General features: G+C 39.5%; 2 protein-coding genes and 2 long non-coding RNA genes across 6 annotated transcripts in view; 2 read left to right on the top strand and 2 right to left on the bottom strand.

The window, feature by feature from the left end:
* LOC110354929 (uncharacterized) overlaps nucleotides 1–7,615 on the top strand; it is a 25,450-nt gene extending 17,835 nt beyond the window's left edge. The window contains exon 3 of the long non-coding RNA XR_010474255.1: nucleotides 1–7,615. This exon is cut by the window's left edge and continues 1,151 nt beyond it. This is a non-coding gene — a long non-coding RNA (uncharacterized LOC110354929).
* A 12,451-nt stretch (nucleotides 7,616–20,066) lies between these two features.
* On the bottom strand, nucleotides 20,067–28,682 carry LOC135580093 (uncharacterized). Its single transcript, XR_010474254.1, has 2 exons — nucleotides 28,520–28,682; nucleotides 20,067–24,688 (listed from the first exon to the last, which is right to left on the bottom strand). It is a non-coding gene; the product is annotated as an uncharacterized LOC135580093 (long non-coding RNA).
* Nucleotides 28,635–42,695, top strand: PDHA1 (pyruvate dehydrogenase E1 subunit alpha 1). 2 transcript variants are annotated; one of them, XM_065071909.1, is made up of 12 exons: nucleotides 28,651–28,879; nucleotides 30,480–30,494; nucleotides 31,847–31,918; nucleotides 33,500–33,673; nucleotides 34,384–34,510; nucleotides 37,228–37,319; nucleotides 37,698–37,790; nucleotides 39,216–39,371; nucleotides 39,597–39,668; nucleotides 40,531–40,598; nucleotides 41,452–41,560; nucleotides 42,234–42,695. In XM_065071909.1, the coding sequence occupies exons 1-12, from the start codon at nucleotides 28,799–28,801 to the stop codon at nucleotides 42,396–42,398; spliced, it is 1,224 nt and encodes a 407-aa protein (XP_064927981.1). In that variant the 5' UTR covers nucleotides 28,651–28,798; the 3' UTR covers nucleotides 42,399–42,695. The 2 variants fall into 2 exon arrangements, with proteins under 2 accessions (XP_064927986.1, XP_064927981.1); XM_065071914.1 differs by lacking the exon at nucleotides 30,480–30,494 and having other exon boundaries at nucleotides 28,635–28,879.
* Nucleotides 42,696–42,786: 91 nt separating this feature from the next.
* On the bottom strand, nucleotides 42,787–130,222 carry MAP3K15 (mitogen-activated protein kinase kinase kinase 15). 2 transcript variants are annotated; one of them, XM_065071888.1, is made up of 30 exons: nucleotides 129,507–130,222; nucleotides 102,717–102,856; nucleotides 99,466–99,489; nucleotides 95,861–95,932; nucleotides 91,960–92,153; nucleotides 90,247–90,415; nucleotides 88,894–89,000; nucleotides 75,826–75,996; nucleotides 74,650–74,762; nucleotides 73,457–73,616; nucleotides 72,678–72,828; nucleotides 72,179–72,286; nucleotides 70,129–70,178; nucleotides 68,922–69,017; nucleotides 67,224–67,311; nucleotides 63,094–63,227; nucleotides 62,347–62,474; nucleotides 60,471–60,601; nucleotides 60,082–60,187; nucleotides 58,271–58,428; nucleotides 54,334–54,517; nucleotides 50,196–50,373; nucleotides 49,285–49,459; nucleotides 47,497–47,682; nucleotides 46,627–46,732; nucleotides 45,214–45,427; nucleotides 44,246–44,358; nucleotides 43,988–44,085; nucleotides 43,814–43,890; nucleotides 42,787–43,313 (listed from the first exon to the last, which is right to left on the bottom strand). In XM_065071888.1, the coding sequence occupies exons 1-30, from the start codon at nucleotides 129,838–129,840 to the stop codon at nucleotides 43,193–43,195; spliced, it is 4,086 nt and encodes a 1,361-aa protein (XP_064927960.1). In that variant the 5' UTR covers nucleotides 129,841–130,222; the 3' UTR covers nucleotides 42,787–43,192. The 2 variants fall into 2 exon arrangements, with proteins under 2 accessions (XP_064927960.1, XP_021135554.2); XM_021279879.2 differs by lacking the exon at nucleotides 95,861–95,932 and having other exon boundaries at nucleotides 129,507–130,221.
* Between the last annotated feature and the right edge of the window lie 1,721 nt (nucleotides 130,223–131,943).

Below are 131,943 nucleotides of genomic sequence, written 5' to 3'. Positions count from 1 at the left end.
GGCTGTGAAACGGGCCCTGAGCACACGGAGGTAGTAGTTGATTTTACACTTGAACACAAAGATGCCCTGCAAGTGAGTGGCATGGCTGGGCCAGGACACACCAAAGAGCCTTAGCCCCACCGTCCCACTGCCAGGGAGGTGGCCAGGGGCAGAGCCAGTGCACAGCCACTTTGTGTAACATGGCAGCCAGCCAGTATGGCATCCATACTGCAGCCGTGCCTCTGGCAGGCACCAACCTCCTGTTAGCAAGATTAAGGCAATGCAGAAAGACGTGGAAAAATACAATCTGCCCTTCTGCTGAGTACAAATGTCCAGTCTTGGGAAGAGCTGCGACCCTGAAGTAACCCCCTGGGAAGCCACCTTTGCTTGGCAATGGGAATGGAGTGGAAGGTAAGTTTAGTACGGGATAGCCGAAAATACTGTGAATACTGAGAAACACACTAAAGGGTAAAACATCCAGGGTCTTGGAGTAAAAAGGACATAATGTGGCAGCAGACTGCTGCTTCTCCTACAACTGCAAAAGAAAATGAAGGTCCTCTTTGAGCAATCATACAGAAAGTCTAGGGTTAGGTGGCAGCCAACAGCAGCAGCTCCTTTATTTAGATCTCCTTTTCTTATCTTCTGATGGAGAAGGAATGACCCCATGCTTGGTGGAACAAAAGTAAAAAATCTTGCTCCTGGGCGTCTAGAAGGCACTGCAGAGAATGAAGGCAGCTTCCCAGCCAGCACTGAGGTGCAGGCACAGCTCGGCATCACCTAACGCGGCTGACAGCGTGCCTCACTCTGCTGCCAGACCAGCTCCTGCCTCGCCCAGCTGGGGACAAGCCAGAGCGTAGCTCCCAATTGCTGAGGTACTCCAGTCTCCACTCTGTGCCTCTTGGGTAGCAGGGCAGCAAGGCTTCTTCCACACCAGCCCTTTTGGGCTTCTCTCCTTATATTGCTGTGTCTCAGCCCCAGCTCCACGTCCTTGGGGTGGCCTCACTATGGCTTGGTGGCACTGCCGAGATGCACAATGCCAGTTCCAAGGCACTGGTAAGGGACTAACCAAGGCCAGGGAGTAATGCCTGAGCATCACGCTATGGATATCAGATTTGGACTCCATCTTCAGAGAGGATTCCCTCTGAACTCATTCTTGTTTCCCTTGCATGACAATATGGCTACCTCAGAGTCCAGGCACACCCATCTTGAGACTGAAGGCTTTTTATAAGTAATTTTCTTTAATTATTAATTACCTTCAGTGTTTTAAGAAGGTAATTTGAATTGTGTTGTACTGTTGCTAGTGTCTGATTGTACTCCTTATAATTGTTTTAGAAGAAAAAACTGTAAAAAATAATAGCATATTACAAATAATAATTCATATAAAATATAAACACACATAAAGTATTACACCAGATATCTTCAAAATATTGGTATGTGATACAAGTTTCCAGCTTGTAAGAACCACAGATGTTTCCAAGGAGCTCATTAATTTTTCCAATTTTTGTGAATGTGCCTGAGCACATAATCAAAATTGTATGTTTTATCCAAACAATATCTTCCTCTTTTAACCGTATGAGCTCTATTTAGTGTTATCCATTGGGATCTACACAATTTGGTGTGACATTCCACAAGGACAGCCACTATTTCTGGCACACCATGGGAACAGCTACGCTTAAGCAGTCCAGTTTGGGATCCAGACAAGTAAAATTCTCCAGAACAAGACCTTGCTCACTCCAGCACCTGAGTTGAACACAAATAAGCACTTCAGGCTGTTTTATTGTAACTCTAGTATTACTTGCTTCCTTGGCAACTTTACTTTAACTCTATATATGTGAAAAACACACAGAGTAGTATGAACTCCTGGAAAATACTACTTGGCAAACTAACGGGACTGGAAGTAAGAACTACATAGGAAGCACACACATGACATATAAAAATTTCTGTTATTAACAAAAATATTCAAAGTAGTCCCTTAAAACAGTTTGAGAAGAGCTGACCTGGAAGAGAAGGATGAACCACAGCAGTGCCTTCTAGCCTCGGTCTCTCTACGGGGCACACAAGCTGACAGCAGAACAATGTTCAGCTGACAGACAGTTCAGTGGTTAATGGGTCTCAGCAAAAGTAGAAAACATTGTGAAAGCTGTTTATTTCTACTTAATCATTAAAGCTTTCTACTCAAATAAGTTCTGCTCTATTCGAATATGTTCAGCCATTTCATTATAAGAATTACATGAAATATATTCCCGGATTGGTTAGTGACTCTATATTGCTGCAATCCATAACTTGGTCTGATTTTTAAATATGCAAAGTAGGCACCCCTTAGATGATATAAAAACATTTTCAGCTACCAGTTGGAAAAAAAAAAAAAAAAAGGTAATATTTACTCTATTTAAAAAAAAAAAGAGAAAACTTATATTGCCAAAAAGCAAAGATGTTCGCAACTATGTCTTTTACAGTTGGATGAATATTTACAGTTGTTGTCATTAGACTCAATTACCAGTGTCATCCTTACGACACTGTGTGACACCTTTGTAGCAGCTTATTTCATATGCTATCCAAATCTGTGAAGTAGCCACTGATTTTTGATGGCAGCCTGTATTTAAATTAGGCTATCAATTGAATAGAAGTGTTTTAATTGTTGTCATTCATTATGTTAATATTAGGACTATGAAAACTGAAAATACAATTTTATTTGAATTTTATGTCTCATTCTTCGATCTAAGTATTTTCTTAGGCTCCTTATGGATACACTGTCCTAGTCAGATGGACCAACATGTAGACTTCAGCCAGCTCCTGTGTAAGATGGAGGCCACTTGCACTCTCCTTGACTTCTTTGGGAATGAAAGTGAGGAAAACGACTGTTCAGCCTCAACTATGGTCTGCCAGGGTGCTGAGTAACAGCTTGCTCCCGGCACAGACAGTGGTTTTTCGTGGAGTAACGTTTAATGTATTTGTTACAAAATCCAGCTCTGGGATTGAAGGAGGTGAAGGTGCGCAAAATGACTTGGCCCATTACTTCACAGTGTCACTGCACACCACTTCATACTCTGTGGGACTGAAGGGTAATATCTAAAGAACTATCATCTCCCAGTAGTTCTAATGTAGTAATGTGTGGTGTCACATGCTCCATAAAGCTCTGTAGCTTGTAACACTGCCCCTGAGCTAAATTAGCCCTACTTCTTAGCATGGCTAATCAATCGAAGCAGAGTCCACCCTCACACAATACTACCTTTGGTCCTAAAGCCAACTGGTTTGCTGCTGGCTTAAGGATGCCCAACGGCCATGCTCCGTTATATGGTTTGTATGGACCTGTAAGTGGAAGTTTTCAAATGTTGTGAATATTTCAATCTGATGCCGGTGTGATTCAGCTGGTGGGTTGTGATATGAAGTTGGGAGAGTCCTGTCAGGTCAGAGGCAGCTGTAAGCTGGGATACCAGATGAAGGCAAAATATTTGCAATGCTACATCCAATCACAAAAGAAATTATGATTTTCTGCAAATGGATTTCTGGTCAAGTGTCTTTGCAGAGAGTAAAACAACTAACTCACATGTTGGCCAATCCCTCTCTCACGCCCAGCATTGCTGTGATACCAGAGATCTTCCTATCAGGGTTATGGGATGATAGGAACTGCTGTCTGAGCAGAAGTGCCTGGCCACCAGGTGGAACTGAGTGCCACCTTAAGACTGACATATTTCTTTCCCTTTGCCCTCTCATGTGGGGCAACTGTCCCAAGGCATCCAGAAGAAATTATCTAGGCAATACAAACCCAGTCCAGTGGCTTCCTTGTGTACTCCAACGCCAACCTCATCTGCTTAGTTACACATATGTAAGAATACAGTTAAAGAAAATATGCCTACTTTTCCCCTGGAAGAGAGATGCAAATATTTTTAAACAGAAAACATGAGCTGGTAGATTCTGCTAAAGAAAAGGGATTTTCAGTAACACGAAAATTCCCAATTAAATATAATTCCAGCCTCCTTACTGTATTAAACAGCATGCTCAGTGATTTTACAGGGATGATTTGTGTTCTAAAATATCTTGGTCTCCTTTAGCCTCCATTGTAGTTAAATTTGAAACATCAGATATTGTTATAGCAACAGTTTGCTTTCAGAAAAACAAAATTTGTCAGGGAATATTTCACTTCCCTAAAGAATTAAGGAGCTGGTAAAGACTAAAACAGAAATGTCTGAAATCACAGGTTAGGGAATATAGAAGGATGATGTACTACAAACCTCTTATTACAGAGTGTTGCCAACTTTCACAATTATTTAATATCTGAAAGCCTCAACACTCAACATGCTTCCATTTTTTTTTTAATTTTAAAATAAAGTCAGAAAGCATTTTAAAGGTAAAATAAATAGATGATATTTTGTAACGAAATTTGGGAAATACTTGCCCACTTAAACTACCTGAACAAGCAGCTTGGAAGTACTAGTATGCAACAATGACTACTAAATAAAGGATATGTATAACATAAATGTGTTTAAGAAACTGAGGGACTCAGTAAAGTTGATAGATGATATGACAGAAACTGTAATAATGAATTCCAGTGGTATATACAAGAACAGAGAACTTGAAACGTAATTCATGCATATAAAAAGTTTTACATATTACTCATGGAAGGCTAGTGGGTGTCACGTGCATTAAAAGCATACCACAGAGTTGAGTACCTCAGCCTCATGCAGGGAAGGAATCAGGTAAGGGAGCTCAGGACACTGATGCACAATTAACACCGTCAAATGATTGAATGACACTGAGAAAGCATATGCTGTCATCTGCAGAAAACTAGTTCAACTGAGAACTGAAAATCAAAATGGTGTATGGCTGTGACTTGTCTTCATGTAACTTCATATAACTTGTCTGTTGTGCCATATAGCACCAATTTTCTATGTTTTTATGTTCAATTTACAATCCAGACATTTGTAATTGATAAAATAACCTCTATATCCACAGGTTACAGAGACAGTCCTGTGCACTGTTAGGGGGAAAAGGGAGCAGTTTGAGTTATTTGCTGGACTCTTTATAACAGAGCACAACCAGAGGCCGATGTCTTATTTAGTCAGACTGCCTGGTGTTTAAAAGACAGATAAAACAAAACAAACCTCCTCTGATGGAAAAATGGTTGCAAACAACAGCTGTACCATGACATGTGGCTACATACATGTCAGGGAATCATAGGCATCTTCTTCATGTCCCAAAAGCGAATGAGAGACAAAGCAACTCCTGGAGTCTGCGAGGCAGAGGAACCACTGTGGACTGAAATGGCAGGTGAGACAACCAGAAGAACAGACATACCAACAACAGGAACACAGGTATCTTTGGGGAGACCTGCTGATCAGACAACAGTTCTGAATTGCCCTGGTTGAAACAGAGACTGAATGCAAATTGCCTATTTGAATTCAAAATTTTTCTTACATAAACATTGCTGATTAATTTCATTAGGGTTGGCTTGGAACAGGAAAAAGTGAGTAACTGAGCTTTCTTAGGAGGCAACTGTTTTGTTAAATAGTTCTGATAACAGATTGGTCATCGGTTCCCACTTGGGTACTGAGTGAAGCAAACCTCTGCCTTCTGTTTTCCAAGAAAACAGAAACAGACTGCCACCCACTCCAACATCTACCAAGAAACCGAAACAATCAACGGTATCTCTGATACTCAGATATTAGATGTTTCATGCAGAATCTAAACAGAAATATTTATTTCAATCCTATACACACTTCTGACTTCTCAGAATACCCCTAGAAATGATATCGAGCTTGTTTCTTGCAGAGCAAGCTAGACTGTCAGAAGAATCATGTTTTGGATACCCTCAGTGTTACAGCAGGGAGTTGCCTTGAGAACTGAGAACTCAAAAGCAGAGAGAAAAATTCTTAAATGTTACTGAATACCTGTAGGAAATATTAGCAGAGTTTTAGCTGACTTCACTATGTATTTAACGCTAACTTATTTGTCCCTTAACTGTACTAAATCTTTTAATAGCACTTTTTCAGGATTGGAGCAGTCCGGGAAAATTCCAGGCTTTACTTTGGCTTCTTAGCCAAGAAGAGAAACAATCTGCAAAGCAGAAATATGTTAGCAGACAAAACCTGAAGTGTTCAGACACTAGGGAAGGTTGGATTGATTTTCTCAGACAACAGGGCAAAGGACTTCTATGCACAGCTGCCTCCAGCCAGCATTTGCCTGAAGATAATACTGGCTATTTTCAGTTTTTAGGTTTACTTACTTTTTCATTTGGGCACCATCCAAGAATGATGAAAAGACCACACTACTTTTCTAGAGCACTTACAAGAAGACAATAATACTGAATAAGAATACACTGAACTTGTTCTAGTTATGAATGGTGTAAAGTAATATAGACTTTTTTTTTCCCCTGAATTTCTAACTTTTTCAGAGGGTAGAGGGAGACACCTACTACCATGTCACTCAATAATAACATTATTTACTCAGAATTGTTCTTAAAAATCAAACCTTTTCTTCCTAGTCTTCACTTTCACAGCTGATTTTACATGAAAAGTGCTCCTTGGGCACAGTTGGTCTTGTAATGACCCAAGTAGAATCCTTTACAAAGATAAGTAAACTTATTGTTTGCCATTCTGAATATAATGGCTCAAATCAACTATATTGTATTTTGCCTTCTGAGTCTGCAGACATCTCAAAACAATTCCTCTGAAAAATGTTCCTGTACAAATAAGATGATCACATGAGAAACAGTGAGTGGAAGCTTTTATTGATGCTATTATCTCAGGCTCTCAAAATTTACCAAAGCATTTCCATTACATCAGTTTTCAATATTGATGCAAGAATCAGTCAGGAAATATTATATTTGCATTTAAATTAAATGGCTACAAAAACATTCAGGCCTCATTGACTTTTGTATTCCTTTCTTTTCCTCATTTCATGCCTTTAAAAATGTGCGTGTAACAAATATATATTGACATGTGCATGTGTTTTGAGAATTTATAAGGAAATCTTGGAGAATCTAGTGTCTTTGATAAAGACTTTGGGTACAGTTTACCCCAGTATATATAAGCATTGTGAACAATCCTGGTTTAGTTGCATTTTTAAATTGGATAGCAGCTTTGTTTTGGATTACATGCATTCTGTGGTTTGCTGACACAACAATGTAGTCTCTAACTTCAAAATCAAGTCCAGAAAAAATAGATCATTTTAAGCCACATGCTCCAGGCTGTCAAACAGCCTCCAAGTGGCTATCAACTGTATTTTCTAGTAAGACCAGCGGAAAGCCTTTCATAATCTGGGTCATGCTGGAGTTTTATGTTTTTGGGAAAAGTATTCCTAGCTTTCAGAACAAAATGCGTCTTTAAACTTTTTAACAATACAGCATATGTAAACCAGATATCTTTCTGCAAGCTCTCCGCTTCTGTTTCATTCTTTTCTTCTGTGTTTCTTCTCATAAGTTATATATCACTCCTTTATGTTATCTATATCAAAAGATCCATACAGTAAAACTTTTGTATTTAGTTATCTAAATTCCTCCTCTTTCTGGTTTTGACTACATTCTTTTCTCCGCTGGAAAAGCAAGAGATGAGTGGATCTCCAAAGCCACACAACATTTATTTTTTTTTCATTGTCCTCACATTTTAAGATGTGTAATCCATTAGTGGAAGAAAGTGTAGCAGTTAGAATAGTAGGTGAGGTCCACCCATGGTGGCAGCAGAGGAAGGTGTGGGGTGGAAGCACCAGGATGTTGCCAAAAAAACCCATCAGCGTGTAGGCACAGAGCCAGGCTGAGGCACAGCAGGGATTGAAGCCTTTCACAATGTGATGTGGGATCTGCCGAGCTGGGACAGACAGTGAAAGGAGGGAGATGAAGCAGGCGGCTTTGCTCCAGAGAGAAGGGAAGGGATGGTAATAGCGGGGAACAGATCTTGCTAGCAATGTGTGGGACTTTTCTTGGGTTTTGTCTTTAATTTTAATGAAGCTGTTCTACCAAAACACCTCCTGCACGGCCCTGGGGAGGAGGGACTAGTTTGTCTGAATCAATAGTGAATATTTTGACCAAGTTATTTGTTGGACACTCAGACCAGTTTCACTCAGCTCAAGCTTCATGAGTATGGAAATGTTTCAAAACCTCTTTATCTTCTGACACATCCCTTTTCCATCTCACATTCTTCTGGACTTCCTCACTCTATCAGATACTTCCTCTTCTGTCTGAATTGCCCTTTTATCTTTCATTTCACTTTTCTCCTGACTTTTTCTCATGGCAGTCTTCTGACTTATCTGGCCTTCATTCACAAATCTCAGATCCTTTTTGTAGAAGACACTGCAATGTAAATAACTTGGAAGATGTGAGAGAAGAAAAATTAAGACATAAGTATGGAAAGAGAGCTGTCAGCATCTTCTACTAATCCTCTTGTTGCAGCAATTATGACAGGAGGATGCAGCGGGATGTTTTGTCTGGTGGTTTGGGAGCAATCCAAAGAAGATTTTTATCATAATGGTCTCCTCTGACCTAGAACCTATGCAGTCCTGGATCTTCTCTGGATTATGTTTTCCACATAGAGATACCCCAAGTTTTTGCTTTTTTCCTTTTTCTGTCTGCTGCTGTTCAAAGAGTGGGTTTGCCCTCTCTTCTTTTCAAAATATTGCAGGATTTCCATAGTACTAATCTGACTGACGAGGTTTTCTTTTCATTTGCAATGACAGTCCTAAAGATTTAACATTCCTGGTTTGATTTCAAACCCACAACATTAAATCAGCTTTGATATTAGCCAGGGAGAGTCTGCCCAGCCAACTGTAAGTGGTGTAAAAGGCTTACACTTATTCCATTACAGCACGCATTGGTTATTACATTAAATCCTTAACAAAGTTACATTAAAAGGCTTGTAATAGTGAGACAGAAACTTCCAACAAAGGGGAAATATTGAGTAAGTATCTCTGCTGTGTCTTTAATTCCTTTTGTCTAGACATCACAACAGCCATTAGGCTTATCCTGCCAAGGTTAATAAAGTCTCTTGAGGATACATGGTAAATTAACAAATACAGCAATAAAAGTAATGGAATAAGAATTACCTAACTATAATAATAGCACAGCATCTATTAATGACATATACAGACACACACAGGCACATAGATGCCACACATAACTTCTGAGCCAAATCTGCAACTCACATCATACCACGGCAAGCCTGTTTTTTCCATGTAAACTTGTACATGCACAGCTCTTCATGGTGGATGCATCTGATGCTTAGGCCATTATGATGTCTGTATATGAGAATAACAAAGTGTACGCATAATGCCAGATCCATGCATATGCGTAAAGGCCACCACAGCCACTGTCCTCTGAGGTGAGACCAGGCACCTTCTAACTCTCAGTAGCCACTGGCATGGTGGTGCCTCATGTTTCTCCTTTCGCGTACTGTCCGACCTGTGGCTGAACTCCGATGGCCCGCTGATCCCAGATGCTGTCCTTGCAGATGGAACTGAGGCCACTCAGAAAGTGCTGTCTTCTCTGTGAGGGTGGCAATGATGTGGCAGGGTGCTCACGTGAGTTTCTCAGTGTTCTGTGAGCACAGGACACTGGCAGCTCTGGTGGAGTTACCCAGAGCCACCTCCACAGGTGCTCTTGCAAGCAGGCAACAACCAAAGAGTCTCTGAATCCTCCAGTGTTGGGTGGATGCAACTGCACCATTGTAGACTGAAATTTTTCCAGTTACGAGGAAGACAGAGGGTCCCTCTTCACAAGAAGCCGCATGGAGACAATAAGTGGCAATGGATATGAGTTGTACTGGGAGCGGTTTCATCTTGATCTAAGAAAGAACAATCAAACACCGTAACAACCTCCCCAGGGACATGGTGGAATTCCCATCACTGGAGGTTTTCAATATGTGATTGTACAGGGTGCTAGATAATCTCATGTAGGCTCCCTTCCCAGCAAAAGGTTGTACCATACGATCTTTCAAGGTCTGTTCCAGACTGGGCTGTGCTATGGTTCTGTGATTCGGTTCAGTATCTGCTTGGGTTCTCCTGACACTTACAGTAAGTCCATGAGTTTCACAGCTAGAAAGTTTTTCACTATCAACTTTAACAGCGACACTCTTCTAATGTACTGAGAGAACAGTTCTTTCACAGTTGTCCAATGGACAAAACTGTAACCACTATTTTAGCAGTCACTATAAATCTTGGAGGGATTGAACAAAAAAGGTCAAACTTGCCTCTAGAGGGATCTTTCCCTTGGTTCTTTATTGATCCAACTGAACAAAACAATCGGAGGGAAGAGAAAATAATAATCTCTTCCTGATATACAAATCTACTCTTTTCTACATGAATCCTTTCTAAGCAACCTCCTTTTCCCTCAAGCTCCATCTCCTTCGGCATAAAGCAGAAAACAACTCGGCATCCTTGCAGTAACCTGAACGAGAGTTTACACCCATCTCATTGTCACTGGATTGCATCTGCAGAACTAAATATTAATGAGCTCTAAACTGAATAAGGGACTTTAAAAACTTTTTTTCCTTTAAAATGAGAAATCTCCACCTTTTCATAAACTGCATTGCACACTATGTGTTCATTTAAATCATTAACAAGTTAGGAAATGAAAGCAATAGTGAAGATAGTTATGACCTTTATTTTTTTGTGAGTTTTCAGGGAGTTTATATCTCTCATTTAAAACACTACAATGTGACATTTATCATACCTTATATTCCAAACAGCTCCATTGAATGCTATATTACAGTTGATTTCAGGTTATAAAGGTATTGTACTGATTTCATCACTAGATGAACACTATTCACACCAAAAGGTTTGAGTCTCACTTCACGCCCCTCTCCAAAAGACAGTGGAGTTTCACCGAGTTTAACCGTGGTTCAACTTGTCATTAGTGAGATAAATTCAAGATTTGCTTGAAATAATGACTATAGATTACAGTCTTTAGAGCTGCAAAAATCTGAAAGATGTGCAAAACAATTTCTCAGAAAGAGACACAGATGGTCTTAAGGTGATATTACACGTCTACTGGAATGGTTGAGTCTTCTTTTAAAAGAGAACAAAACAAGGAAGCTTTAAAGTTTTAAGCGTGGATGCTGTTATTAAACTACTCTGACCAGTCCTGAAAGAGTTCACGATTTTTTTCTGTTTGTTGGTCACGGTTGCCACAGCAGCTAACCGGTTCTACATGAAGTTAGGTGCAAGCCAGCAGGGCTGTAATGGAATACATTCCTTAGCGTGAGTCAATGCCTGCGCTGAAGAGGAAACACACTGTTTTGGAAATAGGCTCTAAAATGGTGTGTTCTGCTCAGAGGCTGGAAATAAGAAATTGTCTGGAATCAGATTTCTCCCTCCTCTGTGTATTTTTAATTATAAGTACTTCAGTTATGCCTTGAGATGGACTTGGAGTCCTGCTCTTCCAATGTGACTGAGCGATGGCCAGGAGGGAGCTGGAGCTGAGGTTGCTTTGTGCCCAGTAGAACAGAGAGAGAGATCTCTATCAGTCACAGCATAGGCTGGCAATTCTTTCATGTAAGAGCAGCCTTTGCTGCTGTGGTTTTCACACTGTGTCACACACACCCCTGGGGTTTTGCTGACCGCTTCTGAAAGGTCTTCAAAATGCAACTATAAAACCCAAGCCAACTGGTGTTATGATTTAAATTCACTATCCAGGGATCAGTATTTCTCTTGGAAAAATATGAAAGCTCCAAAGAAGCTGAAATTCATGGATATACACAATGGAATGATACCTACTGTGTAAAGTGAGTCTCACTCTCCCTTCATAAAACCAGCATCAGTCTGGGGAAATTCTGATCACACTGGGAATTACACAGGTGTAGGTGTAGAAGACTGAAACTTCTCCCTGGCCAAACTGCTTCAGCTCATGTTGTATGAAACATTTAGACATTGATTAGTAAAGAATCAAATACATTTTGTCATGCCATTTTGAGGGGAGAGTTATGGCTCAGTCCTAAGTCAGGATAAAAGCAAATTTGAGGAACAGCAAAATCAAGTTGTATCCCAAACAGCAATTTACAGTAATGATTAAAGTTAAGTAAATTATTAACTCAGTGCTTTTAATAAGATACATTTGAGGTTACCAGTCTGTGAAAGGAGTTCCATGAATTTTAGACTTCTATTTTAAAGCAACATTGCATTGCCCAAGTTCATAAACCATCAACCAGATGAAATCTTAGGATAGATTATTTTTGCAACAATGTAATTCTCTGTGCAGTGAGAGATACTTTGGACATGTTGTTTTGGTTTTGTTTTTGGTTTTTTTTCGGAAAACAGATTAAGAGCTCACTTTGCATCACAGGTGTTATGTCATCTGCTTTAAAAAATAAATCTACAACTCTAGTCACAGGCTGGTAATCTCATTTGTAACATGTCACATATGTCTTAACAAATCCAACACCTTAATAATACTCAGAATTTTAATAACGAATTTGTCTTGGAATTGCAGTTTGGAATATGATTTAAAGTTACTTTCCCTAAAGCTTTCCTTTAAGACATTTATTGTAAAATTGAGCCATAATTTCCTCAAAATTAAAACAGATGGCAAATTATGTTTGGTCCGTTAACAGTCAAACTTAGGGAAGGCTTAATGAAAGGCTTACGTGAGATATCAGAGTGAGAAATAAACTGGTTAGTAAATATATTATTTTTCTACTCAGTTTAAAGTAACGGATTGATCTCATTTTCTGACCCCCAAAATTATATTTTCACATATGACTCTATAAAACTTGACAGCTGTGAAGCTTATTTTTACCCTACCACTAATGGGCAAATTGCAACCACAGTAATCTCTATATTTTCAAGCAGAACTGCAGGGGCCACCCTAACAAACTATGATTCATTGACAGTCTGGGGTAGAACACTTCCTCAGAAAATGAAATTAAATAACTGCTTTGGCTTCTCTTTTGCAACATGTGGAAACAATACATAAGGCTAAAGAGAAGAAAATAATTTGCAATTTGCCTCTATCACTTTGATAAATATTAATGATCTGCAAGAATGTCCACAGGAATAGCAAAGTATGGCCAATAAAATCTCGTAGATTGTAAAGTTATTACAACACCAGCCTGATTTCCTGCATAATGTCATCCATAGAATGGCATCCAGCAACTCATATATTGAGTCTAATAACTTGTGCTCAGCTCTGGAAAGCATTTCAGACAATTTCAGTTTGAGGATGGAGAACCCCATGCTTCTCTTGGTAATTTATTTGGGTGTCATCATCACAACTATTAAACATATGTGCTTTTTTCTAGTGGAATAATGTAGCTCAAATTTTCTGGCCATTGATTCTTAAGTTTTTCCCTACTAGACTGTCCATAGTAAAAGTATCAAGCATGATCTTTTATGCATGAAATGCTTATTTTGCGTATAGAAACAGGTTGTGCTCTTTAAATTTATCACTGAAAAGCAAACCATTTTGAGTTGTTTTCACTTTCCTCTCTTTCTTCATAGAGGTTTCAGAACAGTACACAATACTCCAGTATCAGCACTATAAACAAAGATAAAATAATTTTCCTGATTCTTCACACTACTTCCCAGTAAGGCTGGTGAAACACTGGCCCAGGTTGCCCAGAGAGGTGGTAGATGCCCCATCCCTGGAGACATTCCAGGCCAGGCTGGATGGGGCTCTGAGCAACCTGATCTAGTTGAAGAAGTCCCTGCTCAGTGCAGGGAGTTGGACTAGATGACCTTTGAAGGTCCCTTCCAACCCAGAATATTCCGTGATTCTATGATTTTATATGAGCACGGATTATAAAAAGTATTCCCTAATACTTATCTGTATTTCCACAGTGATGAATGAAACATTTCCCAAGCTGTTGAGGCTACTGCCCCAAAGTGCAAAATTTGCAAGAGTAACAATGTTGTAATGGAACATTAACTGTACTTCTGAATCTCAACATCTGTTTTCCAATTCTGGTTGCTTCTAGGAAGTGGTTAAAAGGTCTGGACTCAAAGATTTTGACAAACTACCAAATATTAGATATTCTCACTGTTCTGCTAAAAGTAACCTAAGGTGATGCTCAAGCCTATTCTGTAGCACTTTCTTAATTTTATCTTAGAAAAGGCAGGCTGTTCCCTGTTCAAAAGGAGAGTTGGCTCTTCTGTACATCAGCTGTGTCCTCAATAGGAACACTAAATCATAACTAGATGTGAGCTTTCCAGTTGTACATAACTTCCTTTTTTCAGATAAGAAGGCCAAAGGTCAGGAGGTCCTTACAGAACATCATCTTGTGCTAATTCACATATGCTGAGGAAATAGAACTTCTTGTAGGTGTTGATGAAAATCATCCTGTTGCAAATTAGACCATATGGCACTTGAAAGCTCCCTGCAAACCAATTTGTAAATTACACAATGAGGGGCCCTGAACCAATTTAGGTTTTTCTTTCATCCTGCCTCCCTCCTTCCTCACAACTCTGCAATCACTAAACACATGCTTGATTTTACTAAAATGAGCAGACCCATAATGACATCTGCTTTCCTCAAGGTTAAGCCTCTGCAAAAGTATTTGCAGGATTGGGGCTAATTTGGCTGGCAAGATAGAAAACTTCACTTCAATTTCCATTACACTTGTTACCTGCCAGAGGCTAGAAATGTAAAGAGTTTTAGAAACTGTGCAATCCGCTGTTAATGAAATTCTGGTAGCTTAGCTATGTCAGATTGGAAAGCTATGAATCAGACATATCCTTCTCTCCTGTTTACTGTTGCTCCATGACTGGAACAACTTCATTTCACAAAGTACCAGCCTAAGAAAACAGGTCCATGTTTCGAAAAGGAGAGTTACTACAGTGACTGTGATCTGATGTGTTTATTTCAAAGAGGGAAACCTGCATGTTGTAAAATGTACTTCAAGAATCTCTCTACTGCAATGTGCAGAATAAAGGTAAAAGTTTGGAGGTAAACATAGACTTTTGCCTGTGACTACATGGAGAAGAGACTGTTTCAAAAGCAGTGTGCGTAAGTCCAAGGAGCCAACATTACCTTAGCTCAGCCTTCCCATAGATCTATTTTCCATTGCTGGCTGAATACAAAGGATAGTTGCAGTGATATTTTTAATAATAATAAAGAATAAACAAGATTTCCATGTGTCTAGTGACTGAGCCAAATTCCTGTGCAAATTTCAGCCTGCGTAGCACTTGGCAGGGTCAGAGCATGAAGAGATCGTAAAATTCCCCTTCTTTTTTAGTGTGCTTAAAGAAAAAAATCCACTTCAGGTATCTGCATTATTCCAGCACTGGCCACACCAAATTTAAAAAAAATATCTGAAATCCATTGAGAGTGCAGTTAAAAAGTTACTGTGGGTTTTGCTTGTCGAACAGGAGCTATGAGAAACAAAACGAAAATGCTATTTCAGAAAATGCTGGAGGAAGCAAAAGACAGGTATCACCGAATTCCTGGATTCTTTTCCTGCTTCTGTTTCTCCTTAAATGAAAAAAAAAAAAAGTTCAATGACAGCAAAACCTGTAATATCCTCTGATAGTTTAATGAATACAGATGCACCAATGAAACCCATCTACTAACCTTTCTTTACTCTGAACTTTCATCTAATCCTAGATGCATATTGAGCATGCATTGCTTTGTGCTTGCGATACTGAAGTTAAGATATCTGTTTTCATGGTTGAGAGGGTCCTTTTAACATTTTCTGGTTTATTCCACTTAGTACAAGCTAATGTTTAACTCCTGTCTTTCATTTCTATCATGATCATGTTACATGTAATTCTTCTCACCTACATATGGCCGTTTCAAATTAAGTACTTATTCTAAGCCAGTCCCTTCCAGAGGGCCATTTCTTTTACTGGTGATATTTCAGGGTTGTTTACCTCTCTTCAGTGACCATAAAGTCTAAATAATGAGCTCAAACAGCATGTGTCACTTCCACTTACATGAAACTGTGCAAGGTGACCCCACCATTTTCCAGGTAAATCTGTGAATCCTTTCATTTGGCCTTATGGTTCTGATTTCCCATTTGCATGATTTTGTTTCTAATCTTAAACCATTGTCCTAAGTAATTTTGTTTTTATTTTATATTTCACTCCCATTGAAGTACTACGTCTAGTACGAACTCTTCCATGAAATTGCAGGCTTTTATTGTCCACAGTGGATGGCTATGGTCACAGAATGACCCCCAAGAAAAAAATGTTACCATCAATGTTAACCTTTCATCCTTTGAGGTGTTGTACAATTTCATGCACTCTCTGTTCTCTCCTGTCTGCCAATGCAACATCTTCATGTACATATTTATTTTGAGGCACATTTTGTGTGTGTTCCTCATACTGGCACTCTTTCTGTTTGGCATGACAGGCATTTATTGGAAACCTGTTCTCACTGTGCCTTCGCTCTGACCTTATGGTCTTTGTGGATGGGACCCCGATCTTGCCTTTTTCTATTTTTGGGTGCACTGGATTCCTGTCCAAGAAAGTTTGCCTACAAAAAATGGAAACTTCTCATTATTTGATTAAGAACATAAGTAATGCCACCTTCAAACTTCATTTCTCAGAGGGAGATCTATACTGTTTGAGCACCATTTTATGTACCTGCACATTCACACATAAATAAAGCACAGCTGCTAAGCAAAAATTGACATGCTACCTCAAATTAGTGAGATCCAAAACCACGTTACCACATCTGAATTTCTTCTGGCATGCAGAGTACTTGATTTAACTCTAGCTGAGTATCTCTATATGATGCTGCTTTTCCACAGCAGATCTTTTTAAAAAAATCTATTCAAAACATGAATTTTTCTAAAGTATTCTTAATGGATCTCTATTTGAGGGAGCAATATAAATCAAGACATGCCATCATTACCTGCATACGATTTCATAAGACTATACCCACCAGTGAAAGTCAAAAAGCTTTTCCCTGACAAGTTTGACAGATGTGAAACTGCTATAGAGAAGGAACATCCAAAAGGCAGTAATCTCAAAATCAATTTTCATTATGATTTGAGTTTGTCCCCACTCTCTGAAATATATGGATTTGGGTCTGCTGCTTTTACTCACCCAAGTGACCATTTCTTATAAGAATAGTCAAATTAGTGTAATTACATCCTTAATTGCAAAGGCACTGTTTGTACATGGACTGCTACACAAGTATGAGTTTCTGAAACAAGCGTGGCTACCTTTTTATTGATTTAAATGATGTCAAATTTCAGTTTGACAACATCAAATTTTCAAACCCATTAAGAACCTAATCAACTGGCTGCCTAGAGATATTTCAGGAAGCATTCAGGGCAGACAGACAGACTCATAGCTTTTCTTGCAAAGAAACATCCCACCAGTAACAATGTAGGTTTGAACATGCAAGAAGAGGACTCTAGCCTTTGTTTTCAGAACTAATGTCCTGGTAACAATGGCTTGAAAAGAAGTATCGTCAGAAACTCTCATTTTGAGGTCCTTGTATTTGGATTTCTCATAGACTCCTTATATTCTTAGATCAGTCATCTGGTATAACAAAGAGTTGCAATTAACTGCGAATTCCCTGCTGCTGAAAGATAGTTTTCTTAACAAAAATCTCTCCTCCCTAAGCGCTTGTTTGCTCAGTTACAGCAGTTTTTCAGCTATGGAAGGAATAATGGCCTTACAGAATTGAGGTCCAGTAAGAAATAATGCCAGAGAGTAACAGCCTGGATCAGAGAAGGCAGCTGGCAGCCTGTGGGGTGATTTTGCTCAGCCTCTAACAGTTCAGGCTTCTCCTACCGAGACTGCACATGCTTGGCCCCTTTCTTTGATGAGCAATAATCCCATCTAAGTGACTTGAGAGAGCAGCACAAATGGACAGCAGATGTGCCCAAAACTGGCATCTGTCCCACCAAACTGTTAAGTAACCCTGATCTAAGCAGTAATGAGCCTCAGAGGCTGACAGTGTCTCACTCTGGTTTTCATGGGGCTGATACTCCCTTAAATTAATAATAATAATAATAATAATAATAATAATAATAATAATAATAATAATAATAATAATAATAATAATAATAATAATAATAATAATAATAATAAAATAATGTGGTCTTTAATGTAAAACGCAACAGTAATAGCCTCAAGGGCTTGTTTCAGTGTCATTGTGGGGCTTACATTAGTCCTTACATACTATCAAGAAAATTAATTACACAGGATGGCATCTTTAGTGTCAAACATTTCAGCTGATCCAAGGCATACTGTTCCCTGCAATATGTTTTGGTCTTCCTAGTGATACATCTTTTGCTGGCACAGGCAATCTGCAACAGAGACATAGCTGAAATGAAGAAGTTATTCCTATCTACTGTCCAGGAAAAGCGAATCCAGAGGCAAATTGTTGAGTATTTTATTCCATTCCCTTCCTGGAATAATTTATGCTCTTGAACATTCTTTAACGTAGAGCTAACAGGCAATCTTCAGACTACATGAGTCTTTATAAATATTGCAGTTGTAGGTAGGCCAAGTGAAGATGCTAATTACTAAAATCAGCACCAGATTGAAGCAAACCAGAAGGAAAATCAGTTGAATACAACACCCTGAAGCACCATCATTTCATATTTCCGTCTCTGTCCTTTCTTCTGCTATAAAAGTGGAAATAAGCGTGCAGGACTAACGAGGGAACTCTTCAACTGACTGAATGTACATGTTCAAACAGTTTGGAAAAATAACAGAAAAATTCACACTAGCTCAGATTTCCTTTGCTTCTGTTTTCTGATCTGCTCTTTGAGCTAAACTCCTCCTAGAAGAGCTATAAAAAAATCCACACTGGAAATCTACAACTTTTACACTGCTTTGGGTCAGCCAGCTGGATCACTTGTCTCACATACTTTTCCAGCCATTGAGAAATGTTCTCCCAGAAATTCTGTCTGTCTGGCTTTCCTTACTAGCTTTTCAAGTGGGTGGTGGCCACACTATCATGACCCCACATACCAAATTTGTACAGTAGTCTCGTCTTCCTCCACTTCATCTGCCTACCTGGGTGAAAAATAGGAAAAAAATGCCATCCTAATATTGTGCACCCTTTGGTTTCATTGCTGCCTATCCCTCACACGTAGTTATGATTATCATAGCTGAGTTTTCCCTATTAGAACTCTCTCAGGATGAACATTAGTATTTGAAATTGATGTGTGGTCATGTATTCTGAAATGGGCTTACCCAACTCTTTTTTCCAACATAAATCTTCAGATTCTTTAAAGCATTTATTGACCTGAATATCTGAGTCACAGACTATATGTTGCAATTAGAATGGCTTAAAATGTTTTTATGAGTTGAATTCTGGAGAAAAAAAAAAAATACAAAATGCATCTAAAAAATAAACAAGATATATCTATCCAGCCACCCTACAGATCTTACAAATGTATATTCTAGTCTTTGTGGAAACGAGATGCTCAGTCTGCTTGTCTACTCTCACTGAAAAGTTGATGAAAAATTAACGGGAAAAAGATGAACCCATTTCATGGGAGACTAAACCAAATTGCTCTGAGCCTTGCTGAAAATTGCTGTCATGCTGCTGTAGAAAAATAGAACACATGAATTTTCCTTGCTGGTACCCACTCCATCCAACTCACATGGTTCTTTTCCTCACCAAAATGTACTTGCTTCAGGTAAATGGCCATCAGAATTTGAAACGTTTGTTTTATTTGGCTAATTTGTAAATCAAAATAGTTGACTAACTTGAAGTATTAGCTTTGTTTGAGGAAAAAATAGCCACCTGCAAAAAAAAGTGAAACATTCCAACAAAAGTAATTTAAAACAAATGAGTGACCATTGAGGTTTCTAATGGGAAAGAAAATTTGCTGTCAGCTGCATTATATGGCATCAGCAAGAGAATTTTTGAGTCTAGCTGTTGAAGGATCTGGGAGAACACTGTCATATGAAATAGGAGACAGATGCTTGAAGAAAACCTAGAGCAAAGGATTGCAGGACGGTATAGTAAAAGCATCCAAGGCATAACCCTTGTATAAAGTTTATGGCTCTCTAAAGCAGTTGAAGTTAGTCAGACAAAAAGAAATAAATTGTGCCTTACTTGGCAGAGACTGTAAAATTAACAAACACTTAGAAATAGGTTGTATTCAAAGACAAACTCTTCTTCATGTTTACTCATTGTTTAAGTACAGCTGAAGTTAATCATGCGCTTCCAAGCTCTGAACACAGGACACAAAATCTTAAAATCTTTTAATGATTTGCGTGGTTTATGTCAAAGTGTTTTGGTCTTGTATGTTTGACTGCAAACATAAACATATCAATACATTTGAAAGCTAATACACAAAGAGCTTTACTGAAAACACACAGAAATCAATAGGAAGCTTCTCATTGATTTTGATTGAGCCTGGAGAAGACTCAAAATCTGAAAAGCAGTATGGTAAACCTTGTTCTCATCAAGATGGTAGTTACACTTCGTAGTCTCCACCAGCTGCTTTCTGAAGAGATACTCGCCCCTTCTTCCCTTTTGCATGGCTTTATAGTGAATTACTGTTCAGCAAATATTTTTGCAAGCAAATCTGTTTGCAGCACACCTTGGCCCTTCAGACAAAGACTCCTAGGGTTTGTAGGCAAGGGAAACACATCAAGGAGATACGTTACCGGAATAAAAAGCCATTCTTGTGGAGGATCAGCTAGAAACATGGGGAAAACTAGGATTTGCCTAAGACAGGTGACTGCCAGGGGCAACAAAATTATCATGGCCCTACTCCTTATTTTGCTGGTTCTGGGGCCCTGGAAAGTCTTGCTGGTTGCTGCTGCTGGCAGAGAAGTCCATGGGGCAGCAGTGCTGCTCTGGCAGGGCATGGTGTCCATGCTCCCCATCAGCACCCAGGCCCCGGGAGCCACAAACCCAGCTCCATACAGCTCTCCTTACAGTTTTATAGCTCTTTCCACTCCTTTCTGCCCGGGGCACAGGACACAACTCCAAATTTTGCTTATCTGGCTCAGACTCCCCAAAACTGGAGAGGCCTTGGACTAGTGCTGCCTTCGGCCACTTGTTCAGGACTTGCCTAAGCGATAGTAATGCAAGCACAAATCTAATATCCAAATGTAAACCAATAACACAGCCAAAATATTCTGAGTTTTTAGGCCAAAATTATACGGAAGATCCCATTTAATGTTACCAAGAAAATAACTTTTAGAAAAAAATGTGTAGGCATTGCCTTGTGATGTTCAGGACCAGGTGACACTGAATTCAGCTTTAACAAAGCTGTATCTGATTTTAAAAGTGAGGAACAAAGTACTAATATGGGGTTCATTCTACTCACTCGGGAAGTCACATGCAGATTACCAGAAGGGATTCCGTGGTTTGGCGAAAGTTAGCCAAGTTCCCTTAACAAATTTTTGTATTTAAATGCTTTTCAACCATTCTCAATAAAAGAAAACACCTGAACAGAAAATTGTCAGACTGGAGGGACTGCTCTTCACATCTCTGAAAAGCAGAAGACTGTTTCTTACTTAATTCACTCCCCACTCCCCATTTTATTTGTATGCATTTAGAGCAGTCTTGGTTGCATAACTGAAAATAATTTTGAATGCCCTTAATCATGGCAAAAGAAAAGAATTCCTGAAAGTGTGAGATTAGAGAGATGAGTTTTATTCCTGAGTCCTCCAAAGGCACAAGAGTGTATTTTAGTATCAAAGCTCCGGAAGCCAGATTAAAGAACATTCTTAATTATTTCTTTGATCTGCTTTCATAAGTGTAGCGTTCTCTCCTATCATTATTTGCAGGTTTTCTGCATGTGGATCCAGATGCACACATGCTAAAGCAAGTGGCATCATATGATCACAAAACTAGAGTAAGCAAGGAATGAATCAGAATCCACTAAGGGTTGTCAGAGACAATGTGGCCTAGTGCAAAATGACTTCAGATCATACGAGTCTGGTATTGACTGGTCATGACACATATCTCAGGGTGGGGCTTTTTTGTGATATATGGCCCTTAATGTATACCACAGGACTGGCTTGGATTTTGCAGAGGTTCAAAAAGCTTTGCAACAAGTACAGTTGAGTTTCTTTGGTGTGGGGAGTGTGGGGAGAAGGGTTGTGTAAGTTTGACTCCGTTCAAATTTATGAGCTTCATTAAAACCAGATTAACACCAAAATTATTGAAGGACAAATCTAAAGTAGGCACTCCTTCCCCTGAGGGAGCCAGGGGACAGATTGGGTACTAAGCATCCCCTTTTTGTGCTCAGGGAAAGGAAAGAAACACCACAGCTACAACTGGGGAAGTAACACCAAGCAGTCGCACCCTTTCCAGGGTAACCAGCTAATTTTCAGTTGGTTCCCTTCATATTATCCTAACATTACTCTCCCAAGTAACTGAGCAACCTCCAGTGCCTCACTGACAGAACAGTTTGAGTCACTGTTCGGTAGCTCTGGGTTTGCCACCGGCTGCAGGAGAAAGTGCAGAGACGCTTCCATCCTGGGGCTGCGCTGCCGCCTGATGGCACGTTTTCCACACAGCTCTCTTTTTATCCCCTAAGACTCCAAAAAGCCCACAATCAATTAATAGTTAGTGATCTGTGATACCACTGGTAACATAATTCTGGTGAAGTCTTTCCTTGTGCCTGTACTATTCATTTTTCTTATTAGCAAGGGATAAGGGAACACAGAATCTCCCATTTAATTCTGAGGAGACATAAAACAGAGGGGCAGAGGATGAGAACGCAGAGTTATTTGTAAAATGGGAAGAGTGGACTGAAAGAGAGGATGTAAATCAGTGTTTTCTACCTGGAAACAGAGAGCAGAACCCGAAAAAGAAAAGTCAGGCAGGGAATGGCAACAATCCTGCAGGGAAGAATCTGGAATTGTAGTTGTTCTCAAGTGAGTGTTGTTCAAAAATATTCTGCCCGTGTGAAAAAGGCAGGTGTTATATAGAGCTGTATTGAAAAGAAAGTTGTGTGTAAGGTGCTGTGAAACAGAACAGAGCAGAAAAGGGATGCCTATGTATAAAGCATAAATTACAAACAGTTGGTTTCTTTAAAAATCTTTCTATGTACACAGAGGTTTCACAAAGTGTTTGTTTAGAGAGTTTGCTTAAGTCTTGCAGACACAAAGTCTAAGATCTTGATTCTGGATAAAACTATACCTTTATATATACCAGAAACACATATATGATCTCAAAATGCAAAAGGACTGAACTGAATCTCAGACATAAGATTTCAGTTTTCATACCAATGAGATCCAGCAACAACAGAAAATATGTCTGTTTTCTTCCCAGTTTTCAAACGGATCAATGTTATGTTCAAATAATTCCACGGTAGTTTGGCTTATGCAAGAGAGTAAAGTAACAGCTTCTTTTCCTTGTGAGTTTACTATGTAAATGAATACAGCCTTTTCTACAGCAGTGCTTCTCTGTATATTGTAATACTAATTACTCCTGGGACTAAAAAAAAGAAAGTAACATAATGGGAGGCACAGAGAGGAATGGCATAAAAAGATAAATAATTCAAGCATGAAAAATGACATTATAACTTCATTGGCATCTTGGTCCTTCAGTGTTTTCCAAATGATAATGCAGAAAAGCAATCAGAATGACAAACAAATCATAATTTCTCAATCTATTTTTCTGCAACTGCTAGAAGAAAAACATCTGGAAGATCCTAGAAAACTACTTCTCTTCCAAACTCCGACAACTCCAAAGAAAACAAATTGTCTGAAGGATTTTGACAGCGTAATTAATTGTTCTAATCCCCCCATCAATGCTGATTGCCTGTGTCTCATTATTAAAAGTGACTTGGGAACACTGTTGCTGTCTAAACCAGGAGCTACTAGAAAATGTAGGACAGAATGGGACTTAGTCAGAAGGGGTGAGAGGCAAAGGACCAAAATGGAGAGAGGGTTTTTTTTGAGAGAGATGTAGAGGAGCAACATGGACCTGAAAAAAAGAAGAGAGGAATAGTGACAAAAGAAACTTTGGCAAGATCTAGGCATGACAATCAAATGAGGTAGGGAAGGACAGAAAGAAAAATAGGAGGAGATAAAACAAATGAAAACTCAAAAGAAGGAACAATGAGAGAAAAATGATTGTTCCTGCTGAGAAGTTTCAAACAGAGTGTAGTACATTTAGAACTGGAGGACGCATCTGGAGTAAAGCTGCCAATTCAGGTTTTAAAGATGGAAAACAAACTAAGGCTACGTCTGTTCTGTTTGATAGCTTAATTCTTTGGTTCCATTCCAGGACCTGGTCCCCAGTTGTTCACATCTGAATGCGTTCATCCACTTGTGTGCTTTTCTTTGAAGCTGACTGCTTCTCTCTAGGAAGAAACCAGCGCACAGTCCTGCCTGTGACCAGCAGGAATGAGGCTGTGCCACCACCCTTCCAAGCCAGTCCTTCAAAACAGAGCCAGCTCACCATGACACCACACAGATTCCCACACCACCAAGCATGCAGCCCAGTCCCACTGCGCAATGCCATTCAGGTGACACTCAGATGGCCTGCTACACAGCCTCTGTCTACTACAAGCTTTTGGAACTGAATAAACATGAAGAATAGTTATTACGATTTAAGGGGCCACCTTACAGTGCCACACAGGAGATCTGGGCAAGCGCACCACAGTGTAGATGCCCCCATGGAGAAAATGGAGCTGAACTGCTGTCACCACAAGCTGTTCTGTGGCCGGCGTTAGGTCTATGGTGGCACAGGAAGAAGGAAAATCAGGCAGAAAGCTTCTGACTCCCAGAATGAGGTGAGAATTGCTTCCACCTGGATGCACACGGATGGTGAGCTGGGGTGAGTCCCGAACACTGGATGCTCTCCTCTGTCTTTAACGTAACAGCAGACATTTGTAATAGCAGCTGCAGTCTGAAAAATGATAACATTTCAGTATCACACCCAGAACAATAGAAAACAATGAGTTTTGGCCAACTGCCACGCACCACACCCTTGATGTGGTAATACTGGAGTCACACATGGCAAGGTACTCCATTATGAAATATTACATAATCATCTTTCATTAAATTATTTTCTAGTGTCGTTCTCTGCGTACGATTTTATTATGTTTTCCTTTTCATTGTTTACCTCATTCATGAATTAGCTTTCTGCATTAGTTTGTCTGTGGGACAATTTAATAATTTCAGGATGTTTTAAGAGTTTTTAATGGAGAAAACATATTAACGAAATAACACGAAAGTAAAATAGTCACAGAGGTAATATAGGTCAATGCTTTACTATATTTCCAGGTAGGACAAAAATGGGTCCTTTCCCATGAAAAATAACTATTTCCTATGGCTACTAGAAGTGTTAGAAATGTATCAATCTATAAATGCGTGATTATAAAAAGTGCTTCGCTTTTTTCTTCCACATGGAGAAGGAACAGGTAGATGATATAGAACGGCACTCTTTTGTAATAATAATAATAATTTTTCCTTTAAGCAGGATGATGTCCACAGTTAATTGTTCACAGATCTCTTGAAAAAATTACTTCATGTTGTTGCTTAGTGAAGAAGTGGCACATGAGTTTACCACAAGCTTTGTATCTCATGTACAGATACCTATGTGCTTCATTCTCTCGGGCTAAAGCAGATAAGCCTCAACTATAGAATGATAAAACTGCAGAATAAAGTGGTGAATCATTGTTCTGACATGTATTGCAGGAAATTCTGATAGCCTTACCACCCTCACTAGTGCAAGCTACCTTTGCTGCACATCTCTCCAGCTCTGACCAGAGGCCAGTTTTCCAAATGAGATGTGCTAAAAAAATATGTATTAGCAAGTAAAAAAGCTGGGTACGAAGGATATGGGAGGAGGGGAGGAAATGTTACACGGAGCTAGTGCAATGGAGAAGGCAGGACAAGGAACAGCTTGTTCGAAATGACAGAGAGGGAAGAAACAGCACTGGGAGTCATGAGGAGAGGAAGCAGAGAGTTTTGGCTTCAGTAGGGAAAATATATGAGGAAGCTGAAGAAGGCCTGAAGAGACGGAGTGAGCAGCAGGAAGATTCAGCCATACATACAAAGCATCATGTTCAGAGGTGCTCCTTCTCCTGGTTGGTCAATTTTCCCTCTTCACAGGAAAGCACCAGGGAAAGAAGAGAGGTGCTACTGTTGCTGCTGGGGATTTGGGCCCCTTTGCATTCTTCAAATAGATTATTTTTTCTGCATATCTCTCCCAAAATGCAGCATCTTCAGTGAGGGGTGTCAGGAAGCTGTTGTCACCAGCCAGGTGGAGCACTGTTACCATGAGGTGACCTCAAAGCCTCTGCTTCCCCCTGCCCATCTCCTGACTCCGTCCCTGGCAGGTTGGTGACACAGTCTGCTAGGGAATCCTGCCACCTGCAGACAGCAGAAGTCATCCCACCCTGGGTGCCCTTTGGCCTCGCTGTAAACCTGAGTAGGCCAGGAGGACACTGGAAGTATTTGTGTTTCATGAGTCGCATCAACATAACTGGTGTGTGCATGACCACTAGTGGTGCACATGAATCCATCAGTAATCTTTCCAGTCCTGTGCAACACTGGTTGATACAGGTGGAGGTTGTGAACTTTCACACAGAGACAGATACACCATTCAGAAGCAGCCTGGGACCCCTCTGGCTGTCACAATACCTTGGCAACCTTGGGGAACCTTCACACAGACCTTCTGGGTAATGCTTTCTCTAGCTGTAGGGCCACTCCCTGCCTGCAGAACATCATCTCTAGCAAGTCTGTACTTGCTTTCCAAGAAGGGAAGTGCTACAGATTAAAGATAGTCCAGGAAAAATGCCTTCTGAAACAATTTATCAATGTTTTTACCCAGCATTTTGTTCTCTGGGAGGCCAGCTGCTGTTGTTGCTCTTGCTGCTTCATGAACGACATCTAAAGCTGCTGGGTAGTGCAGAACTAACTCGAAAAATTCAAGCTTCTTATAAGTTGCATACCAAAAATGACTCTAGAAGAAGCACCTGTGTAGGCTTGCCTTTAGCAGTGTGTTAGCAAGAACTTTGTCCTTAGTGAGAACTGAAAACAGCACTACTTGTCTACTCACAGGTGGATTTCATGATAGCAAGTGACATTATTTTCAGATGTTTTAAGGTTTTAATCCCTTAGATGTGAAAAGAGGCAGCCTGAAATTGCTTCTTTTATACATTTCACCCTGTGCTAATGCATAGCGTAACTTGGAGTACCTGCAGGGTAGCAGCACAAAGGTAGGATGCTGAGCACTGCCAGCGCTCTGTATTGTCACCTGAAGCTGAAGAAAGTCTGCTAATTTTCTGTCTTCCAGCATGCTGGTGCCAACTCTGGGCTTGCTTTTCTAACCAACAACTAACCAAATACATAAAGAGTTAGGCTTCTTTTTAACACGTCTGCAGAGATGGCTACCCGTCTTCCTCACCTCTTCCTACTTTGCGTTATGGAGAAGATGAGGAAAGAATCACATTGGCCACTGGCATCCTGTGCAACAGAACAAGTAAGCAGCCAAGGAAGGAGGTGAACAGTGCAGTGGGGATCCAGATGAAGCATTGTTTCGGAGACAGATGTCTGCTTTCTGTCCTCTGATAGAGGCTGAGGTGTAATTAGCTTCAGGAACATATTTTCAGTGCTAACTGTGCTTTAAGGATTTATCAGTAGTGCTGCAAATGTGCTGAGCTCTGTGCAACCCTCAGGACTCAGCAAACACAAGCATTTTTGGGGGGGTGGGAGGGGACGGGGTAGTGTTGCTACCTTTTAGCTGGATCAGTTCAGTGCTCAGCTACAGGGTTATGCGGGTGCTGATGTCAGCCCTGCTAAGGGAAGCGGAGCAGGGGCAGGAGCCAACAGCCAAATGTGGAGCCAGGATGGCGTGAGGAGCGGTTAACCTGGTTTGGGCACTCTTCTGCAACCAGCGTGGAACCGCAGAGTGAACCTGTCAGTGGGTGGGAAGGGGAGGCTGGCTGGAGAGGTCAGCAGATGCGATCTGACAAGAGGACTCTTCAACATTTAGTTAAAACTTAACTGTTGCACACTTCCCAGGGGTGGGATGCCTATGAAATTTAAAGGTACTGTTGTATAATAACACTTTAGTTACTTAATGCACATAAAAATGAGTTAGGGAATGCTTTTTACGAAGACCAATATGCTGGAGGGGCTGTGCCAGGCACCAGGCAGAGCTGGGGAAGTGGCAAGGCTGGGGAAGAGGGGAATGTTCAAAACACTCCTTTTCATGTCCAGCTGGCCAAAGACAGCCTTAATCCAGGTGCACTTGCTAGACTCCGAGGGTTTTGAACAAATTGATCTTTTCTGTGTTTAATGATGGGGCCTTTCAGTGCTTAAAAGAGGCCAGCAAGAAATACGGAAACAGACTTTTTAGCAAGGCGTGTTACAATAGGACAATGGGTAATGGTTTTAAACTAAAGGAGGGGAGATTCAGGCCAGACATGAGAAAGAAATCCTTTACAAGGAGGGTGGTGAAACACTGGCCCAGGTTGCCCAGGGAGGTGGTAGATGCCCCATCCCTGGAGACATTCCAGGCCAGGCTGGACGGCGCTCTGAGCAACCTGATCTAGTTGAAGATGTCCCTGCTCATTGCAGGGGGTTGGACTAGATGACCTTTGAAGGTCCCTTCCAACCCATACTACTCTGTGATGTCGTGATTCTGTGACCGGCTCGTGAGGCCCTCTCGCCTATGGGGGATCCCGCTGACCCTCCGCATCACCCCTCCTCCTCGACACAGCCCACTCACTCGCCACAAATCCCCACGCAGGAGCCTGTGTCGGCCCGTCACTGCCCGCCGTGTCCCAGCTCCGCACCGCGCCAATCAGCTGCCTCGACGCCGCCAGGCCCCGCGCATGCGCGCCGTGGAGGAGGCACGCAGGGAAAGGCGCCGGTCGGCCCACCGCTCGGGAGCTGGTCTCCGGGAGGCTGTTGGTTGGCCGGGGAGGCGGGCGGTTGGCGGTGGTGGCAGGGGCGGCGGCTGAAGGAGACTCGAGGACGGGGGTGCCGCTCCAGGCGCTGTCGCTCCATGCGCAAGATGCTGCTGGCCGCGTTCTCCCGGGTGCTGCAGGGTCCGGCCGCCGCCACGGCCGCGGCCGCCGGGAGGACGGTGAGTGCGGCCGTTAACTGCCCGGCCACAGAACGGGGCGGGGGGGACCAACGGGCGCGGCGGGGCGGCCCGGGGCTGTCGCGCGCTTCTCTGTGTGGTGTGAGCGAGACGCGCGGGGGGGCCGGGGGTGCGCTGTCGGCGGGGCCGGGCCAGGGCGGCCGGTGCCGCCTCAGCCGTTGGCGTGTTGCCCGCCGTCTCTCGCCCGGCACCTGGGCTGCCGCAAGCCCTGCCCGGTCACGGCGTGTCCGGGCCCTCGGAGGCCGGGCCAGGGCTGGCGGGGAGCGGCCGCGCTGGGCTCCGCCTGCTGGTACCGCACGGCTGCTGCGCTGGGGTCGTGGGTTTGTCCTTTGGAAGTGGCGCTGGCGTGAGGGCTGGCAGCACGGGCGTAACCGGAGCCAGACCGGTTACTTGGTTCCGGCGGCAAAATAAAATAATTTTTTTTTAAAAATTAAAGCTGTTTATTTATTTTTTACTCAGTGTAAAATACTGCGTGAAAATAAAACGGTTGCTGTGTGCAGGGTCTCACTGCATAACCGCCCGTTACAAGTGCCCGGTACGTAGTGCTTTCCAAGCGCCGCGGCCGGTGCCGCTGCCCACGCGTGGGGTCCCTGCAGGGGAAACGGCGGACGAACGTGCCTCCAGCAGCCCCGGCGTCGTGGCGGGAGGGCAGAGCGTTCCCGCGGCGGCGCCGGCCGGAGCACGGGCCGCTGGGAAGAGGCGGCTGCAGCCGCCCTGCCCGGAGACGCTCTGCTGCTTCAGTGCGCAGCCACCGCTTTGCTGTCTTCCTCTTTAGCGCACTAAAAAAGTGTTTTGATTTCTGAAACCCTTTTCCCGGCACTTTGCATAGAGTTATTTTGTTTATTTGTATTTTGGCTGTCAGCACAGGGCAGATCCTAAACAGGGGGTGAACACACTCTTCTTGTTCCATTTAAAATTCAGCCATCTGACCTTTTTATAGCCACTTCACCTTTCTTTGTTTAAGCAATGGTCTCTCTTCATCTTTTTCTAAATTTTCTTTCATTTTTTCTTTTTTTTTTTTCGGGTGTTAGCATATCATTTGTTATGTGTTATCTCTTGTGTGGAAAAGATCTTTCTATGTGTATTGAGACTATGTAGAATATGTATCTGAAACTATTTACTAGTTTACAAATAAAACATCTATATTAAAATTTTCAAACATGGATGCCTAAAATTAGTTCCTCGCTGCAAGTACTTGGCTGGCTCCTGACATCTGCATTTTCCTGGAAGTCGAAACTAGATTTGGTTTGGATATCTTAACACAGATTTTTGGATCCTAGGGACTACCAAATATGTAAATATTTGTCTTGAATTGTTCCTGTGCATTTATGTTGAAAGTGTAAATTAGCAAATAAATAGAAGCAGTCTTAATCCGTAAAGTAGTATTTTATAGCTACTTTGAGCATATTGCAAAGCATAAAAATGGATTTCCATGATACAGAGCTTGCCTGTGAAGAAACTACCTCTTATAGTGTTCTAGTTGGCTAATCATTGGCTGACTTCTTTCCTAATTGTTACAGTCACTTACTCTTGTCTCTTTTTTTCTTTTCCCCCCCCCCCCTTCAAACTGCTGCTAACCTAGGGAGCTGTTAGTGAGGTAAGGCTTGAATTAGTTATGTAGAGATTTGTTTTTGACATGTGTATTGGCCATCTATTTAGAACTTTTGCTTTTATGTCATATGCAGGATGGGGGGTGGGGGAGTTGGAGCAGGTTGCCCACAAAGGTCCCTTCCAGCCTAAGCCATTCTGTGATTCCCAAACTCTTGATTTACTTCCAACTCTAGAAGTCAAATAGTTTTGGTTTTTTTTCACTGATAATACTGATGCATTGTGGTAGACAGTGTAAAAACTTGGTTTATATTTAAAACTTTGTTTAATCTGATAATGGAGCAGGGGGAGGAGGGGATCAGGATTGCTAAATCAAATATGCAACAAAGTGGGTAACTAGGACGGATTGAGAAATTTCTCCTGACTTTTTACCAAGCTTTCTACCTATCAATCAGACCTGTTTTGGAGACAGTGACCCAGAGATTCTCAGACTTTTGAAATAATGAACCTTCAGTTACATGTATGTAAATTCCATGGTTGAATGAGCTCCTGAAATTTATGTGTAACTTAATTAGCAATACGATTTTGCCACTAAAGACGTAGTCTGTTCTTTATGCTAGGACCACAGTGCATGCAGGGACAGGTGAGCATCGAATATGATGCTGCAGTGAAACTTTGTGAAATTATCTAAAAAGACCAGATGTTCATTAAGTCAATAGCTTGTGCTTATTCTTTAAGACAGAACAGTAATGTATATTTAAATGTCCCTCTTATCTCTTCCCTACCATGCCACCTTTTCTGTTCTGTATTTCATGTATACTCGGGTGTGTCACCTTTTATGTTTGTAGGTAATTTTTAAGTAGTGGCCATGCTGTTACCCACTTAAGTGATACTCTCTGTTGTTATTGCCATGCGTCTTGAAAAGAAAGAGTGAGAGTAGTTCACATTCCAGAAATCTGCTTTTTGTTTGGTTTAGTTTGGCTTGTGTTTGTTTGGGGTTGGTTTTTTTAATAAGGCAAATTCCAGTCAGCACAGAGCCATCAAAATCTGTGTTTGCTGTCTCTACTTGTATAGACAATCTGGCAGATGAAGGGAAAAATAATTATTTTTGTGGCTTTGATGCTCTTCATAATCTTTTGAAATTTCTTGGTTTAATTCTAGACAATTAAGGGTACTACAAATTTAAAATTCTCTTTTTCTAATGTTAATTTAAATACTGTTTTAACGTACTTCTAGCACACACATATAAAATAGAAGTTCTCTAGTGTTATAAGGATATGTCACCGGTGACTTTAATTCACACATAATTTGTGAGTACTGTTAGAAATTATTTGAGAATTTACCCACTTTTGCTTGATAATTAAATATTTCTCGTGTTTTGGTTTTGTCTTTCTTTTAAAGGCATCTCGAGTGATGGTAGCATCATCGCGTAACTATGCAGACTTTGCAAGTGAAGCTACGTTTGAAGTTAAGGTAAAGCAGCTGAATGCTTAATACTGACATTCTGTGTAAGTGCTTGTAGATCTTGACATGATGGAATTGCCCCTTTATCTTTTCAATTAGAAAAATACTGTTTGAATTTCTGGAACCAAACCCCTCACTATTTCACCTGATCCTAAATGTAGCTGGAGGTACTGTGCTAGGCAGTATGTAGTAACGTTACTTGTTTCTTAAAAATGTGAAGTTGTGATTCTTTACAGCTGTGATGCTGCAATGCAGCTGTGAGAATGAAGTCACAAAATAGCTGAAGAACCTTTTTTGTTCTGAAGGGAAGAGTATTAATGTTTTCTTACTGCTTTTAAAACAAATAGTTGCTGTTTCCTGCCTACCCTTCTTTCCATCTCCCTTTTGTTTATGGAGTCATGGGTGCCAATCCCACATGTGCAGCTGATTGAGTTCCATATAGGTTTTGGAGGAAAAAATGTGATATAATTTTAATGCTTAACTTGGTGTTGCTTAAAAAATGTGCATTATATTCTGTTGACTTTCCGCATTGGCTATGTCTTAGGAAAAAGCAATGCTTCTATTGACAGTAGCTTTTGTGCTGGCTTTTCATTCATGAATTTATAAATTCTGAAAGAAACTTTTATCCGCTCTGTGTTTGTCCATGCCTGTAAAGTATTAAAATTGTTTCACAGGCAGAAGGGAGGGAAAATAAGTTTATATAAAAAATCTTTTCTGAGTAGATACAAGGTTTAATGTTTGGTCCTGTGTTGATTACAAGACTCCTAAGTTTCTGTTGTTATGTCAACTCTGGAGCAGAGCTGTCCCAAGAGTAGTGTCCACATGTTATATCAAATTCGTCTAGGTGTCAGTGGATTTGCTCTGGAGAGACTTTGCTTAATATAAACCATCTAATCTCTATAGGAGTATTTTGGCCATTTAATCTGCTCTGACAGAGTGATTTGTTTGTTCTATTCCACTGAACTTAGCTGATTTTTAATTTTTGTTTTGTGTGGGTACCTAAATTAGCCCTCTTGTGCAACTCTATTAAGTCCATGGTTTGGGGATGAAGTTGTTCTGGGTACATGATTGCACCAGCCATCCTGCCAGTCAAACAACAGTGGTTTATCACTGCTTGTTAGAAGTGGTACTAAAAGAGGTGAAGTCCAGTCTTAGGACCAGATCTTGCAAGCTGTTTCATGAAGGAAACTGTCTTCTCTCTTCACTAAGCATTCACTAAGCCACTAACTTGGCTCTTACCAAGTCCAGTAACTTGGCTCTTACCAAGTATTTGGCATGAAGCAACTGTGCAAATGTACATTTCCAGTATGTTGTCAGGACTTTAGTTCATCTGCTAGTATGAACTGCAAGGCTTCATTTCATGAGTGGAAATCTGTTGTTATTAAAAAGTAAAGCTTTCAATTCCCTGAATTTGGAAATAGTGCACAAACTTGACAGTTATTTTGACCCATTAATTTAGGTTTTGCTGTCTTTCTCTTTTTAAAAGATATTAAAAGCAGAATTTTAAAATGGCACATTAAAAAAAAAAAAGTGATGTTAATAAATAGGATAAATTACTTTCAAGAAATGACTGCTTGTTCAACTTGGCAGAAATGTGACCTCCATCGCCTGGAAGAAGGCCCTAGTACCACAGCAGTGATGACCCGAGATGAGGGGCTCCAGTACTACAAGACAATGCAGACCATACGACGCATGGAGCTGAAGTCTGACCAGCTGTACAAGCAGAAGATTATTCGTGGCTTCTGCCACTTATATGATGGTCAGGTAAGAATTTTTTTTCCAAGAGGTTTTATATTGCCTTAGCTTTCTTAATTTAGGGACTTGAATAGAGTGGAGAATAAATCAGAACAAAGTATCTATGTAAAATGTCTGAAGTTGTAACGATCCATGATTTGTACACAAGGGAATCCCTGGGGTCTTGAGACAGCAATAGGAAGAGAGAGAAGGCAAGGTGCAGTTGAAAATCAGCTGAAGGTGAGGAATAAGCAACATATTAAGTTCAACACATTTGGAGGCCCACATCCTCCTCCTCAAGCTTCATTGATATTTTTTTGTTCCAGTGTCTCATAGGCCACTTGCCCACTAAAAAGCAATAGCCAAGAGAAGGAGCTTCATTAATTTGGTGAAACTTTGCTATCTGTCCATTCCCCCCTTCTGTTTTTGAATTGCAGTTGTTTAGATGTTTCATGTGGGAGATGGGTGTAGAAAAATTCCACTGATCTTTGCAGCTTCTGGTTCCCCTCTTGGCTGCTTTTGTTAGTTGAAATCAGGACAAGTTGGAATGTAGAGCCCAAGGCTGTTGCGGCTCCAGGTTATGCAAACACAGGCCTGCCACACCTTGGGATTTAAGGCAGTCTCCTGTCTCTGTGCTCTTCCTGGTTTCTGCTGATGTTTGAAGTATTTGAGACCATAACTAGCCTTGCCACGCTGCTGACTGTGGAAATTGTGTGTTTTTCTTCATTTCTTTGTAACAGGAGGCTTGCTGTGTAGGGATTGAAGCTGCCATAAAGCCTACAGACCATTTGATAACAGCTTACAGAGCTCATGGCTTTACCTATACACGAGGAGTGCCTGTTCGAGAAATTCTTGCAGAACTGACAGGTTTGTGCTTGGTAAAGTGAGGATTCACATGCTGCTGTACTTGTGTCAGAATTTTTAATTCAAATTCAGTTATGTTGGTACATGAAGTATAGTGTGTCTTTAGAAGCAGTTTAGTGATGTAGAATAAATTGATTTCATAATTTTATGCTGCATCCACTTTTTATTATAAAACATAGGTCACAGAATGTGCTGGTACTTCTAAAGCACAACTTTTGAAAATTTTTCTTGATACCATATGCTGTATTTGTTGTGCTACAGCAGCTTGGGTAGATGGAGCTTGCTAGTGGTCGATGTTTATTCTCAATAGGACAGGGCATTACCTTCCCTAGGAGACAGGCTTGGATTTTCAGAATTAAACTGCTGAAGTCTTAGGAAGACTGGTAAACACTGTCTGTAATGGTAAACTGAATTTTTTTTGAAAATTTGACTGTAAGAAGAATGTTAGATGGTGATCTAGACAGAGCTAAGATTTTGTGAAGAGAGATTTCTTCACAATAGGGTCATAGATGGAGCAAGGAAGACAGGAGTGGATCAGCCTCTTGAACTCTTAGAGGTCTGTGAAAGGGTGCCAGAAGTGAAAAATGAACAAGGAGTTTGAAGGCCTTTGTGAATCGTTGGTATAAATAACGTCTTGATCCTAGAATTGGCATTCTTGAAATGTTAATACAGGAAAACACATTTTGAAGGTAGAGAAGAGATATGGTTTCATATACTAAGAATGTAAGTGTGTGTTAAGAATGCATGTTAATAATGTATGTGGAAGCCCAGAGTCTAGTGGATGATTGACTTTCCAGGTGTCACTTAATACTGAGAAGAGAGTATGTAAGGAGATTGTCATGACTCAAGTCTGCTATCGGCACTGAAACTACAAACATCAGTGATGATAGTAATTTATTTCTTTTCACAACGTGCATTATCTTCTGTAGCATTGTGCTTGGTTTTAGTGGGGTTCTTTTAATTGGGAAAGATCATCTGGAGTACAGAGACTGCTGTTCCAAGTAACAACACTTGGGGCAAGTTTCTAGGGAGGGAGTGCTGCTAGAGCTGATTTTTGCCAACAAATATCTTCACTGAACATGCCAAACTGAAAGACAGCCTGAGTTCTAATGATCATAAAATTACAGAATTCAAATGTCTTTGAAGGAGCAGGAAGCAGAGTCACTCAAAGACTAGTGGATACAATCCTAAAGGAAACAAACTATAAAAAAGGACTTTTATGGAGAATTGATGATTCCTTGACAAATAGTTTTGTGGATGTCAAGGCAGATTGTTCTAAGAAAAGTAGAAAATATAGCAGAAAGTGACATTGGTAAAACCAGGAGTTCTTAGCTAAAATACAAGAAAGGATTGCACAAAAAATGGAGGGAGATTACTGTAGTTTAATTACGGTTAAGAGAAAGTCTTCTGATTAAAATTAAATTATCATTTTTTATTATTATTTTTGCTTTACTTTGGCCCTAGCTGGCAGGATCCATAAAAGCTCACATGAAGCCAGTTCATAAGCATATGAAAGGTAAAAGAAAGACCAATAATAAAAGATGATCCACTATGAGAAAGAAAAGTACAAATTCCTGAAGGAGATCAAGCATACATCTTCTAAAAAGCAAAGGCAGAAAAAAACAACCAAACAAGCTGTGCTTATTACAAATAAAATAGAAACCTCTGTGGCTATTAACAAGACAGATTAGAATGAAAAATAGAGTGGGTTGATGAGAAATTTTACGTTTTTAGATCAGCTTGTTTAATAGGGTTGTTTGTAATGCTTCGTGGACCACCGGTTTTCTTCAAACTACAGATTGAATAAATGTGACTTTTTGATGTTTGTGATGGGGCAGGGTGGGGAGTTGTTGGTTTGGTTTTGCCTATCTGTAATTTTTACTTCTGGTTATTGTCACAGGGAAGTCAAGTGTAGGTTATTACAACTAATTTGGAACAGTGTTCATATCTTTCTTGCAGAAGCCAAAAGTAATAAGGGCTGTAAATACTGCTTTTTACAGATTGCTTATATGAGAAACATAGACCATGTTTGTTGCTTTTTCCATGCAAGAGACAGAACCTGACACACCAATGTGATGTTCAGAGTTCACTTTATTGTCGGACCGAGCTAGCTTTATAGTAAAGCTGCCCTGTCCACGCACCTTGCAACAATGTGATTGGTTGTAACACATACTATACAATAATGTGATAGGCTGCATGTACTGTCCACGCACTCTGCACGCGTGTGTCCGGAGATTGCTCATTCATTGTTACCTTCTAACAATGGGGCTCCTTTCGTTTCTTTTGTCTCTGGCTTCACCTCTCAGCCAGGCTGGCGACAACCCCATCCCCCTGGGGGGGGGGGGGGGGGTGGGGGGGCGCTCTGCCACTACACATGTTGGCTATTAAAAAAACCCCATACGTTTATCAGAAAGTGCTTTTGTATAGTAGGACACTGAAAATTCTTGGTTGGTTTTAAAAGTTCTTCTAAATCTCATTCTGTATTTCCTGAATTATGTTTTCATTATCATTCTCTTTTTCCCCCATCTCTTCATTGTTTTGTGATATATTTAACTGTAAACTCATTTGGGAGAGGCCATTGTGCCTTAACTGCGCACAGATCTAATAGCAACAACATGGTCTTAGTGTTATTACCTTTAGGAATTGAATTAGATGTTCCCATTTGCAGAGTATTTTTTCCTCCGAGGAGAAAATTAAATTGCTTGTTCTTCATGTTTCAGGTCGAAAAGGGGGATGTGCAAAGGGAAAAGGAGGATCAATGCATATGTATACCAAAAACTTCTATGGTGGCAATGGTATTGTTGGTGCTCAGGTATATACATAACTTCTACTTTAAAGCACAAGCTGAATTTGGCTTTTGTCCAGTGCCAGTGGTTTCCTCTTGTTTTTTGTTGTGTGAGCTTGTATGCAGATACTGTTACTCTGTGGCTATTAAATCTTTTATGTCTTTATTCTGTTTTGCTCACAGTTTTGCGAACTGTAGCAAAAAAAAAAAAAAATTGAGAATATAGTTAATGTTTAGATTTTGGCTGTAATACAGGTTGGAACTAATCTAAGTGGGTTGCTAACAACTTGTTTGTTGAGCAGATCTCCAGCAGTGTGACTATCACTTTACAGTTCATAAGCCACCTGTCTCCAACTCCTCTAAATGTTGTTCTGAGATGTTGGTTTGTCCTGTACTCTGTCATAGGTTCCTCTTGGAGCTGGGATTGCCCTGGCCTGTAAATACTTCGGGAGAAACGAAATCTGTTTGGCTTTATATGGGGATGGTGCAGCCAATCAGGTAAACAAGCTTTGTCTAATGTGGCACTGTGAGGAGGAGTGTGACTGTGGGTAATCAATTTTCCTTCTGGGGTCTGTCAGCTCCGCATTTCCACCACGTGGTGGGAGAGCCCTTTTCACCCTGCCTGTGTAGTACCTGCAACCCAGGCAATGGCTGACATGGAACTTAGGCTGAGGTGGTTGTGTTGGGCTTTGTGCAGCGAGGATGCTTTATTGAAGGCCACTGGTGCTGAAAAATCAGTCCTGGGGAGAAGAACCAAGGTACACCCTTTGTCCTGCAGCCCACTGCAGTTTTTTTTAGCCTTTTGTTGTGAAGTGCTATTCACTGAGACAAACTTCATTTAGGTGGCTGGGCTTCTTGCGAATTTTGGACACTAGCACCTCTTATTTGTGTTGTCCTAGGCATTTGAGGAGGAGCGTGTTTAGTACTGTGTAGTCTTCAGAGGGGTGATTCAGATCAACAGTTAAAAAGTTAACTGCTAGATTCTCTTTATGTATCAGGAATGTAGTATGACCTTGGATTTTTTTATCAAGTTTTGGACCTGTGGAAAATTCTGTCTTTTCCCACCCTCTGTTTTGAACTCTGCCCTTGTTGCTGGAGCAGGGGGAAAGCTGCTCAGCCCTGCGGTGCTCTGGATACTTAGGGAGTGAGTAAGGCTAATGGTTAATTATGTGAACACTGCATGAGTCTTCGGAGGAGGGGTTTCCAGTTACTCTTGTTATCCTCTTTCCTATTACATGTGGTTCACTTAAGCATAACACCCTGAAGTCTCTGTGCTGTAAGGAGAGCTCTGAAGGATGGCAGTGACAATGACAGTGCTGCCAAATGGGGAGAAACATGTAACCTAGATTTCTGAAGATGGAGGAGAAGACAGAGCATCTTGCAGAGCTCTTTTGGTATTCTGGCCAGTCTCTTCATGTTATCAGCAGAGACATTAAGCCAGATAAGAAAATGGTGGTTTAGAGTGTACTGTTGATATAATTTCCTACTTTCAAAACACAGGTGGAGATACGAGTTCTTGATTTTTCCCTGTCTTTGACTTAGAATAGCAAGGCTGATGCTGGCACTGTGGTCAAACTTTACTTTGCTGTAGCAGCATTCTGCCACATTAATCAAATGTGAAGGTTTTTATGACTGTTGCTGAAATACTTCACTTGAAGCTGAAGGTTTTGTGCTACCCTAACACAAATACTGATACAGGTTTAAAAATTAAGTTCTATAAACTATTAGTTGAGATGGCAATTACCTTGTATAGTGTAGCTTCTCTTTTAGTCCTGCTGAGCTGCCACAAGGGGCTGGTTTCAGATCGCTTTTAGTATTACAGTTTCTCCTAACTAGACCTCTGCAACTGACTGACTTTCAGTAGAGCCTACTGCTTGAAGGCTGAGCTCCCAGTCTCGATGTAACTTGCTCCTTTTCTTTCAGGGCCAGATATTTGAAACGTACAACATGGCTGCCTTATGGAAGTTGCCTTGTATTTTTGTCTGTGAGAACAATCGGTATGGAATGGGAACTTCAGTTGAAAGAGCTGCAGCCAGCACTGACTACTACAAAAGAGGAGACTACATTCCAGGACTCAGGGTGAGGACAACCCCAGCTTTTTTTTGGAGGGTTGGAAGTAGGGGGATGCATAAGCACACACCCATACAATACATACGTATGTGTTTCCTTTATTTATAAATGTATTTATGATTATTTTTTGACTATAGGAAAATTTGAAACTGAATTCCTTTTGTACTTGTGGAAGTAGTGTAACTGGAAGTTGAGGGTTTAGCCTTTATTTACCTTGTAGTTTCTTTTTATCAGGTGGATGGTATGGATGTCCTCTGTGTTCGAGAAGCAGTAAAGTTTGCAGCTGAGCACTGTAGATCTGGAAAAGTAAGTCACTAATCATAATTTCTTTTCCGTAGGTGAAATTCTTAGCCAGATTATTGCTGCATAAAAAGTTATTCATTTAGCTCAGTTTCTCCAGTCACTGTTGAAACTTTACTTGACCTTTATTTCCTTTTTTTCTCCACAGTATTGAACCTGTAAGCAATTGAGTGGTTCTTTAATTTTGTTAGAATTTATTAACATGCAATTAGTATTAACCAAGCAGTTAAAAAAATATATATGTCCTCATACTCTGTCATCTTTTTCCTCATTTCTACCCCAGTTAATTGCTGTTGTGAGAGGTGTTCTGTCGGGCAGTTGTGTTCTTTGTGAAGAGGTTAATTAGGGAAGTATCAAATACTTCAATAATTGTCCTATATTTACAACAAATGGAAAATGAAGTAAAATTTTGTCAGTCAGCATTATTGTCTGTTACCCGAGCCTGCTACACTGGTTTTGAAGATTTTTAGTATTTGGTGAAATAATGTTTGTGCTGGGAACATAAAACAGAAAAGGAAAAAAGTTGATACAGATGAATAACTGTGAGTTAAAATCTTAGAGGGAAACAACAGGCAATTTGAAATATTCTGAGTAAGGGTGGAGTGTCATTGGAAGGGAAGACATTGTATAGTGCTGCTTAATAAGAACAGGAGAATAAATGCCTACAATATCAACATATGCTTTCATTTGAAAAGAATTAAGTTTAATTTTACTAGTTGTTATAATGTTATGTAAATTAAACTGAGAAAAAAAATTGAATTGAAGTCATTCACCACTGGTGCAATTCACCTACACCAAATACTTGCTGCTATAACAACAAATTGGTCACTCAAGGTGGTAACACTCTGTGTTGTTTTTTCTTTTTAAGGGTCCTATTGTGATGGAGCTGCAGACATACCGTTATCATGGCCACAGTATGAGTGACCCTGGAATCAGGTACAGTGACATTCTTTCTTGGCATTCTCTGAACACAAATAAGTAGTGATTGTCGAAATCCTGAAACTGTTATGGATTCACTGTTTCAATCCACTGAAGTCTGTATAAAGGTTATGACCAGTCTGATCACTCATCTCATTGCTCAGCTGATAATCTGTGGTCCTGTAAAATACTTGTTTTACTTGCAGTATTAAGAGCTTTAGAACAAGCACAATGTCAGTTAAATTTGTGTGCTTTCTGTTAATGAAATCTGCTTTCAGTGCAACTTTATTGTGTGTTCAAACAGCTTGAACTGAAAAGCAGTGTGTTTTTGTTTTTTTGTTTTTTGTTTTTTTTTAGTGTATTTAAAATCCTGCAAGCTAAAATCATAGGAACAGTTTGGACTGCCCAGTCAAGTAGAACACTTCTCAAAAATACAAATATACAGGTGCCAAAAAGACTTGGGCATTGCACCAACTGACAAATCCAAATTTATCTACATGAAGTAGAGGTATATCCCTACGTTTGGCTAGAAACCTGGAGTGGAAGCGTGCAGCAAGTCACCTAGAACCCCAGTAAGGGGAGGTCGGAAAGAGGCAGGATAGTCCCTTGTAGTGGCTGTCTCAGGCTGGGATTGCCTCACCTACTTTATATTTGAGTTTGCAGCTGCTTCAACTCAGTTGTCACTTAGAGCTGTAAGCAGAGTTCTAGATGTAAGTGTGCTCACAGGAGTTGTGAATGTCACTGTATTTTCGTTGCATCCCTGACAGTCCTTGGGTTACACCTTTCTCTAAAAGTGAGCTGTGTCCAGAACCTCACCTCTATTCAAGGGTACCCCTGAAGAAGTTCATGTCTTTGCTTGTCTTGCTCCTAGCTATCGTACTAGAGAAGAAATTCAAGAAGTGAGAAGCAAAAGTGATCCCATTACCATGCTAAAGGACAGAATGGTAAACAACAACCTTGCTAGCGTTGAGGAATTAAAGGTATGGCTTTTAGTTGCTGTTTAAGCAAGCTCTTGTGCTTTCCAGAGCTCATTAGTGTGGGAATGCTCATCGTAGGGCGGTGTGCATCACTTGTTCTTTCAAGTTTGTTTTAACATCACTTTTATTGGTGAAGGTGAAGTTTTGTTGCAGACCAGCTAATCAAGTTGCCTGCAACATTCTGCTTTTGGGTGCTGAGTGTAACTCAGCAGTGCAAGGCTGTGTGTATGCATGACTGTTAGTGTTTCAAGTACAGCTCTTGTCATATACTAACAAACATGTAGAAATCAAAACTACCCAGGCTTTCTTGTCTACCTAAGAAGGCGTTAAGTCTCTGAAAGGGAAATGATTGATAGTGAAAAATCCTAGTGCAGGAGTCAGGAGCTCTCTAAGCAAATGTTGTAAATATTTTCATCAATGGTTGTTTAAAAAAACCCCAAACTTTCACAGAATCAGAATAAAAAATGTACAGTGGCGTTATGTTCCACTGGCAGTGAATTACAAAAGGTAGTAAGGGACAAATGTGTAGTAGGAAGTAAGTTTTAACAGGTTTTTTTAATGTTTATAGACACAGTGTTAATGCTAATTCTGACCAATACTTAATCACTGCATTTAAATTCAAAACTGTGCTGCTTTTTCTGAGCTGCCTTCTAATAATCCTCCATTTTTCGTTTAGGAAATTGATGTGGCAGTAAGGAAGGAGATCGAGGAAGCTGCTCAGTTTGCTACCACTGACCCGGAGCCACCACTGGAAGAATTAGGTCACCACATCTACTACAATGAGCCACCCTTTGAAGTGCGTGGTCCAAACCAGTGGATAAGGTACAAGTCTGTCAACTAAAGGCCTTTTTGTTGGCATAACATTCATAAGAATAAGTGAATGCATTTACAGGAAACACAAGGACTGAGAAACAAACCTTAAGCTTATTTAAAAGTTCTTTCCAAAAAGGAAATGTGTAGGGAAGTCTGTCTCAGTATGGATTTTCTTAAATGTGCTGAATGTTGTTTCAGAAGGAGCTAAATTAAGAGAAAGCAGTGGTTTATTTTAAGTGCTATATGTTTGCTGACTTTTCTTTGGATTGCTGTATGTGTTCTGTACAGTGAAAATAAATAAATAAATAAACTTTAACAAGATTTATCTAGTGGTCTGTTTGCTTTGTTTCTTGATGACCCAGTTTCTAAAAAACACAAGTTACTAGATGTAAACAGCACACCAGCACACACAGTAGTTCAGTGAGAGTAGCTTTAATACAAAAAGCTATATACATTCACCTCTGAAGAGGTGACACATGCTCTAGCATAGCCCCCTCCCTGCTCCAACCATTAGCCAGCAGAACTGTAAGGCATCTTAAGTTCACAGTTTTCACAATGCTGAAGCCAATTCAGATGTGTGGTACCTGTTTTGCAGAAAAGGGTTTTTTTCTCAGCTAATGCTTTTTATGACATTGACAGGGAGTTGACTTCTGCAGTAGTATATCGTAAGTCATTTAAGTGCATTGACACCGGCTTAAAAGCTGTTACTATTCACCCTGTATTACACTGATGGTCAAACAAGCTACATAACTGTGCAAAACCTGCAAGGCCACTATACATAAATATATACATCTAATAATTTATGGGGTAGGAATGTATCTTTCATTTGTTTATTCCCATTACATGTTCTCCTTCCAAAGTATTAACCTTCTGCACTGAGGTCATCCCAGATGTTTGCCGGTGGTTTAATATTGCATTCCAGATTCGGCAGAGGAGACCACCCCTGTATGAAGAACAACAGAGAACAGTTAGGGGGGACTCCCTCATCTCCATTACTTAAAAGTGAGCAAGAAGTAAATTCTAGAAATGCCAAGGATATACCAGTTATGACAGGACACGAAAAACAAAACACTACACTTCCTTAAGGCTATAGCTAAAATGACTTCTGGGTTAGCAGAATGACAACGAAAGGCCTTGAACCAATGGGTAGGAAAAACAAGTTCTTTAGCCTGTTTTCCATGTGATAACATCATCCTGAATGGTGCAGAAATAGCTCCCAGCCTTGATAAATGCCAAAATGTAGATGGCTTGAAGTACCTGAGGTGGAGTAGTTGCACTGTGTCAGCTAAGATGTGAAAAACTTTAACAGAAAATCAGGGATGGAATTCACAGCAGTTGCCACTGACCTATCACTGACCTATCTGAAAAACTTCTAAAAATGTTTTTTTTTCCAAGCTACCTTTAATTAAGCTCTTAAGAATGAATTTAAAAGTCCATCCTTACCGGAGTTGAAGATACCGCAAATCATCTTTAGTGATATCATTAAGGACAGCACTTAGTGTATAATCTTCCTCAGCAAACTGGAAGGCAAATTTATTCCTAAATTAATATTCCTTCTTTGAAACCAAATTGCTAATTGTGACTACAAAGACCTTTTTTTAAAAAAAAAGTGATTACCCTCTTGATGTCATCCAAGTCTGCTCCGTGTTGTGTCAGCCAGTTCATGAGCTCAGGGTCTGCATTCTTTTTAGAAGTTGCTGCAGACTGTTGGGAACCTTTAATAGAAAACAGAAGTATGGGTTAATACACATCAAAACTAGGGAAAAAGTGATTTTCAGACTGCTGAAGCTCAAAATAGACCGTCCTTTATCCTTTAAACAAGCATATGATCCAATACATTTGTGTACAACTGTCAAAGTATGCAGCGTCTCATACCTTCAGGTTTAAGTTTTAATCGAAGCCAGTGTAATTCCTGAGTTTTTTGTTCCACAGATTGTCGTAAGAGGGTCTGATACTCTTTCTCCTTTTGAATAAGGTTTTCCAAAAGCCTGTTAGCATGAGAGAAATCAAACACAACCCTACTGTGAATAAATCTAGCAGAAAAATATTTATCATTTTTAGTGACTACTAAAGGACAGAAACACTTGAGAGATAGTCTTAAGTAACATATTTTATGGTTTACACATTTCATTTTGGTTGTCTGAGACCCAGTTTAGTGGAGGCATTTCAAGGCTTTCATCTATGCAGAATTTAGTAGGCAGCTTGTAAATTCTGTTCCTATTGTTTCACAGCCTCCCTGGGCAGAGCTGCTGCCTTTATACTGTAATTTACTGCTGAACAGTGTCACGCTGATGTTCTAGCAGGGACTTCCTGAGTACAGATTTACACCAAATCCATAAAGAATGGGACCTTCAGGTGTTTACACACTGGCAGCAGCCTACAAATGTAACCCATGAGACACGGGATGGGCTCGGCTTATGCTAATTTGTGGGCAGCCTGTCCTGTGAAGCAGGACAGAGCAGCTTCTGGCCTTTCCTTGCAGGAACAGCCTGGAGGACATTGCCACTGGGTCAGGTGGCATTCAAGATGCTAAGGAAGTAGGAAGGAAATGGGCATAGTTGCACAAGTCTAATTACTTAACAGAGAAATCCAACATGACATTCTGTAATTAATAATTAATTACACAGAAAAAAAATGTGCCAAAGGCTGATGAGTTGTCAAACCAGTGCTACCAGCATATTCTGAATGCACTGGTATTCTTAGAAGGCCTGCTTTATCAGGAGGCAGTAAAACCAGATGAGCAGTATGTATGTTACGTATGTACATGTCACTATAGAAAGCAACATCTGAGAACTTTTCAAAGACCACCTGAATTAAATCCACAGTCTCTATAGGAGGGTTACCTTAAGGTCTCTTGTTTAAGTCTGCCCAGCTCCAGGCTAAGCTGCTGCTGAGCCTCGTGTGACGCCACCGAACTAAGGGTGCTGTCTCCTGACGTGACGGCGGTGGGATCCTCAGCCCCGTTTTGTTCAGTGGGCTGGTAACTGTCCTCTGCTTCCTCGCCATCCTTGTCCCCACCTTCAGTTTCTGATGCTGGCTCAAAGTGAGCTCGAAGCTCTGGCAAAATTAAACAGTGTAAGAATGAAGTCTGCCTTCAGGGGTACTACAGTTTGTTTTTGACTCCTGTGGGTGGGGGAGCTTCAGCTGAGGACGTGCCCTGGCTGCACAATGTGCTTTCACAATACTGAGCAGGGGAGTAGCAAAGGATGATGTGAGCTGGACCACATATTCTCTGGCGTCAACTGAAAAATGAGTGGTACTGTAATAGCACAGCCCTGGCACACCAGTACAGGTAGGTAGCTGTAGATTACAGCTATAGAGATGAAAAATACATTTCTGATTAATGCATTTTACTAAAGATCCTGTAATTAATTTAATGAGAAAAACTTGAAAGCTTGCTTTTTCTAAAAAGAAGTAAAAATTTTTTTAAAAAAGGTTTTTTCCCCCTAATGCTCTGAACCAAAGAATTTATGAAACCCTTCTCTTTTTCAAGTAGAATTTCTAACCTCTAATTTCTCTCAGAACTTGCTGCAGGTGGCCACCCTTCCCAGCAAAGAATAGTTAGCATTCTTCTCCTACAAACCAGGTCCTAAAAAATCTTTAAAATTTGGTTGATTTGACTTGAAAGCTAAAGCGACTTTGGACCAAAGGGGCTCACCACCAATAAGTGCTCTCAGAACATTCTCATACTGGATGGGGTGCTCAGCACCTCAAAGAGTTATTCCTAGACAGTTCTTAGTTGTTTGTCCTTCTTGGTGCTGGTGATTTTTCCTACTACCAATCTGTAGGCCAAAATCATACTCCTCATATTAATGCACTCCCTTCTCTGCATCTGTTTCATGGCTCAGTAATCCTTTTTCAGAACACAAAACCAGACCTGTGCAGTGTTATCTACCTTGGATTTCATTAAAACATTATACAGTCATTTTCTTTCTTACCAGAAAAGCTCCAGCCCAGACTGAATTTAATCTGCCCTTTTTTGTCATGGTTGGACCACACCGGTGGTGCAGCATCACTGGTTATCATCTCCTCATTATCTGCTTTTGTACTGCAAGTGCTGCATTAATCCTCCAGATCAACACTTCTTTCTGCACAACATTCTGACCCTGTGCCTTTGATATAGTGGCACATGGATGCAGCTAATGGCATGCTGACAGATTAAATGCCTAAACTGTTCCAATCGCCGTAACTCTTTGATATGTGAACAGACACCTTCTCGTAAAAAACAGACACCTTCTCCAGCTGCTTTGATTTACCTGGAATAAGAATAGTGACTGCTGCTTGGACTGCACGGCGAATTATGTTATCCATTGCAAACATCCAGTGGGGCCTTATTAAATGATTTCTTAACACTTTGTTCACCTGTAAATAAATAAACAAGTGAAGGAGCAGCAAACAACTACTGCATACACCTAATGAGAGACAATCTTGGTTTTCAACAGCCAGATGAAATTTTATGAAGTAACAACTGCATGAGTCACTAAAACCTTTTAAAGGTCACTAAGACCGTTGAAAGTCTATGCAACCGATTTTAGGCCAGAGCTTTCAAACCGTACCCAAACTGTGACATTCAAGCCCCTCAACAGTACAAGGAGCGACAGCACAGTAAATAAAGGTGAGATCCAGAACAAACACTTGCAGTGAGTACATGGGCAGCCCATCAAGCACCACTTCCCTTGGCTGCAAGGCCTGTCTGGGAGTGCCCACCTGAAGCTCACTGAGGTGCCAGCACATCAGGGCTCTGTGTCCAGCCCCATCTGCCCCTCTGAAGAGCTCGGCTAATGTCTATGGCCACATCCCAGAGTTCCTCCTAGAGCAGTCCGCCTCCTCCTCCTCCCTCCTCCTAGAGGGAACTTTTCAACACTGGTCCACAGGTTGCCAGGCAAAACCTGACCTTCAAACACCTTCAGTCTTTTCTTAGTCTTCCATACGATCAGTCACCAGGGCTTTGTCTGCTCCATACTGCCCACATCCTCCCGCCTTCCCCAGCAAGCACAGGTGCTTCTGAGGAACTGGGGAGGAAATGGCTGCTCAGCACGAACAGGGTAAAAAAGAAGGGTGAGGAAGAATAGAGGAGCTGCCCAGGAAGAATTCCCCTCTCCCCCTGCTCTAGGCAAGGGACTCACCGCATCCTGAAATCCAAACAGCACCAGATGAATCTGATTGATGGAAGCGCTGTCAAAGTCCAAATCCATTTTCAACTTGGAAATGGTAGAAGCCATCACTCTCTGTTCTGGAGAGCGTATAAAGTCCCTTAAAATCCCAATAATTTGCTTGATGTGGGCCACTGAAAGCTGCAGTTCTTCAGAGCTCTGGAGAAAATATAATGAATGTATATCAAGTTAATCCCAGAGTCTATCATCTAACAGTCACACTACTATTTTTAGGGTCACAATTTATAGCTTTGCCTTGTATGTTTTACACTGATGCACAGAAATCACAGAACTTTTGTTTCTGGAAAGCCTTTATTTTCTACCTTTTTCTAACTACAATTTTGTATTAGTAATTCTTATTTTCCAAAAAATAAAGTAAGTCTGCTGCTATTGTGGCTGTCACAAAGGAAAGGAAGGTGGTCCAGATAACACACATATCTACAGTGTACTGCAGAGGGCAGCTCTCCTCCATTAAAACAGCAGAATCAGTAAGAGAAACAAATTTTTTTAGATGCTATCCTTTCGATATGCTGAATCTGGACTTATATCTAATAATGCAGACATTTTATTTCGTTGGGCAAAAAAATATGTTTATATATGCATTTATCATAAGTCAGAAAAAGGTCTAAGATTACACAGTGATAGGACTCAAGTGTTCATTCTATGATTTGTAGTCTACAAGCCCCACAGTTAAAGCCATCCAAGTGCCTGTAAGAACAACAACCTGTGTAATTAAAGGGAGAAGTATTACCGAAATTATGGAAAAGAGATGGTTACAGCAGTGCTGCAAAACAGCTGGAGATTGAGGTAGGGCTCATTGTTACTAAATGATCCTTCTTTATCCTGGAAAATATTTAGAGCCTTGGTTATTTCTGACTAAGATCTCACATATGACTTTTAGTCCTCTGTAAAGCTATAAGCTATTTTGCAGTTTAAGCTCAGAGCAGAAATTTACCCCAGTTGCCTCCGCAGCTGGAGCCTGTGGGTTTGCAAAGCTCGACAGGAGCCCCTGGGGTGTGGGCTGAGCCGACCTGCACCCCCGGGCAGCCTCGCAGGGGCAGCAAGTCTTGGGGAGCAGCAAACCCTGCGCTGTGCGGAGCTGCTGCTCACGCTGGGCTCGGCTGGAGCTGCCCCAGGAGCAGCAGGACCCAGCAGCGGTGCTGCAGGTGCCTCTGTGCCCCGAGCAAGGGCTGGCTGGGGCATCACAAGAGACAGCAGCCTCCCCTTCATGTACATGTGGTTCAGGGGAAAAACCACGGGTTTGGTAAGAACAGATAATGTCAGTGGAACATTAAAAGCAGACGTCAAGAAGAAAAGGCTAAGCAGTCGTTACTGGTGTCAGGCATTGTTTGGCTATGGGTTAACCAAATGCACAATTTTTCTCTCAGTCCTTCCCTCCACAGAAATCTACCATAGATTTTTCTAAGATTCATGTGCTGTGTTCTTGTCCCCTAGTTTACATACGCTTTGAATTTAAAATTGTTAATCAGTTCCCTACCCTTAAAGCAAACAGTATCTCCTACTACCTGGTGTTCCATTTCCATGTCCTTGAAAGCCACAACAAATCACAACATAAAAACCACCCAACCCACCAACCTCAGGCCCCCAACGCCACATCACATGCCCCAAACCTCCCCCCTCAGAAAAAAAAACAAGAGCCCAGCAGCAGGCAAAAGGCAGAGTTTGCTATGCATTCAGAACAGCAAAGGGATCACACACCGGGCTCAGAGATCGAAGATATTCAGAAGGAAGTGAAATTACCTGTGCAATACAGTCCTGCAAATTGGAAGCAACTTTATTCTGTTCTTCCTTAAGGATTTTATAGAGGATTGCTCGGCGTTCACTGTCCTTCCGCAGCAGAAACAGACCAGAATCCTTATCCTCAAGGGAAGAAGAGGCGCTCCTGTCCTCTGAGGCCGAGCCCTCATCGGGTACACTGGGTCAGCAACCAGGTGCACACACAAGAGAGACCTCAGCGTTAGCAACATGGCAGTACTGTCAGAAGCAAGTCGGGATGCTTCAGAGGTTACAAAGTGAGTTGCACTACAGCAGTGGATTGATCACACTGTTTAACGCTCGTTCTGAGACAGAAGATGGCTCAGATCCTCAGCTGGCAAAAAAAGCCAAAAGCACGAGGCTGATTTCATCCAGCTAAGAAGCTGGCATTAATGCCACCCAGCACTGGTTCACTCTTGGGGAGGAAAGCCGAAAACTCTGGACTGAGATAACTATACATACATACAGTATACATACATACATACAGTAACATACTAATTTGAAAGTATTGTTTTGTGATCTCTGAGCAGCAAAACTGTCTTTCTGCTGCCTCTTTCCCACATTTTTTCATGTGTACATGGAAGGATCAACCCTTCTGCTAACTCCTGAATCCATATCCATTCAGTCAATGAGACAACTGACATTTCTTTGCTGGGAGCGGAAAAGTATCTAAATATATGGAAACCTTAAGGAGAAAGAATCATTGTTCATAATTAATGAAGATAATGTATACAGACAATACTTAAATTAACTAGTAATTTGCCTATGTAACTCGCTTGCTGCTTAACATACCTGCTGATCTAGTAATTATGTGAAAAAATTGCCCTCATAAAATAAAATGTGAATTAAATCCACATAATCCCTTGTGGGTGTCAAGCAACAAGCAAATGCTTTACCTTAGTAAATGGGAGATGGGATGCTTTGTCTGAATCTCTGAAATGGATCTCTTTGGCCTTTCGAAAAGCATGTCATGCTGCACATCAGAGTCTGGTGAAACAGAGCCATGCTCGCTGCTGCTACTGCCTGCCTGTTCTCCATGGATTGGCAGTGGGAGGGATATATTACGATTATAATCTATGAACAGACATTGTAAAACATGTAACAGAACTAGGCAGGCAACAGTCATGTGCTTAAAACAGCTGTGACCAGTAATATCAAGGCCTTATTTTGCAAAATGGTTGAGGGAGAAGTAACCTTGTTGATAGAAAGCAGCAATGCAACTGAAAATCATAATATGCATAAGCAATAAAAGGTGTGAACGAGCTAACAGCAGAACCCAAAGACAGCAAAGCAGCTAGATACTCATATGAAATGCCATTTTGGTACCTTTGCTTGAGCACGCACGCACACACACACACACTCCCCCTTGATGCTGGTCTCACAAAGTGGTACAACTGGATATACAGCTGTTTAAAGAGCCTGAATCAAACCAAGAGGTTGTCAGCAGCTGTGCCATCACAGCCATATCTCTAAGCAGAGAGCAGTCTGCTACCTGCCCTCCTCACCTCTGCCTGTGTTGACTGATGTACATTTGTTCCCTCCCTGACACTAGAGGCATCTGCCCCACTCTCATGCCCCCTTGTCCTCAGTAAGGGTGCTCTCTCTCAGCACTGGCCTGAAGGAAATCTTGTCCCTTTCCAGTTCATCTTGAAAGTAAGAAGAAATAAAAAGTAACAGATATTGAGAGCTTGCTGTCGTCCTCATTGCCAGTTTGGAGATGTGTGATAGGAAAGATAAGGAAGAAGTTCTGTCAACTCAGAGGGCACATATCCATGGAGCTAAAATATCACAAAAGTTTTTCATGGTTGTCACTACAAATTATGTGGAGGCAGGGGAGGAAGGGACCTAGAAGTTAAAAGTTGTTCAGAAAGCTCTGACTTACTCCATGGTACATGACCGATGTTCCAATGGCTGAGGTTTAAACAGTCACAGAAATGAAACAGTATGTGTCACCTTGTGATAATTGGTTCAAGGTATCTCAGCAGTACAGAAAATTGAAAGTTGCTGTTTCAGGAGTAAGGCCTGAGATTTGCTCTGGGCTGCCTTTATTATTGGAAAGAAAAAAGGGATAGAGACAGGATGGAAATATGAGGACAAAGCTGAGGAAACTGGCACTGAGGGAAACAGCAGAGGGAGGAAACAGTGAACTGCTGCAGCTGAGACTGTGGCAACTGCTGGGCCAGGACCTGCCTTATGCCCCCAAACTCCCCTTGGTGATGGCTGTGGCAGCCAGCACAGCATTCTCCAGCTCCAGGGCAGCAAAGCGCACACTTGGCTGCAGCTGTGTTGCCTTTCCCTCCCCTCTCTCAATAGACAGCGTTCATAATACTTGCCCACTCTGCTCACGTCTGTGGCCAGCACTGAGAATCATAGAATATCCTGAGCTGGAAGGAAACCACAAGGATCGAGTCCAGCTCCTGTCCCTGCACAGGACAACCCCACAGTTCACACCATGTGTCTGAGGGCGTTGTCCAGTCTCTTCTTGAACACTGTCAGGCTTGGGGCTGTGACACCTCCCTGGGGAGCCTGTTCCAGTGCTCCACCACCCTCTGGGGGAAGAACCTTTTCCTCATGTCCAAACTAAACCTCCCCTGGCACATCTTCCTGCCATTCCCTTGGGTTCTGTCACTGGTCATCAGTGCCTGCCGCTCCTCCCCTTGTAAGGCAGCTGTAGCCACCATGAGGTCTCCCCTCAGTCTCCTCTTCTCCTGAGCTTGCTTCTTGCTGCAGCCCAGTGCTTAACTTTGCAGCACCAGATTCCTGTGCCATCTGAAAGAGCCCCATAACCGCATCAACGAGTGGGAGAAGAGAAGAAGGGAGGAAGGCAGAAGACAGCTGCACTTTCCCTGATATTTGACAAAGATGCCGTTGCTCCCAGGGCAGCTAACAAGGCAAGGTCCATCCTTTCTAATGCCATGCAGTTCCTCCAGGAAAACATCCTCAGCCAAGGGCTGAAAAGGCCACAGTGGCGTGTTCTTGCTGTGGGGCAGAAGGCCGCAGGCTGCTAATAGCTCCTGCCCATCACTGCCCCAGCTGTGCAGTGTGAGCTCTCCCGCTGCACAGGTGTGACTGCAGACATGGCAGCTCTCAGTGCCCCTCAGGTCAAGTGATGATGCCCATTTCCTTGCTGAAACCAGCTCAACTAGATGTTATAAATTCTTTGCTATTTTTCTTCCCCATTACAATTCTGTTCCCTTTCTTTCAAATGTTTCCTCCTAGGGGAAAAGAAAAAAAAAAAAAGCTCAAAAAGGGAAGCAATTCAATTTGCATGGGGAGTGTGTGTGTGCGTGTGTGTGCAGACAGGTGAAAGAAGCAGCAAAATGAATGGCTTTGCTTGTTTTAAATAGACAGTGCCTTCAAACACTAATTATTTATTTGGTGAGTCTATATTAAGATTTGTAATCTTATCCTTGTGAAAGTGCCTAATATATTGAGGGGGTGGAAGAGCACGCTAGGCAGATAAAACACAACAACCTGCTAAACAGCTGCTTTGGCACCTACGTGCCAAATTTCCAAGCTACATATGAAGTTTGAAAATGCTGACCCTTGTAGATCCAAACACTTAATAGACCCACATTTTCAGGTGCAGAGCACCTACTCTATAAAACTCAGATCTCTGAAGTGTATGTAATTATGACTCTAAAATCCAAAATTTCTTTGGAAAGTCCCTCTGTAGACAGATGGGAACAGCTTCACATTTATAAGCCCTGGTCCTCACGGGGGACTTTAACTATCCCAATAGCTGTTGGAGGGACAACATGGGAAGGCATAAGCAAATCAAGAGGTTCCTAGAATGCATTGATGACAACTTCCATCTCCAAGGGACAGAGGAGTCAACAGGGAGAGGTGCTATGCTGGACCTTGTTCTCACCAGCAAGGAGGGGCTGGGGTGGAATGTGAATGCTGGAGGGATGGGACACCATCCAGAGGGACCTTTACAGACTTGAGAGGTGGGCCTGTGCAAACCTCATTAAGTTCAACAAAGCCAAGTGCAAGGTCCTGCACATGGGTTGGGACAGTCCCAAGCACAAATACAGGCTGGGCAGAGAATGGATTAAGAGCAGCCCTGAGGAGAAAGATTTGGGTATGCTGGTTGATGAGAAGCTCAACATGACCCAGGAATGTGTGCTTGCAGCCTAGAAAGCCAACCATGTCCTGTGCTGCATCAAAAGAAGTGTGACCAGCAGGTCAAGAGAGGTGATTCTGCCTCTACTCCACTCTGGTGAGACCCCACCTGGAGTGGTGCATCCAGCCTCCAGTACAGAAAAGACATGGACCTGTTGGAGAGGGTCCAGAGGAGGCCACAAAGATGATTAGAGGGCTGGAACAGCTCTGCTGTGAGGACAGGCTGAGAGAGTTGGGATTGTTCAGCCTGGAGAAGAGAAGGCTCCAGGGAGACCTTATTGGGACCTTTCAGTACCTAGAGAGGGCCTCTAAGAAAGCTGAAGAAAGACTTTTTACAAGGGCATGTAGTAATAGGACAAGCAGTAATCACTTTAAACTGAAAGAGGCGAGATTTGGATTAGATGTAAGGGAGCAATTCTTTACTATGTGGGTGGTGACGCACTGGGACAGGTTACCCAGAGAAGTTGCCTCATCCCTGGAAGTGTTCAAGGCCAAGCTGGATGATGCTTGGGCAACCTGGTCTAGTGGAAGATGTCCCTGTCCAAGGCAGGGGGTTTGGAACTAGATGTTCCTTAAGGTCCCTTCCAACCCAAACCATTCTATGATGCACAGGATGTCATTTTTCTAATTTTAATTTACTATAAATGAGGCACTTATTTGGGCGAGAGGAAAAGTAGGATTGGGAGATTTCAGCAACCAAAACACAAAATAAGCATGTCACCATATTTTGTGGGAATTGTTAAATTAAAATATACCTAATTACAAATCACAGGCACTTTCAACAGTTGAGTTCCTGCTGCTTTCCTGGCACAAGGAACATCCTTAGTAAAAGAGAGTGCTTAATGATGGTAATCTTTTATATAACACTTCATGATGATGTTGACTTGCATTTGGCTGGTAATTTCTTACCTGAAGGCTTGAATGCAATTCTACTTTTCTTGCCCTTGTTTACTTGTTTCAGGAAGGCATCTCTGAGCAAATCAGATGCTGTAACACGTTTGCTAGAATCAGGTTCAAAACACAGCAAAATAAATGCCCTTGTTTCAGCAGACAGTGATTCTGGAATTTCAGGATGAATCTTAAACATCCCAACCTGCAAGTAAAACACAAATACAAATTAGTTTTACTGAACAACTGCAAGGAGATCATGGGCTAAAGCTTTCTTAGTGTGATCTCTCACACTCTCGTGGACTCTCATGGAAAAGGGGCACTCCAGGTACCCACACAAAGCAGTGAAGTGACAACAAGGCTCTGAATCTATTTTACTTCATCGTAAGCATGGCATGAATGTCTATGTGGTATTACACAAATGTGAAGCTATTGATGTATCCAACCATCTGCCTTCAGGTAATCTTGGGATCTGGACATTATCCACACCAAGTGCTTCAAATGCTGCGTCTCCTACGAGCCACAAATCCCTCCAGCTACTGCATATGCTTCCCATCACCCCTGCCCCGTTCTGTGTCTCTCCATTGCTGACTCCTCTCCAGCACATTTGTGCCCAGAACAGGAATAACTTCCTCCTCCAGCACCAGCTGCCTGGGGCCTGCACCTGTTCTGCTCCTGCCACTGCCAGATTTCTATGTTCAAATGCTCGTGATGACCTTGCCAGACCTTGTCACCACCCCTGGCACTCAGGCCGGATGTCTTCCCTCACCTTTCAGTGGTATTTAACTGAAAAAATCACATGATGCCTAAAGGTTTAACAAGAGCTTCCACTTTCTTTAAAGCAATGAAAAATGCGCTTCTACAGGTTGCTCCCTAGTGATTTTTCCAGCTCCTTCATGGTCGTCTTATTCTCTAACGCCAATCTGGCATACATGTTTTGAAGCGAGAGTTGTGTAACACGTGTGCGCTGTATGGCATATATCTGGCAAGATTATGACTGGTAGTCTCTGCATTTTTGCGTAAAAAGGGCTCTGGAGAACGAGCAGACAGATAGTGGCCACAAGGGAGATAGTAGCCCAGCAGTTAAACAAGTGCCAGCTGCTCGCTAAAATGAAGAGTTGTTTAAATAATCTCATTATACAGTTGCATTAACACACTGTGGCACCATTAGGCACTCACAATAGCAGTTCAGCTTCAATGCAAGCTGAAGCAAAAAATGCTGAGCAGTCGTACTTCTGTTTGAATGACAGTGTAGAATGTGAAATGCTAATAATGCATTACGCCCTTCCAAACCATGGCTCTACACACATTCAAAACTCAGTATTTCCTGCGTGTTACATTTTTAATATATGCATTTTGCTAATCTCTGCAGTTAAATTTATGTATTTAATAGAGTAATTGAATAAATACATAAATAAATTGATGTCATGTCCTGCTGGCAGGTTACAACTTCTATATATTTACCTTGTCTGATGGAGCATCTTTAACTGATTTGTAAATTCCCATGCATATTTTGTACAGTGTTTTATAAATGGGGTATACAATTTCACCACTTCAAAACATCAGCCTGGTAAGATTTTTGCTTTGGAGCAGAGAGAGAAGACAGCCCCCTGCTTACTGTGCTCTGACAACTGCTCTTGACATGCCCGTCCCCATGGTCAGCCCATCACTCCTTGTGCATCCTGGGGACAGGATCCCCCAGCCAGCGCCAGCTGGGTCAGTGTGACAGGCTGACAGCCCTGGGATGCCAGGCTGTACCCTTGTGCACTAAACAAAACCCAGGACAGTCCAAACCAGGACCAGGAAATATGAATGCATCTCTGATCTTATCTTAATCTCTGTGGCTCAAGGGGAATAAGCTCTGTCAGAGGCATCCAGAAACTCTGTGGAAGCGTTAGTTTACTTTCTCTCTCGTTTGTTCCTTTCACATAGAACCAGATGCACACACACTATGCTCATAGATGGAATACCACACAACGTATACTCAGACAGAAATTATTTCCAGTTCTTGGTTTCACTCTAGCCCTTTTTCTCTACTTTGTCCAATTCTCTGGTGATTTGCAATTTCTATAGTGACTGCGCAGCCAGACTCAGACCTTTCTTCTCCTCACCTGCCTTATGTACAACACAGTGTAAATGTGGAGGTGGGGACCTCAAATTTTCCATATCCTAAGTTTTCCAGGCTCTTCTGTTCTTTTTACATGCCTGCCCAGTTGGCCTGCTTCATTCCTGGCTTCAAATCTAGCTTCCAGCTTGCTTACTTCTGTTGTACAGCAAAAAGAAACCACAGTTTGCAATTTTTGGTGCCCAGCAAGAAGCAGTTTCAGGCAGGTCCCAGCAAAGCCAAGAAACAGAGAACAAAAACAAATGCCTGACTGTAGCACATTTTGCAATAACAACACTAAAAAACTCTGACACGTCCTTGAAGAAAGAAGTGCAAGAAATGTAGTTTAAATATGCCAATTCTGAGACTTCAGAACACAGCTCTATGGCCTGGAAGTGCTTTTGGGCAGGACGTGCACAATCCTGCGAGAGCTCACATCATGAGCCTGTGCAGATCCCGTTGAGCACCCAGAACTGAAGCAGCACTTCCCGACAGTTCAGTAAACTCCACTGAAAAATAAGACATGCAGCTCACTGCACAGTTCAACTGTGTGCCAGATCCATAAGATGAAAAGGCATCTGCCGACACAACCATATCTGACATTTACAGCGATGTGGAAAAAAGTCTCTTTCCACAGGTGCCTCAGGAAAGCTTTAGTGAACCAAACCATGGTCACCCACGCAGCTTCTTTTGACATCGTGTCACAAGTCGACAGCACCAAGGTGACACATTATACTGTTGAAATAGCTACATCAAAACCCATAACCATCCCTTTCTTTGCCTTTTAGCTGTGGCGCATGGGAAAACTCTCAGGCCTAGTAAGTAACACGGCATTACGTGTCATGCTGAATTGCAGCCCAGCTAACTATACTTATTGATAAATACCTGATTTTGCTACCATGTTTCCAGTAATAATTATACTGATGTGTGACACACACAAATAAATTAACAATATTGATAATTTAAAGCAGTTTGCTGGGTTATGGCTGTGGTATTTTCCTCATTATAAGAACAAGGACTCCGAAGCATGAGTGAAAAAATTAAGTACTTTACTAAAGGTCTACTGCAAGCCAATGGAAGAACCAAAAATTTTCAGTCTGCATATCTGACACATTAGCACATCATAGCTTTTACACTACTGTTAGTTTTAGAGTTAGAACAAGTAATTTTTTCAAATACATTTATTATTAAAACTATCTGAAGAATTCTCTTCTCAAGTATTAATTTGAGCATTTGAAAACAGATACACTAAGAGAAATAAAGAAATAGAGGCAAGAGTTTACCAAGGAGGCAGCTGTGATCCAAAGGATTTAGGATGTAAAATACAGATTATTTTACTCCTTCAGTACATATTAAAAATCCTTGAAAGTGAGCCCTCCACTCCCCTTCTACCATAGCTTGCTGCCGTGTTGCAGAGACTGGACCTTTGAAAGACAAGGCAAACAGATACGCTGGGAGGGAGGCTTACAAAAAATAAAGACTTAAAGGAGCAGAAATAACTTAGTTGTCATTTTTGAGACTGGTTGCCTCAAGAAGGAAATCATAAAACAAGAGCAGGAGATGATACAAGTCTTAGGGTAGAGAATATTGGTTTTCATAAGTCTTCACTCATTTTTCAGGTTGCTGCTCTGAGTCATGACCTATTTCCAGCACAAAAATAAATGATGACATCCTAGAGCAATACAGCTTTGAGCACGGAAGAATCACTCAGTGAGAGTTAAGAACACAGGTCAGACTGTGGCTTTGTGCAAAATAACCCATTTAACAAAAGGTTACTGCCAATTAAATTAATATTACAAAATTAAGTTAGTATTTGCAAATTCATAAACTCTATAGCAAAAAAGCTGTACGTACTTTAAACATCGCGGCTTGAGGTTCCCCTAGTTCATGAAATGGAGGTTTGCCTGTTGCCATTTCAATAATGGTACAGCCCAGTGACCAGATATCAGCTGGAGCACCGTATCCTCGTGGTCCTTTATCGATGATTTCTGGAGCCATGTACTGCAAGGTTCCTAGTCAGGATAAAAGAACAGCCAAGTGTTACAGTCTTCATTCTTCTTAAAGAGAATTAACACACAACTGTGCAAGCTAAAAATTGTCCAATGCAACCTGTATAGCCAAAATATTTGATTTCCCATCTCAGTGCTGAATACCACACAGAAACTTATGTTTTAACATCTTTTCTATAAACGTTTCCTCCTCATTCTGATACAAGGCTTGAAACTGCCCAAAGTATATTCACCACATAATCCCAAATGCTTCCTTAGAATGTCAAAAATTATCAGACAATTTTTGCAGACACTAAACTGTAAAGATTGTGCATGTAAGAGATGATGAAAACCTGCAGTGACAGATAGTCTTAATGAGAATAATTTTTCATATGTTTACTCCTACAATAAGAACACTAGTGACAGAGAATTTCAAAAAGTTAGTCTGAAAATAAGCTATTTTTATTAAAAATAGATAATAAAGATAAGAATGTTTAAAAACAACATTCAAGGTTTACACAAAAACAATCAAGGTTGTAATCAAGGGAAATCAATCATACAATAACAAAAAATAAGGGAGTCCATTATAAATTGCAATTCCAGGAAGTCTTTTGGATGTCCTTGGGATTTCTGACATCCAAGGTCACCAAAAAAGAAAACAAAAAACTATTGAAACTTCTAAAGCTATACCTCTTGGCAAAATATAAGATTCTGCCTAAGCTTACAGCTGGCTTTTAACAAATAAATCTGAATGTCTCTAAAGTTTGCCTGTAGATAATTTTATTTAAATATTAGTTATAATGCTGATAAACAAAAAGAACAGTAGAAGTGAAATAAAAGATGGTCAATTTGGAATCACTGATTTTCAATCATATACTAACAGAGCTAGCAAGAGGTCTTTACAGAACGACAGTCCACACCAATGACAGAAACCTGTAGATGTTCTGAGTGTTTCAAACACTACAGTACTTTCTCCACATGAATTCCTAACAGTTCTGACATCTTTAATTTAAATTATTTTTCTTCTTAAGAATGCAAAAAAATTACACCGTGGTAAAGCTGTGAACTATAAAGGACATGTGTTGAAGATAAAAGGGATTGGATATTACTATATTCATTAAATATGTAGAACAAAAGCTCAAGCCACACAGGCAGAGTGGTTTTCCTCTAATATCTGTTTCAGACATAATAGTGATCAGCCATAATAGTGACTTGCTGGGACAAAATTAAATTTTGGACTATCACATTAAACAGCCACAAAAGGATCTTCGACCATCACTTCATCTTTTACATTACTGTATTTATAAGTTTGTTTGGTTTTCTGCACTTCCAGACATACTGTTATCAAAATTATTACATGAAAAAGTTGTTGTATTAAAGTATTTGCAGATGTAATTGCAACAATTTAATTGCTACTTAATGAAAAACACTTAGAAGAAAAACTATTATGCCACCACATTAAAGAAGTCTAAAAATCAAAAGGAAGAAAATTATTTAAAAAAAAAAAAAAAAAAAGAAGAAGATAGCAAGACTGTGTTTATGGCGACCACACTCCCATTCACTCTTCCTTGAAAATAGAGACCTAATCTTGTTTTCATCACAAATCCAAAGAGTCCATTGTCTCTAATTCTAAATCTATCATCAAAACCCTCACAAACTCTGCTAAATTAGTCTTACCTGTAAATGTTTCGGTGCATGGATTAATTCCTGCCAACCTTTTGGAAGTACCAAAATCAGATATCTTTACCACACCACTGTAGGTGTTCACCAAAACATTATCACCCTGTGGTTTGGATGAGAGAGAGAGAGGGAACAGGGAGGGGAGACAGATGAGTAGATTCCAAATCCCAATCTCAGTACTCCTTCAAGTTCAGTTATTTTTTAATATACCTTCCTACAAATGAATTTTCCAGGAGCACTGCGGAGAAGGGGTTGTTTTATTCATTCCTTTTGTCTTAAGCTTCCATGAAATCCTATTAAAATTTCTGCTTCAGGTTAGAGTAAACCTAACTGAAATAAATAAGATCAAAAGCAAATCACTCAAGACACACTAAAAGAAAATTTACCTTTATATCTCTGTGTACAATCTGGTTCTCATGGAGATACTTGAGACCTTCCAGAATCTGCTTGGTGTAAAATTTAATGGTAGGTTCTTTCATTGGGCCCCATTTAGATCTTAGGAGAGCTGAGAGGCTGCCTAAAAGAGTTAAGGAAGTGCATCAAGATAGAAAAATCTACAAATTAACATGAAACCTTTAAATCTGGATTAAGCCTTTGTTCAATATCCTAATACAAGAGAAATGCAGTACCTATAATTCAGCCAAATTCTTCCTAGATCCCTCAAAGCAAATAATTTGATGCTACTTTTGACTGGCTATTCCTTTCTTGCCAGCTCAGCTCTTACCCCCATGACAGGAATAAGTGTTATGACAGGGCTGGATGCATCTCCCCCACATCAGTCTAACAACTGTTGAGACTAGGACTAGCAACCATTTAGCCTTTCATGATATAAAGACCAGATAACGCTGTATGATGTTATACACTACACTTCACGAACCACATGCATGGGCAAAGAGAAGCTGATCTACTTGAGGCAGGCAAGAAAGAAGCAAAACAGAAAGAGTATTTTCCATGCAGATATGGGATTATCTCCTGCAAATATTCAGAGACAGAGGAAAGAAAGCTCCTGAAAAAAATCAAGTAATGGATGTTCAGAGTAGGAGATAGGTTATCCACACTTCCCCTACTTGTAATAAATCTATCCTTTTTTTAAAAAAACACAAAACCACAAATATTTTCATCATTAATCAAAATAAAGACAGTTTTGCTTTTTCTGCTTGTAATAAGCTAACCGTAGTGGGTCTCAATGCCAGACAAATTCAGCTTAAAGGGGTTTTCAGTCAACATCAACAGCTTTCTAAAGTTCAGTTTCCTCAAATAATTTTGCGTAACTTGAACAGCCAGTTCCTTTTTAAGACTGGCTGCAGAGTTTAAAATATCTGAATTGGTTCAATAATATCTTGGCATTAACGATTAATCACTACACACGCTACTCTGTGTATATGATCAGGAAAAGAAAGGTAGGTAAACAACATCATTTGACACTTTTAGCAAATGCAGGAAAACAGGTGGAAGCTTGCATCTGCATGCATCATACATGTCAGAGTGTCTCAGCTTTCAGGTGAGAAGGTCACAGGAACTGAAAAAATAAAGAACTTCCCTATGCTCCAGATGTATTTAATTACACCTTGAATGTTTGTGTCTGGACCTTCCTTAGAAAACCTGAACTTTTTTCCCTGTTTTGTTTATTCCTGTTTTTATTTTGCAAATAATATTCTCGCAATGATTTAACACTCATTCTGACACATACTTGACACTGAAGAACAAACAGCGGAAGGGAGATGGAAATATAACCTGGAGAAGATGTAGAGGGACTTCACATCTTAAAATGTGGAGAAGGCTAGAGAAGCAAAGCTGGAAATTATGAGCAAGGGAAGCATATAACTTTTATCTCTAATCCACCTAGAAAATAGCAGTGCTTTGTATATAGCAGTCACAAAATAATACTCAATTGCTCAGCCAGTGTTACTGTTCAACAGAAACTTATCCTAGAAGTCCAGTCACCATTCAGATGTCAGGCTAAATGCACTATACAGCTCTAACTCCACTATTTTATAACACATGAGTATTTGACACCAAATACTTCTAATGACTTTTTTCTACAGTTATAATTATATTACAGAAAGGGGAGAAGATACTGGGACCTGTACACTTCAGATCTATTCTTCATATCAGAAGCACACCATCTGTAGTTAATGTCTCAACAGAAAAGCCATATACAGCGCACAAGCATATTAAATGCACAACTATTTGCTTTCATTAAGTTTAGAGTTCTGATTGCTCTCAAATCCTTTGAGAGACTAAGCTCAGAATGATACAAACCTCCTGGTACCTGCTCCATAAAAATCTTAATGTATCCATTTTCTGAAACAGATCCAAGATACTGGACAATGTTTCGATGCTTTAAATATTTATGCAGTGCTATTTCTTCATGAAGAGGTTGAGAATACCTATTAGGAAAAAAAAAAAAAAAAAGAGGAGTGTCTCATCATGCAGGAAAAGGTTCTTCATTATGCTTAAATGCCAGTTTGCAAACAGAATGGGTTTTAGGGATACTGATCCAATTCTCAGCAAACATCTTGTCCACGACCTTCAAAATGCAGTGTGACTGGCTGCCTATTCAGAAAAAGTACAGAGGTAGAACTCAAAGAAACCCCAAAGGAGAAACACAGCCTCAAAGAATTTATACATGCCTTTCTTCTGTATCATTACATAGTACTGTCTTTGCCTCCAAAACTCCTTTTATGCTTTTCCCCCTTCCCAAAAAGAATACAAATGAGATACAGCTGCAGCTTAAAACCCAAAATATGTCCTATTCTAGAATTCATGATATACATATCATTATCCAACTGCATTATTTATGATATATATAATATCTTTTCCAAAAAGAAAAAAAAAATCCTTATTCTCAAAAGGGTACTGTTGAAAAATGGAGGAAATAATTGAATTTCAGTATACTGGGATTTTCTAAGGTAACCATATAGAAATACATGCTAAGAAGAGAAAAATTTTCAGCAAACAACTGCAGTTTCTTTAGCAATGTATTTATAACAATAAACTAGGTCTTACCTGCTGTCTCTCTCAGGTATTTCTTTGATGGCTATTCGGACCTGATTGCTAAGGTCTCTTCCAGCATAAACTATTCCGTAAGTACCTTTTCCTAGAACTACCCTGTCACCGTTCTCATCGTAATCGTACTCATACTGCAAGCAGAAAAGATAAACACAGCAGCACAGAAATTGTTATCAGTAACATTGGACATTACAGAGAGCTTTAACAACAGTTATGTACTATACAGAGTGGCTACTGCAGTACAGCTGCCGTACAGTAGGTTTCCCACCAGCCTGGTGCATTTTACAGCTTGTAAAATTTCCATGCTACTTGCTTTACAAAACAACTTTCCCTAAGCAGCTTCCAAATGCATTCACCCAAAAAAAAGGAACTCAGCATTAAACCAAATTCAATGAAACAGTGCTGTCAGAAGAACACATTCAGGTATTATCTCTAAGAATTGCTGACAGATCCTTCAGAATGCATAAATGTATGGAACATAACCTACAGTTTTGAAACCAATGGTTTAATAAAGACATAAAAGTGATATACTCATTACAGTGGGTGGACACTATTTTAAGACCCTAAACTCTCATTCGAGCTTCACCACAGCAAAATTAATTTCTGACATATTCCCCTCATCACGAGCTTTTCCAAAAGTCAAAAAAAATTGCTCATGTTCTCCAAGGATGATGAAATATTTGAAGTGGTGGTTTCCACTGCTCATGAAACCATGCAGGGTCATATTGCCAGATGCATAAGTCACTGCTGGTTCACTGACCTCAGTAAAACTACACTAATTTAAACCACCTCATGGTCTTGTCCCATATGGTGATCTTATCATAGAGCTCTCCTACTATAAAGGTCAGTGAAAAGCCTATTGATGAATGATGCTTAACCAAAGTATGTACCAGACACCAAATTTCTCATGGAAGTTGGGTTAAGCAGCACACACCTGATTCAAATCAGGAAAGTGATGCAGGATATTGGAAAAGCACTTCTGGAAAGAGTTAGAGGAATTGGACAGTTTCATAGCCTCAACTATTATCAGGAGCACACAGACCTCCACTAGTATCTTCCCAAATCCAATAGGATGTCTCATATGGGAAAACTGCAGGGTAGTCTTTGTGGCTTCATATGAATTCTATATTAAAAAACAAACGAACGCACCAATAACAGCAAACAAAACCAAACCAACCCCACCAAACAACACCACCTTTTTACAATGGCCATAACTATTGACATTTCTGTCAATCACCACTTTTTCTGCTTCATCCAATAAGACAGATGCTGTCATACAGAATGCAGCCTTGAGATGTATTTCTTTGCAGTGTCTTCCCAGCTCATATTGCAGCTCTGGTATTGCAATGTCCATGTGTCACTGACACTCCCTATCATTCATCTCAGCAAAGATGGCAAGTTTCATGCTGCTGTACAGAGGGTGCTAAAGAAAAAACATCTGTCATTTATCCTAACAGCATATTCTGCTCAGTGGAACTAAACTTCAGTTAGTGCGGCTTTACTACAGTTTCATTTTCCATGTTTCAGCACTTCATGGTTCATAACATAATCTTGTTGTATGATAGGCATAACTGACCTAAAACGCCATATGTAAAACTTGTCAGGTTCTTTGGCAGGAGGATATCCAGCTTTCACAGTTATCATATGACACAAAACTGTGCAAAAAAAAGACAGCAGTCACATTGCAGAATTTAAGATTGACAGCAACCCTATCTGCAACAGACTGATCCTTAGCCAACTCTATAATTACTATGGAGAAATCTATATTCTCTAGTCTGTGTCCCATGATACATGAAAATCGTTGAGATTTATAGTCCAGTGCTAGTTAGTAGACAGTTTAATAGACTTGTATATACTTGATGCCAGCTCACATTTGCCCCATCTCCTTCCAACAGCTACAAAGATTGAATAAATCACTGTTGGTTGCCAAAGGTCTGAATACGTGATCCACTGGACGTGCAATTCAACCGTTAGGTATGAGTAAACAAGTGTTCATAGCTGACCTTCTGTATGAATGTGGTGGGGCAGAGTCTGATCTCTAGGGCATTCTATCCGGGGTACAGCAGGTACTCTTAAAGTGACAAGGAACTTCTTCAACATCAATATCCAGAAGCAAATACCCTAAGTTTGAAAGGAATGCCAAGCTCACTCTCCTTCCAAATCATAGTCAGCTGTAAAACTAAACTGTACTTGCTAAACTATATTGCAATCAAAACTGTATAACCCCTTGGGGCAACATTCTCATAAGAATTCTGACTGAAATATTTTCTTCCCGCAAAATGCGCTCAAGGTTATTTCTTTCTCTTCCTCACATATAACCAGTTGTTTTATTATAACAACAGTAAGAATTTTGGCTTTCTCTGTGCTTGTCAAGCCCATCAAGACCATACAAAGCTGCATTTTCCATGTTGTCTCTTCTTAAATGTAAGATCTCAGGCTGCAGAAGACATGAATCGTCTTAGCTCATTTATAAGCTACACAAATTAATTCTCCCCTTCTGTATCTTGATTTCTTTCATTAATGTCCTGACACAAGACAGTAAGTACAAAGTGATAATTGTGAAGACTTAAAGATATGTAGAATGATAAAGCTTAAAGATTTAAAATTTTAATTTCTGTAGTAATTTCTCCATCGATGCATGCAGGACTGTTTCTTCCTGTGCAATCTCAAGTGACTATTTCAGCGCGGTTTTTAAAAGGCTCAAGCCACGGTGAGCTCACTTCCTCTGAGAGAGTGTCATACCGCTGAACAGACTGCGTTGTTTGGAGATTGTCCCGCTATTAGCTAATTACAGAAGCACGCAATGTCAAATCAGCAGCTATAGATAATACTCTGCCAAGGCAGAACCCTGATCCTAGGCCAAGACCACAGATGTATGTGTTAAGCAGGGTTTAATAGGTGTGCATATCTTGGCCTTTTCAGTCGAGAATTCTGTGGCCACTATGCATAAACTTCTGTGCAAAATCTCATATTTCCCACCATACACAATTACATTCAACAGTGCAGTAGAGGGTCTTCTACTTTCTTAACCCTCTGCTGAAGCCCCAGGTACCATAAAAGGTTCACTGTCATAAAGAGATGCTCTGAATCATAAGCCTAAGAGAATTGCTGGAATGAGACAGTCAGAAAGATACCCAGCTCAAACAAACCACAATAGGGCTCTTATACACATTAAACAGATTGACTGAATTTGCTCAACCACAAATAAAAGTTACAACCTGCTTTTTATGATGGCTTTTCAAAACAAATGAACAGAAGCACAGGATATGTACTTAGTGGTGCCATGAATCTGGACATTTGCCATGAGACAGTGTGTCTTATGAACACATGGATTCACCTGCCCTAACCTGAGCCCACATAAAATGTAAATAACCCTGTACAATTGAGGGATTTTTCATGTGTTTTTGTTTGTTTTCTGGTGGTGTTTTGTGTTTGGTGTGTTTTTTTTTGTTTGGTTTGTTTTCTTTGTTTGTTTTTCTGCTGTTGTTGTGGGTTTTGTGTTGGTTTGTTAGTTTTTGTTCGGGGGGGGGGGGGGGGGGGGGGGGAAGGGGTGGTGGTTTTGTTTGTTGTGGGTTTTTTTCCTGTCCCTTCTGTATACTTATTATAAATACAGCCTACAGCCACTAGGTTCCTAACAAGGATGTTTCAGTGATAAGCCAAAAGAGCAATGAATTAATCTGATCACAAACATCTGCAAAACTCTGTGAAAGAAGAAGCCTGTCAAATGAAATTACTTGGAGAAGTAATAGCACCAGATACCAACTAGAAAAAACAAAGTACTTTTGCTAAATGGCTTTTTCCTAGAATTTATTTAATATATTTTTTATCTACTTAAGCCAACTGATATCAGATGATTCTCATTTGTAGATTGTTTGCAACATAAATACAAGATCAGTAACACCCTTCTTTAGGGATTCATGCAGTTTATAGTAGTGACAGGCTCACTTCATTAAAAATGTGGGGTTTTAAATGAATGAAACTCTTGTGTACAAATCGTTACGTAAGAGTTGAAATTTCATATACAATTAAGAAGTTTAAATGCTTTTTATCTTTCTAGTATACTGACATGAAAGTGCAGGAAGGACGGAGGACAAATTTCAGTTTTGGATCTTTTATTCTTGACATACCTCCAATGTGTCTCCATCTATTTCTCCTTCTAATTCCAAAGTACTGCCAACAGCATCAGACAAAATTCCTTTCACCAACCCACAGAATCTAAAAAAAAAACAATAAATAGCACAGGATCAAAGAAAAACATCCTTTTGGAAGGAGATTAAACAGATTCTTCACAAGGTGGGCTCTGCTTTCAAGCTAATAAACTGACTAGCATGTTCATGGTTTTTTTCATTACTTACTTTCTCCATATTTATCCAGTCTTAAATGAGGAAGAACATCAATTGACACTGAAAAGCCTAATTACTTATAAAATTATTTTCTTTGCTGTAGCAGAACGAAATGCTTGTTATTGAAACTGCAAAGTAAAATCTTGGTAGATCAAACTCAAATATTTTTGTTGTACTATTTGATTGAAAGTGCTTAGTATGGCCTTGACTTTACAAATATAAAAATACGTTGAGACATTAAAAAAATCAAGCATTGATTTTCAGTGGTTCAAGTAAGTAGTGCTAAATTTGTGACATCACATTGGGTGGTTCTCTTTCTGTCTAGCAATGAGAACTTTATTCATATTACCTTCAGTTTAATTTAAATGTTCCTATGGAGTTTGGTTACAATTGTGATTACTCAGTATTTCTGAAAACCAGATATTGTGGTTTCTAGTCAGGCATCCAGAAGCCAAGAATATAAAAAGTAGTAACGTTTTGAAGAACAGAGCTTTGACTCTTTTCATCTACTTCTCTGGGATGGAAATCCTTAAGCACAAGAACATCTTCTCATGTAGACCCCTGCCTGAGCCACTTGCTTTTTCCAAATTCCATAACAAGTGGTTGACAATTATTAAAAGTTATTGTAAAATATTTACATCTCTTTCAATGAATAATAGAGACACATCTTTGTAATGGACTCTTGTTCTGCACTGAATAAGGCATAAAAAATGTGACAATGTTTCACAACACTAATTGCAATGCCAAACTAAGGCTGAGCAGGTACTATTAATTTTGGTGTTTTCTATCATTTACACGCTGCACTCTACCAAGCTAGTAATTTTCTTCAATCTGACTTTATTCCATGTAACACATAAATATTCATTATTGCAAGAAAAATAAATATACCATCCAACCCCCAATATTAAGTGTATTAACAAACCACTCCTACTTAATTCAGAAGGTTTATATGCCAAATATCACTCCCCAAGAAGAATTAGCTCTGTAAAGATTTAGGTATGAAATTCAGTTAGCATGCTTACTGTTTAGAGGCAACATATCATCAGGAAACAATGGAATACAGGCTCAGACAGTAACAGATATCTGTAACAAAATATAAGCTAGAAATTTCTATTACATCTAGTTGCTCCTACCTAAATCAAACTGAACAGGTACATAAGGGAATCTAAACCAGAGTACCTTACATGACATGGCCAACACAATGAAAATTAAGATAATAGCTATACGTTAGAACAAGCTACTTAAGCCTTTTCTCAGACCTAATGACTTGTCAGTAAACTGATCAGAACCAGCCAACAACTGTAATGGGACATTGCTCTCATCACTGAGTTTAGGTCACTGCTTCTTCCTCGAGCAAAGAGAAGTGAGGAAATAATTAACTAATTAATTTCTCAAACAAAAAGATCAGCTTTCAATCTTTACTAAATAAGTTATATTTGGGACATAGATCTCGCATGAAATACCCACACAAACTGAACTCACCTACTGCACTGGTTTTCTGTAGAAAAGTAGATTTGAAAGTCATCAGAGTTGTCATGGACATAAAGAAAACAACACCGTTCATCAAATTTGGAAATGCTGTAAAATTCATATTAAGAAAAGATTATTTTGGATGTAAGTAGTAGAAGAAATAGAATAAGAAGTAGTTTTGTGGGGTTTTTTTGAATTACAAACACTTAGCAAACATCTTTTTCACAGTTAATTAACTCAGAGAGGCAGAATGCAATTATATTTCTCTTCCTTACAACTAGAAGCTTTGAGTTTGTTTATATATTCTATAATCCTATCTCCAGTTTGATAAATGCTGTTTATTATCATGTTTATAAATGTTTGATAAATAATACTGCTACACTTATAGACTCTTACAAAACTCATAAACTTACTCCACTGATAAAGTCTTACAAAACTATTTGTACACATTTATCACAGTACATACTTTCTATAACTGATAAACAAGTCTCAGGACAACCAATATTTACTCCAAACTACAGCAATAATTCTGACAAAGTGATTATTTATTGCATATTATGTCTTGCCAGTGTCATATATATTCCATCTAAAGGCACTGAAGCGAAAAAGTGAAGAGGCCATAAAACACATCAATATGAAAGTAAACCTAGGAATCCATCTCTTATCATTCCAAACACTTGTACTTCAGTATTATTCTACATAAATGCCAAGTTGTTATGCTTGTGAAGGTATTACCATTATTTTTGTGCATTAAATTATAATAATAAAATATATTAGATTCTTGCCTGATCTGTTTACTCAAACTCTCAGATTTTGCTTAGCCTCTGTTGAGCCAGTTAGTTAAAATAAATGACAACGGACTAAGGGCTCTTCTTTACTTCTGCCCTCCATATTTTTAAATTCAGAAATGGCAATAACTTCACTGAAAAATTCAGAAAAACATATAAAAAGCAAGTACACAATTGGAAACAGGGAAGTCAGAGAACACACACATCCACACAACCCCCGTTAGAGGAGTATTCCTATAAGAAATGTACAGCTCTGCCCATATGTGCAAAGGCAAAGTCTTCTGTGTTGACATTTCAAGGCAGGTTGGGCAGAACAAGCTTTTATTATAGGCAATACAGAGCAGAGATTTAAGGCAGAATCCAGATTTCCCACTTAAGGGAGCTATAAAGTATAAACAAAAATCCACTTAACTGTTTTCTGATATACCAACCTTATTCCCCTAATGGAAGAAGCTGTAAAATTCCATTCATGAATCTGTTTCTGAAAGAACAAAGACCTGTAATCAACCACCATTTAACCTTGACTTACTATCGAAAACAAAGTCACAGCATGGTAAGCAAAATAAAGTTTTTCAAAAATATGTCTTCCTTCCTTCCTTCCTTCCTTCCTTCCTCTTTCTCTATTTCTTTCTCTGTCTGTTTTCTTTTCTCTTTCTTCTGCGTCCCCCCCACCAATTTCAAATAAGATTGCTATATATGTAAAGAAAGCCCATACATTGCCATTTTACTCCTTTGAGGGAAAAGGAATATAAATGGCACAGGGTGGAAGTAAAGGCCACATTTCCTCATGTAAAATTAGATTTGAAGAATAAATCTTAAGCACAAATTAACAAATTAAGCACAACTTGAGTCAAAACATAATATTTGTTAAGTTGTTAAGCACAGCTTAACAAATATTATGTTTTGACTCAAGACATCAATATTTCATATTAATCATGGAGCAGACTATGCCATACTGTTATTTGGACTCAAAGGGTGTTGTGGTTTAATCCCAGCTGGCAACTAAGCCCCACACAGCTGCTCACTCACTGTCCGCAGTGGGATGGGGGAGAGAATCAGAAGGCTAAAAGTGTGAAAACTCGTGGGCTGAGATAAGAACCGTTTAATAATAGAAATATAATAATAATAGTAATAATAACAACAACAACAATAAAATTGTAATGAAAAGGAAAATAACAAAGAGAGAGAAATAAAACCCAAGAAAGACAAGTGATGTAAATGAAAACAACTGCTCACCACCAACCAACTGATGCCCAGCCAGTCCCTGAGCATTTTAGTTTTATTGCTGAGCATGATGTCATATGGTATTGAACATCCCTTTGCTCAGTTGGAGTCAGCTGTCCCTGCTGCGTCTCCTCCCAATGTTTTGTGCACCCTCAGCCTACTCGCTGCTGGGGTGGTGTGAGAAGCAGAAAAAGCCTTAACTCTGTGTAAGTGCTGCTCAGCAATAATGAAACATCCCTGTGTTATCAACACTGTTTCCAGCACAAATCCAAAACACAGCCCCATACTAGCTACTATGAAGAAAATTAACTCTGTCTCAGCCAAAACCAGCACAAAGGGAAAGGAAACTTCATACATCTTCCTAAGAGTTACTGAGCCAACAGCTTTGGCCCAGGGAGCACACTGGAGGCAAAACAGAGGTAGGACAGCCTGTGCCTAGGACTGCAGACCTCCATAAACCTCTAGCTAATAGCTGGATCTTATTTAGCACTGCCAGATATGCAACAAGAAGTTACTCCATAAAGCAAAGCTGTGTCAGACACATTGACCTGAAGCAGTGAACGTTGTCCTGGAAAATGCTTCTTTTCCAGACTTGGCCTCCCTACATTTTGATTCTATTCTCCACCTGTATTGTTCTGATATTAAAAAGGGGTGATAAAATACATTCCAGAGTTCAACTCTTTCAATGTGAAACTGAAATTAACTCTCACTTTTAAGAGATTACACTGTCCATAACTGTGCCTACTCCTTTCCTAATCTCCTGTGCCTCATCCAATAATACAAGACAACAAATATTTAATTACTTGACACTTATTTGTCACAGGCTGCCTTTTTTTTCCCAGTTTCTAATCTTATAATTGTAAAACTTCAAAATTTCTAAAACATTAAACACAATACTGAGCTTTATCTTCAGCTTTTATCTATCTTTGAGCTGCATCTTAGTAAAAATCACATAATTATAATGAGAACTATTATGGGCAGATGAAATAACTCAAGCACTTCTAAGGGACACGGTCAGGATAAGTGAAATGTCAACAAGAGGTCAAAAGCACTTGAGTTCTAATCATAGTTGCTCTTTTTACTTTCTCTGTAAAAAGTCAACTTTCATAAATGCACGACAGAGATATTGAGGCTTGTGCTTCACAGAAATGTAGCTAACTTTAAATTATCTTAAAGTGCTCCAAAATCTCCGTGTAAAAAGGTAACTTTAAGCACAACAAATTAGAATACATGAACAACATCTGCTGGCAGTTTTACCATTTCAGTGGGAGAGACATGCCATAAAGAGAGAGACCTCTCATCTGCTTCGTTGTTGATTGAAACATATGCAGGCTGATAGACTTTAGTTGGTTCTATCACCAAAACCTGAAGAGAGAAAGCATTTTTTCCGTAATAAACCAGCAGCTAATACACAATAGTATCTTCAGATGCTCTGATACAGACAATCAAAGCCTAAATAATTTCCAGGGGGAGAGAGCAAGGCAAGACAAGGCAGGAAGAAGCTGTTTTCCTCCATACAACAAAACAGTGTTATCATAATTTGTTGTAGGAGATTTTAAAGTATTTCTTATAATGCTTTTAGGTTGGTGGGTTACATGTTCTTTAGAGCAAAGATTAGCAAAATACAGGAGCTTGATGCATGCAATGAAATAACAAGCAGGTAAGTATGTAAGTATTGTGCTTAGTCTTCCGATTCTTGTTATATCCTATCCAGAAACATAAGACATACAAAACTTGTTTGAATATAACATCTTACTGGAAATCTCAGTCCATTAGTTCTTTCTTTCGTTGCCTCAAAAATTATATCTAGCCAGAAAGTCAATCTTTCTTGTCTAGGAGAATGTTCTATGGTGAGTTTCTTGAAACGCTGAATTAACATCAGATTCTGAACTAATGATTTCAAGTACCTAGAATGCATTGAATTAGTGAGTTAACAGAGAGAAAACAAAATTTGACCAGATTCTAAAAGCACTTAACTGACTTATACATCAAAAAACCTCACTGCAAACTTAAATGTATTTTAAAAGCTACCATGATGGAAATGATTCTGTTGATTTTTAGAGATTTCTGAAAAGAACAGCAAGTTTAGTTAAAACCTTAAATCACAAGTTACATGGATGTTGATGAACAATGTCTTTTTTGCTAATGGGTATAGTTACATGGCAGTTACACGGTGGTTAGACAGGATATTATGAGCTAGTAGATGGTGGGAGAGGGAAGCAGCAGCTATCTAAACCCAGAAAATAATGTTTTCACAATCTTTTCACAATTGTTTCACAAGGAATCATCACTAATTTCCAAATTCTTTCCTAGAAAACATGTGTTTCAATGGGATTTAAACCCAGTAAAAATGGGTAACTTAATTTCTTACCTTCTCCCTCCCTTCCCAAAATAAAATAACAGACCGTAAACTCAGAGTTACAAATAATCTAAAATGGAAAAATCCAGTTAAGTTATCCAAGTGTCTACAAGGTTTTCTCCAGTTATGTATTTCACCATTGTTGGGTACTTGAGCTACAGCCTTCTATCACATACCATACTGGAGGTTTCAGCTTAAAAAGTTTCTCTGCTGCTTGTACTGCTTTACCAATATCATTAGCCAGCATGCTCACACTGAAGAACTGTCCCACATCCCAGTAATTGTTCATTTTTTCTAGGCTTCCTTTTCTTCCCAATAAACTGTTTAACCGTACACCTGTAAAATTTCAATTAAAAATCACAATTTTCTCTCAGTAAAGCACTAGTAAGTGTTTTTTTATGGGTAAGTTTATCAGTAGAAGACTAATAAGACTTGATTAAGCATAACTGATAAAACTAAAGGGAGCAATTTTTCCACAGAAAAAAGATTGCCCAGCACAATGGCTGGGTCTGCAAATAACATCCCCAATACAGTTCAGACAGTCAGAACTATCACACACAGTACTGAAAAAAACTCTTGTGCTATCTGTCCGGGCTATCTGCATCCTGATGCTCAGCATAAATTGCACACATCTGTGTCCTCAAGATCTGCATCTACTGGAAGAGATCAATGGCTAGAGCTTACACAAGTCCACCTCCGAGTGAGGTCAGTGGAATGATTTAGAGACACCTTTGCATTCTTTCCCGTTAAGGTTCAAATATGTGTTTCAGACAGGATCTGAGTCCAAATATAATTTTCAATTATTATCTTTCTAGGAAGAACTGTATATCTGCTTCTATCATACTATTTCTTTATAGATGTACAGTGGCAGGGTTTAGTTAGCATCTACATCGAAAATGTGAATCCAGGTAGACAACCAGTTATTGTCCTGCTAGATCCTTCCAGGCAATACTTCCTGTGGATCTCTCAGTTCAGGGACAACAGAAACCCTGTGGATCCCTTCCTGGCATCCCTGAGGAGGGCTGGGCCACCATGTCACTTCTGTCTTTGTCCCCTGTTGGCAATGCAATGGGATAATCTCTGTGGTGAGGTAAAGGCAGTTTACAGATTATGCTGGTCAGTCCTTCCTTGTTCCTCTTCCATCTCTGGGATCCTTTAGTTGGGTCAAGTTACTAGAAAGCTCCTCTGAGGCAACAAGGAGAGAAATGGCCCTTCAAGATCCCTATGTTTTAGACTGCCATCCGGGACCTGTCAGCTAAAAACCCTGAACTACCTTTCAGTCTATGCAACCCAACACTATAAGAATTTTGATTTCTTCATAGAGAGAGAGGCAAAAAACTTGCCTGTGGCACTGTGTGTGGATATTTACCTATTTTCCGCAGTTCCATTGAGCTTTCAAACTGTTGTCCTGCAACAAGTAACAAAACTGCAAGGTTAATTCCAGAATACAGAGTTGACTGTAGTTCAAATCCTTTCCGATACCTGCAGAGAAGAGTCAAGAGTTCACATTTTGCTGTATAAAAGAACTGAAATACTGAAAGGTTTTGGTAGGTGTTTAAGCTATTAATTTATACTAAAGACTACTATAGCTAGTTGGTACAAATGGCACTCTTTGCAAAGAGCACTTGAAAGAAAGTAGCCTTTTATCTTACAAAGATTAACAACTGCAAAACCTTAACGAAGTTTTGTGAAAACACAACTCTAACTGGATACCGCAAAACTCTTAAATGCAACAGAACATAATTTTATGTATTATTTACATGAGAGAAGCAATTAAAATATTGGCCTTTAGTGCAAGTTTTACAGATAGGATCCAGTCCAAGCCCTTTGTTTTAAAGCTTCACATTCATTAAAGGTAACTGAGACACAGCTGACAAAGGCTGCATGTGTGCCACTAGCTGGAGCAGAGTAAAGAAACCTGTAAGTTCCCTGCTACTCACGTTGCACCGACCATGTTGAGATAATTTGGGGGGAAAAAAATCAGAAAGATGAGAGAGATAGAGAGAGGTATTTTAACAGTTACAATACAAGCCACACATTGCCACACTAGTTTGTATAACTATACAAAAATACATGTGTGAACAGTATGTCAGAGAGAGCCTGTGTGCATGTGCATGCCTTACTGTCTTAAGAAGATTCGTAATGCAATTTATCAATATTTTTTCTTATATAGAGTAGATCATTGCATTTCCCAGGAATCAAAAGGGGAAACTATCCTTGCACAGAGCACCAATGTAACTCCTATGACCTGACTTACACTTCATTTTGGCCTTGAAGCAGATAAACTGCTTATTTTCTCTACAAAGAGGTGGGTGTCTCCTCCAATAAACTATGTATATCATTCCATATTTATGATAATCTATAAAGCAAGGAAACACGTATCCAAAGACCTTCTGCTCAGTAAACCAATTACACAAACAGGACCCTGAAAAAAAGAACAAGTAGAACATTTGATTTCCTAGATCTCACAGCCCTGATTTTCATAACCAGAGTGAAAGTCTGAAAAAGTTTTTAAATAGAGATTTTTGTTGCTGTTTTCTGTTACCATTCAATGGCATGATCTCGACTATTGGTGTCTTTACAGTCAGAATCAAGAAACATATCCTTGTAGATCCTCCCACATAAGCAAAACATATCTGGAGCAGGGTGATCGCATGTCTGCAGGACTTGAAGCATAACTTGTAGTGCCTTCTCCCTGTCCCCTGCATTATTTCTTCTGAAATCAAATACAGAGAATAAAATAAATGAGTTCAGATCTGAAACAGTAACTGCAAAATGGTGGAATAACATTATCCCCCACCTATCCCACAACCCATCCATCATAACTAAAACCAGAATTCATTTTATTTACACTGGCATCTGATTGTTGGTTGATTGATAAAAAACAAATACATTCTCCTGTCATGGGACTGTGCCTCTGGGCTCATATAAGAGCTGATTTAAGCCTCACAGCTCCTCTATGAAAAAAAAAATCTGTCATCTCACTCAATTTCTCTCTGTATAAGCAGAGAGACTCTGCACATCCTGCAATGAGAAAGTGCTTGTTTGGTGTTCATTCCTGACAATACTTATACCAAACTGGCCATTTTCAGCATTCAAATGACACCTCATTCAACTATGCCCAAGATTTGTAATCTGGAACCCACAGGATCCAGAGACAATACCAGGCAGTACTGACTAAGTACAGAAGAAGCTCGGTCAATCTTATTTTGGCCAAAGAAGCGATGGAGTTCAATATATGAGACCTTTGAACTACAACACGAACAAAAGGGTAAAACCAAGCTGTATTTATTTCTTAGTTAAAATTCTTCATATTAGAGAAAAATTTGAAAGAACAGTTGTCATAAAGATTCTTTTGCCAAATATTTGATGACCGTATCAGTAAAACAAACAAACAAACAAAAACAAACAAACAAAACCAAACAAGCAAAAAAACCCCTGTAATTAAGTAATATTTCAGTTCCTTATTATTAAACACATCTGAAGTTTTGCCTCCTTTTACCTTGTTGTTTTTGTAAGTTTAGAATTCCCTATTTACTGTGAAAAGTCACTTTGAACAAACAAAAATGTTTATTTGCAAGAGTAATGCAAACACAGCTTAGGAGTTTAATAGCTTCTTCAAGACAGTTTTTAATCATTGGAGAGATTTAAAATATTTACCAACCCCTTTTCAGATCTGTTTACCATTTTTTGATCCCTACCTAGGTATCCAGGAACCGGCTTACACATACTGTGATTACTTTGTCAGCAGTACCAGTAGCAGACAACGGTTTCTGGTAAATTTATTATTTGCATGCTCCGAAAGGATTAATATTTACTGCAAAGCGGTTTAGTTCCTTAGGTAACCAGCTGATGTAATAAGACCAATTACAACACATCTGTAGCAAAATTCAGGCTTCTGTGCATGTTAGGTGACAGAGAACACCTAATAAGATTAAAGAGATTTGTAGCTAGTTGTGCAGGCTTTATCCTGCCTTTGATGTCACTGGCAGAGTGCAAACTTTCACAGCAAGTACTTGCATATTTTAAAAAGCATTTTTTCTTCAGATTGACTGTTATTCTGAAGTTAATACTGGTTTTCTGTTTTTCAGTTTTACAAGAAATAAATAGAAGTTTAAAAGTGTGAGGGTAAGTTCATTGCACAAGTCATCATGCTCTAACCAAACCTGTTCTGAGCTAACCAGATTATCTCAGTAATAGTACCCAAGTTTCTCTGTTGTCAATACGAACACAGAGAAAGTTCAGTCAGAGCTTAGAACAAAATTAGACCCTAAATATAAGTCAAACAGCTCCCAGGTCACATGTAACAAGGTCACAGAAGTCGTAACGTGTTCAAGCTTCTGCTGAAAACACAAGAAATGCATGACTAATACATAACTTACAGCACTTTGGCATGGAAAAAGAAAATGTAAAAAAATTACTGCTTCCCAGACAAGACAAACTTTGACTCAACCCTGCCTTGTTTGAAAACAGGTTAAACATTAATGATAATATAAAGAAGTGCTATGTACTGATTGCAAAAGCATAAAGCAAAACTGCTTAAAATAGGACACTGTGCAGATTAACGCTCTGGACATCAAAGGATGAACCTGTACACATCAAATAGAATACCAGGAGCATTTCAAAGCACCAAACCCTAAACAAACAGTGTACTAGAGGACTCAAAGTAAAATTAAAGTTTTCTATCTCTTATAAGGAGGGGGGGGAATCTATTAAAATAAACAAAATTTAGCAGTTGGCAACTATACAATAATCTAACAGGATATTATTAAACAAAAATGGAGCTATATAGCTTAATATTAAACTCTGTTTCTCACAGTGGCAGAATGTGATTCCCACTGGGCAATACAAACCCAACATACCAGTCATAATAATCTACAAATTTGGGAACAGTTATTGCCTTCTAAAGCAACCCCCAAACAAGAAGGAGAAAAACAAAACGAAACACCCAAGCAAACAGAAGAATCCCAACAAAGAAACAAAAAACAAACCCAAACAAACAAAAAAACAACAAACAAACAAAAACCACAAACCACCAAACAGAAGAATCACATAATTTAGGCTACAAGCAGCTTCGCTCAATCAACATGAAAATATACTCTTGGATAACATGCAGAACCTGTTATGCTGGACCAAGACAGATTTCATCTCCTTTTTCACACCCCGCACTTTGCCAGATCTGCATGTCTGACAGCTTATAAATTTGTTTCAAGGTGTCTTGAAACAGGTCTGTAGTGTTAACCAATAAAACAAAAGGGTTTACCTTAATCACTCAAAGCTGTAGCACTGGCTTCTATTTTTCTTACCCAATATCAAATATATTGGCTTACACACCCTCCCCAGGCCCCATTTAAAGCCACACTAGAGCAAATCACAAAGATGCAGTTTGGAAGGGACTTCTGAATGTTGTGTAATAGAATCTCCTCAGAGCAGGCCCATCTCCCAACACCAGACCATGGCAGCCTTGGCTTTGCCTGAAAAGCTGAATCTGTTAAACCTCTGAAGATAGAGATGCCACAGCCTCTTGGAACAGGGAAAGCTAAAGTACTGTATGTTATAGTGTACAGTCATGAGGAAGAAGGCAGAAATGTTCTCTTCAGGGAGTAAATTGGTACACTAGGTGAGACTGATTCTGCAAAGCAAATCCCCTGAATTTGAAGTTTTATAAGCCAGAGCAGAATCCTAACAGGCTACTGCAGAAAGGACCCTACCAATTCATTTTACTGCTCCTTGGTAGAGGCCAGCTTGCACTGAAATACAGGTGTTCCTCACGGTATCACACAAAGTCGCTTTGCGAATGAAATACAATTTTGAAATAGGTATTTTTCATTGGCACTCTTCAACATACAATCTATCAGCTTTTTCACATCTGGAATAAGATTCATCCTACCTTACAAAAGCCTGCACACACATGAAGGTAAAATTAGTTATTCTTCCTTGTTAGTCTGGGTTTGGAGGGAGCAGTTTTGAAAATCACTAATCATGATATGAAAATTCTTTCAATTCTTTTACCTTTACAAAATATATTTTAATGGTAAACGAGCTAGAAAAAAGAATACTACTCCAATTCATTTAGAAAATATATTGAAACAAAGCATATGCCTTGGTAGAGCTGTTAATAATACTATTTTTTCCCCACTGGTTTCTTTGTTAGAACATTTTAGTTCTCTCCCTACAAACCTTGCCTTGCAAAATTTTGCACAGAAACCAAACAGAGAAAATCAGTCTAAATTATGTGAACACAATAACTGCATGAGCTACAGCCAATGAGGAAAGAGATCTTCAAGTTACTTCTAAATACTAGGGCAATTATGAAAATATCCTAGTGCTCAGTAAAACGCTGTCAAGATCCTAACACAAGCAAAATTCTAGGAATTAAAAGGAAATGGACAGAGAGTGAAAATTTAAAACACCAGGATGCATTTTTACAAATACCCAGCACACTAATCTTCAGTACTGTGTACAGTTTTAGGCTGTATTTGAAAAAAAGAAACTAAACTATTAGGATTAGGAAAAAAAATGAAAGGGAGTGAAGAACAATCAATAGTACAGAATAATTTCTGCATGAAGAAAGCTTGAATAAACTAAGGCTTTTCAGGCAGAAATGACTGTATTGAGATTTTTTTTTTTTTCCTAAAAAGAAGTTGTCCTTTAGGACTTTATGGTCTCTAATCACTTCCTCTAAATTAGTCTTAATGTTCTGTTGCCAGTTCAGTTTTGCATCCTCCAGAAACATGTTGCAAAATGAAGCAATATTGCTTCTTCTAAAAAGCATGACACGTTTAAAAAATTTCTGCTGCTAAGCTATGATAGGATTTTTTTCTGTCCCTCCACACCCCATCCCCACTTCTCCACACTCTCCTCTCCCTCTCAGAAAGAAGCTGCTGTTCCATAACTTGGCAACTTCAGCCACCAGAATTGTGGCTTGGATTTAGAAGCCCAAAGGTGCTTGATGCTGCTGAGACATGTTTGCTTGTTTCAGTGGGGGAACAACTACACGACCAAGCAGTAAGCCCTAAAGGACACGCTCATGCTCTCTCCTTGTGGTGTACTCACAGCATCCTCTTCAGCTATTAATATTTCAGGGACCTGAGATATTCTCAGACTAAAATAAGCAAACTGCTAATGGCAGCAGAAACACCCCCTCCACAAATCAGTCCTGTCCCCATCCACCACCCCCCACAGTTCTCTAGGCCTCTCCTGCTCTAAAGTGCAAGAATAATTTGTTGAGGTTTGCTTGGGTTTGTTCAAGTTTTCTCTGAGTTTGCAGTAATGGAGATGTTACAAAACCAGCAATCAATCATCATTTGCAGAAAGCAGAATCTCTTTACAAGTCTACCCTCCTTTTCCCTTTCCAAATTTACTTGACAAAAAAAAACTTACCACCACTACCTCAGCAAGTCCCTGAGCCACAAATTGGTGGAAGCAGTGGGAATATTTACGGACATGTATCACTATGCGTGTATCACTATCTTCATTCTCTTCTCCAGGAATATGCTATTGACCACTCCCAGATATGGGAAATCTAGGCTAGAAGGAATGATGCCCTGAGCCAGTATGGCCATCCTTATGCTATTTCTCTCACCTACCTCTCGAGCATCATCCAGATATCATTTTCTACCACAGCCTCTCACCTGGAATAACACTACCATACAGAAAAAACAACAACAATAACCGCCAAACAAACAAACATTCCCCCCCCCCAAAAAAACCCAAACACCGCCAACAAAAAGCAACCACAAATTCTCTTTTTTTTCTCTCTCTTTTTGAGTCCGTGGTTGCTACCTTCCTCCTCAAATCCATTCTCTTCTCTGAATCCTTTTCTCCACTGCAGTCATTATAAGGAGTCCTACTTTTAAATATCCCTAAAACTAAAATTCTTCCTGCTTCACAGGCTGGTTTTATTAGCTTTAAAGCACTGGTGTGGTTAAGGAGCCAGAACTACACTCTAGTGAATGAAGCCTGTTAACAAAGTGAACAGGAACAGCATGGATTTCACTGGGACGAGATTGAGCTCGCTCTGTAAGTAAAAGCTGATATAATCTTTGTCTTTCAGCTTTTTGTTCACATCTTCCCCTGTATGGATTATTTCCATTTATCTAGCTACAGAAACCCATATGCCAGTGAAAAGTAAGTCACTCAAGGGAATCTACCTTTAGTTTCCTTTATATTTCATATTGACTTATTGAGTTGATCTTCTCTGGTTATTTTAAGGCCTCTATAAAGAAACAGATTTCTTAAAGAGCAATACGCAGGGGAATAAATCAAACCATTTCAAAGAATTCTGAAAACATTCCCCAGAGAAAAGTACATTCAAAAAGAGTAACTTATTTTTTCCATTCTATTCCTGTGTGAATCTTGTTTCTCTTCTGATTTCAGCCTTGAAGTAGCTATCAATAGTTTACTGCACATATTGTGATTAATAAGAACATCTGATCTCACTGTCACATTGCAGAAGAAATGTCAGTGAGACAACTTAATCAGTTAGTATAAATGCAACCATTCATAAAATAACCGTTCTTCAGTTACAATACTGTGCTCATTTATTATCATGTACAATATCTTTGCTTACAGTAACATGTAATTAATAAAAAATATGTATTTTGAAGCGTCTTGTATAAAAATAGGACACAGTTAAGTAATCCTTAATGACTCCGTTGCAGATGATCTGAACTGCCGCTAACTATTCAGAAATCTACAGATAAAAACAAAACAAAACCCAACAAAAATTAAAACCAAAACACAACAACTTAATCACTGAGGAATACAATAACTAATTTGAATCAGAGTTATTACACTTGCACTCTTGCTTAAAACAATAAATTAATTTGTGAATTAAAACACACTTCACTGAGGATGCAATTTGGTTGTAGAACCTTCAATATTTGAAACAGTGAATGAGGAAAACAAGACCCTAAATTGGGCTTTGAGACTGGACCTAAATTTGTGAGTGTCCAGTTAGATATGGCAATGAAAAAAACAGCTTTTTTCCCCCTCATATACACTTCAGGTGCTTCATGGAAGCCACTCATATAAAATGAAGAACCCCGTGATGTGTTTTTCACTAAATCTGAGTAATCACAGAATAGAACATTTTAAACAACCCAATGTTTTTTAATGGGAATAATTTCTTATGGCTACTATTATTCACAATTACTAGTGATTTTCTACTTGCACCCTGTTATGCCCTTCACTTGCTAATTGCCTTTTTTTAATACTGTATTGGAATATGCTGCTTGTTAAAACACAGCATGCTGAGTTAAGTAATAGCACCTGCAGCTGCCCTCATCTTTAATGTAAGTGAAGATAGAACTGCCTTGGAAAGAGACTGAAGTTTACACAGCTCTGGCTTCATGCCAGGGCTGGGTTTGATTTTAAAGTCTACCCTGCTTTGCACAGAATTTGGCATACCTTTTGGCCTCTTCTGGATCTTGGTAACTCCAGTCCTGGTAAAGAAGGCCAAATGGAAATACACAAACATAAGTGTGTTGTGAATCATCAAAAACTTTTCTATGCAGACCCAGATTAGTGAAGTAGATGCTAAGAAAGCAGACAGCTGACAAGAACACTTAGCACTTGAATTAACCATAAATATCTGTACTTTATCAATGTACTATATATACTACAGCAACAGAAAATAAAACCATAAGGAACAAACTAGTATCCTCTCTTAATCTGATTACAAGCAAGGAAAATTCACAGAAACGGATTGCAAGTCTTTCCTGTCCCGTTGGCTTTGATCATGATTTGTATTGCTCATGTGACTTGCTCAATAAATTTAGATAATTTGATGCAATATAAAACACAGAATAGGAAACGGTTAATTTTATTCTAAAATTATTAAATAACAGAAAATATTCTATAGACTTTTTTAATGCAATATTACAATTATCCCTTTCTACAAAAGACTTGGTAGAATAAAAGAGTACTTTTAAAAAAAATCTTAAATATCTTCTTTTACTGTTTGTTTTGTTGGGTTTTTTGTGTGCGTGTTTTGGTGGTGGTGGTGTTTGGTTTGGTTTGGTCTGGTCTTTTTTTCCCCCAGATAGATCAAAAGTTTAACTGTTGCTTATAATTAATCCACATGATACTTTAAAGCATTGAAATATTGTGATGCCAAACACAAAAGGCACAAATATATACATAATACATTAATAAAGCATATGAAATCACTTTATAGATCAATCTCCCTTGAGAAGAATCTTGATGTTTTTCATTTAAAAAAAGGGAAGAAAGAGAGCTGTAATACTAGAGAACCAGTTTTGACACTACGTCATACATGCATGTAGTATTTCTACCTTCTCTTCATTAATAAAGACCACCATTGCACTAGACAGTAAGAAAAATTACTTATTGGAGAGGGAGCTGGGATGTGTTCACACATGCAGATTCTGTAAGACATCAAATCCCAGGGTGAAAGCTTACACACATACACAAAAAATATTGACCAGCTTCTCTGTGTGTGAATCTAGAAATTAATCAATAAAAGCACTTGGCAGACCTCAGCTATAGGAGTAGTATGTGAAAGAGCTCATGTGGCGAAAGCCAGGTCCTAAGGCCAGCAGTATTAACCTGAGCCAATGCCATGAACTATAGCTGTAACTCACACAGGAAACCAGAACGGACAAAAGTGACAAACATAGTGACATGCAAACCACAGCACAATACATGGGAGCCCTCTTTAAAACTGCAAAACCCTCAGAGTTTCAGGAAAAAAACAGAAATTCAGGTCATCGTTACAAAGTAAATGCAGGCTCCATATTTGATAAAATTAAAGTGTGTGATACAAGCCAGGGGCGGGGAGCGGGGAATGGGACATGGGTTTTGTTTTATTTGCTTGGGGGTTTTTTGTTATTTAAAGGAAACATGACCACTGGTAATCTCATATGAGAGCTGGTTTTACTGTGAGCTTCTGCCATGGCCTTGCATTCACTAGCAGTTTTGAGGCCCCTGTGTCGGGAGTTGGGATGCAGGTAGAGGCTGGGAGCTCCAGGTGAAAGGCCAACTGTGCACCTGAGGCAGCTGGAGGCCATCCTGCATAACTCTCTGCCAGCTTCACACAGGTCCCTTCGCCTAAAGGCTCGCCAAAGAAATATGCAGTCCTTATTTTATAGGAGTGTTAGCTTGAGAGCCTGAAGGCTAATTAATAAGGGTGCATTTGCATTTACTGCAGAAGACAACAGCATTTTTAAATATGTTTCATCATGCTTTATACTTCAAAAGACATTTCAAGCTAAGAGCCTCTAATTACTGGACTTTGTGTATCTGTGTGTTAGTTCCACATCTGCAAATGTAAGTAAACAGCATTCTTCTGTTTCTCCACGATGTGGCTATAAACTACCCAGGTATTACAACAAACATGGAAGGACCCATAAGGAACTAATGATACTTCATGTGTGGGGTGGAGATCTGTGCCATATAATAAATGTGTATTAGTTTATCATACGGAACTCTTGCATCTTTAACAAACAGAACACAAAATACAAGACACTGACCAGCTGACCTTCAGCTGCTCCAGTGCACCACCCCAGGCAAAGCTCTCAAGGCAATAAAATCAGGCAGCCTTCAATTACACACACACTTAAAACAGAGGAAATGAAATGGCAACCTTCATTCAGAAACTTCTTGGCTTTCAAGAACCTGGAAGTATGAGAACATTCTTTCACACAGCAGCTTCCGTAACTCATTTTCTCCTTACACAGTGGTTGCCTCCCAGGCTAGGTGTACCCATGGACTGAAGCAAATAGCCATCTACACCTGAGACACCCAGCCCTCAATCAGACAGTATCTTACTTCAGACTGAAGCTGTGAATACAAATACTGAAAATATCCATGTTGCACATTTGGGCTGAACTTATGCCTAAAGATACCTTCCATTCTGTGCCTAAATTAAGATACAAGCAGACCTAAATCTCAACTGGGAAGCAACAAGGAACAATGTCTCAAATCGACCCATGTCTGTATAAAAGAGAGCCCTCTCTGCTCTGCTTATGTGTGAAGTCAAAACTAATTTGCTTAAGACACAGATAGAGGAATGGTCTTTTGCTCCATAGGACTTCTAAACAAACAGCCAGGAGGGTGACCTATGCATACAGCCCACAAGCATGCCATTGCATATATCCATTATTAGCCTCTGTTATTAGACATAAGATGTGACAAATCTAGGATGCTCTTAATGGTCTGCTCTGAAATGGAAACCAAGGAGGAAGACTGATTCAGGAGAGGGGCTGTGATTCAAAACCTGCTATGTGAATCAAGGTACCAAGTATCAGCATGAAAATATCTGTCTCCCCTACATATGATAACAGTAAGTTCTTTAGCACATTTCTACACAACACCCTGCAGGCAGGCCCAGGCTTGTGTTGCTCCTGATCCAAGCCAGGTCAGACCCAGGCTGGCTCTGACCCAGAAAACACACAGCTAGGCTGGAACAGTACTTAGTCTAAAGTAAAATATCCCTGTCCCTTCCCTTAGCACAACTTGCACCCAGAACTGCACACAACTGTGGTTCGGGTTGAGCTTGTGTCCACATAATGTACCAGCAAAGACCTGAGGTCCCCAGAAACAATCCTCCACCACTTGCATGCTACATCACCAGCTCTGTGCAGCACTCAAATAACACTGACTTGAAAATACTAAGGCAAAATAATTGCCAACAGAATTCAGTTACAGAGGCCAAGAGCAAATCAATGAATTACTTTGTTGATTGTGATCACCATTCTGGTACGCACTCATAACAAAACTAAGCAAACTAACTTCTGCAGGGTCAGATACTCTCACAGCTGCTAATTCTGTGTTGCTTACGATGTATTTTGTTCCTAATAGGCTCAGTCAGTTGTACTGAGCAACATTAATACTGTTCTATATGCTGAAATTAACAGAAAGTGAAAACATTGTTCTGTATTTTTAAAAACAGGTTCTGATGGAACTAATTAAAAAAAAAAATAAAACAGAAAAAGTAAATTATTAAAAAACCCCACAGAAATAAGATGCTAAGAGCAACACCTTAGGGGTCATTTGGAATTACATGGACTTGTTCTGAAAAAGTTCAAGTCGTAACCTCTGAATTTTGTCCATCGTTTTGTTTTAAGAAGGCAAAAACATCTGTAGAAGTTAAATTTGCATTCCTACTGATGGAAAACTGGTCATTTATTTCTGAAAAAAACTTTTCCATATAAATGTCAAAATTGTTCCCAAAAGAACACAAGGAGTCAGACTGGTTCAGGCTAGTGATTGATTCAATGAAACTTGTTGATGGGGAAAGCAAGTTCATGAGCAATTCATTTTGTCTTGTCTCACAACAGCACTACCGGCATTGCCAAACCAGAAGATTTAACAGCATGAGGTTCAGATGCTGCTCAAAATACAACAAATTTGAAGTCAGAGAGAATAAAGCAGCTCACCAATTTTATTATGCACATCTGAATGAAAAAGTTTTAAAAACTCATCAAATCAGGATATTTTCCTTAGGACAAGGCACTGCCCTAGTAATATTCTAACTGGCAAATTTAAACATCTTGAGTCCAATTCCTGAAATAATGAAAAAATTGACAAACTTCTGAAAAAATAGGGCTAAATCCTTTTTACTGAAACAATTTCTCAAGACATCAGTGTGCCATCTTAAAAGAGAATTGAATTTCAGAAGCTTTAAAAGATCAAGCCTGCAATTTTTAGGGGTTGGGGAAAAAAAGCTAGAAAACCATACAATTCAAGAATAACAATAATAACTACAGCCAGGAACATGGTTTATACTCTACATAATCACAAGAAAAGTCAAAACACTGGCTTCTACTTCAAAATACTGCCTTGTATTGTACGTGAAAAATTTTATACCAAAAGTGTATTTTTTTTCTTGTCTTTTTAAGCAGCCTAACGAGAAAATTATGTTTCATTAGGTGTGATAAATACCAGAGCAAACTGCAAGTTATATAAAAGCATTCTCTCTGTCTTTATATATTCAGATCAAAATTTTCTGAAAGACACACCTCAGCGAAAGAAGTTAAACTCAGTAGATGTTTAATTAGTCAAGATTTAATGGTCTATGATATCAGGAGTGGAGAATCAAGATACTCAGTGTTCACTTCCAGTCTTAAAAAAATAACCCAAACACAACACTACATAAGGTGAATTATATGTTGGAACTATATTCACACATTTGGTATCAAGAAGTATATATTAATAATTTTTCCTTCACCTTATTAAAAAAGGCTTCATCATCATGTAAATTCAGGTTAAGTTTCCAAATATAGGTCTAGTTATCTTCTTCTGTGAGATATTTGGGTATTGTCTCGCACCTGATATGTTTTTTTTTTAAAGACATAATTCTCATTGTAATCAATTTATGTCTCAAAACTTAATGTTTCTCTCTCTTTATTAAAAAAAAAACAATTAAAAAGACATTTTAAATAGGTTTAATTCCACCTGTCAAAACCACCTCCATAGCTAGCTGTCATAAAAACATAGGCATTAGAATTACACGCAGTATCAGTCACGCCTGTGCCGAATCCTGTATATATTCTGTATTATTCACTCCTACGTTCTTTCAAAGATCACTTCAAGCTGCTTGCCACTGCGTGATTCAGATGATCACTCAACCTGTTAACAAACCACCAGATCCTTTTCAATAATCCTGTTTTCTATTAGCTTTCCTGTTGGCATGTACTTCATTCTTTGTTACCATGTGTATGACCTTGTACATGGTTGCATAAGAATGATTTTTTTTTTTTTTTTTTAGAGAACAGTCTACAAAATGCTGCAAAAAGACTAATGTAGTGATATCCAGTATTTTTCTGAGCAATGATTTTGCATTTACTCGTAAGTCTGACGGAACTGTCAAATGGCACCAGACTTACTACACTTTCCATAAAATGCCACAGGAACTGCTTTTCTAGATCTATTATTAGGTTCTTATCCCTTTGACATATGCCATCCTGACGCTGCCTAGTGCTACTTTTTAGGTAGATCGCAGGTCACAATTTTTAATAGCACGTGGATTGCATGTAAACAGTTACTTTTATTATTACATGTGATTTCATTTGTGTAAGTTCTATTTTCTGCAGTATAATCTTAATATAAATCCTCCAGAAATCTGTAACTAACTAAAAGAATTCAATAATATTTCTGTGCTTCATAGTCTAGCAACATGCCTGTAGGTCCAGATCACCTTTCAGCCTTTCAAGGAAGAGGTAGCCTGAATGTGTATTCATGGATCAAGCAGTGCTTGTTACCTATTACTTTAACAACTCACCCGTAACTCTATTATGCTGAACTTCTCAAGAAGTTCAGAAAAATCAGTGACTCAAAATAAACAATCTCAGCCTGCCTAAGAACCCAATGGTATCACTGAAGTATTTCACAATTACTCAGGTGGCCTTTGGAACAGACCCACTCTTGTCAGCTTGTTGACAAAATGATGGTTGTTGGAAAATTATGATTTCAAAAGATAAAAGCTCTCCTGGTGTCCAGGAAGTATGGGACTAAGGAAAGACGACTGTGAAGAATATTAGTGTATGCAGAAAGGGAAAATGATTTGATATTATCTGCACTATAAATTTATATATCAACCCATATAGAACAGCAATAAAATGAAACAACTTCAACCGATCATCCTTACCGATTCAACGCAAAAGCATAATGAAATTTAATGTTGTGTTGATCAGCCAGATCACAAGTTGGAAGCATTTCTAGTGTTTCCACCAGCTTCACCATGGCGTCATAGTCCTGGTATGAATTAAGAAAAAAGGAAGAAAGAAAGAAAATAAAAGAACCTGAAAGCAGAGGAAAGCATCACTAAACTAAACTGCACCATGACTGCTAGACAGTATCTCAACTGACCGGTCATAGAAGAATCAGTGAAACAGTCACAAACTCTGTGTAAGGAATTAAACTGGGATTTTTTTTCTATCCATGTCACAGTACATGGCTCTTCCTCACCTCTGTGCTACTGCTCAAATTACTGAATCCCTCTGGCCAGTTTGATCAATTACGCTCCCAGCACCAGGAAGGAGCAGTGATGAGTCTGGCTCTTTCAGGCCTTGCTAAGGACTTCTGATGAATGACAGTTCATCAGGTCACCGCAGACTCGAGCACAGTTCGTTCTGCAGGATGCCAGCTGGCTGTGCTTTCACTTTGATTTCTCAGGGGTGACCCACATGTACATTGCTGGAGAAGACAGTTTACTGACATCACAAGTGGCCTCACATCACTTAATTTGTTTGTTCAAAACAGGTTTCCAGGTGATTACATTTCTCAAGGAAGATCACCTTTCAAAAGCATGCAAATGATCAGCAGAGGCAACAAAAATGCAGGATGATGTTGTTACCTACTGCTCTCACAAGCCATTTGTACTTATGAAATAATGAACTTAGCTTCTGATGGAAAAAAAATTTTCCATGGCTGGAAGTGTATTTTAAAAGGGATGTCAAATACACAGACAGGCAGTTTGGAAACAGAGTATGCAGGCAGTGTTTTAGCAAAAGCAAAACTTATTTAAAAAACAAAATCAAGAAAAAAAGGTGCAGTTGTATTTTAAAAACAAATAAAGGTTTATTTGAATTCTAGTTCTCAACTTGGGCACCTCTGGCCAAAAAAAATGGTCACAACAATTGCTTTTTCTTCACTTCTAAATATATTTGACTTTGGGGGCAGGGGAGAAAAGGGAAGGAAGGGAAAAGTAAACATCTTGCTCAGTAGGGGATTTTTTTCTTTTAATTTTCTTTAATGGGGTTAAAATGACTAAAAAAAGGAGGAGACCTCAGGAAGGCACCTGATCTGTCTCTTCTTCATAGGAAAAATAAAGAAGAGTGTAAAGCCTCTTAAGTTGGCCACAAGACAAATCAAACTGTTAAACAATGTAAGAATTTACCGTCAGCTTTGAATCACTGTTTAACAAACAGCGAAGTGTAGGGAACAAGCAAGAGCCAAAATCCCATAATAAAATAATCTTTCTTAGTCTTTTGGAACATACCTGAATATCTCTATAAGAAAGAAGCAGGTTTATGACAATGTCAGAAGTCAGCACTTCAGTATTATCCATACGAAGCTTAATCCTGGCCAGTTCCTTAGCCAGTTCATCTCCTTGATATTTCTCTCTAGCTTTTCTAATATCATTTAGCAGTGTTTCTTTATAATAGGCACTGAAGAAATAAAAGATAGACATGCGGGAAGAAGACTGTTAGTTATTTCTTTTGAAATATGATTATATTTCTTATGAAACATTATATTTCTAATAAAAACATAATTTATCCCAAAAAGTACCACTTCCTCAGAGTGAAATGCACATCAAGTGTTTCCACATTTTTCATTAACTCATTATACATATTCCACCTTGCCTCACCTCAGACTGTGGGGCTATGTATCAATATGTTTACAACCAGGATTGTTATAATTTTATCAACACAGTAAAACTGGGGCATTTCTTTGCTACAGTACTGCCTGTGATGAATGTGGTAATTTGCATCCTTAAGAAGGCAGCAAATGAGATAATAAAGTGACACAGAGAAGAAAGATTGGTGTGATGTAAAGAAGAGATATATCACGAAAGCAGTGAAAAGGCTTTCAAATAAAGAAACTGAACAAAAGCAAGCCACCAAAAGTTGATTTAGTTGCAATCTGTTTGATGAACATAATACATAATGTGGGCAGGATACACTAAGTGCATTTTCTTTACCCTAACATCAGTGCACAATGCAACACCAGAGGTTTTGTAGAATATAAAAATCATATATATTCAGTATGACAGTTATAAATGACCTGGATGGGCTACTTAGAGGTAACTTTATCTGGAGCAGCTTAAGGAGTCTACAGTTTGGAAGTTAGCAGATGTCACCTGACAGGTACTCCACTGCACAGAATGCCCTTTTTGTTTACAAATGAGTATTGCAAAGTATTCAACATTGCTTAGCATAAGTCCTACTACATATAGGAAAGAAAACTATTTTTTCTGTCTAATACACATTACATCTTACATAGGCCATCTAACATATGTTTGTAATGTAAAGCAGGAAGGTCACCATAAGCACTATTGGAAAAGTACTCAGTCTCCCCCAGTGTTTTTCAGAAATACAAACAAAACCAAACTAGCTGCAGAGTACAGGGTGAGCAACTGAGAAGGAGTGACTTCCATCTCCAGCCCAAATTCTCAAAACCCCAACAGTCCCTCACAGAAGTGGCTGAACAGTATCACGTTTATTAGGTGGTATCAGATGGCTAATATTATCAAACAAAAACCAACCACAGAAGTTACATTTGATTGCCCATTGTTACCTTATACATATACACTTATTTGGTGACAGAAAATGACAGTCTTTGGGTTTGAGCTCTATGAAGAGGCTGTGGTCTTATTTCCTATTCCAACTTTATGCACTGTAATTTATACTTACGCACTGTAATTTATACTTAAGCACTTTACCATGGATACATGGACTGCTTTTGCGTACCGTTATTTTGGAAAGTAAACATAAATCATTTTCTAGTGTAACACAGCATTAACCACAACTGCTGCAGGACATCAATACACAAAGCAGTAAAGTTACCAGCTTCTTTTAACACTATATTAAGTGCAATGAAAAACAGACAAACAAAAAAAAATCTCAATGCTACTAGAGATTTTTGCATTTTTTTTCATAACCTTAAAAAGAGACTATCAAAGGTTCTGGATGTATATGTGCTGTAAAATTACCATGATGTAACATGAACATCCTTGAGAAGGCTGATAAACTTGTCCACCAGTGGGACACAAAGTGGCCCCAGGATATTGTCCCAGCTGGGTTGCATATATTCAGAAGCTCTTCGTTGGGCATCACTTTCACAGCAGAAGTAGTCAGCAGAAGGAGTGACAATGTATGGAATAAAATAATAATTGCCACTGGAAGCCTAAGGGAAAAACAGACATAGTTTAGAAAACAAATGAAAGTAGAAATACACTTGTTTATGCACAGAATCTTTTACTGTCAGAAAATAACAGCTAGAATAAAGCTGGTGCACCCTGGAGCCTTAATGCACTGTTTAACACAAGATTTGCAAGCATTCAATTGAAGGAATTTTCTATAGAAGAATTACAAATATTAACAATTATCCAGATCTGTTAAGTGACAATACAACAAAACTGTTCATTTTTTTGGTGATGCATGGACCCTAATAGGGTCTGACAGTCACCAGCTAACCTTCTGCTCCCAGATTTTTGGGGTCAGAGGTGTACTTGCATCCTCCAGGCTCACCCTGTGCTATGAAGGATATGAGGCAGAGCTCCCCGCAAAAAGAGCAAGAAATACAGAACCACAGGCATTGGGAGATGTTTAATCCACAGAAGCCTACTAAACATCTGCTGCATGCTGCCAGACACCAAACCAACCAACCAAACTTTGGACCTTTAACATCAAATTCTAGAAGTAAAAACCAAAAAATCCTCAATATGCCACATAAAAAGTGCAAACATGATTGAGGCACTGAAAGGGGAGAGGAAATGCCCTTCAGAGCCCAAACCCAGTAAGTTCAGAGTCTTCAGCTCCTGAGCAAGACCCCAAAAACCAGACAACTGTGAAGTTTTCCACAGCTATGAGAAGCACCGGTATCTCATTTTGAGCTGCAACAATTCTCTGCTGTTTGAAAGAAAAGCAGACTTCACATTTCAGTTTAACTATATAGAAGCACTGAAGCATGGTCAGTATCTAACACAATCAACTACCACTAAATACCCTTTAACTGCCACCTTGGGGATATCAAGGCATCAAACACATACAGCAAAATCATACCTTTCATTTTTTTCATATCATCTAAGCCTGCAGTAAAGCTGTAGCCATTTAAAGTCACCTTGAACAATGGGAGAATGCTGAGATGATGGAAAGAATGGATATGAAGATGGCACATTTTTATATGCATTAATAAACTAGACAATAGAAATAAACTGTTCACAGGAAGTAACAATGTAGGGCATGCAGTTACTAAAAATACAGATAGAAAAAAAACTGTATCAGTACATCCTATTGCTGATCTGAGTGTGTAAGGATTAAGAATTGCAAATTATTTCCAACAGATGAAGATCAAATCACATTCTTTCCTCATAAACCCTACAGTACAGTATCTCTGTTGTAACAACATAATTATCTGTTGCAATGTCATCTTTACTTCCTACTAAAAAAGTCAGAAAAATTGCAACACAAAGCACCAGGATGTTAAAACTATTTAGTCTCAAGTTTAAACAATTTAGTCACAAGTTTATTCAAATTAACACTGAGTTCAGTGGAACACAAAAGCTGCTTGTGCATAAATTCTATGCTTAAAACTGTAACAGTGAATTAGCTCTTCTCCTAATGGGAAAAAAAAAAAAAAAATCAAAACAAAACAACAACAAAAACCCGCAACAATTTGAAAGTGTGATGTATTTTGTGACGCAAAGAAAGTTGCAGTTATCTACTGAAAAATCCAAGTAATTTTCAGAAAAAAAGTTAAATGACACCTGTGAAACACTCTGTTACTCTTGTTTGGCCAACATCTCATCTATTTGACTTAGAGTTCCTGTCTCTTTTTGTATAGTGAGATCTATGCAATTAAAAACACATTTTCATCCCCCAAAGACACATTTTTGTGTGCAGAAATCAGGAACCCTGCACATATGTGAGCACAAATTTGAGTCTGTGGCCTTTCTAAGAGAGTCTTTCTTATCTTCATTACATAAAAGAAACAGTTTGGTCCATCTACTTTTCTTATGCTATCAAGGGTGAGAGATGGCTGAAAATATAATCCTTGCTTCCTCTGATCATCTACTCAGGATGCTGGTATCTGACACAAAAAGCTAATTATTGTGAAAATTACTGTCATGTCATACACCAACTATTGCTTTTTAAGACAATAAACGGCACAGGTATGTATGAAGTAACACATATAGCAATTCTAGCAGCAAATACATGTAATCTATAAATTATGGCATGTAAATGTACTATAATTATAACTTTATACCTTATAAAGACTGTATGCTGACTTGGTTTATTTCAGGATTAGTAGTTACGCTTTTTATTGTCTTATTTTGAGAAATTTGAAAGTTAAAAATTAAAAAAAAGCAGACAAGAAAAAAAAGCTCTCAATAGCTCATCTTCCAGCAAAAAATGTATACCCAGTATGGGTATTGAAATATTGTGATGCCAAACACAAAAGGCACAAATATATACATAATACATTAATAAAGCATATGAAATCACTTTATATATCAATCTCCCTTGAGAAGAATCTTGGTGTTTTTCATTTAAAAAAAGGGAAGAAAGAGAGTTGTAATACCAGAGAAACAGTTTTGACACTACGTCATATATGCATGTAGTATTTCTACCTTCTCTTCATTAATAAAGACCACCATTGCACTAGACAGTAAGAAAAATTACTTATTGGAGAGGGAGCTGGATGTGTTCACACATCCAGATTCTGTAAGACATCAAATCCCAGGGTGAAAGCTTACACACATACACAAAAAATACTGACCAGCTTCTGTGTGTGAATCTAGAAATTAATCAATAAAAGCACTTGGCAGACCTCAGCTATAGGAGTAGTACGTGAAAGAGCTCATGTGGCGAAAGCCAGGTCCTAAGGCCAGCAGTATTAACCTGCTAGCAATGAAACTTTTGTACTCAATCACAACACTTTAAAATCTACCAGAAAAGTTTAGGAACATAAAAAATACTGGAAGTAAATCCAAGTAAGTTGAGAGAGGGATCTTTTCTTTAGGGGAACATAGTTAAAGGAATTATGCATAGAGCCACACCTTTGCTGAAGGGCTGAAAGAGTTAGGCCCACAAAGGCCATTTTTAGGCCCTAGGCAAGACAGGCCAAAGGTAGAGTGATTTTTGTCTTGAAATGCTCCTCTAAACATTTTACTAATGCTGCTAAAAGTAAACTTTTCACCTTAACAACATAAACAGGGGTTTTTTAGTTGTACTGCTACTGTTATTCTGGTGTGACTGTAATTTTGTGACAGATGCTACACTAGAATTAAAATGGATATTTTTTCAAATAAATAATGTTGAGTAAAATCCCTGTATTTTTAGAGAGGTAATTATGCCTGCACAATTAATAGCACAATTATTTTACTTGAGCCATGCAGCCACTTACTCAAGCATCAAAAGTATAGGAGCGCTTACAAAGTAGTTAGAAGTAAAGCACGTAGGGTAACAGAAAATGAACTGCGTTCACTTGAAGTTGTCCAAACTTTTGAGTGTTCAGGAAGTTTAATTGACTGTTGTCTTAAGAATTAAGTTTTTTTCACAGTAATTGTCTGTGACATCACATTCCTGTCCATCTAGCGATACAGGTGACTCATGTATTATAAACTTTAAAAAATACTTCCTCTTCTAAAGCTGAATATATGCAGTATTGTTACGTAAAGACTGTGAAGAGAGATTATCACAAGCCAAACATTCTAAATGCTTTGGATCTAGTTTGCAAGGCACAAATGCTCCGAGATTACAGTTACTATGAAGGAAAGAACCTGCCAAAGACTCTTCTTAAAGTGTCCTTAGACATTTTTAAATGCCTAGAAACACAGTAAAAAGACGGTATATCTATTCAACAGAAAGCAGATTTAAAGTGATACATACTTTGCCTATCAAATTACCACTGCAGTATTCAGGAGGTACTTGAACCCGAAGAAAAGTTTTGTGGTTGGCAACCTACTCCAAATTGAAATACAAGAACAAAGAGGAAAACACCACCACAAAACAGCAAAACAATCAAAAAGACAGACATGACACATGAATAGAGAAATTATTAAAGAAAGCAACAACAGAAAATGAATGTAGATATTTATAGCAAGTCCATATTTACAAGACCAAGAACAGCCCAGTACTTTGCCACCCAGACTGTAAGATTTCTCTGTCTACATGATTTATTTGTCTATGCATCTCCTTGTGTCATCGTTAAGATGCTTTCAAGCCTTACTTTTATGAACCTATCAGATTCATTGCCTGATTAGTTAACTGTAATCCATCCACTACAATTATGTATCCCTTGAGATAGCAGTATTTCCATAAAAACTCATTTTCATAAATAAATTTTCAAAGCCTTAGTTTTCACTGTACCAGTAGTAACAGTGGCATATTTCATAATTAAAAGCATTAAAAGTAATATTTACTGGGTTGTTCATTGCCTTTGTACTATTCTCCCCTCAAAAGGAAAAATGATTTTTTGTATTTAAGATGTTCCTACTCCTCGTGCGTTCTGTGCCTTTGTGCAAACTCCTTTAATACTTCTGCTGCCTCAGGCTTTTTTAGAAATATATCGTTAAATGACCATTCCACACAAACTTTTATATATTGTAAAAAATAATCAAAATAAAAAATAGAAAGCTACTCTGCAATACTACTTCTTCAGATTATTAAATTCATATAATGTAATCATACTTTAGAATCTTGGCTCTCATTTCAATCCATTTGGGATACTAAATTGGACAATAAGAATCTAAGTGCCAAAATCTTTATATTTACTTTTCGTAAGTGTTCATTGCCTTGAAACAGTCTAAATTATATAGCTACTGAAACTCTGAAGAGACTTTCTTCCAATTACAATAAAAAGTGATTTTTCAACATAAACATTCCTTGTGGCAAGAATAAATTGCAATCCTGTTCCCTTTAGACCAAGAACTTTTGCTAATGACTTCTCCATGGCCCAAATATTATTCTTTGCTTACTATAATACTTGCTACAGAATTTAAAATTTAAATCTCAAAAAATACTTCATCAGGCCCACAGGCCTAAGTACGCTATAATAAACCTTTTGGTTTAATAGTCAACGTACTTTCCTTTAAATACCTTCTCCAAAAGCAATTAACAGGGTTATTCAAATTTCTTCAGGCATACCATGAACTAAAGAAAAATTAACTATTAATTCTTTCTCCTTATTTTCTCTACTTGCCATTTTCTTGCCAGAGTGAAAAGTTCTAGTTTATATTTTCAATGCCACATTCAAGTAAACTGAATGGGTTGAGTATGTTTTTCAAACTATGTGCAAGAAATGCTAGAACTACTGCCAGAAGGACTGTACATTTAGCTTCCTGGGTACAGTAGTTTTTAAAAAGCACCTTGTGCACTATTTTCTTCACTCAATCTTGGACTTTTTAAATTCCTTAAAATTCTGTAGAGTAAGAGGAAACGTCCCTATTGAAAACAAACAAACAAGGATAGCAACAAAATGTTGCATCAAAATAGAACAACTTTCCTGTGAATTTTGTCTATTACATTGGTTTGGGGCATTTTTTGCTTTTTGAAATTTCATTTCTTCAGTAAAATAAGGTTCATCTGACATCTAAAGAAACTCTAAAGCACAAACCCATTTTCCCTGGATTTATTTTCCTGCACTCTACGGTTCAGCAGCATGCACTGTGCTCTCAAACCTTGATTTTTCCACAATGACACAGGAAATAAACTGTTCTGAAAGACTGCATATTTGTAATTTATTTTCTCAACCATAATTTTGACAGAAACTAGGAAGCTGTTCATATACCCTCAGTAAAATTAGCAGAAAATAGTTCTCAAAGAGAAGCTTACAGAAGGAAACCTAACTGATGGGAGACAGAATCTTGACCTTGAATTTCATTCCAGGGCAATTCTTTCTTGGGAACTGAACTCCCACAGCCAATAATTCTTTCCTTTTGTATCCAAGTATGCAATAAATTATCAATATAGAATTTTAATTGCTTGTCTGGGGGAGCCAAGTAGAACCAAATCACATTCCCCATCTTAACCCTGAAAATGTCATTCCTGGATGGTGGAGGGAAGGAAGTTTTCCTTCTCTTACGCTCTTATTTCAGAGACTAAGCTATTAAATCTCTCAGAGCAACACCACCACAGCATGCTGCTGTATAATTTTCACTGTTAGGTCAGCTGTACTCAGGCCAAATCTCAAATGAATTGCTGACCTTTTTTCTATTCTTTGCTTTCAGCTTTTTCCTCACTCTTGCCTCCTCCTTGATGCTGAATTAGAATAATGTTCTCTTTATAATGAAAAAAATGGGAAAAAAAAAATCCATTTTCTTCATCTGTGGGAGAAAGAATCTGCCAAAATAAAAGTTTCCAGGCTGCTAAGCTGATCTTACGAGGCTGAACTTCCTACCGTCTTCTTTGTCTTTACTCCATCTCTGGAATTACCACCAAATAGCTCAGTCACAATTCTCCTGCTTGTTCTGGAGGGGAAGACACATGCTTGTGACATTTTGATCATACACCAGTTGATGGACAGTAACAGTTGCAAGCAAATCTGCCTTGTTCTGAGGCCCCCTTCCACAGAGCTACAGACCAGTAAATGCAGTTCACACCCCATAGGTGAAACTAGTTCAAAGATCACCAAGATAGACAGGAAAATGACCGGGATTTACTCACGTGCTCAACCTGATCTGTCTTTAGCCCACATGCTAACTGCTGTGACTAATACATTATCTCTTCTAGTTCTGTTTTAAATTATTAGCAAACTCTAAGAACATTTTATTATTTTAGTCCTACTCTGTATTCTCCAGAAGAAAACAGAAGTATATGTTGAATGTGGGGAAATGGAAAGGAATAAATGGAAGTTTAAGATTTTTGCACATTCAGTAGTGCTCAAAATAATAGTGTAGAGTGTTTAAGGAAAATAACCACTGGCATGATGTGAAATATAACAAAATATTGTGGCATATTGCAATAAACCTAAAATAACCACTCAATTTTATCTTGGTTCAGGCTTCCTTAATTGTTTGGTTTTCCTTGAATTAGGGTAAGAATATTTCTAATTTGGGAAATAAGATTTTGCATTTCTAAGTAAAATACGTGGACTTGTGAGGAAGAGGATGGGTATACAGCACCCAAAGCTCTTTGAGATACAAGAGTAAGCCCTATTAAGGCATCATCACACACATACATTTGCACAAGTGGGTGAATGTGGTAGAAGGAGAAAAAGACTGAATATCTGAATATACTTTTTGATCTATCAGCCTACATATATAACATATATCTACTAGCACTCTTCTAGAACTTAAAAAGGAATTTCTAAAGAAAAGTAATTTTTTAATCTAGCTTCACTTTGGAAAGGAAGTCAACAAGATTTCCACTGCTTGGAATTGTGTATAGGTTAAACAGATTTCCTTCAACCATATAGAGCATATATATGCTTGACAGTTTTGTTATTAGAGTTGCCTCATTTTGTGTTTTCAGACGAATGGGGATTTAATACTTACTGTGTTTTTCTGAGATACCATGTCCTGAGGAAAAAAACAAAACAAAACAAATATATTAAAAATGCTCATTCATTTTTTTACTGTGAATTATTATTTCCAATAAAAACAACTGGTATAAATATATGAACACATACAGATGCACTCTTCACAGCATAATCCATATTTCCTGCCATGGCAAATTCCAAGTAAAGGGACAGAACAACATTAAGAAAAGTCTTAGTAGTTCAGGATTGGAAAAAAATTAATGATTCAAAGAAGAAAACTATTTAAAGAAGTGCTCAGAAGATGAAGAAAGTTGTACTTGCCAGTAATTGGAGTTTCTCAGGCTGAATGCTCCACATACACAGTCACACATCAGGCATTTGTGAGACAAAATCATTCAAAGATGGAGATATTTTTTTCTCTGAAAGAGTACCCTTAAGATACCTAGGCCCCCTTCCTGCCTGGATGGGCACAGGCCAACACATTCCTCCTATGCTCTAATTCTTCTCACTTTAAAGTCTAAAGAGAGATATTGAAACTACGAGGCAGATGATGAACTAATAGGCATGTAAATCAGACCACTAAGATTTTCAGTTGCTGGTAAGTAACCTCATCCTCCTTCTAGTGATGACCTACGTGTCCAGTGAACACTGCCTGATGAAACTAAAGAGATCTCCAGGTAAGTCACGCTACGAATGTTATATATAGACTTTTTTCTAAGCACGATTATGCATACAATTTAATTGTATGTGCTCTGACAACCTAAGATGATTCTGCTTAAGCAAATTCATATCTGAGAGCATATTCACTTGGACAACCATTCTATAAGAATGATCATGCCTGTTCCCTCAACAACAGCCAACATATCAGGGACCATCTAAAAGGTTTAGTTCCGCAACTATGACACTCTCGAAATCTGGATTATACAGTCTTTTATATGCTTGGAACTAGGTTGTTTTGGAAAGAACATTGGTGAAACGAAGACACAGCTCTTGGGACAATTTCAAGATAGGTCCTAAAAAATAAGGTATACTAAGTCAGGGTGCCTGAACTTCACAAATCTTCCCAGTAGAAGTAACAACAGTCATGAGCATGATCTTTATAACACTTAGGCTAGCGACTCTTAAGAGGCATGCACAGCAAACTGGATCCCAGTAATAAATTTCTGAAGGGAAGGAAAAACTCCTGACCAATTGAGTCATAAACCTGAGAATAAAGAAACACCAGCAGATAGTCAAAAATACATATTAAGGTACCAAAACCTAAACAGAATTACTAATTCACTTAAACTCCTTAAGCCTAATAAAATACCTCTGAACAAAAGGAATGGAAGGCTTAGGCATCTGAAATATCATATATCTGAAAATTTATTTGTCTGGCTGGCTGAGCAAGTATCTCCAGTAGAGCTTTATCTACTGCAGATAAAGATCTTTCTCAGCAGGGAGAAATGAACTTTTCTGAGAACTATGCAGCACCTAAGCCATGAAATGCATCATGAACTGTTCTTCACTGAAAGACCCCAAGAACAATTCCTATCTACCTTCTGAAGCATTCCTAAGAAAGGTATATTAGCATATTTGAATGGTATCCAACACTTAAGTGGAGCTCAATTGCAGAAAGGGTATCGGGGACATCAGGGTAGGACTGAACCATGACCCAGTGCCCTGCTTAAACTACTGTAGCACTTGGCCCTGAAGATCTCCTCTACTTGGTTCCAGCAACTTAAATAAAGCCTTCTGATCCCATAGTAAGATATGCTGGGGCCTATATAGGCCAAGGACGTTATGCACACAACTGGGAGATGAGGAAGAGATCAGTGATGCTGACAGAGTTCCTAAAATACAAGAGATAAAAGCAGGTAATAGCTTTTCTAGCTATACATGACCCAGTCATGCTCCAGTGTTCCCAGGTCCACAGACTTGTTCTTGAGCTTTACATTCCTGGGATAAAAGCCCCAGAACTGGCACTGCAAAGACTTGCAATTTCTGGCACCAAGCTATCCGAAGATCCAACCCATGGATTGCCCAGAACATTTGACTGACAGCATAAAAGAAAGGTGAAAATGTGTTAATGAAAAATAAAAATGAAAGATCTCTTTGCAATCAGGTATATTAACAATGCAGGATGACAAGCTGCATGTCTGCCCACTCAGATTAGCTAGAAGAATGAAGGGCATGCAAGTATGCCTTAGCACATATCTGCATGGATAACCTCTTTGAGCAAAGATCATAAACTACTCGAACACCGCACTCTTGTGACTCCAGGTCACACGGAATGTGTATGTGGACCACCAGCTGAAAAAAGGACATATGGGTCAGTAGGCACATGAGAGTAAAATCAATTATATTGAGTGGAGAAAAGAGGAAAAAGCAGCTGTGCCACAACAGAGCTTTTCTGGGAAAAGAGGAGGAAACATAGCAAATTAAGATTAAACTTAATATTATTATAGGATCAAGAGGCTGGAGAATTCCAAAAAGGATTTTTGGTCGTTGGTGGTGTGAAAAGCAAAGTTGTTAGGGGCAATAACTTAAAATAAGGAAAAAAAAACAAACACAAAGCACGAACAACACTGCTCCCAGTGAAGGCAGCAAGAAAATGTATGTTATTAAAAGCAGCAGTAGGTGATGACACAGATGATAAAAGTAGAAAATAAGCTAAACTAAATAGAACCTCCACTGATAAAGATAGAAACATCTGCAATATGTGACTAGCACCCAGAACAGCAATTGTAAGACTTAAGTGTATAGCATGTATTATCCTACTAAAAAATGAACAGCAGGCCTATAAAAAGAATTGGTGAGGATATTTTTTTTTCCAAACAGTAATAAAAAGAAAATTCCTGTAGTCTTAGCTACTCAGCACCTAGGAGATATAACCTTTGTTTGACAGAAGTGTTTCAATAGGAGGAGAAAGTTGCAACACAGCCCTTGTTCAAGTCTTGTTACACAGCTCATAATTTTTTTTTTTTTACAGGTACTCTAATTAAAAGTGGGAAAGTAAGGGAAAAAAAAATAAATCAGATCTGCATTCTCACTTCCAAGTCTAACCATCTGAAGTAAAATCAGTACCACACTATGGTTCTTCTCTTATAAACAACATTTTGTACTATTCTAATCATTACTGGTTTTGCTAGAAGCTGTTTTTTCCTTAGCATGATTTTGTTATGTAGCCATGAGGAAATCACATTCAACTGAGGTTTCAGAAAAACATAAACATTTGCAGAATCAGGTGTGTAAAGATATTTCAGAAGCAGATTTTGAGAACCTTACTTTGAGAGACTGAGCAGTGTCAGCATCAGTGTCATGGTAGAGTATAACATTGTTAGCCATGTCAAAACTTTCACGCACACCAAGGTGGTAGAACAGTGATGGCTGCTTGGAAATATCACTCATGTCCACAACTGCAACATCTGAAATGAGAAAGGGAAGGGGAAAAGTGCTGAAAAAATAATGATCTTGAAACCAATTTTATTCTAACACAAGACTTAAAATAAATCCTGAAATTACACATACATTTGGACAGACGAAGTCAATATATTCAAACAAGGATCATTTTGTCATGGTAGAAGTAAACTTTACCAGTCATACGAAGAACCTCCTCAGGAAATTATCAGTGTGTTACACTAATCAGGAGACAGAGTTTAAGAATTCTGCTTGTTGTTTTGAGATCATTGCATCGGGAATATCTCAGGTAAAGAAGCAGTTCTATATTTGTTCTCTGAGCCATGTCTGACAGCCTGATCGCCCTATACACTGGAAGGCTCCAAACCTTCAGGTGGAACTTCCAAGAACAATAACGTACCAGGAAATTAGGGAAAACTACAAGATCAAGTTTATCTTAAGAGGCTGGGGTTTGAGGAACAGGAAATCGCTAAACAGGAGAAAAAGAAATTACTGTGAAAGCTGACTCTCAAAAGCGACAAACAAGATGTGGGGTGCAGAAATGAGGGGATTCAACCACAAGTAGCCAGAGCAAGACTTCCGCTGCTTTTAGGTAGCATTCCGGTCAGAAACGGAAGTAAAAAAGTATGTCAGTGGAAGATGACCTTTACAGAATGCTAAGGAGAAAAATCCCATATTATGCAGAACAGCTGAGATACAGGTAAAAGATTCTGAGTTCATAATTCGGTTTTCATATGCACCTGAAGGCCAGCACAGAGACAAGAGGGAACTGGAAGACATTTAACTGAGGTTTTTCCTTGTTCCTTATATCCTCTATGCTACGTAAGAAAATTTTGTTTTAAAGCTTTTTAAAGGTCTGTATCTATATGTCTGTCTGCTTTTGCCACTATGGGACAGATGGATGAATTTAAACCCAAAGTATTCATAAGACTAGAGCATTGGCATTGAAACTACAGGGGAATCTGAGGTGAAAACAGATTCCAGAAACCCAGTGCAGCTGTGCAGTAAATCCTACATCTCTGAAGGGGTCTGTACCCACAGGGAATGATAGACAAGGGTGAGCTACTAGTAAACAAGAAATCTAAAAGCAGATCTGATGTGTAAGATCCAAACACAGCAGCCAGTTTACCTGAGCTTCACTGAGGTTACACATCACAAGAATCAACACCTCATACTTAGTATGCAAGTTCTTGGAAAAGCCTGCAATGAATATACTCTCCTGTATAATTCCATCAGGCTATGCTAACACACCACACTGGGGCCAGACAGTCCCTCTGGTTACTAGCAGACTCCCTGCTAAAGCACAAGAAACGTTTTAAGTCCAAAGACAATGACCTGCCTTAAGACCAAAACGTCACCATTCAATAAGAGGAAGAAAAAAAAAACACAAACAACAAAACACAAAACCCAAACACAAAAACAAAACCCCACAAAAATCTAAACACAATCCTCTCCCCATCAAATAAAAAGAAAAAAAAAAAAAAAAAAAAAAGAAAAAAATACCCCCCCCACCAACCATAAAATCATGGCAACATGAGAAAATCCCCATATTCCTGTGGAACCTCAAACCCCACACCATCTATTGATGATCTTGCCAGTTCAGCCAGCTCTCTGCAGCATGGACAAAATTCTTACTATACTGCACGCTGCAGGATCACACAAACTGAGTGGGCTTGAAGCAGTAAATCCCAGCTCTGTACACACATCCAAATCTAGATGGCCTCAATATTACAAAATCATTTTGGAAAACATAAATAATCTATAAAACAAAAGTTACAACAAACTAACAAGCAGACATAGAATCAAATACCATCTAGGAAAAAAAAAAGTCTAAGAGCTTGGACTGCTTTTAGCACTTGTATAAACTGCTTTTGTGAGATCAAAATCACCATCCTGGTAAAAGAATTTAGACAATGTATTCACATAGCACATAGATATTGCATTTTATAATACAATGTGAGCAATGATCCATAACAGAGTTTATTGAAACAAGGCTATACACAGTTCATTACCACATGTAGTAGTCTACAACTGAAATTTGTCTCCTATTGACTGCTGCCAGGTAACAATGTAAGCAGCATCAGAAACACATTAAATGGACATAAGAACAGAAGTAAGCATCTGCATTAAAAAGGGTGATTATTCATCACTTGGATATTCATTCACACTGATAAAAGGAGACTTAGGAGAGCCAGTTTTTCTTGTTTATTCACACCTCATGAACACATACATGAATAGATAATAAAACTAAATAATAAAAATTTAAAAAATTGAAAGCTAGAAGAGGAGATGAAGATGGTATCATAAAAATATTCATGCAAGTGAAAAAAAGCCCGAGGAAGATAATTGAATGGATCCAATCAGATCTCGGGAATCAAGGGATGACACAGAAGCAAATGATGGCAGACAGAAGTAGAGCATCAGAAGTGCTAGTGGCTGTGGACTAGAGCAGTAATGAGAAGCTGCGTTCCCAGGAAGCTCCCCAAGACCCTCCAGCAGGAACAGTAGCAGGCTCGGGCCAGGGAGGAAAGAGATCTATTTACAAACCAGCTTTACTAACATGCTACTGAAATGTAGCTTGAGTCCAGTGAGCTCAAGAAATTAATACAAATTCGGGTGGAGAACAGATGACCAACAACAAGTACTTATTAAAGAAGCAGAATCCTGAGACTTATCCCATGGACAGGGTGCTGAGAGGAAAGTGTTCAGTGGCCCTGACCACTGAGTCTAAGCACGCTCCCCACTATAATACTACTGCTTTCGGGGTTACATCTCTTCTTCTCAGTATAGGCAGTTCTGTGAATCTCTCAATGAATAATGCTAATATGTGACACCACAAATATTTCTGTTTCAGTTTTCCTGTATTTTCTTATGATTCTTACTAAAATATTTCATCTACGGGTCTTCAAACATAGGGCCCTGTACTTCAACCACACACTTAATATGGCTGATAAGAAGGAGATAAGAATTCCCTTGAACTTCCTGAGACAGATAAAAGAAATACTACAACACTAGTATCTGCTTTGCAAAGCTTGATTTATTAATAGAAACATACGTCAATCCTCAACTTCCATCCTCCATATCAGGAGAGCCTGTTCAGTCAAACATAACTTCTGGGCTTCCCCTTCCAAATTTAAGTTCAACAGACAAGTGTGAAGCAAGAGCTAATGCCAGCTTTGATCAAATCTTTTAATGTATGAGAAATTTTATGCAATAATGAAACATGTCACATAGGTCTAAAAGACCAACGGATATGGTTTCCTCTGTTCAGAAAGGGAGAGAGCAAGGGAAGGTAGAGCCCCTCCATAAAGACAGGTTTCCAAGTGAAGTGCAAAGATCTTTACAAGGCTGGGATGTGCTTAATGTCGCACATGACCAATTTTGGATGTTTCTGGAACAGAACATTTAAACTTATTGTTTCATTTCTGCAGCACTCAAAAGAACATACTCATAAAAATGGGTCCTTCCTCATTTCTTCTTAAACATAAGAGGTCTTTCCAACTTTTTGTTCTCTCATAGTTGTGCATGAAGCTATTTTCATCCTGAAAATACTTCTGTTACAAACCCTAAAACGGATCTCACTTTATTAAGTATCTGATTGCAGTTCATTTGTCTAAGCTTTTCTTCCTGCTGCAAAACAGTTAAGCTCTGTGAATATTTTTTAGTGCATTAAGGTAATTTATCAGTGTTATTGTTATAGCACAATCTTGATTAGGTGTCTGCATTGTTACAGCAGATAACACATAATTAATTTCTTATACTATAGTTTACATATTTTAACACTAGCTTGCCTTTAAAGACCAGACAGTATAGAGAGAAATAGCTATGACAATTGAAATGAAGATCAGAGATCATTACCTGTGGTTAAACAGGAGACTATGAAACTAATCACTAATTCAACAGGAACAACATTATTACATAGGTTAAAACCAGATGATTTATTTCTCAATCTGGAATGAACCTGAAGGCATCATATAATTTAATGATCTAAGCAAATCACAAGTCTTCGTGTGACTGTTGTATGATTTATGGCATAGCTAGCAAAAGAAAATTTTGGCACCAGATTTTGGGATTTTTAAGTTAAAAGCAGTAAACAAGAGAAAATTAAGAAATAGCCTGAAATTTGCTGAAAGTTAAATGGAATCTAGAAGGCCTAACAGATGAAAGAGCCACAAAAAGTCTGTACTGCTTTCAACTTCTAATCTAAGACTCACCTCCATCCAGCCTTATCTGTGTGGAAAGCAAGAATCTTAGTCCATTATTATGGATTCATTGTTTTTCAGCATTTGGAATCTGTCTATACATAACAGATTAAAAAAAAAAAAAACCAAACAACTTAACATGACAATGGAAACCTTACTGGAGGAAAATGCAGAACCCTGCCCATTGTTATTCGCAAGCATCCTGCTAAATTATGAACCTTTAGGTCACTGTTGTTTCAGATTACTGGCTATTTGCATCAGTGTCCTCCATAGTGAGTAAATAAACAAATGTGTTATCCACAAAATCCACTGGAGGAAACTGTTCAAGTTATTCTTCAGAAGACAAAATCCTCATAACTATCTTCAAGAATCTATAATTTAAGGATAATTTAAGGATACACATTGTTGTGTTGTTGTTTTTTTGTTGTTGTTGCTTGGGTTTTGGTTTTTTTTTTTGTTTGTTTGGTTTTTGTTTGGTTTTGTTTTTTGATTTTTCTGCATGAATGCATGCTCTTTTATAGGAAATAACACCAAAGTTTCCATAAGGAAACATTCATGGTAAAATTTGAAGTGTATGTGAAAACTAGGAAGCCTTTGAAGCTTTCCCTTAGGCTAAAACAAAATGCACAATACTCTGGACTTTAACGTTCACTGTACTCCAAGAAACTGGGAGAGGGAACAGCTCAAGGCAATAAAGTATAGTAGTAACTACAAACAGAATTGTTAAGGTCGTTTTCCAGCACAGTTTGTTATACCAGCAGAGTGCCTTCCATTAGATCCTAAACCCAAGCCCGTTTTAGCGTAAAACCACCCACTGTCGACATCCATGGCTCTCACAATGCATCGAGTTTTATTAAAATCTCACTGCTCTAAAATCATGCTATTCTGTAATAATCTGCTTAGTTTTATTTTAAAAAAATCTTCCAATCACAATCACATAGAAAAATACAAAAAAATAAACAGAAGTTACCTTAGAATATAAAAATCTCATGAGACAAGCATGCAACTTTTCTCTCAATTGAAGTCTTTCTGGTTGAAACCAACCGTATTTCAATTCAACCTCATCAATTTGTAATATTATAGCATAAACTTTGCTAATTTCAGTGGTTTGTTATAGGGCCAGAATTGGTCACAAAAATAAATAAAAAAAAAAAAACTAGGCAGCAATGATATATCTACAAATCTGTATTGCAGGATAAAATCACATTAAATACCATTAAAAAAACCAAAACATTTTGTGTATTTCAGACTAGGCTTAACTTCTTGCAGATTAACAGCAAGTGCTGCACTTTTATTTAAATACTGAAACTAAAATTCACTGTAATGGTTTAGAAATTGCTCACAAAGTAACTTTAAGAAGGAAGATTTTTCTTATAAGCTGCAATCAAATTGTGCACAAGAATTCAGTGGCAGCTGCAGCCTGACAAAAAGTTTCAGCCAACTTCCTACTTCAGAAAAGGAAACACAAACATGCACTGTGGAGGTCTGACGCTTTTTGACACAGCAAGGGCACTTCCTTTGGAAAGAGCATTTAGCTCACAGGCCAAAGGAACTGAGAACTCAAAGGACAGGAAATGTAAGAATTAAGCTAGATATGAATACTCATATTAATTTGGGAAAAAAGTAGATTGATTTCTGTTCACATATAGTAAGCACTGAAGAAAAGAGTGAGATTTGGGGGTTTTATTAATGACATCAACCACAAATTGGGGAAAGAAGACAGCTTTAATATTGGGCAAATAATTTTTAATTCACTTTTTTAAAAAACTATAATTATATTGGGAAGACAACAGAGAAAATTAGATTAAGATTCTGGTGTATTATCTATCCACAGCCACTCTGATTAAAAAATGAAGTAAAATCTAAACAGATACAGCTCACTTTTTACAGCTCTAATAGATTTCTTAAGTGTTTTAGGAATTTTGAAAACCCAGGCATCAAATGGCAAAGGTTCTGAAATGTGCTCATCCATCATTTGTCTGTCTGCTCAGGAAAACAAAAAGACGGTTGTAAAGTGGCAATTTCAGGCACACGTTGTTTTATCAAAAACAGTGCAACACCTCTAATTTATGTTCTCATACTGAGCTTGTTATTTGCCTTTTACTCAGTTGTGGCTTTAATCTTACCTTCATCTGCCACAGGCTTTATGCTGCAAAATGGTCTACTGCTGAGAAAGTTGCATCACACACCAAAATGCATCAGTTCTGCTTCTCTCACCTAGCAAAATGGAAGGCAAGGAAAAAAAAATCCTAACAATTGGGGCCCTTAGAATAGCCAGCGTTATCAGAACAGCAAACACAACGGGGAAAGTCAGACCTTCCTTTTGCATTTCTTCCTTCCTCTGTGTCAAATCTTGCTCCAGAAAGCAGTTTTCACATCCTTCCCCATGAAGTTGTTCTACTCTGTGAACGTGAATACTGTGAGTGCTGAAGAAGTAATTTTAACTATGTATTAGCTGAGCAGAAGCAGCATGCTTGGCTAAGGAAATTCAGCTGTTAAATAACTTCCTGAAAGGACCAGGCAAATCCAGAGCCTTGCTGTTGCTAGGAAACTCCAAAACTTTACTTTTCAGATGAGCCTTTCCACTATATGTCAGCATTACTAAGTGCAACAATTAGGACAATTGCTTTGCTCCACTTCACACACAAACACACCAAAACTGGCAGCACCTCACCTCCAGAGACAAATCTGGGAACAGCCGTGTTAAGCAAAGTCATCCAACTGGCACTTCACAGGCTGGATTCAGCTGACCCACTGCCTTTGCTTGGAAAGCAGGCACATCCACATAGAAGGAGAAGGAGGAGGAAAAAAAGCAGGCATCCAAGCTTGTTTCTAACCACAGCATTTGGGTGTGTGCTGGAGAGTCCTTTCACGTAGCCTTGCAAGGCATCTCCTCCTTCCTACGTATCTAAAATATTTGGGGCACTCAAACTCAAGCTGGATTACACTCTGAAAGTGGAGATAAGGAAGCTGGCACACTATTTTTTCATATATAGATCACAAAAGTGCCTCATAGGTCTTACATTCAAACCACTGGGAGAACCCCCAGCAGCCTGCAATGGTGCAGGAGCAAGCGCTTTTTGGATAGCTGTCCTGCAGGAGGTGACAGGTGAAGTCCAAAGGAGCCAACAGACTAATCCAGTGTGAAAGACGCAGAGGCACCAGCAGCTGAAGTCAGTAATGAATGCAACCAGCACAGCAACATGTGCACAGAGCCTGAAAGCATTTTAATGTAAGGAATACAAACACTGTATTTAGTTTAGTCATAACCGTTCATGAGATCTGTTCTCACCTGTAACCTTTTGTTCCTTCAATTTCGAATACTTGCTTTTGGCAACAACATTTGAAAATTTTAGTCTTAGGCTATTTTCCCAACATATGACATCACAATATTAATTGGCAATTCCCATCCAGTAAAATCAGCCTTCAGGATACTGCAAAAATCAGACTAACATCCAAAACAACAGCACAGACAAGACTGAGGGGCCAATGCTGATCTCTGGCTTTCATAATTCTGTATGAGTACCCATTTTGTGTCACAAACTCCACAACAGGGTTACATTCAGATCCAAACACCACAGCCACTAATCATGTTAGCACTGTGGTGTTACTTTCCACTTGTACTCAGATACTGCATCTGTCATCTGTCCTCTGGTACACAGAATACGCATTAAAAATAGAACTAGAACATATTTTTCATGCTCCAGTAGCATTTATTGCAATTCAAGAGAACCTGGTATCTAAAACTGTTCCTTTTTCTAAACTATGACAAAGTATTTGTGCCATATTGATAATCGGTGTATACCCCTTAATATCAAAATAACCATTTGTTCCAAAAATTAAATCACTCAAGGAATTGCACTTTAGTTGAAAGGAACAGAACAAATTACAGCAGGTGAGCAACACTGCCAGTTCTAAGGGTTGATCTGTAACCCGAGTTCTCATTTATTTTTATGTTTGGGGGTTTCCTTATTCATTAGATACCTCACGTGAAGCCTTCAATTCTTTCCTCTGCGATTGCATATTAGGAAGTTTTGTGTTAAACGGAAGCAAGGATCCTTACAAAAGCCTTGGATACCAAAAACAAAAGCTTTAAGAAACATTCAGGTATTTCTTAAATAAATTCACAGTAAAACTAAGTTTCAATCAAGGCAAGGCAGTGCTTTAAAATAAGAATGCAGTTCTACTGATCCAGAAAAGCAAAACCTGTGTCGAGAGCATGCATGTGCTAATTATTTCCTTAATCGATCTTCTTCAAGAAAGTCTCTTGGACTCTGACAAAACAGAATGCAACCAGCACCCACAAGAACTGGCATGGGAAGAAAAGTAACGCAGTTAAAGCACCTAAACTTAGGATGCATTTTAATGGTTTTGCACTAGTATGAAGGAGAAAAATATGGTAGGATTGAAATAGTGAAATACCTGAAAATAACTTGTCATTCAGAAGACAGCAGAAAACTTTGTTTGTTTGTTTTTTACAGTTGGCAGTTTGGGGAAAGAAGGAAACACAGAACTAATCCTCAAAGAACTTTTCTTGCACCATTGAATTGCAGAAGTTAGGAAATATATAATTCACTGTAAAGAGCATATGGCTAAGCTTAGAAATTAAGAAGCCTTAATGCTTCCAAGCACCAAAAAAGAAATTTGTCAGATGGGGCAGGCTGGCGGGAAGTATTCTTGTTAGTCTCATGAAATGATGCTCATACCAAAGCTAGGATTTCAGCAGTGAGTTGGTAAAAGTCACAGGGGAGATGTTTGGTCTCAGATGAGCCAGTGCTCACTCACTTCATTGCCAAAGCAGAGAGAGGAAAATCACGTTTAAAGCACCATTCATCTGATCTGTCAGAAGACCACTTTAGGATTAAAGGAATTGCAGCCCAGAGGTGCCCACTCTCTCCACTAACTACCAAGGGACTCACACCCAAATGCAGATACCAACACTGAAGGTGTTCAGTGCTATGCACATCCTCCACAGAGCCTCACAGCTCTGCTTTGAAGAATTTTATTAACCATTAGAGCATTTCAGTCAAGAATGAGATCATCTCAGCAGATATTTCCCTGCAGATGTTCCCACCAGCTGACCAACAAATTGGTGGCCAACAGAAGAGGACTACAGCTCTTTCTCATCACCACTATACCCACAGTTTCTCTGCCTCTGTGAAGGCAAAGGAAGGACTGTCACAATGAAAACCCTCAGATAAGATTTCCAAAGGAGCCTCTGAAACACCCAACTCTCTCTTGAGTTTTTCATAAATTGAGACCTCATTTGTGAATCCCAGCTTACAACATTGTTTGTTTTGGCACTCAAGAAATATGATTGTACAAGTGTGGATGACTATTCTTTAAGAGGTGTTTTTGTATGTACTATCTCAGCCTAGAGTCTTTTCTGCTACTCATATAATCTAATTGTTTAGTTACATTGAAACATTGACTACAACCTCCTCACCAGTAGATTAAGTTTATACTCAAATTATCAGTAAAACTACCTTTAAGCCAAATGTAAGCATTGCATTTCTCTGTAAGGCAATGACATTCATTCTAAAGCTAGTAACAGACTTCACCTTTTTGTTTGTTTGTTTGTTTCCATACCATAGCTTGTGAGCTCCTGACAACAACATAGACTCAAGTCTGAGGGAACTAACTCACAGTGGTATGAGGGATCACAGTAAAAAAAAAACCACAAAAAAAACCCAATATCTGCACACACTGTCACTGGAAACTCACCCAGTTCACACCCTTTTGCACATCCACCCTTCCTTGAGGAAGGGTTGTAAAAATTTACCCACACTGGACCACAATCATAGTCACTGATCTTTTAGTTACCAACCACAATCACATCAGATGAGTCTTGCCAAGGTCTGCACACAGCTAATATATGAATTCCGAAAGTTGTGATAAGCACAAGAGATCAATATTTATACCATTTCTTTGTAAAATTACAGCCTTCAAACTCCTGGATTAGAAATTGAGACAGAGGCAGATGAATGCTTATGCCTGCCTGCAACTCCTGCTGCTTTCCCATGACCCACAGCCTCTGCTTCTCTCTTCCCATTCTACCCTCCTCTTATCCTTCAATCAATATTTAACTTGATAATTTCTGCCTTAGTGCTAGCAAGCAGCAGCTAGAAGCTCCATCACTGCAGTTTATCAGTCCTGTGAACAATGGAAAGAAATTAAGATTAAAAACTTAATTTCAAGAAAACACACCTTTTACATATCATACAATAAAACACAGTTGCATTAGATTCTGTAAGTAGTGGAAAATACTCTGGGCTGAGATAATACACACACACACCTTTTAAATAATAGTCATCCACGCTGTTGTATAATCATATCTCTTGAGTGCCAAAACAAAGTACTTAAATTTACACTGGCTGTTATTTAAACCTTGTAAGCATGCACCAAGTACAAGTTGGGTTTGGTTTGTTTTGTTTAAAAAGGCAAATTAAAGAAATTTGCTTTTGCAGTTGGCATCCATCATTTGACTACGTATCATGCAAAACCCAACAACCATTAATCACTGCACGTTTCAGGAAAAATAATCCTTCCTTTTAAAAGCCAACACAAAGTGTGAAATACTCTATATTCACTACCTAATTATTGTTGAAATACACTGAAGAATCTCCACATTCTGAGAAATTTTTTTAAACACCACAGCTCATAGCAGACAAGTGACTAGGGGGTGTGTGGTGAACAAAGCAGATCCCAACGGCCTCAGCAGCTGCAGAAGATGAGCAGACACACAGTGACAGAGACTGGCAAGATTGGAGGAAGAGAAAGGGCAGTATCATGGCTCCGGCAGCTGAATGCCTGCAAAACTGAATTCCATTCCTGATTTTTTCTGCCCCATAGCTGCTGCATGATGCTACCCTCATCACATAAACTGAGATTTCAGAGATGGACTTGATGACCCTACAGTTATTAGGATTCTGATTTTCGCAGGGGGGTGGGGGCAAGAAATAATCAAAACGCCCCACTGGAACCCAAAAAGTGGCTTTGAAAAACAGAGTCCTCATTTTAAAGGTAGTTTGTAGCAAACCAAATGCCTTTAGATGGAAGAAAATTCCTAATATTTTACCTAAGCTAGTCCATTTTATCATCCAGTTGTACCTCAGCATGAGTTACAACTCATACAGTTTCTGATTTAGCACCTGCAGTCTTCCATTGGTGAAACAGATAAGCATCTACAGAGCAATTAATATGCCTGAATCCTACCTCAAAAAAGACAGATATTTGCACTTCCCATGTGTTCATTCAATCTTCATACTTAAACGAATACTAACAAAGCACCATTCAAGACTTCTCAAAGAGTATTTAAATAATCTACATTTGTTTCCCTTTTTGTTATTCACATACACTAGGCAAATGAAGATTTCAGAAGTCAGTTCCTTCTCACTTTCTACCAAGTTCATTATCACCCATTGAAAAAGGCTTCCAAATCTACATACCAAGGACACTACGAAAATACTTACTCATCACAGATAATCTGAGGAAGATACCTGTTCAGTTATTTTCCCTGTTTGTGTATTGTTAGTATACCGAAAAATCTGACATAGATGCTAGACAGTTATAATGAGTAGATGTCTCACATCATACATACTTTTCACTATGCCAGGTCATTAAGAATAACATTACTTCCTAAAATTTCTCTGCAAGCCAAAAAGCCTACTAATTCTACAGAATCTGGATTTTCTCTGCCTTATTTAAAAGCAGAGAAGCAAAAAAACAGTGGAGTAAATTAAAGCCAGGTGCTTCACACTTGTCTGCAGTACTATATGTGTGCCAAGCGTCACATGAGAGTATTTCCACTGCGATGTTTACTAGAGCTGAGCAAGCCAGTTGAGCGAGCATACAGAAAAAACACCCTAACCCTGAATCTAATTTGAATCTGGCCTGTAGTTTGGGGAGAAAAATGAGAAAGGTGAACTTTATTTAACTTTTCCTGCACCCCTGCACTGCCTTCACTGGGTCATGAAAGACAGTAAAAGGGAATGAAGTATCAAAAAAAAGATTGCTTATGGGATAATCTGGCCTAAGTGACATTAAGAATTCTTGAGTATGAAATTCAACAAAAAAGGCTATTTCCTCCTCTCTGACTGCAGGCAGATCAACTTCTAGGCCAAGGAGATTTAGATAAGCTCCAAAGCTTCAGATATTTATCCAAACTAAGCCACTTGAGAGTCACCCATCATTTAAAGTTAAATATCTTGGCTGGAAAGAACAAAATACCTGCCAAATCTGCACATCTCCAACAGGTCAAACACTGGCCAACATCCTATACCAAAAACTATCTTCTGCCCAAAGTGATGTAAGAGATAAGAAAAGTAATCTAAATAAAAGACACTAAAATTGAAAGAAAAAATATTTCAGTACACTAAAGTTCATAAGTCTGTGTTAAGCTAAAACCATTATTCTTTTCTTTAAGAATTAAAAATATAGCATATGCAGATAAATGAGAATTTCCTACTCTGAATCTTTTTTTCCTAAATATTTCTTTCAAAACAAACATCAAGAGCACTGGGAACTTGCATGTACCAAACTGAGGTATCCCATCTCATAACTAGATTATAGATTTCCCATTTATACTGCTAGACTCCCAGACTTTCATTTAGGACTCACATAAAAGCACAATAAATTATGCACAGGGAAAATGCTGAGAAAAGGCAGTAATATTGAAGTGCAAATCAAAATAAAGTCTACATAAAGCCACAGCATCCTCCATGTGCCAAGAGACTTGGCACTCACATATAGATACAGAGTTCTCGATTTAATATTCTGGATGCTGGGCAGATATGGATTCAGTCTGCTATATTTGGCTTTCCTGCAAGCAGTACAAGCTTTATGTGCCAGCCTAAGAGACTGCATGCACTAATGAAAAAATCCCTAGGCACTACTGTACAGTGTGATTTCAAAAACAGGCAACATCCTTTAAAAAAAAAAAAAGAGGAAAATCAATTTCAAGGCGTTAAGTAGGGATCAATAAAATCTAGAATTTCAGCAGAAGCTGTCCTTTCCAAAGCAAGTCACAACCACTATCTTCCTAACATTTACCTATCACATAAATACAGTACACTGCTTGTAGGCAAGGAACATTAAACATGAACACAGCTGATTTGTTATCACAGCACATCCATTCTAGATTTCCCTACTTTAACTAAAATTATAACTAAAAGTAAGATACACAAAGCTAATCATCATAGGATCTCTCTAGAGTCAGAGGAACGCTAGTACTTCTAAATTGTGATTCATCAGATACAATGAATCACACAAAATTGTGATTTTATAAGCAGCCTCCAAACATGTTTTCCAGCATTTATTAAATGTAGTCTAGCATGGTTTGCCCCAAAATATACATATACATAAAGTTGTCACAAGATGAATTCCAGCATGGATGCTGACAATCTAAGCTTAAGTACTCAATGGCGTGTTTTTTTCTCTTTTTAATAAATCCCAGAATAGACTGTTTGTTTTGGTATTTTTTTCCTTGTAAATTTAACCCTACAAGTATTGTTTTAAGGTTGATTTCTTGCAACATTGTATTTATCACACAGCTGAAGTTTTTACACTGTTGTTCAAATCAGCAATCTATGAGTACTTGCATTGTCCAAAGTCCCAAACAGACTTCATGAAATCTCTGGCACTTCTTGCTGGAGCATCCTTTTCTTCTTCTTTTGGGTAAAGACTATAGTCATATTTGGGGATGATCACTAAAGAAAACTGAAAACAAAACTAAAAAAACCCAAGGCTGCAGAAGCAGTGAGCATCTTTATTAATGTGCAAGTTTTTCTATTAAGTAAATTTTTGCTTTTGAAGATTTCTGAATTCTGTGTATCACACTTTGTGTAGAGAGGATGGGTGCCAAGCCATAAAACTAAGATTGCCCTATCCCAGATTTGTGCATATTCACCCTAGGTCTACTTCTCTGCATTGCCCCAGTGATCACAGCGTAGTGTATAGTTCACAGACTGAACTTCAGCAGTGAAAAAAACAAAACAAAACAAAACAAAACCCTAATGCTTGTTGTATTCACCAATCTGAAAATTAGTTTACAACATTAAACTGGCAAAAAAAGGCAATTGCACATGACTGGAAGAACTTACAGGCCTGTGCCTGTACCTAATGTTTGAGCCTGGAAATAAGGTTTGAGCCATGGAACAGGGAGAACACTGAATTTTATACCACTAGAGTATGCATGCTTGTTTTACTGGCAGTTTCAGGTGCAACGAGGAAAAAATAAATACACCAACTAGTGCAGTGAGGTTTTCAGATAGCAAGCAGTTTCGAAGAAAATATTTTGGAAATCTGTGTTATTAGGTTATCCAAACACTGTGCAGGCATTTTTGATGCACATGGACTCTGTACTTTCAGCATACGGCAGTGGAATCTTCCTACTACTTCTGATACTGCCTGATTTTACTTGACTAAAGTAGCTTTAATTCAAAGATTAAGTTACCATAATCAGAGCAACGATATTAACTGTGATAGACTATATGTAAGAAATAAGCATCACTGGGATGTTATTGCTGAATCCATACCATGATTATCTCATTACCAGCCTGAAAGATACAGGGAACTACATTCTGTCTTCCCTTGTGTTACGCTGTCTCGAAAGAAAGGACATTACCACTCACATTCACAGAACATTGCCAAAGCATATGGAGTCGGTGCTCTAACAGACTGTCGCATAGTTATGGACCAAAACAGAAAACCAGATCTGTGCATAGTTCTTACCTGTGTCCAGGCCAGACACAAGGCTGCCTCTGCACCTTTAGAATCATCTTTTTTACTGTGTTCTGCACTGCAGTTTGACTATTGGATGATGCCAAATGCTCTTGAAAGTGGGCATTTATGGCTTTTTCCTTTGGAATTAGAGTCTGGCTGCTGTTCACTAGCTGGAATTAAGTATTAAATTTTCAAGACAAGGCTAAATCAGCATATATTTCAAAGGATTTATTAAAAGTGTTCACAGAGTATCACAACAGTGAATATTTTCATAAAGGGCAGCATATGCTCCAAAAGGAGGAAGGGATCTATTTGACACATTGCATTTTTCATTAATCCTTAAAGCTTTATCAGATAAAACACAAGTCAAAGTCGGGTTGAGCAACTACCACGGTCAGATCCGAGGCCCCACAGATTCATTAAACAGACAGGACAGAGTAGCAACCACCACCTCTTTCAGGTGGAAACGCAAGGTGGAAACTCAAATTTGAAGTCATATTGAATGAAAAGGATCAGCAGCACACTGCTGATCTGTGCCTTGTGAATGCGTCATGGTGAGAATATGCAAGAAAGTTTAGATTTAAGATTCTAAATCCTGAATGTTCAACTTTAAAATTGTCCAAAATACCAAACATTAAGAAAATTAACTTGTTATTCTTCTCAGTTGTACTATAACTTCTCAGAGGCAATCACTACTGCAAAACAAGGAATCTGCAGAGGTATTAAAGGGTAAAAATTAATAAATAATTGAGCATTCTCTTCTGCCTTGATTGCAAGACAAAGTCAAAGCAGTTTCTGGTTTTCCACAAACAATATGAAGACTTACCTAGTTTTGTTCTGTGGCTATTACAATAAGCAAAAAGATAAGTTTATCAAGTCCAAAACTTAATTATCATGAAAACAAACAAAAAAAATCCATCTCAACCATTTTCAGACTTTCTTTCATTCTGATTTGGACACTTTCTCCACCTGACAACAACCCATAATTTGTCAGTTGTCTTAAGGACCATGATTAACACTAGTAGGAACAGGCTTTGAGATTTGGTAATCATGTCCTTTTCTCAAACTCTGTTTAAAGAGACTGAAGTATGTCAAGCATCCATTTACAAAGAAAATATCTAAAACAACTCAGTTCCACAAAAGACAGATGCTTATACTCTGTTAAACAGGACTGCAAACACAGAAGCCCTGCTAAGGAAGCTGAGTGTCAAGCAGTTACAACATTGCAAACATTTGTTTTTCTCCTGCAAATTTTTATGATCAACTCAGATCAGAGCAGCAGAGATGACTGGTCTAGCAGCATTGGAAAGTAACACACAGAATACAGGCTTGGGACTGTTTTAATTTACCAGTTCCCAGCTCCAGTTTCGTCTTGTCACGCTCAGAGCAAACACAAAACTAACAAGAGATCTCTCCCCTCAACACATACACAAATCAGTAGAGTTTTTAAAACAATAATAATCTTTTTTCTTTCTCCAGCTGCTGTGAGTGAAAGACAGTAACAGGAGGGTTAGTGCAGCTAGCTGCACCTGAGTGAGATTATAACAGAAATAGATTTTTCTGCATTAGACAAAACCTACAGCCTTTCTGTGATTGGCAAGGCAAAGATGCTTGATTCAATACAATTTATCCTGGTTGAGCTAGCTACTAAATATTTGTAACAAATTTAAAGGTGGGGGAAGGAGAGAGGACAGCAATCAAGTGGCAAATAAACAATTCTCCCAAGCGTAAACCAAGTAACTCCCCTGTTATTTTCACCACCGTTTCATGAATCCACAACTCTCTTCTTGACAGGCTTGTAGGCAATGGAATACCACAACTCATGGAAAGCACTTCTGATACCACTAGGAAACTAAAGAATTTTAGGGAAATCTCATTATCATGCTGATTTACATGGGAGTTTGTTTGTTTGCGTTCCAGAACTAATTTCGTTTGCACTTAGATTTCAAAAGCTTTAGATACTATGTGAACAACATTTCTCAAATTGCTGAGAAGCCAATGACCAGTGGTTGAGTTACAATTCTCTGCATGAAGGTGTACTTTCCTTAATGGGAGAAGAAGAAACAAACAGCAGACTCCAGACATTTTCTTCTGTAACTTGATACAAAATGAAACAGAAAAGATTGCACTGAGCAAAACAGGGTTAAAAAGCACTTCAAGATAATTCTATTTAAAACTACCTTTTGTTTCTTACTTTAAAGAGATAATGAAGAATTTTTAAACATAATTTAAGCAAAAAAGTAGTATATGCTACAGTAGAGATGACTATATGTGTACAAGTTCAGCTATGACAAACTAGAGTACTTCCCTTAATACTGGATTTAGCTGTGCCATCCCAGATCAACAGAAAGCTAGGTATGTAATCCTAACAGTGTCATTACTGGTTTGGATTTCTGCCTGTCACCAGAGCCCACTTCAGTTAATGAAAGATCATGCTTACCAAGGTGGGATCACACACTTGCAATGCAATAAAAGCTGAGGTACATTTTTTAAAGCAGTGAATCCCATTTGGCCTTAAGCTCCAAGGCATAACTGTTGTTGAACTACTGACTTAGACCAAAGTTTAAGTGCTCAGAAGGTTTACCAGAAAATATCTAAGAAGTTTCAGTTCCACCACCTTAAACACCACAGCAGAATCTTTTACCTTGCCAGGCTAAATATTACAAAGGAATAAAAAGAGCAAGCACAGTTTATCATGACACAGGGATCCAATACTTCTAAGCATCAGAGTTCACATCCCAGCTTTGGTTCCCTCCTTGCAGGCTACAGTGATGCAGCTTTTGCTCCTGGTGTGCCTCTACCCCAGTGTCCCAGGAAAAGGTGAAGGTAGTAGCAGCACCTCTGAGAGAAAGAAGGTGCAGTCATATTGTGGTCCATGTTTGGGCCATCAGCTGCCAGCTGGATGGCACTGACCTCTGCAGAGACTGAAGTTATGCTGTTTATAGCAAGGCCGTGCCAGGGAGCAGCGCAAAGCAACAGCTGCACTCCCTCTCTTGGCTCATCTCAGGCACCCACATCACTGCTTAAAGGCAGCCTGAGGCTAAAGCAACTCACATCCTGCTGAAGAGCAAGGCAGAGACTACCAAGCTCATCAATTTCATCTGCAAGTTGAAGTTCTCCTAAAACAGACCCTACATCTATCTTGACTGCCTAACTTTCAGATTTAGGACAAGAGGAAGCAGCCTCAAGTTGCTCCAGGGGAGGTTCAGATTGGACATGAGGAAAAATTTCTTGACAAAAAGGGTTGTCAGGCATTGGAACAGGCTGCCAGGGAAGTGGTGGAGTCACCATCCCTGGAGGTGTTTAAAAGACACGTATCACAGTATCATGTTTGGGATTGGAAGGGACCTCAAAAGATCATCTAGTCCAATCCCCCTGCTGGAGCAGGAACACGTAGATGTGGTGCTTAGGGACATGGTTTAGTGGTAGACTTGGCAGTGTTAGGTTAACTGTTTGACTTGGTGATCTTAGAATAATTTTGGTTGGAAAAGACCTCTATGATTCTATGTAACATCACTGCAGTGTGAAAAGAGGCAGCAGCTGGACCAAGCAACCACCACTGGGGCTGCTCCTCCGTGTGCATGAAAGTAGCGGTTTGTCTGGATTGTTAGTTGAACACACGTCTGCAGCCAGATAGTCTGAACTTGGGACCATCTTATAAGCAGAATACAGAGGAAGAGAAAACGTCTGGAGTTCTTGTCCAAATTCTGCACAAATTCCTTACACATCAGAAGAGCTTTACCTCAAGCTTCTATTCCTACAAGCCAGGAACATTAGTTACTTTTTAACTAGAGAATACATCAACTTCTGTTAACATGCAATTTAATCATTAAAAAAGCCAAGTATGATTACACTGATAAGAGCTGGACATGACTGCAGAACATAAAATAAGCTACTGCATATCATAACTCATCTGTTTTATGGAAAAACAGAAATTAAAGCAATGTAATTAACTCACACATAAGTAAATATTTCTCTTTTTTAAAAAAAAAAAACTTAATTTTGTGACCTCAGGCCTCACAGAAAAGATTCTTAAACCTATGAAGAATATGCTACACACAGCACAGCAAGACTGAAAAAGCATGTAATCACTGCAAAGAAGATGAGTGGCCAGGAACCAGCAGGAACCTACAAAAGCAGCCTCGTGCCCACCCTGGTTGACTCAAGCCTGTCAGCCTCATGTAGAGTTTCTTTTCAGGACCTCTCTGGTATCACTCAAAGTCAACTTGAAATGCAGCAAGGGATTTGCTTGCAAACATCTCATGGTCAAACGGCACAGCAGATTCCTCCACAATAACTTAGGAACTATATTTTTAAATGTTTGTATACGATTTTTAAACAAAATAAAATAAAGGTAACCTTTAGAATTCACGGACTGGTAGGCAGAGTCAACACTTTGTTTTTCTCCTGTCAGTAAGCAGAACAACATCTACTTACATGAAGAATTCCAGAAGTGTTTCATTAGAAAACAAAAAACAAAACCCCACAAACAAAAAAAAAACCCCAACAAACAAAAAACATTTAAGTAAACAAAACAAAACCCACCCTAATTGCTGTGGTTTTCATGGCTGTGTGACAATGGGTCTTCAGATCAATTGCAGCTCAAGATAGATGCAGTAATTCAGAATAACCTGAAATGTTCAGATTTTCTACATCATTCATAATGGTTGTAATGGGCATAAAAGCTTCTATCTAAGTCTATTTAGTGAGAATCAATAAGACTTCTAATAATAGGGTGAAAATTCTCACTTGCAGAGTAAATTAAAACAGGAACACACAATTTGTATCATATTCAGGGAGAAGATTCCTTCCCAGCTGATTCAACACCTAGAAACACCTGTAGTGCTCCCAGCTACAAAATCCAGTGACACAGGGTTCACATTCAGCCTCGGAAAGAGGTCTCAGATTTAATATTTAAGCTCGGGAGGAGAGGAAGGCAAGCAGAGTAAACTGAAAGTTCTAGGTTGGGTTATTTTTTGGTTTTGTTGTTGTTTTTTTCAGGCAAGTGAATTTGAAGCAGAGGAAAGGGTGGGGGGGGAAAGTGCATGCCTAACTTTTTTTCGGTTATCCAAAAGTCATGGCACAGAAATGAGTCACTTCAGAGAGACAGTACATGCATGTGTACATACTCTCACCTTGGAACACTTAAAAAAGTTCAAATTTTGTATGGTTAGCACCAGATTTTTAGATGTCCAAAAAACTTAATTCAAAGCTTCATTAAAAGGTAGGACTCATACTGGGTTTTGGATTGTCAGTATTTCTTTCCGTATTCCTCATTACAAATAAAAGAGATGCTGGTCCAAAAGCAGAAGTAATAAACCAGAATCTCTCTCCATTAGAGAATCAAGTATATTTCTTCTTTTTAACATCTCCATCATTTTCTGAACACAGTTCTGATCGTGCGTTTGGCCCTTGGCAATATAGCAAAGAAGAGCTAATGAATTCCACATAAGCTATTTATTATTATTTATTTGCATAACGAATATATGGTTATTTACTTACATGTTTCTAAGCTTGTTCAATTGACATTTGACATTAAAGGAGCTATTTCGTAGAACACACACAAGTTGAACTAAAGTGAAGCCTTTAAGGTTACACACAGAAAAAGCAACAGAGTTGATACAAAGACTTTTTCACAGGTGACAGATAGAAAATAAGGTTCTCCACAGTTGAGCTAAAGCATGCAAATCTCTGAGTGCAAATAAGCATTTCTGCAAGAAGACTTCATGTTAGAAACTGACCTCAACTAGTACCATTAAAGGAAAATACACCTCTTGAATGTACCACGTGTGTTACAGCACCTGAGATGTATCGTAACATAGTAACATACGGACTTGATGGATTGCATCAGGCTTCTTACTGTTATTTAAAAGTCACCTCGCACACTTGGATATAAAAGGATTACATTACTGGCATATTACAAGGTCTTGTTATCAGCAAAATCTGGTTCAATGGCACAATGGAGAGCTTGTCTGGCAACACCTGTTGTCACTCTAAGTGTGCAGTAGCACGCAGAGACAAAAGATCAGGTCCCAATAGCTCTGCTCTGTATTAAAGCAGCACAATATCCAGCCTAGTTGGTCCCAGCCTCTCAGTCACCACCTTCTCATTCTGAAGATGGCTGGTTTGCTTCTCTTCATGTTTCTGTATTCTAGTGTATATACATCTCCTGAGATTTAAAGCAAATACATAACTAAACATTGAGCCACTTGCAGGGAAAAAGAATGGAAAGAACAAACATTAAGTATTCCTCAGAAAAACAGTAAACTCTGCCTGCTGAGGTAGGCACTGTTCACTGTCACACCCAGGGACAAAGATAAATTGCAGCAGGAAGGTTTGTCAAAGTTTATCTAAGAAGTTATTGCCCTCAGCTGTCATTCTTACCCTCCTGTTAGAGATTATGATCCCTGTGGCAGAGTCAGCAAGACAAGCATATGCCTCCAGATCAGATACACTACTTACCATGCCATATATTAGCTTAAACTAGTGACAAATGTTTACTGTACGCTAACATACTAGCCTTTGGGCTGAAGAAGTTGAAGCATCCCTGTCAATTCTGAAGTGGGGATACTGGGCTGTAGAGGGCTTCAGGGCTGGCAGCTGGGTACAGGCAGCAATAATTCCTTCAGTGGCTGCCAGAGCCTGAAAATCAGGATCCAGAACATGTATTTTCTCCTTCTCATGGTGTAACATGAAGAGTTCCATGGACAAGAAATCAGGGTTAAGGGTGGTTAAACTACGGTACAGAAGTAAGAAGGACCCCTGTTTCAGGCTCTGTCTGGGCCCTCTCCCAAGTCTAACACTGGCTCTGAGTGAAGATGTGGCTGCAGAGACAGGTACCAAACAATGCATTTTGGGGCTGTCTTATCATGCTGTCTTATCATTGGTCAGAGAAGTTCATACTTGGCAAAACAACAGAAGCAAACTTCAAAATATTCCACTGTTCTCACAAATGATCTGACAATAATTTCCTGGATTTTCAGAGAAACACTCATTTTTCTTGGGCAAACTTCTAGCTTTATTCCTCAGGACTCGAGACTCTCTTGCTTGTCTTCCTTTCAGTCAACTCATCCTGCTGACTTCAGCGATGGCAGCCGTCTCTAAATGCTGTGGTCAAGTGGCCAAAGAAATATTCCAAGCCTCAGAACAGATTGCTGCACATCCCTCATGAGGTAAAAGGATTATTAACTACAGAAATAGGATTTCACAGAACCAAAATGCAAACATCTAAAACTCATACAACTGTAGAGGCCACTCCTTTAGTCAGCACTGTAGCCAAATACTGTGGCACTTGAGGCAATAAGCCTTGATAGAGTTTCAGGTAGACAAGTAAAAGCCACTTCTCATTCTACCTAGCATCATTCTTCCACTGGTACAGATTAGACATGTAACTCTGCCATCATATCTGCTTTCATAGTAAACACAGAACAGAAAGATCCTTTGCAGCTATAGTAAGAGCACAAAGAGGCTGAATGACTGTAACATTACCAAGCCACACTCACCTTTTTACTATGTCTCTTAAGCTATTTATGAATGCACTATAGTGCCTGTAGTTTGATTTTTTCCATGGGATAATCCTGAAGAATTTTTAAAATCTTCAGTTAGCTCCTAGAGTCACTGTTTCTGTGTAAAATTGCTTTGATGTTGTGCAAAAAAAGCTTCACTACCAATGCCCAGGATCTGTGGCTTTCAATATAAAAAGATTTTGTCTCTTTCTTCCCAGAGATACAGTCAATGTATGCAAGCATCCTTATTACACAGAATCACACAGAATGGTTTGGGTTAGAAGGGACCTCTGGATATCATCTAGTCCAACCCACCTGCTAAAGCATGTTCACCTAGAGTAGATCTCTATTTCCATCACCCACTTCTGCATAACATGAATTAGTTTGTTGACAGTTTGTTTCTAGTACAGACTGAGCAAAGAGACCTCATCTTTCTGTTATCAAAAGCCCTTATTTTACAGTTTGGTTTAGTCTTGCAAGCCCTGTAGGTCCCCTTTAGCAAAGCATCTTAGAAAGTTTAGTGATTTCTTAAGGTCAGGGTCACCCTGCATTGCCTAGCAGTCTGCAATAACTATGAATAAGTTATGCCTTAAGTCACACTTCCATTCATTATAAGATTTCAAATGATGGGAAGTCAGTAATGAGTATACTCAAGGAGAAAAGAGACATCATACTTTTATTATGGAATACAGGTGTACACAGGTGCAGCATTCTTCTCAGTGGTTTACTGAAAAATCATCTACTAGAAAAGTCTGCCTGCAGACAGATTTGATCTGTTAATCTTTTTCTTTAGTCTGTCCTTAAAGTTTTGATGTCAAAACCAGCAAGGTACCAATTCCAAGAATCATTACATTATAGATTTATACTAAATAAGACAGATAAGCTTGCTGGGGAGGAGGCGTGTCTTATGACTCTAAGTAAATGGCTACAATTTCCAGCAGAGTGGGGAAAAGGGGACAACAACTAGCACTTTTGACAAAGATCCTGTCACTGCTATTCACAATGAGATGGATCTCACTGCTCAGTCTTTAATCATTAGTAGATACTTACTGGTTAAGGTTCCAACTATCAAACCAAGAGATGACAATGGGCAAGTATCTTTTAGAACTCCCACTCTCCTAACAGAGCAAGAGGAACGACTTATCAAGGTTCTGCCTATGGTGTACAGAATATAAATACACGTTTTAATAGATATCTTCAGTACAGGAAACATCTGTTCGATATCTTACACAAGCATTAATAAAGCTTCTTTAGGTTGTTATTTGTTGTTTTTTGTTTTTTAACACAGAGTAATTTCCTAACACAGAAAGTTCATTATGAGACGTAAGATTGCTCATATTAAAACTCATTCTTAATGTTGTTCTTCATTAAGAACTGAATTGCCAACAATCCCAATCCAACACATATTCTGGAAAGAGAATACAGCAACAATGGACTGTATCTATAAAATATAAAAACTTTAAAGGGCTGATTTTTCAAAGACTAAAGAAATTGCAGGGCAGCAGATTAAGACTGTTGTATGTAAATGAACAATTTTAAGCTTCAGCATTTTTGGATAACAGCTTGATATGTATTCAAAAACACGAGCTGGGGAGAACTCACCAATAAAAAACACAGAGCAAGAAAACAAGAAGGACATAAAAGTTCTCAAGAAACAATGACATCTTTGTACATAAATTGAGAACTGTAGATGCAACACTTTAAAATCTATGGTAATGAAAAATCCAATAAGGAGTTTAGGCCCACTGCCAGCTGATACCAAAAAAAAAAGGGGGGGGGGGGAGGAGAAAAAGGAAAAAAAAAAGAAAGCAAAACAAAAAATGAAAAGTGTAACAGACACTTTTTGGCCCTTTTGCAGAATGAAGCAACTACTCCACATGACACTCTTAAAAGAACAAAAAATTTCCCCATCCCTAGCATGTAGGAGGAAGAAATGAAACAGCAAGTACTAAGACATTATATTTCAACGTGCCACCATAATTTTATAAGTTTAAATTTTAGAAGTGTAAAGGTTCTCACCGAGGATTTCTCTAAACATTGATTTTAGACATAGCATAGGAACTGTGAAAACTCCAAAGGATGGGGCAAATGTCAGTACAGCACAACTATTGGAAAAAAAAAAGACTAAAGAGAAGTACGGATATGTCACGTATGTTCAGACAGTAACTGCAGCAATGCAAGAACAGAAAACCTATTAAGAATGTTAATGTTACAAGAACTACTTATTAAAATATTAAAATAACAGAAGAGCAAAAGAAATACTCCATTAAAATGATGGTTTATACGCAACAGTATTATTTTAAATTAAGGATGGTTGCAGTTAATTTGGGGCCCTTGACAATAAAGTAATGCTAAAATACAACTAACACATTCAGAGTGGTTTTCAAAAAGAGTATATACAGACATAAATCTTTCTACAGACATAAATGTTTCTTCACAGCTTGCAGGTCTGGTTGATAGAAGTGACTCATGTCAATACACTTGAGTTTCTTTTAATACAGGTAACTTGACTTTAAAGGATGCTTTGACAAAATGCTTACAAAATAAAGGTATACATTGCACAGATTAAAAAGTTGTCCCTCTGGCTCATCTCAAAATTTTAGTACTGGAAAGAAACCCACACAAAGACTATTTTCGACAGTCTCCTTTGGAACAACTCCTAGTTCAGCACTATTCAATGAGTTTTTAATGGACATTTAAAATAATATGAAGTATCTGCCGAATAAACCTGGACATCAGTGTGTTACAGTAGTATCCAGTAACAAGGTGCTTTACTATGACAAAGTAATGTTAATCACCAATAAAATTATCTTGGTCCTACAAGATTACCTGAATGCAAAAGTCTGCAAAGGTAGGCCACACTCTCAGACAAGAGACACCCACTTCAGAATGCAGCAACTTAAGAAAACATTTTAAATAACTGCCTCAAGCTCTCAGTACAATGCAGAGTAGATGAGTGCATAACATATTAACAGGACTATTGGTAGGAACAGAGAAATCATTTTGCATTGATGAGACTATAATTACACTGTTACACTTCAAAAGTGCTACAAAAATACCGGAGATACACAAAGAAATTGCTAGTTCAGGGTTGTGTACTAGGACACACAAAGAATATATTTCTTATACACTTTTCAACCTTGCAAGTAGAGATATAACAGAATCCCCTGACTGAGAAGTTAAAAACCAACAGCAGATGGGACATTCCTCAATATTTGGGTGACTTATAAGGGTATGAAATGAACTCATCGTCATATGAGAATTTAAAATAAGATTGAAGTTTCAAGAAGTATTCTTTAACACATCTCATGAGCAAAACAAAGGTCGTCTTCTGAAATAGTCATCAACATGGACTCAACAGTACTGCCTGCTCATACAGATATAAGAAAAAGTATATCTGCACCATGTCCGGCTACTCACCTTGACTAGTTTTAATCATACCTATTGACTCAGGGGCTTCCTCTGCTGGATCACAAAGCTCATGATTCTCTTCCACGCTGCCCAACCAGACAGGTGTTTTGAGTGGAGAAGGGACAGCAGCTTACTTTTGAACCATCAGAGACCAGACACCAACTGGAGCCCGGACAGGATGGGCAACACTCACAAGTCTTCTTCCTCGGGGTAAGTTTCTACACTCTCTTGTTCAGAGCAATCCTGGATCGCTCTGTGCCTGGCTATGTGCAAGCCAGTTTGACTGTCCAGGTCTGGAGTTCGAGAACATGAACTATCTGCTCATGCCACCTCAGAGGCTTCTGCCTGGCCCGTCTTCATACTCTGTCTTGCTCTGAGCTCCCAGCCAGGCTGGCAGCTGGAAGAGGGTTCTTAGCAAATCACACTAGCAAGAAGTTTGCTACTTCTTAAGGCTTGGTTGGTACCATCGGATACACAGCCCTGCTGGGGCAACACACTGTGGTGAGTGGAAGAGCTGGTGTAAGGGCCTGAATTTTTTCTCATACCTCCTCCATATGCATGATGCTCCTGAAAAGCAGGCTTTTGTTCCTTTTAGATGAGGTTCCCCTTGCACCCTTTTTCCTGTCTCCAAACTTCTTCTCAAGACCTCCCTCACAGCCTCACATTTGCTCCCTCTTCCCTGGTCTACGCAGCACCACCTTTATTGAGCCTTTCCCAGTTCGGACGGCAGTGACCCCAAACAACTCGGCAAGGTGGCACCGGGCAGGGGCAAGCCCGAGACCCCGCCCCGCGGCCCCGCCTCAGCCCAGCCAGCTTACCCGCGTCGTAGAAGGCGTCCAGCACCGCCGTCTCCCCGAAGTCCAGCTCCCCGAAGTTGACCGTGCCGAGTTGGGCCCCCTCGGCCTCGCAGGCCCGCAGCAGGCACTGCCGCGCCCCGGCCTCGGGGCTCCGCGCCCCGGCGCCCCCCTTGGGCGGGTCGTTCAGCACGTACACGGCCCGCAGGCAGCGCGGCCGCGGGGCTGCCGCGCCGGCCTCCGCCGCCTCCCCACCGTTCGCCGCCACCGCCTCCGCCGGGCCGGCGGCCGGCAGCTCCGGCTCCGCGCAGGGGTGCGCCGGCTCCGCCGCGCCGCTGCTGCCCGCGAGGTTCTCCATAGCGGCGTCGAGGGCTGTGGGGAGCCGGTGCCCGCCGGCAGGTGCTCAGGCAGGGCCGCGCCCCATCGCAAGGAGTTGGGCAAACTCCGGGGGCGCAGTGAGGCGGCTCCCTCCCGCGCTGCTCCCCTCGCCTCCGCGGCTGGGCGGCACCCCGCCCCGGCGGGCGGGCACGGAGGCGAGGTGGGGCAAGGTGAAGGCAGCCGGCGCGGAGCGGAGCTCGGCACCGCCCTCCCGGGACGGGACAGGACAACCCGGGGCAGCTGCACGGCGCGGAGTTCAGCCCAGCTGCCCCTCCAGCACGCAGCGGCACGGCCTCGCCGTGCCTTCCCAGGGCACACAGCCCGCTTCCCTCCGCGGTGCTGGAGGGAGGAAACACCGGCGGGGCGACCGCGCCTCGTTTATTACTCCCCTTCCCCGCCCCTCGCTGTGCGGGCAGCGGCTCCGCGCACCGCCCGCCGCTCTGCTGTTAGAGCCGGGGCTGTTGTCACTTCACACGGTGGCACCCTGCCCCCCGCTCGGGTTTCTCCGAAGGTGACAAGGGCTCGGTCAAGGTCAGCGGGCTGCAGCGCCCGAGCCGCGCCTCGGGCTGTGACCCCTTGCCCCGGGCTGCCGCGAGGAGCCTTTCCCCACGAGCATGGCCGTTGGGAACCGTTGAGCCGCTGCCAGCCCTGAGGAGCCGGCGGAGTCCCGGCGGGGCTGCCCGTCCCCGCCAGGGCGCTGCTGCCCCCGGGCCGCAGGAGCAAGGGCAGCCCTCAGGAGGCGGCGGTCTGGCCGCTGCTGGCACCCCAGAGCCGTCCCGTTTCTTTAGAAGCTAAGGCACCTGCTACTGCTTGTTTCTTCTCTCGACTCGCACTACCATGGCTTTCCCCGCACTGATTCTTAGGTCCAGAGAGGTTCTCCTTCCCCTCTACTCTGCCCTGGTGAGATCACATCTGGAATATTGTGTCCAGTTCTGGGCCCCTCAGTTCCAGAAGGACAGGGAACTGCTGGAGAGGGTCCAGCACAGGGCAACAAAGGTGATTAAGGGCATGGAGCACCTCCCTTATGAGGAAAGGCTGAGGGAGCTGGGGCTCTTTAGCTTGGAGGAGACTGAGGGGTGACCTCATTAATGTTTATAAATATGTAAAGCGTGAGTGTCACGAGGATGGAACCAGGCTCTTCCTGGTGACAACCAACGGTAGGACAAGGGGTAATGGGTACAAACTGGAACACAAGAGGTTCCACTTAAATATGAGAAGAAACTTCTACATGGTGAGGGTGACGGAGCACTGGAACAGGCTGCCCAGGGGGGATTGTGGAGTCTCCTTCTCTGGAGACATTCAAAACCCGCCTGGACACATTCCTGTGTAGCCTCATCTATGTGTTCCTGCTCCAGCAGGGAGATTGGACTAGGTGATCTTTTGAGGTCCCTTCCAATCCCAAACATACTGTGATTCTGTGATTCTTCTTTGAGCTATTATTTAAGAGACTTTGACCACAGACAACTCTATCAGAAGTTTGGATAACAGTTCATCCTTCAATTGCTTCTCTTTTCTTGAAGATCTCCCACAACCATGGTACAATCAGCTCCTATAAACTCTGTGGCGACTCCTGGCTTCCTCACAAAAGCAAAATTAATTTTGAGCATCCCATTTCCTAACACATTTTCCTAACTAGCTAAATTGGTAACGGCAGTCTCAGCTTTGGCACAGGGGTTGGGCGAGTTGCTGGTTTGTGCAGCAAGAGAAGGTGAGAAGCAGGCTGTGTGTGGATAACTTTGTGTCTCAGCCTTGCACCCCAGCTGCCAAAAGGATACATACACCCCATGGAGATCACCCCAGTGATAGAAGGAGCAGTGTAAAACTGCCATCCTTTGAAGCAGGACACCTGCCTAGAAAGCTTTTTCATGTCATTTTTCACTCACTGTGACAGACGAGGTTTTAAACAGCATCTTCACCTTTTGCTGCAGCGTGGCTCCTTGTGCCTGTCAGAGGTTAACGTATTTACCATATTCTGTAACACAACAAAAACAACAACCAAAGACTTCCAGCACAGTATTTTCCTCTTTAGGTGTCTGGCAACGTGGTTTGGTGGCTGTATATAAGAATTGCAGTATGCAGTTTT

Source organism: Columba livia, chromosome 1, assembly GCF_036013475.1.
Source record: "Columba livia isolate bColLiv1 breed racing homer chromosome 1, bColLiv1.pat.W.v2, whole genome shotgun sequence".
Classification (NCBI taxonomy): Eukaryota; Metazoa; Chordata; class Aves; order Columbiformes; family Columbidae; genus Columba; species Columba livia.
The sequence above is the reverse complement of the archived record's forward strand: the minus strand, read 5'-3'. Positions and strand labels throughout refer to the sequence as shown.

Bases quoted from the DNA above. Each gene is read 5' to 3' on its own strand.
- PDHA1 (XM_065071909.1), top strand. From the start codon at position 28,799: ATGCGCAAGATGCTGCTGGCCGCGTTCTCCCGGGTGCTGCAGGGTCCG. The intron at 33,674-34,383 runs GTAAGAATTTTT...TCTTTGTAACAG, and splicing joins GCCACTTATATGATGGTCAG to GAGGCTTGCTGTGTAGGGAT. The intron at 39,372-39,596 runs GTGAGGACAACC...TCTTTTTATCAG, and splicing joins ACTACATTCCAGGACTCAGG to GTGGATGGTATGGATGTCCT.
- MAP3K15 (XM_065071888.1), bottom strand. From the start codon at position 129,840: ATGGAGAACCTCGCGGGCAGCAGCGGCGCGGCGGAGCCGGCGCACCCC. The intron at 74,763-75,825 runs GTAACAGAAAAC...TCTTCTCTGCAG, and splicing joins CGAGATCATGCCATTGAATG to GTATCGGAAAGGATTTGAAC. The intron at 60,188-60,470 runs GTAAATTTTCTT...TCCAAACCACAG, and splicing joins TTGTACACAGAGATATAAAG to GGTGATAATGTTTTGGTGAA.